This window comes from Thermobia domestica, chromosome 9, assembly GCF_964235325.1.
Source record: "Thermobia domestica chromosome 9, izTheDome1.hap1.1, whole genome shotgun sequence".
NCBI classification, from domain to species: domain Eukaryota; kingdom Metazoa; phylum Arthropoda; class Insecta; order Zygentoma; family Lepismatidae; genus Thermobia; species Thermobia domestica.
The window spans coordinates 175,125,212-175,269,390 of record NC_137462.1 but is presented as its reverse complement, the minus strand read 5'-3'; the positions used below and the strand labels follow the sequence as shown (position 1 = coordinate 175,269,390).

At 35.6% G+C, this 144,179-nt stretch overlaps 1 protein-coding gene and 1 long non-coding RNA gene across 5 annotated transcripts; one reads left to right on the top strand and one right to left on the bottom strand.

Moving 5' to 3' along the window:
• The first annotated feature begins 8,207 nt into the window (after positions 1-8,207).
• LOC145660447 (uncharacterized) lies at positions 8,208-15,133 on the top strand. Its single transcript, XR_014126807.1, has 3 exons — positions 8,208-8,624; positions 12,869-12,995; positions 14,336-15,133. It is a non-coding gene; the product is annotated as an uncharacterized LOC145660447 (long non-coding RNA).
• Positions 15,134-27,756: 12,623 nt separating this feature from the next.
• On the bottom strand, positions 27,757-125,723 carry Grip163 (gamma-tubulin complex component 6). 4 transcript variants are annotated; one of them, XM_081725484.1, is made up of 18 exons: positions 125,587-125,723; positions 120,254-120,431; positions 117,584-117,792; positions 109,251-109,501; positions 108,469-108,589; positions 104,823-105,158; positions 102,661-103,118; positions 82,379-82,595; positions 74,606-74,837; positions 64,302-64,494; positions 60,382-61,580; positions 57,507-57,651; positions 53,179-53,320; positions 46,186-46,351; positions 40,507-40,677; positions 36,351-36,573; positions 28,965-29,164; positions 27,757-28,037 (listed from the first exon to the last, which is right to left on the bottom strand). In XM_081725484.1, exons 2-18 carry the CDS (start codon positions 120,423-120,425, stop codon positions 27,946-27,948), a joined length of 4,527 nt encoding a protein of 1,508 aa, XP_081581610.1. In that variant the 5' UTR covers positions 120,426-120,431; positions 125,587-125,723; the 3' UTR covers positions 27,757-27,945. The 4 variants fall into 4 exon arrangements, with proteins under 4 accessions (XP_081581610.1, XP_081581607.1, XP_081581606.1 ...); XM_081725481.1 differs by having other exon boundaries at positions 117,584-117,793; positions 120,258-120,431; positions 125,473-125,589; XM_081725480.1 differs by having other exon boundaries at positions 125,473-125,588.
• Between the last annotated feature and the right edge of the window lie 18,456 nt (positions 125,724-144,179).

Sequence of the window (144,179 nt, the reverse complement as noted above, 5' to 3'; positions counted from 1 at the left end):
AATTTTACCTAACCTCAGAAACATTTTCTAAACTCTAGTTCACAACCTGACGCTTGCCTCCCGAATGGTACCATTGCCTCCTAGAACTTTGCCTGTCATCGAGAGAACAAAAACTCCATTCCCTGTAACAAAAATCTAACTTAATTGATTTTTAGCATAAAATGAAGATGGCAATATTGTTTAGCGTCAGCCAAAACTTTCCCACCCCTTCTTGTTATATTTTGAGTTCAGTGAAGGTCAAGGTCAGAGCTCAATTTACCGCGCAATGCCTGCAATCCTCTATAGTCAAAGTGGAGCCGCTGAGCAACACAAACTGTAAATAGCTATTGCATTCTTTGTAACATTTTTCACGGACAAACTTCTTCAACGTTTGGCTTTATTCCAATTATCGTTTAACGAAAGTCAATAATTATTAAAGAATTGCAATTGATCGGCTCCAGCCCAGCCCGACCTGAAGAGAAATCAGTGTCGGCCAGCCCAAGCCTGGCCCGGCCCAAAGAAATAACAGTGTCGGCCCACCCCAAAGAAATAACACAGTCGGCCCGCCCAAGCCCGGCCCGTGCAGGTCTCTACCGTATACGATAATTAGAGTCTGTGAGGATCGTATTGGATCCAACAGCAACGAAGTTCATGGAGAACAAAAAGAACAGAAATAGCAGCGAATCGATTTACGTTGGGCTGTCGAATAAACAAGTAGTACGGCAATAATGTTGAGAACGCTTATGAATATGAATAGCACATGAAGCATAATGAAAAAAAAGGTCAAAAGTGATTGTGATTCCGATTAAGAGTTGGAAACATCGATGAACATTGCTGTTATAGTTTATAGTGCTGCCACCTACGAACTTACGTTTGATAAATTGACCTATCGAACCTTACAGTTATACAAGGTAATTTACCTAGTCAATATGTAATAGTTTTGATAGTGAAATTGTTTCGAAATTGTGTCGTGAAGATGAGAAGTTAAAAGAGAAAAGTGTATAGTGGTTTGTATAAGGAATCGGGAGCATTGTGAGTGAGTGATTAATATTCACACATTCTAAATTTAAAATTCTTTTTTTATTCTTTCTTATTTTTGGTTAACTTTAAGGTGAGTATTGGTCACCCATTTGGGAATGGCCCCGACTCCTATTAGATCAAAAGTGCATGTAATTATTAGTGTTAGATTTGGTAATCTATTTCTAAGTGAGATTTTGAAACTAAACGAAACCTCCAAATTTAATCTAAATTATTTGAAATTGAATTAATTGTGAGAAAATAGCTAATTTTCGCCTTCCGACATTAAACTGTGATTGCGGAGCAATTTCACTAAGGAATCGGTTTGTTAGTTATTATATTTATATGTTGTCCGTTGAATTATTTGTTATAATAAATTATATCTCAGTTGAAACTGATTCCTTGTAATTTAAAAACTATTTAATAACCCTTTCACCAAGTCTTGTCTTCCGTAACAACTCGAAAAATGCAATGTACTTGTCAATTCTTAGACATGATTGCTGCTCACACACACATATGCGCCGAGCTCAAGAAAATATTGGAGGGTCCAAGCAATGAATAAATATGTCATCATATTCAGCCCTAGTTAGAAAGTCCCCCCCCCCCTCCCAGATCTCGGTCCGCTAAATCGCTGCAAAATTCACGCTGCATTGATCTTCACTTGCCATATCAGTGCTGCTAGAGTGTTAGTTGAAGCTTTCGTGCTCTATTAAACACCGTTTTCAAAACGGCGTTTTCTATCAAATAAGAAGGCTGTTCCTAATATTGAATTAAAGGCACGATGAAGTTTATGACATAAATTCTTGCGCATCTTTGTTAATTCTTCCTCGACTGGATTATATTGGGGAGAAAGGACCCCACCTTTAAATATTGGGGGACCAAAAGTGTTCTGTCCCCCAAAGTCGGCGCCTATGCACACACACTGTTCGTAAATGGCCAAGCGATATAATTCTCGACGCAGGCGGCCGTGACACTGAGTTGTCTGCCCATAAGTCTATACGCCTATTGATGTTAAGAAAATGACAAGTCCATACTGAAACAAGAGTTTGCACTCGTCAGTGGAAAGGCGTAACGGAAGATGAACGGTCTCTTCTGGACAAGAGACAAAACGTCTCCGTCGATGAAGTTCGACAAAGTTTCCGGGACGACCGAAAATAAGTCGGCGTCGCGACAGACAGTATGTTCGCGCCGTGAAAGTTCGACGAAAATTCCCGCCCACATGAGAGAGAAGTAACATAAGGTTTTAATAAAACCTTATCAATTGCACAAATCACTAAGTCAGTGTCGTGTGTATAACGGGGTTTACCTAATTGGAGCTTTGTAATCTGAAAGACAAAAACTGGGACCGTGAGCATGCGCGAACGTTCCAGTGGGCTGGCCCAAAGGCTTCTTGTACATTTGATATATATATATATATATATATTTGGTCTAGGAATTAATTCGTGCGGTTGGTACGCACACATTGAAGCTGTAGTACAAACACAAAATACATAAATACCTTAAGAAAAATATTGTCCATCGCTAGCCACCACTGTCGCCCATCTGTCAGGCAATGTACGGATTCCGTGGCGAAAGAAGTCCTCATCCTTGGAAGCGATCCAGTCAGAGACCCATGTTTCGATATCTTCTGAAGAAGTAAACCGCTGTCCAATCAAATCGTTGTTCATGCAATCGAACAAGTAGTAGTCCGAAGGAGCAACGTCTGGTGAATACGGCGGGTGGGGTAAAACTTCCCATCCGACATTTTCTAAATAGGTTTTGACCGGTTTTGCGACATGTGGGCGAGCGTTATCATGTTGAACAATAAGTTTATCATGTCTGTTCTCCCATTCTGGTCGTGTTCTGGCCAGAGCTTGCTTCAAACGCATTAATTGTCGTCGATAACGTTCTCCATTCATAGTTTCACCCGGTTGCAGCAGCTCATAGTACACCACACATTTCATATCCCACCATATGCACAGCATAACCTTTGCACAGTGAATATCTCGTTTTGGTTGTGATGGACCTGGTTCACCTGGTTTCACCCAGGCCTTTTTTCGTTTAGGGTTCTCGTAATGGATCCACTTCTCATCACCCGTAATAATTCGATGCAGAAACCCCTTTCTGCTCTGTCGTTGAACAGCAATTCGCAAATGGTTTTTCGTCTTTCAACGTCTCTGTCTTTCAATTCATGTGGAACCCAATGTGACATCTTTTGAATCATTCCCATGGCTTTCAAGCATTTGGAGACTGTTGTTTGATCAACGCCTAATGCTGCTGCAAGTTGTTCCTGCGTTTGACACGAATCCTGCTCGAGCAATGCTGTCAATTCTTCGTCTTGAAATTTTTTTGGCTGTCCAGCTCGATCTTGGTCTGCCAAGCCGAAATCACCACTTCTAAACCGTGCAAACCACTTCTGACACGTTCGCTCAGCTAGAGCATGGTCACCATACACTTCCACCAAAATACGATGACTTTCAGTCGCACTTTTCTGCATGTTAAAGTAATGCAGCAGGACACCCCGCAAAAACACTTTATCAGGCACAAATTGCGCCATGTTCACTTAACTACAAACTGGTGTTGTTGACGCTTTAATCCACTGCCCTATACTACGAACGATACGCGATGACAGGGGTTTGCAACACATGTGTGGATACACGGAACTGTGGGACGCTCCGTTCGTTGCGCCATCTCTTGTCCACCCGCACGAATTAATTCCTAGACCAAATATATATATATATATATATATATATATATATATATATATATATATATATATATATATATATATATATATATATATATATATATATATATATATATATATATATTTCAGATCACGCTATGACAATTTTAGTAGGGTATAAGGTTAGTTAGCTGACTTCATGTGTACATTGGTCACATTTGGATACATAAAATAGAAATTTAGTATGACATTTATAATTGACTCACTAGTAACCAAGTACAATATATAACCATAAAAGTGTTAAAGGATCAAACTATGAGCATGGAATACGAGAGCAATAAACTTATAATCCGTGACAGATTTCGTTAAAAGTTGTCACAAACAAGATGAATAACAAACGAACACTTGTGACACAGTTGCAGCGAAGTTGAGTATTACTTGGATATATTAGTAATGAGTAGGCCTAATATAACCTATCACCTTGGGATAAACCTAAAATCTAACTTTAAAAATATTCCTGTCTTTTCCGTTTATTAGAACCACGATAACCAAAGATGAATATTATTTCCTTTTCTTAAAAAAAAATGTTATCTACGGCAGACATAAATAGAGAAAAGAGACTAAAAAGTCCCGCTGGAGGAAGTCAGCTGACTTTTGTAGCCTCTACATATATGTGTTTAGAAGGATGACCAGACGAAAGAATAAAACAGATGTTTAAGCTGAATAAAAAAATAAAAATAAATAAATAAAATAAAGCAACACGAAGGATCTGAATGTGGGTTGAGATAGCGATATCTGTATCCAATAAACTCTTTAATATTTTCCTTTTCTACAAATAAAGTCTAATGTTATCCAACGCAATTAGGGAAGCTAAATGTGAAGTAAGAAAATTAGTGGAGCGAGGCAAAAAAAAAAAAAAAAAAATCCAAAAATTTAACACGTAGGTGTTTGCTACGCTACAATGCATTACATTGTATGTACTGCAATATGTCACGCGTTACCTCATATGTTTGTGTGAACAGCATACGCCACTGGGACGGATGGATAAGCATTAGCAATATCGAGCAGCACTGCCTTTAGACTTACGAAGAATCGCCACTCTGTTGGATTGTGTTTATAGCCAAAGTCCTGAAATAAATCATTAACATTGTTACAAAATACAATTCCTCAATCAAAGTAAGGTGAGAAATTACTCTGTCGGGTTCAAAAGTAATGATTTTGATATTTTCTCCAATAGTCCACACCTGAAGTCGAGAGCCCAAGATTTCCGCTTTTGTTTTCGATAGATTTTAAGTCCCGTACCAGATCGTTTAACCCTTCTTGTGTGATGAGATGTAGTGTACTTAAGAGAAATGGAGACTTGAAGTCCATGCCCTTTTCCTTCTTTACATCAAATGTACAATTAACGGGAGCTTTCAGCATAGGTGACTTGCTGATTCTAAACTAGAAGGTAGCATGTGAAGTTTTGATTTTGAAGAGAAGCCCTTTACATATGTGAAACAAAAGTAACAGTCACTTACGTGGTCTTTCGGTTCCCTCCAAACCATTAGTACAGCAAATTTTAGCCCACTTCGCTCTCCTTATATCCAATTTGTTAAGTTCCTGGGAAAAAATTATAACATATATGTAGAAGGCCTACCCATCGCTTATTAGAGAGCCCAAAATTTCCGATTTTGTTTTCGATAGATTTAAGTCAATGATCCCTTTTTTTGGCATCCAAGATACAGTTCACATGCTTTTTTTTTTTTTTTTTTTTTTTTTTTTGACAACAGGGGAAGGCCACCTTTTTGACTCTTCAATGTCAGTTCACAGGATATATAACAAAATGAATCAAGGTTATTCTTACTCTGACGGGATATTATGATACACTGAATAATCTCCTTTAGGCTAGTTTTAGACGGAAGCATTTAACGTAGCATTTCTCGTAGCAGATGTGCTGCCAAATATTCTATGGCATCAAAAGTATATGGCGCTTTTAAACGGTAGCATTTTGATTAGCATCTGTCGTGACGTAGCAAACAAGTCACTGGAGAAGAGCGCAATTATGGCTCCGAAAGTAAGCTGGAGGTAGCTAAAGCTTTAGTAATTGTAACAACAGTTCTCGCCGATCATATTAAAAAACGAAAATCACAAAGTAGTATGTGGACAAAGAGCATCCCTACTCCAACTCATTTTTCTTTACTACAATTCAATTTCCCACACAAAACAAAGAGCATGGATATTTGGCACAAAATCTTTCGCTTCTTTTTAACACACCACGGCGCTGTAGTCGGACCAAAATGCTGGGGAAAATGCTACGAAATAGAGCAGGTTCTATCGACAAGAAATGCCATAGGATATGCCATGGCATGGGAAATGCCATAGCATTTGATACTTTACACGGTAGGATATCGATGATACGATTTTTTGCTATGAGAAATGCTACGATAAATGCTTCCGTCTAAAAGTAGCCTTACACACACACACACACGCATCATTGGCAGCAATCCAATACAAACATTGAAACTTTTCAAATACCTGGAATTGCAATATATATAAGAGAAAAAGCTCATATGGACCTATGGGGAAAAGTGCATAGCTTCAGAGCTAGGGCTGTCCAAAATCGCTAAAAACCCAAATTTCAAGAGGCCCTATTTCTAATTCGAGAGACTGTGGATTGGTAGTCCTTATCACTGTAAAGGAAGTCACGCATGCGAAGTTCAAAATGCATATTTCATTAATGTTCAATGGGTGCACAGAGTATTCATTACACGGTGAAATTCTCAGACATGCCTCAACCGAATTTTGAGATAGGTTCTGACTTTATGATTGGCCCAAAGTAAACCAAGGATAAGCCTTGATAGCAGTGAACACGGAATCTTTTGGCGCGATGTCGGAAGTGTTAAGGATCGTCAGCAGCACGGTCTCTCGTACTCGGGAAAACGCATGCTGCAATGTTTTCTTTCACGCTTATAAGTAGTGTTGTAAAAGAAAGTTTTTTCTGTGAAGTTTTTTAAAAATAAAAAACATCGTTCTTTTTCGTTTTTTTAAATGTCTGTTTTATTTCTGGCAACTGTTATTTATTGATTTATGTTGCAGATTATTGAAATAATCAACAGAACTTGAGTCGAAGCCCTCGTAACTTATAAATCGTTTGTTTCTTTGTACCTATACGAGCAAAATTGTGTGATTATTCCTTTCGGATCTAGGTCATTTTTGGCGTTTTCAAAAATTTTAGTTAGTGACTTATTGCTGAAAACACATTTATTCGATTGATATGCTTAAGGCCTTGTTTTTTTACAAAATGGATGTGGCTATTTTTTGGTGTAAATTGTATTGCAGTGTTGCCAACGGGTGGGAAATTATTGAGGGAAATATAGGTATGAAAATTTAAAAAAATTCCCTAACCGAATTTCAAATATTTTTGTATCTAGTACCACTGCTGCCATATGGGTTCAAGTAACCTAAAAAAATTCTTTGGTATGTTGACAAGGTACAGTGAAATCCTGAAGTCGCTGGCTTCCATTCAAAGAGGGAAAGAAAAAATTCTCTGTCATCATACACATGAAATTTTGACACTTTTTACGCCTCAGAAGCAAAAATCAACAGATATGCCGGGGCTACAGCTTCTCTAATTATCCTATTGTAACATTTTATGGTGTGTTCTGTAGGGCAAAGAGGAGGCTTTCAGGTAGTGGTATGTTTGTTTCAATGTAGCCAGCAAGAGGGTAATAATAGAGGGTAAAAGGGAAATTTTCCGAATTTTTCACCTAAAATCGGGAATTAATTGTTTTGGCTGGAAACACTGCCATCAGACAGACGAAAACATCTGAAAATAAACCTTAGTACCCCAAGAATATATCCTACAAGTATCATGGCAATATCTAACAAAGTAAGCATAAAATAAAAAATTATCTCATTCTACCTCAGAAATCCACCATTTTTTTTACCATTTACAGAACATGGTTTATTATAAACCTCAACTGTACTTCCACTAATTATTCTAGTGAAACTTTTTATGGTGCGCTGTGTAGGCTAAGGACGAGGCTTTTAGACACTGGTACGTTTGTTCTAATGTAGCCAACAAGAGGAAAATAATAGAGACAAAACAGATAATTTTCCCAAAATTTCCCTCTAAAATCTGGAATTAAAATTTTCTGTAGTTGGCAACACTGCTACCAGACAGACACAAACTATCTTAAATTAAACATTGGTACACCACTAATATATCCTACAAGTATTATGGCGATATTTAATGAACAAAGCTTCTAATTACCAAAAATATATTACGGTAAACAGAAAAGTAGGGAAAAACTAGAAAAATCAAGGGTTAGAACTTAAATACAAATTTTCGTCCGTTCCCTAATTACCCCATTGTAACGATCTGTACCCGCGTTTGTTCAGTAAGAACAAATGTTCAATTGGTGTAAGCTGACTTGCACTCGGACGTATAGGTACGGATTTATAAACAAAAATTTCGAATTTTTTGCCCTAATTTAGGGAAATTTTAATTTCCCTGATTGGCAACACTGCGCGCAGGCCCGTCCAATTGATGTCAACAGTTAGGTATCCATCCGAGGTATCTACCTGACAAGTCTTAAGGAGGTCCCCAAGTAGCACAGTCACGTCATCAACACGTCTTTTTTTGGGGTTCGAATTCAAAATGACGTCTTTTGAAAATTTGGAACGTCTTTATCACGTACCAAAATGGTAACAAAAATGACGTGTCAAACATGACCTAAATTGTACGTGTTTATCACGTGCCAGAATGGTACAAAGAATCACGTGTCGGACATCACCAAAAATAGACGTCTTTTTTAGGTGCTAAAAAGCGCGGACGTTCCCCGTACTGTAACTGCAGTTTGAGCAGTGCATGCTGGGAATCGTGAGCCATTTGCGGAATCGTGTTTTGATGATATTGTTTGTGAATATAAATAATGTGTTTTGTTAAAGTCACCTGTGATAAAGGTCAGCTTTAAGACAAGTAAGTATAATTCCTATCCTATTCCTATCTAGGTGCATTCTGTGTAAAATTCAGCAGATTGAGTATTCTACGGTTTCTTATTACAGTGTATTAAAATACCGTAGAAAGAACGAGGATACCTACATTAGGTTAACATTTGCAGACGCCTGTATCAAATTAAATATTTTAGGTAGAATACTATATAAAATGTTAATAGTGAAGGTAGTAAAATGATAATGTATGTGTTTTTATTCTCAATAAACCGTATATGGGAGTGAGTATGCATGGGAAAGTATGTCATTCTGTGGTGCAGTTTTATTATACAGATCCGTAGATTGTAAAATATACGAAAAAAATTGGACAAGTCTTTAATTTGCCTATTTCATGTCGAGAACAGGACCAACCAACCTCCGCGGGGCTTCTAACCCGTTCCTACTACTACTACTTATACTATGAATCCGTATAATAAAAGCTGCACGCATTGTGGTACTATTTGCCAAGGCGAAAGACATAAATACAAGCAAACAACGAGATGACAGTAAGTGTATGCTTTTGGAGGCATTACTGGAACAGACGGTTCTACTAAATTTTAATACATTTCTTACATTTTCAGGTTAGAGCATTGTATTTCCTATAGCAGAATATGCACTAAATGAGGAGCTCCATTACTACTTGCAGATTGACTTCACGGGGGTTAGTGTAAATATAGAGTAGACGCATGGGGCAAGGTTCTGGAACACAGGTACCGTACCCCTTCCCACTCAATTGTAACAAAGACAGAAAACAACGTGCCGTGCGGGGCTCTAACCCGCCTTCACTCGCTGCCGCTCGCTCAACAATACTATGTGTTCTAGAACCTTCCCGACGCGTAGCATATAAAGTACAGTGCATAAAACACGAAATAACTTTTGCTAGGTGCCCACTAAAAAGCACAAATGCATTCTATTGGAATCAGTGCAGAAGCACAGCAAGAGGGCCCGAGCGGCAACGAGGGGGTGCGTTCGTAGGGAACAGGGACGTCAGCGACGGGGACTATGCGCATAAAGAAGGATAATGGAAAAGCACACTTACGCTTACAATTATTTCACTATCACTCAAAATGCGGCTTCACTCGAGCAGACGGTTCTACCAAATATAAAATTTATAGGTAAAATATTATAAGAAACATTTTTGGTGAAGGAATGAGAGTGTGGATATAAGTAATTACTGTCAGTGTACAGCATATTGAAATGAATTTTAAGTGATCAGTGAAAGTATTGCATATGTAAGTGTGGTCTTCCACTATTCTCGTTTAGACGTATATTCCCCGTCGCTGACGCGCCTGCTCCCTACGGACGCATCCCGTCGCTGCCGTTCGGACCCTGTTGCTGTGCTCCTACCCCTGCTTTTTAGTGGGGAGCTGAAATAAATTGGTTCGTGTTGTTTTATTCACTGAAATTGTTACGCTTTACGTCCACGCTGTATTTGTACTGAGGCCTGAAGTCAATCTGCAAGCACTAATGGAGCTTCTGATTTAGTTCATGCTCTGCTGAAAGAAATGCATTGTTCTAACCTGATATGAAACTGTAAGAAATATGTCAAAATTTGGTAGAACCGTCTGCTCGAATAATGCCCAAAATTCATTTCAATTTGCTGTGTACTGACATTAATTACTGACATTCACACTTTTATTCCTTCACAAAAATATGTTTCACATCGTATGTTACCTATGAATTTTCTGTTAGGTAGAACCGACTGCTCGAGTGAACCTCTTTGGGAAATGACCCTCGGCAATTGTTGCAATGCCAATCGTGTATGACTTCAAAGTTAGAAACAACGAGCCCTATGGAAGTTCTAACCCCTTCGCTCACTCAGTTCTGTTTTGTTTAACCTTTTGTAGCACTACTGTCTTAAATCTAGTGAAAAAATCCACAAAATAGATGAATATTTGGTAGACCCGTTTGTTAAAGTAGTGCCCCAATTGTATATGTGCATAATCAGTGGGAGGATATTACCCCAGTTGAGACAAGGTGACCAGAACTTTTACTTTCAGAAACGGGACGCATACGAATCGGCGACGGGGGGTGGGGTGACTTCCACATTGCATTTTGGGACTCAGCAGTGTTTTCAATTTACAAAATACAAAGTAAGAATGATAACACAGCGTTTCTAACTTAAGTATTACCCAACAACAACACTCAGAATTCCCACTCAATTTCCACTTGAACCACAGAACACTCAATTCTCATTTGAATATTCAGAAGTTCTAGGCACGGGTGAACCTTCCCAGTAAGTGTTGGTACGGAAGAGTGTAGAATTAGCATTGACCATTTATATTTTGAATAATAATTACGGGACACCTGGGTCATGTTTGCTTAAAAACGGGACATTTAGGCTTCCCGTTTGAGAATCTGAAAGAAACGGGACAACGGTTGAAAATAAGGGACTGTCCCGGCCAAAACGGGACGTCTGGTCACCTTGAGTTGAGAGCACTCTCAAACTGCAACCATCGCCCTGCTGCACCTACACACCCTCACAAGACACTTGGCTACCGTAACTGTGCTACAGAATTCGATGTGGAAATCATAATAATGTAACGGGTTTTTGACTGTTCGAATATTTTGTTCATTAATTGAGTAGACAGCTCCCTCGCATTTTAGATTACAGTACTTACTCCAGTGCCAGCATGTGATGATGGATACTTATCAATGTTGCCACTGAAGTTCAAAAAATATATTCCAGCTCAATTAAGTATCCTCTACATGACTATATTATTATGATTTCCACTGCTAATCGTGAAACGATTCTAAGGAAACCAAATGTCTTATTAAGGGACCGTGATTGGGGGCTGGTGCTGGTTCCAGTCAGATGTGTTTAAGAGAGCTCTTGACATAGGGAATATCCTCCTAATGTTTATGCGCACATTAACAACGGAAGTCTCTTTGGGTCAAAAACCTGCTTTCAGGTGGAACACCAATTCCTCATCATTAAAAAGAAATGAAATTAAATATTTAGTTTCACGTCCCAGGAAAGGCACCGAGCCTAAGGAAGATGGTGATAATGAAATGTGAAAAATGGTGGTATGAAGAAAGTGGGCGGAAACGGGAGAGTGTCGAGAAAACTCAGGCACATGGTGTTTGTCCACCACAAAGCCCACTTGGCACGAGCTGGGATCAAACCAGGGACCCTACGCACTAGAAGTGAACGCTCTACCACTGAGGCACTGCAGCCCCATCAGTTAAAAAAAAAAAAAAACATACCTCATTGCTTCGGGGCTTACATATCTGCTGCCACCAAAAGGAAGGTGTGTACACAACAGGGGCGGATCCAGAGGTGACGACTGCCCCTCCCAGAGTAGGATATTTTTTATTTTTTAAAAAAATAAAACCTACCCCAGAATTGGAGCTCTTGATTTTTTCAAGCTTGTATTATAAATGTAAGATAAAAACTTTTTTTTTTCACGTTGCAGAATTTAAATGAAGCAATACATAGCAAGAAATTACTTGCCTTGGTGTTTTTGGTCAGAAAATGTCCGCGTTCGAAAACGCAGGTAGTCATTTGTGTTCTTTGTGTTCAAGATGCGATATTTTACGCTCTCACTCCGTTCTCAAAACCGATCCCTGCTTCTTATGGGGCCGCGGTGGCTCAGTAGTAGAGCGTTCACCTCTGGTGCTTGGGGTCCCGGGTTCGATCCCAGCCCCCGCCAAGTGAACTTTGTGGTGGACAAACACCGTGTGCGTGGGTTTTCTCGGGGTTCTCCCGTTTCCTCCCACTTTCTTCATTCCACCATTTCATCCATTACTCATCATCACCGTCTCCTTTAGCCTAATCGGCATAATCGTGGGACGTAAAACTCAAAGATTTTCCGATCCCTGCTTCTTGTTAACAACGGGCAGACAATAATCCATAAAATCTATCTGTCCACAAGTTTGTCAATATTTATTTTGCGTATCTTTCCATGTAAGAAGTGGCCATTCCTGCATCGAGGTTGGGACGATTTCGGACTCTTCTTCACACCTTCCTTTACGCTGAAAATATCCAGAACAGAAAGCATGTGAAATTTATGGCTGATATTTTCCTGCCAACTCATTTTTCTTTCTATAAGCTGTTTTTTTTTTGTTTGTTTTTTTTGTTTTGATACAAAATGTAGTAAAAACCCACTTTACTGTTTACATAAAATTAAACTGCTTCATTTCATGTTAAATGTATTTAGTCGTTGTAATAAGCCTAGGTGTAAATACATGTTATTTGCCAAAATAAGCCTTGTATGTACTCCCACTTTCCAGAGCGTGTGGCCAATGCTCCTGCAAATGATGAATTGATCTACAGCAGACCACCTGACCCCTTTCTGCTCGTCGAGCTGCTCTAGAAATATCACTGTGGAGGATGACATACATACCAAAGTTGCGACAGGTGAGTTTTTGACATGTTATTTTATAATACCCATGTAAGAAAATGCCGAGTAAGAAGAAAAGAAAGAAAGTAGTAATATTTTATTAGTACTTAACTAAAATAAAATAATTGTTGAACAAGGCAATACTTTTATATAAATGAAATATTCAATTTAACGTTCCACGATCAGGCACTGAGGCTAAGGGAGTCGGTGATGATGAGAAGTGAATTAAATGGTGGAATGAAGAATGTGGGAAAAAATTGGAGAACTCCAAGAAAAGCCGCTTGAAGTGAGCTGGGATCGAATCATTGGCTCCAAGCACCAGAGGTGAACGCTCTATCACCAAGCCACAGCTGCGCCAATTTTATTTAAATGTAACTGTTTCAGCAACTACCCTTGTCTTCTTCAGATACACTCTATTTATTTATTTATTTATTTATTTATTTATTATTTTAGATTTTTAAAGGTTTCCCTGTTTATTAATTTTTATTCCTTCAGCAATTATTTTATTTGACTTGAGTATTTATATATAAGCAAAGCTTTAATATGGAATGTATCACATGTTATAGTGTTCGCGCTTTTTTTTTTTTTTTTTTTTGAATGGATAAAAGTACTCCTCCCGAAAATATTTTTCTCAACAGAGGGGTAAAATATAATTTTCACCAAAGAGAAGTTTTATTATTATTATTATTATTATTATTAATAATAATAATAATAATAATAATAATAATAATAATAATAATAATAATAATAACTGCCGCAACTTCTAACCCTGCTCAGAACAAATAATGTGACGATTTTCACCCTACTACTTGTGACAGAATTCTGGTTCTAGAAGTCTTATTTTTTAAAAATACTCCAGTAACAAGTTTGCTCACAATTTTTTTACTTTTCGGAATACATAAGTTATACACCATTTTGTTTGTATCAATATCGTATCAATATACTTGATCGTCACTTTTAGCTCACATCCTAAAGTTGGTCTTGGAGTGGCATTTTATATTGTGAGCACACACGTAATGTAGCCTTCTATGAGTGTTTCAGAATTATTTGTCATGTATCTGTATATACAAAGTCTTATATCCCCCAACTTGTTTGATCCTCCTGAACAATCAGAGTTAACAGCTGCAATAAAATCAAAAGTTAAGCTATTACAGAATAACTAAAATTAATGGTAGTTTAATTTCGCTGTTTGGAAGGCCGTTAAAAGTGGGACTTCATGCAAGCGAGTGCAGTAACTAATCGTTTTATTGCGTATTGATTGTAGTTACACATGACGTATTGTAATTATTTTTTAAAATTTTCTCCCCACCTGAAAATTTGCACTATGATTGTTCATGATTTTTTTTTTCTGTTTCAGTGTTCCTATCTGTCATCGTTGGGAGGAAAAGGGACCTTTCTCTGATGCTTGGTTTCCAAAGAGCTGGCGATGGAATTAACTCCCGCGGAAAAAAGAGCAAAGTTCACGTTGTGCAAACTAGCCTTAAAGACACTTATCATTCGTGAGTAAAAATAAAGATCTTCAAATGAACAAATGCCACAAATCTTCAAAATGTTAGTAGAAAGATATTCACTTCCATCTGCCTTGTTGTTTGAGGATGAAAAGGATTCGGCATGCTTGAAACATGTTGACCTGTTCCTCCTTGCTTTGTTGGAAATCAATGTAAAGGCATCTCTTTCAAAAACTAAAAGATGGAAGAAACTGCTACTGGTATAATAGATGGGATAATAAGTGGGATACTTACCGCAGTCCCCATTTTTACCTACTTAAGCACGTGAGGCTTTTTTGATATGATGCTGCATTTCTGTACTTTCAATAACTATGAAAGGTGTTTTCCTTCATACGAAATTTATAGAAAAATTTGATTCTTTTTATTTTATATTATTAAAAGATCTCTGTAAGTTTTAGATTATAACCAACAGATTTGCATTGTCTACATATTTCTTGTTTGTATTACAAATAATAAAGATAATCAGTGTTTCTTGTTGCATTACAAATAGCATGAATATTATTTTATACGACAAAACGTGCACATTGTACATATAACTAATAAATGTAGAATTCAAATTAATGGTTATGTGTTTTCGCTTTCATCCCTCAGAGGTTAATTAATTTTAAGATGTACTTTCTTTTTCGATGTTTCACCTCCAAAATAAAGGTATCTTAAATTGGAGTTGTAAAAGTTTAATCCTAAATTTTGCACTGTCAATAAAACCCATTGTTCTTGTGTATGTGAGTGTGTGTTGGATGTGGGTGGTTGTGTTTGTGTGTATGTGTGCGCATACTAGCGTAATAATGGATAGCTATAAAATTTATGGAAGCACGTGTTGTACCGTAATTTCATTAAGAAGGTACTAGTAAATACACATGAATAAATTCCAGTGACGAAATGAGTGGATTCTTCTTAGTACTAAGGGCCGCGGTTGCTCAGTAGTAGAGCGTTCACCTCTGGTGCTTGGGGTTCCGGGTTCGATCCCAGCCCCCGCCAAGTGAACTTTGTCCACGTAGTGGACAAACACCGTGTGCGTGGGTTTTCTCGGGGTTCTCCCGTTTCCTCCCACTTTCTTCATTCCAGCATTTCATTAATTTCTCATTATCACCGTCTCCTTTAGCCTAACCGGTATAAGCGTGGGACGTAAAACTCAAAGATTTCATTTCATTTCATTTTCTTAGGACTGTAAGTACAATGTTCCTTTATTTTTCCATTTCATTCTTTGTTTTTACCATGTTTATTCGTCTTTTCTCATTCTTAAAAGTTATGTAGGGCTTTTTTTTTCCGCCAAGGGTGAGTCTTACATTCGAGGGCTTTTTTTTTATGTTTTTCAAGTCGATTCAATGCGTCTCGGTTTTCTTTTTAATGTATGGCTTTAAATTTATCCTTTCGTGGAGCAAGCGCTGCCGTTTCTTTCCTGTTGCATTAGGTATATAATTATTCCTCGACAGCTATTGTACATTCGTTTCTTAATGTGTAGATAAATATACCACACATTAAGGCGAATATATACTCTTCAATAGGCTAGTATCCAAGTACTAAAAAAATATAAATCAACAACACTAGAGGTGGTTAATTGGATATGGAAATCCCCAATCCATAGATAATACGAACATTCGGAGAAGCGAAATTTCCAAATTCTTGGTACAGACCAATCAAATAGACCACAATACTTTGACGTTCCCCAATGTGTGCTTCCGAGAGAGGGTGGTGATGTATTTCGCTGTGGCAAGATCTAGGGTTCTTAGGGTCTATCCTGATCTGTTATTTATTACAATAACCCAGTGGTCTTACTTATCTGGTATAGGAGCTTGTAAATTATTATGCAAATTACAACACAATGGTGAAAAATCAAGCAGCAGCCAAGGATAAATTTATTTTCATTATTGTTTTTACTTTTAATAATCGTTGTCCAGTTGTTATTCGTAGACTTTTTTTTACCCAAGAAAAGTGTTGCGGCCAGAGATCAGTTCAGAACTGTCAAGAAAAAAGAACGCAGTTAAGAAAATAGAAAAAGTATGATTTTTTCTTTTTTATCATTTTTTTAAAAAAATGTGTTGTAAGCTGTGTGTTTTAGAGTAGATATTATTATTATTATTATTATTATTATTATTATTATTATTATTATTATTATTATTATTATTATTATTATTATTATTATTATTATTATTATTCAGTTTCATATGTCCAAATAATCATAAATTGATGTGTATCCAGTGTTGACATTAGGAATCTCAATCTATGTATAGTAGGATCTCGATTATTCGACACAGTTTCAGGGTTATTTGTTTCAATCACTATTCAACCGATCTATTTCAAAATTTACAGGGCCAGAACTAGGTAGCCCTAGTAGCCTAACCCCTAACTTTGGTGCAAAACGGTTGAATAGGGGCTGGTAAATAGCCTCAAAAGTGTGGCGAATAATCGACGTAGTACATGGATTGAAATTCCTAATATCAAAACTGCGGATGCACATCAATTTCTAATGGTTTTGACATTTGGAACTGAACAATCCTGTCAGACTTCCATGACATTTGAGGTAGCGAGAAGCAAAGGGATGTTAGTGACATTTTCAATAGAGTATGTATGTCTCTAAAATGGATTCTGCATTGCAAAATATACAAACTGCATAATGAAGTTCGGCGTAGAGCATTCATGGGTAGACTTTCTATTGGACTGCGACGAGCTTCACCATCCAGTTTGTATATTTAGCTGTGCAGAATCCATTTTTGAGACATCCATACTTTATTGCAAATATCGCTTACACCCCTTTGCTTCTCGCCGCCTCATTTCGAGAACGCCCCCCTTCCAATTCACATGAAGGTGTGAAAAAGACGTGATTTACACGTGGAAATCACGTAAAAAAGACGTGATTTACACGTCATTTCTATGACGTGTAAAAGACGTCATAAAAATCACGTCATATTCTATGACGTGTAAAAGACGTCATAAAAATCACGTCATATTCCCGGACATTTCCACGTGGGAAAAGACGTGTAAATCACGTCATGTTCGGTGTATTTTACGGTGTTTTACACCAAAAAAACCACGTCTTTTCGACGTCGGTGTGCCGCTTGGGTCTCTCTACAACGAAGGAAGCTACAGGGAAAAAAGAAGTAAAGGAAATTTTAAAATTCCCGAATTTTTGACTGGGGTGAAATTTGAGAAGGGAATTCGACACTAGAAGAAAAAGAAATTAATATGACAAACTATGGTCCAACCATATTTGGCAAAAATAAATATCCCGATATCTTAATTAGTGTCCACACAGGAGCACATTAAAAAAGTGACACACCCATGTGTACCAGTTTGGCCACCTGGGTCCGAAAGGGTTAGACCTACGAGTGTACATTTGATTATATTTTTTGACTATTAACCCGTGTTGTTGTTGTAGTTATAGTCTCGACTATTAATAATATCGTTGTCGTAAACAATAACATTACAGGAAAATTTTCTCACCTTTTTACATCTTAGTTCCAACACTGTTGGTGAGAAATGCAGGGTGTCTCAAAATGAATATCGGAGTTTTAAGTCTTCGTAGTACTTATTACATTTTACGTACAATTATAAACAATACATCAAGTAAAAGAGCACCTGAAACAGTCTTTGCTACAAGTGTTCTAGTCGACAGGCGAGAAAGGCCCATAAACTTTCCGCCATATGGCACAAAACACATTCAATTTAGGGGAGTCTCGTTTCAACTTATTATCTCCTGAGGATTTGCTGACGGCTAGATGCAAACATTATGAGTGTTCACATTAGCTCTTAGGTGATGTCGATTTATCACTGAAGACAAAATCTTCATTGCTATGGAGTAATATTTCACTTGCGAAATTCGCACGTAAACCGTAGTCTGTAGGCTTTAGACATATAGCAACTGCAAACGATAAGGACGTAGTTGCAAGCGTCTCCTTAATATTCTTCACACAGACGGTTGCACTGTAACTACAGACTCAGTCTTTATTAAAACGCAAAAAGCTTCCTGCTCTATAGTCTCCATCTTTGCTACTTGCTCTTTCTAAAGGCAGACAGGAGAAACAACACATGTGCATGCGTGCGTACAAAACAGTTTGAGTTGCTTCATTTCATATAATATTTATAATTGTAAATTAATTGTAATAGATACTACAAAGTTTCAAAACCCTAATATTAATTTTGAAACACCCTGCATTACTTCAAATTGTGTCGTCCTATATTCATGTCTTGTATATACATGTCATCAGGGCCGGCCCTAGGCAATTTGTCGTCCCGTGCAACGGCATAATTTGCCCCTCCCCATTTCTCCAGAAAGAACAAATCTTAAGGCTAGTTTTAGACGGAAGCATTTATCGTAGCATTTCTCGTAGCAAAAATCGTATCATCGATATCCTACCGTGTAAAGTAGCAAATGCTATAGCATTTCCCATGCCATGGCATATCCTATGGCATTTCTTGTAGATAGAACCTGCTCTATTTCGTAGCATTTTTCCCAGCATTTCTGCTCCGATTGCAGCGCCGTGGTGTGTTAAAAGGAAGCGATGTGTGGGAAATTGAACTGTAGTAAAGAAAAAAGTTAGAGTAGGGATACTATTATTATGTTGATTAAAAAAATATGAGGAACATCCTTGTTTGTACAAAGTTAAAACGTGCAGTTTCACTATACGGATACATACAGAAATTCATTAAAAAAAAAAAACTTTCTCGTTTCATTTATTGGTGTGCTCTTGCATTCTCCGGTGCAGGTTCACTTTAACAGGTAGTAACATGTAGTTTTACTATACGGATCCATAGTATAAGTAGTAGTAGTAGTAAGAGGAGGAGGAGGAGGAGTAAGTAGTACTAGTAAGCAGCAGCAGCAGTAGTAGTAGTAGTAGTAGTAGTAGTAGTAGTAGTAGTAGTAAGAATAATAGTTGTAGTAGTACTAGTAGGAGGAGGAGAAGTAAGTAGTGGGAATGGGTTAGAATCCCCGATGGGGATGGTTGGGTTCTGTTTTCGATACAAAATGGGGAAGTTACAGACCTGCCAAAATTTTATGGCAGCTTATTGAAAATTACGTGCATTTCAGGTTCGACTTTAATTTCTATATTTCCACATAAATACGCATCTCAGATGTAAGTGCACACCATATTTTCATTACTTATACACTACTCTATTAAAACATTAGAAATTTCTTCTGTAAATTTAAAAATCTATGGATCTGTATAGTATAACTGAACCGTTAAAAGTCCTTTGTATCATAATAACCATATGCGAAAACGGGCTTTAGAAGAAATAGTGACTGAAATATGTTTTTAGTTTTGGAGCCATTATTGCGCTCTTCTCCAGTGATTTGTTTGCTACGTCACGACAAAATGCTTATCAAAATGCTACCATGTAAAAGCACAATATACTTTTCATGCCATAGAATATTATACGAGATTTTTGGCAGCACATCTGCTACGAGAAATGCTACGATAAATGCTTTCGTCTAAAACTGGCCTAAAAGTCATTATTTTAAGTATGCTACTCCAGTATGAACAACGAAGGGGAATGTAAATGCAGTCGCACTCAGAAAGGCTTAAATACTTTCTAAATATACAATACAATTGTGTCTGTTTTTTTTTATTTAAATATTAATCTATTATGATAGTGAAAGATAAAGCAAACACATCTGCAGAGGAAAGATGGTAATCCTTTTTATAGAATCAATATCAAGCTTCAATCTCAATGTAGCAGTTTGCAATATCAGTGCAACTAGCTCTTATATCTTGATTTCTTGATTTTTCTTCTACATCTGTTAACATTTTTTTTTAAACTTGCCTCTATCTCCAATGATAAGGAACTCGTTTCTGACAAAAACAAGACTAGTTTCATATCAAAACTGTGATAACTTACTAAATGGAACAGATATTCACTACTGTTCGAGAATTGAATTCTTGCATTTGACAACAATCAAGCAATTTGTGCTCGGATTTATTTGACCATTTGCTTTAGCATTGTCCATGTGACCTTAAACTAATGCAACCTAAATATAATTTATGAATGTAGAATTCAAATAGAAGATCAGCTTAGTAAATGTAACTACCATCATCGTGAAGTCTGTTTCCAACAAGAAATATTTCATTTAAATAATATACTTATGACAGAAATTGCCGGACCCTCCAAACTTGCCGCTCCATGCAAATGCATGTCATGCCGCTCCATGCAAAAACTTACTATCCCCACTCCACGTTTCCTCTAGCTGAGAATCTACCTAAAATGTTAGGATTCAGAGCCACTATTACATGATGACTTAGTGTTCCTACTAGCAGATCTATGATTGGATTAAAGTTTATCATCCCCTTCAACAACAAGGTTCTATAAGATTTGGACCTACAGCCGAACGAGTGATCCGAACTACATGAAAGTCCTCCGGAAATCGAACGCGGGTCTCCCGCCCGACGACGAGTACGCGGATCATATAGCCACAAAGGAGATAATTATCAAATCTAGAAACATGTGCAGTTGTACTCACGACTTTTATTCAAAATTGAGCTCTTGGGGGGCCGCACTGGCTCAGTGGTATAGCGTTCACCTCTGGCACATGGGGTTCCTGGTTCGATCCCAGTTCGCGCCAAGTGAATCTTGTGGTAGACAAACACCGTGTGCGTGGGTTTCCTCTGGGTCGTTCAGTTTCCTCCCACTTTCTTCATTCCAACGTTTCATTCATGTTTTCATCGTCACCGTCTCCTTTAGCCTAGCCTGCATAAACGTGGGACGTAAAACACGAAAAATTTCATTTCATTTCATTTCAAAATTGAGCTCCTTGTACGTTTCCATTATAGGCGAGCGAGTGTTTGGAACAAGCAATTGTTCATTCTGCAAGAACTTGAAAGCTACTGAGTTTACTTATTTATTGAATAAAGAATTTATTATTTTATTTCCTTTGTTATATGTAATAAAATACCTATAAAATGTATTTTGAATCCTCGTGACTTATCCTTTCATTCGATATCTAACAGAAAAATTACGCCATAAACTAATATCAGTCATGAGAGTATGAAGACTCTATCGACATCTTATTCAACAAATTCCAAGAAACTTTTTAGATTCTACATAGGTATAAAGACACATTATTTAACATGCACATAGTACCTCCTCTTAATTTCACAGCAGCCAGAAAAAAAAATAGACTCAAAAATTATAAACATTCCTATCCAATTTTATAAAAATTCTTAAATGTTGAAGATTCCTTTGTACATTATTTCATTTCTGGCACCGAATATTCGGTTTTTGCATCTTTTAAATGGTCATTTATTCTGATCGCATTTTAAAAAGGCGATATACAAATTATAACTGAAAAAATTAGCCTCATATTACTTCGTAGTGAATCACTAAAACAGGTTTTATCCTCTTTAACTTCTCTCTATCCCCCTCACTCTCTCTTTTTTAATTGACTCATCTCTAATGAAAGATCAAACAAAGATCTGAAATACTATAAGGAACTTATTATCTTCAATAAAAACAGCGAGTTCACTTGATTTCTCTTTTTCATGTTCTTAGACCATTTTCATGAAATGACACGACTGTTTGACAATCATTCTTTGTGAAAAAGTGAAAAATAACTATGTGTTAGCAATATTGAAAATGAGACTAATAACAGTTTATTCTTCCATGAGCAAATAGTACACAACAAATGCAATGTATTATGGTAATTCATGTATTGTTAAGGCACAGTAAGAACATTTAGGTTTCGACTCAAAGTATGTATCTATATGGGATCGAAATCTTGAACCAAAATCGAATTTGTAAGGGAAAACTGTTACAACAAATTACAAAACACAAGAAGTGCGCGCCACAATTTAAAGATGTCGCCCAAGGAAGCCAGCAGGTTACCTGCTGCTCCGAGTTATTCTGTTAAACATAAACAAGGCAAACCCGTAAGTGCAGAAGAAAAGCAAATACTTTATCAAACGATATCAACGTTGTTCAATTCACTTGAAGAAAATTAAGACCTATAATAGCTAATATTCATGTTCTCATAGAATATTTATTTACTTACTTTGTAGTATTGAAGTTAGTATTTGTACATTCGCATGCTAAGAAAGCACATCAATAAGTTGAACTAAAGGTGGAAAACTACCATCTGTTTTTCATGGATATGCTTAATGATTTAGATAATAGATGAAAAAGAAATAATCTCCCATAATGATAAATATGCTTGCTGTTACATACCAGCGCCATCTCTTTATCGTTCAATTGATAATTTGACATAACTCATTGTAATTTCATCCATAATTACTGTTTGGAGAAAAATAACAATGTTCTGTTGCTCTTAAAGGAGGAGGGATTATATAGTATTGGGTATTTTGCCTTATATCACGGCAATGGTGTGAGAGTGAGACGAGTAATGTACACCGCAGTAGCAGAAATTCATGCACGTGCTGCAGCAGAAATATTGCGGGAAACAGACGAAACAATTTCCTCTTCACCAATCAGCAAGTAGTCGTGCGCGCAGTGATACAACATAAAGTTACGCGGTTTGTTTTTGAAAGGTGCAAAGGGCTGTGAAAAAAGCTTTATATATATATATATATATATATAATGCTAAGCAGATAGCGACATCACTTTTATCAACAGCAATGAAACCTTTAAACGAATTCACAATTATTTCTTACTTAATACCCGCAGGGCCGGATTTAGGCATGGGCCACATAGGCCCAGGACCAGGGCTTCAATTTAAATATATATATATATATATATATATATATATATATATATATATATATATATATATGAAAAACAATAAAACCATTCAAAATACATATTTCGCCAACGACTCAAAAAATAAGCGAGTCATTTTTTTTAATGACCACGACTACGATGATATTGTAGCACACTAGTCGTAGCAAATAGTCATAAGTCAGTCGGTTATTATGATGGTTTGAGCAGTTGTCGGTGGGTCTGCTGAAAAGGACAGCAGTAGGCAGCTCGACACTCGTACTTTCACAAATTGTTGTGTAATCATGTATTTATTTATTCAACAAATACGAAATACAGCTCGGAGGCCATTTGAAATGAAATGAAATCTGTAAGTTTTACGTCCCACGCTTATGCCGGTTAGGCTAAAGGAGATGGTGATCATGAGATATGAGTGAAATGGTGGAATGAAGAAAGTGGGAGAACCCCGAGAAAATCCACGAGCACGGTGTTTGTCCACCACGAACTCCACACGGCGCGAGCTGGGACCGAACCAGGGACCCCAAACACTGGAGGTGAACGCTCTACCACTAATCCACCGCGCCCCCATCGGAGGCCATTTGATATACGAGGGAAAGAAATATGGAAAATCCCAGTTAGGATGGTCGGTGGTGACGATCGAACCCACAACCTTCCGAATGCGAACCCAACACTCTACCACCAGAGCTATTTCGTTCGGTTTCAAGCAGTATGGCCTACGTTAGCACCATTTTTGCTTCGGCAAGAAAAGTCAGTTACATTTATTTAAATCACTGCTCTTAAGAAAAGAAAGACATTCTTGAACGTGGTGAATCGCAGTTATGTAGTCCCTCTCTCTACAGCCATAGAAGTACTACGTACGAAAACAAGAGAGTAATGGAGCCGGGTGATTGTGTATGTTTTGTCTAACTGCGCGCCACCCACACACACATTGGAAACAACTGATCACCGAAAAAAGTTCGTTGAATTGTTATTTTTTAACTTCCTTCTTTCTTTTTTATTGGTATCAACTGCAATACACAAAACATTTTAATAAACGAATAGTATTAGTCAGAGCTGACTGAGATGCTTTAGGACTACGCCTCTTAACTGTGGTTGTTATTGGATAGGATTAGAGTAGCACTTATTATTTGTGCGAATGTATCGGCTGTCGAATACTTGTTACACAGTACTCCGTGTTGTAAATCAGTGAAATCTTACTACATTTTTTAACTATGTGTCGAAATATTAGGACTGATGTGGTTAGGGACGGCAATTTCGCTAGGACCCATGGACGCAAAACATGGAAATCTGGTCCTGTATACCCGTAATATATAAAGATGGGGTTTTACTGAAAGCTGCATGATACAAATAAACTAATCGCATATTCGTGTTTTGCATGCAAAAATATTTAGAAAAACATTTTAAAATAGGGAACACATTTCGTGCTGTACAGTTAATAGCTTCTTCATTTTTGTGTTGCGGTCTGCACATTTTGAGAGGACTGATACGGAATAAGGCTCCTGAAAGAAATAAATTTGTCATTATTACTATCCATTTTGTTAAGTTTCAGAACCCTACAACTTGGAAAATTGCAGACAAAATAATAGATATCGATACGTCCCGCGTCATGTACTGCTTCAGTTGGATCACTTCTTCCTTTTTAGTGGTGACAGCACAGGTCGGTTAGTGGTTTTGCACAATGTGGTGTTTGTAACCATAAATGTTAAGTCTTCCTGTTTAAAGGTTTATTTAAAAGTGCATTTCCTCAAGAAACAACTAAATATATCAACATAACGCCTTAGATTCTTAACCTGTTCAGTCATTGCTGTTATAACAGGGCCAACAAAAAATGGTCTCTGACGTTTCTTACTACATGTGTTGGGACAATACAGCCCCTACTTTCGTACTAGTATTACAAACCAGTCACTCTGTCTTACACCGTTAACTAAATTGCCATTATAGATGCACCGAAAAAAAGCAATGACATGTGAGTAGTGGCAACATTACTGTGAGCTGTCAGAGACTTTCACTTGTTGACCCTGCTATAGGAAACAAGAGATGTAACGAATAATATCAATATTACTATCTCAAGGGGTTACATTCACCATGGTAGCTAGATTGTTACTAATGCAGTGTATGTATTGAAAGAATACCGTGGTGGTGTTCCTTTACGTTTCTTCGTTCATTCGTCTGGCTCTTAAACACCACTGCGGTGTTATTTTGACACTAATACCGTCGGGCCTGTGTTGTTGAGGTAACACGGTAAAGTACTACTCATGCTGCGACCACTGCCCCTGTTAAAATAATAGATAACGGAGTTATTTGTTGTCAACTGTATACAAAACAATCCAATGAAGTTACTAAAATACCATACTACCAGTCACAATATCAGGTAGTTGATTTAATCACTCCTCTTTTAACAATTTACTCCAAAATTCGATGAAGTTAAACTACCACCAGCCATTGCCAAAATTTAACACAACTAGAGTAACACAGAACCATTGTATTGAATTGACAAAGCCACCTTTTTTTTTTTTTTTATTGCGTATGGATGAAATAGGAGTCATACATCTTAAGTAAGCAAGCCCCTGTCATCAGATGAAGCGGTGTTCTCTGTGAGTTAGTTAATTGCCGCAATTGGCTCGAACCATATTCAGATGTAACAGAATTAAGCCATGGGCCTCGGTCACCAGTGGTGATGTATGCGTGCTTGGACTCCAGTTGGCTCGTATAGCCTTCGTGAAGCGGTGAATGCAGAGGTGTCGCGATAATTAGTGGCCAACGAGAAGCCCAGATTCAACTCCGTTTGACTTTTTTCTCTGGTGGTATAGCTTAAAGAGAAAATGTATTAAGAAATGTATTATGATTATGGAGAGAGTGAAAGTGCAAGGGAATAGGTTGCAACGACGTGTCGATGTCTACCACACCTGGAAAAGTGTAGTACAAGCGCTATCGATTACGTTGAAAACCGAAATATCAAGGTCCGTTCAGTATCCTACAATTGGAAAAACTCAGTAGTATAGTTGATGCTGAGAATCATACAGCAATCAAAATGAGGATAGAATATGGATTAAAATATATCTTAATTTGTATGTTATTTGCGTTTGGGGACAGCTGTCAAAAATCATGCGAAATTTAATAGTATTTTTATTATCTTTACGTCGTTCTCAATTCATCCATTGGGAAAAGTATTTTACATTTAGCATATTGATCCCACGCAAATTCATGGGTGAATCTATGAGAACTTCCTCATGGGTATATGATGAGCATATATGCCTTCGACGGGGGAGAGTCGGGTTCGATTCATGGTAGGAGCTCGTGGTTCGAATTTCATGTTCAGCTGTAGACCCACGTCTCATATAGTTTTGGTGCTAAACAGGACGCTAAACTCAAAATTAACAAATTCATGTAAGACCTCCTCGTGACTGAATGATTAGCCTTCTCCAATTCGGCGCAAGACTCGTATTCGATTCAGTGAGAGCTATTGTGGTTCGAATTTCACGTTAAACTGTGGGTTCCCGTCTCATATAGCTTCGGTGCTAAACGGGACGCTAAATTCAACTCAAATCAAATAAAACAAATTCATGTAGAAACTCCCTGATGGCTGCATGTTTAACCTACGCCATTTCGGTGCAAGACTCGTGTTCGATTCACGGTGGGAGCTAATGTGGTTCGAATCTCATGTTAAATTGTGAGTCCATATCTCGTATATCTTCGGTGCTGTGAACGAAAAATTCAACTCCAAATCAACCAACCAATTCAGTGATTCGAATCTAACGATAAACTGAGTTCAGGTCTCACATATCTTCGGTGCTGCGATCGAAACTAAGCTCCAAATCAACCAACCAACACATTTATGTTATGGAAATTTTATTATTTGTAACGAATTAGATTTTTGTCTAAACAACTTTTAATTTTACTCGATTCAGCTTGGAAGTAATTTCAATAGAATGAGTCATATGTTGAGATAAAGCAGTGAAGGGAGAGAAAATTTGAACAGATACAGCGCTGTGATCAGTTGTATAGTGTAACTGTACGGACTGTGATTAAGTTCGGATTTACATCTCATGCAGAAATGGTGCTAAAAACGAATGTTGCATTACGAAACAAACATAAAGCTTTGTTTTGGTGTATGATAGGACTCACTATTTGCAAGTAAGCTTCATATGGAGATGGTAAGTATGGTAAGATCACCACTTAAAGACTCCTTCATTTTAATTTAGTTCAAGTTATTAATTCTTGAATGGAGAATTTCATAGTAAAATACCAGTGTCACATGAAACTGAGCTATCGGTGAAACGTAGTTCAGAGGCCACTGGATGTCAGATCACGTTGTAATGAAAAGTTAAGCTGTCATGGTATTATCTGTAGTCGAGCGGATGAAAGATTTATTGTATTACATACAGTGTTTTAATATTTATGAAAGTATAAAGGTTAATTATATCTGCAGCACATTTCTGGCTTCACTTCTCTCAGTGTGATATTTGGTCTACTCTGGAGATTTGCAATGCTTCATTTTCTGCTTCTTTTTTCGTACTTTAGATTGACACTCATATTTTAAAAGTTCCACTATGTTTCACGATTAGATTTATCGTGGAATGATTGATAACTTGAGATAAAATAAACGAGATTTAAACAATAAAATAAATATTTATTTACAGAGCGTGGATATGGCACAATTACATATTTTACTACTGCTTATATACATGAGAGCTTCTTTAATACTGAGTAAAGAGGCATTCTATACACATACACATGAGTATTACGTATTACAAACAGATGAAATACCACTCTAAGAGTGTTTGACTTCATGATTCCGTTAATATATTTTGTAGTAGTTATTGATATTCAGCATTTCAACTAGCTCGAACATATGAGCCTGATAGCCTTTTACGGCGAGCTTCCAAGACACTGAAATAAATAAATAAAAACTATCATGAGTAGTTATAGATATTAATCAATGATAAAAATGTAAAGAACTATTTTCAATTCCTTTTAAACATAACTTTTAAAATGCCAGGAAAAGGTCAAGACTTGGTATAGATTCTTATTTTATCTAATGAATCCTTTATACTACAGAGTCCGCCAGAAAAATGCACACACTCTTTGTCATCCTGTATCAGGATACTGGAATTGACAATTGACAATGACATTTAAGTATATTGTAGTCCGGTTTTTCGCTCAACAGATGTCGGTACTGTCAGCACGGTTAGTGAGATAAGAAAATGATAGGTGCACGCTTGAAGAGCAGCGTTAAGTACGCTTTGAAGCGTTTTATCAGGTTTGGGAATGCCATCGAAGTGCAGCGTCATTAGAGAGGGGAGTTTGGCACTGAACGACTAACCCACCAAACAATCAAACGCATTGTTGGCAAGTTTGACGCGCATGGGACGATTTCCATTGATACATTGATTGCTGTAGCTGCAGCGACCGCTCATCATTTTGTTGGGTGTTTGGCCACCAACGGTCAACATTTTGAACATCTAATGTAAATATATGCTTACTTGACGGTTTTAACACATGTTTGAACAATAATTACAGGTAATTAAGAAATATGATGTTTTTTTTTCTTTTTCTTAAACAGTGTATACATTTTTTCTGGCGGACTGTGACAGAGCTATTCTGCATATTCATAATATTATTTTTCATTCAGATCTTTTATCTTTATAGGTCACGGAACAATTTCTACAAAATATTAGAAGTATTAATGAATTCAACAATTCATTGAGACTAGATGTACTAATAAAATCTTGATATTAACAGTGCTTAAATGAACTAAAAAATCACCATGTGTTATTTGATCTACAATCAAACCTAACCTAACATCAATCTACGAACCTTTTAAAATGAAATCTGAGTTCTCCTTAAAGGATGAAAATATTTTGGTTATCTTCTTATAGCATGGGTGTTCATACTGGTTTGTAGTACTGTTCATCTTCCATCTGTGAGATTTCAAATGATAATGAAATCTTAAAATGATGGCAAATATATTATTGATGGATTGCATTACTACAACTGCCTTTTGCTTCAGGAGACACCTAAAATATAAAATGAAGTACATTTACGCACATTCTAGAAACTAATCACATTATATCCACTGAAAACCAGAAATAACATATTTCACTAAATTAACAAATTGTTTATACAGAGAAAGCATCAATGGCTCATAATTTTAGGGCAAAACAAGGGTTTAATACAATAAAAATTTTGGAATGCAAGATGAAAAGAAAACGCGCTATGAATTTCTGCAGACTATTATTGACATCAAATGAACATAATACGTGAGAAAAAGCATTAATAATAAACAAAATTTATTGCTAGATGTTCAAACAATTATCTGTGCATCGTTCAACGCCAGAAAATGGGAATCACATCTGCAGAATCAGTTTAAGTAAAATTGAGTAAACTGTGCTGCATAAGTATTTACTGGATCTTAGAATGAATGGAAGACTTCCCACAAATTACCCAACTTTTATTGCTTCAAAATTTTTGGCGAATGCTTTTCACATATATTATTTCCTCTTCTCTATGTGCTTCCATTCCGAAGCTACAACTTTAAGTTGCTGTTAAAAGTTTCCTAACCTATTTGGGATCTACTGAGCTGTATTTCAAGTATCGAGTTATCTAAAAAGTATTATAAGACTTTGGAGGTCAAAACTGAGAATACATTTATTGTGATTTTAAAATGAAATTATGAAACCAGATATGCACCATTTTGTTCGATGACCTGCTATCATTTTTCCGGCCACACCAAAATCCCGTCCCTGTAGAACTACCTTGATATCGGGTCAAAAAAATTCTAACATGTAATTTTCACAGACCTCTTTTGAAACTACTTTTCAGGGAGTTCTGCAAATATAGAAATAATTAAGTCTAACGGCACCAGATCCGGGCTATACGATGGGTGGATTAAAATCCCAGTAAAAGCCAAGTTCTCTCAATTTCTGACAGGTCGTTAAAGATGTACGCCCTGTTAATGTGGAATATGACATCCTTTCTGCTGACCAGTTTTGCTTTAGTACAAGTTTGAGACTATCGTTCTTTCCGACGGCAGCAGCTCGTGATGCACAATGCCCTTCCAATTCTCCTAAACTTACCACGATCCACGATCTTTTTCCCACATCCACTTTTCATCACTCGTGATCAACAGCTTCAGTAATGACTCGAGTCCGTTATGTTTCAGTAGAGATTCACAGATAAAAATTCGATTAAGTAAGTAGTTTTTAAGTCAGATCATGTGGTTCCAAATGTCAAGCTTCTCTCTATAGCGAACTCTTTACAAATTGATTTAACATTGTTTGGTGATAGATGGTGATGGCTACTGGCAATGTTATGACTGCTTACACGCCGGTTCTTGCTCGACTTTTGCTAGAATACCGTCCACTTTTTCAGTGATTGGTCGGCAATGTGCGAGCAACTTTTTGGATCGAAAGCGACTGAACTATCATTTAGCTGTTCCTTTTGATAATGTATTTTGTCCATAAATAGCACAAATTTCTTTACCGGCGTGTACATCATTTGCGTCTTTATCGAAATAAAATTGTAAAATGTAGCGCAGTTTCGTAGAAAGTTAACTCACCTTCCCGGCGCAATACCTTACGTCTCATAGTGGTACGAAATGCCTAAAACATGGCCAAAAATGAAAATGTGAAGGTTCCTATTTGGTTAGTTTTAAGTAACAGGTTGGCTACAGTTACAGTTGGTCTCCTAAACTTCACCCATGGAAACAATCCGCCGTTTATACCAGAGCTAGTATTGGAAGTCAAAGTGAACCTATTTCTGTGTGTTTCGTAACTGCTCATGAGAGCGAGAAATACAGCTCGACTTTCATATGAAATGGTTTATTGTATTCTTTTTCCAATCTATTTAAATCAAAATGGACATTGTTCTGGGAGGTATGTAAAGTATTTTAGTATCCTATATTACTCGTTTAATACATTACTATACATTTATTTTCATTAATGTTTATATCAAGAAATGTTGAAATTATTACAAAGCAGATTAAAAATTGAACTCAAAAGTTATGTATGACGCTCCATTCCGCTATTTTTTTTTACTGGCACATAATCTATGATTGATTTACTACAAGAATGTGACAAAAGCAACTGCGCTTAGTTGTGCCTTTTTTTTTTTTTTTTTTTTTTGCACGTTACAAATGAATAAAAATTTCAGCATTTTGTTAATGTTGAACAAAAGCTTTAAAAAAAGTCTAAAATTATTATAAAGTAAGTAAAAATGATGTTCATAAAGCTCATACGAATAAAATCGTGAAGAACGAGAAAGAATACTTCAGTAAAACAGAAAATAATAGCTGATCATACATATTATAATTTCCATTATTTTGTAATTCATACGAAATATATACATCACACATTTTTCCCATCGTTCTGCAAGTTTGAAAATACCCTTGGGATAGAATTCCGTTCCACCTGCCCTTAGATACTGACGCACTGCTTGTCGAATATCCTCCATTATCTCGTAGTGATGGCCTCAGTACAGAGTGGTCCAAAAGTAGGTATACACCCCTCCATTGATCAAGTATAACATTCTAGTCTATGAGTTTATTTGCTTCGGCTCTTCCGAGCTTAAGATGTAAGTAAAAACACATTAAGAATAAACAATAAAGAAACTAAGTATACCTGATGGATTACGGTATTGTATACCTACTTTTGGGCCACCCTGTATAATAAAATTGAATTCAATAAAATTAAATAATTAGTAATACAAGAAGTGATTATTTGATAATATTAATTACATTAATTTCAGATTCAAAAAATAAAATCATCCAATTATCGAGGAAAGTGATATTTGTTTTGATAAAAGACCATTTGAAAAGAGATGTACAAATCATAACTGAAAATTTGGAAAATCGCCTATCTTCGAGAAGTGGACGTTGAAAAGCTCAAGAATCAACGAATACGTTGATAAAAAGATACCACGAAAACTTTTCACGAAAGTGTTCTCGAGACGTGACGACGGAAGATGGTTTTTAAGATTTGTGGCAACATCATACATCTGAGATCCATACATTTCAACTTTGCAAGAAGAGCCTTAAAAGGAAGTTAAGAAATTATCTGAAGATGCAGTGAAATTATTATGTTTATCAGCTCATCTCTGAGGAATATTTACAAGAAAATTCATCTAAAGATTCGGATGAAGATTCACATGGAGAAGCTGACCATGATTCCAATAAACCCGATTATTATTTTTTTGTATTTTCTAGACTTTTTAATAAACTGAACTGCATTTGTAAATGATTTGCTTAATTCTCCAAAAATACCTTGCTTTATCTGCATCCTATTTTTGCACATTAATTCTTCATTAACACAAATAATTATTTCTTTTTCAATAATTTCGATTTCTAATTTGTAATTATATCTTGTCACAAATTCATTGTACATTTTTATATAATTTAATCTTTTCTCCAATTTGAATCCGCAACACTGACGCCACCATTTTTCATTTTTCATTTTTTTTTTCATTTTGATATCAAATATATAATCAGTGAGTTGCAAACCTCCAGTATACAGTTTATTTGTTACTTTATTCCACTTTTTCAAAATTTGATCCGCCATTTTCAGTTTTCAATTTTGATATCAAATTCGTGATCAGTGAGGTCAAAAACCGCAGCATATCCATTTTTGTGCACTTTGAACTTTAGCCACCTTTTAAGCATTTCGTACCACTGTGCGTCTGGTTATAAGCATGCCATTACTTTCTGCACATCTACTAGCTTCAACTCTCAGCTGTTAAATGACGTTAAGCCTGACTCGCTCCGACCTATATACCCTGAGATTTAGGACTCTAACTTCTAATCTCGTGCGAAAAAGGCTCAATACTATTTAGACTATCTAATATACAAAAAATTAATGTTCTACTTCATATAAAGAATTTTGTTACTTATGGCGTACTAAGGCTTTCTTCATTTAAAAAAAAAAAAAAAAAAATATCTGCATTGTGATAATTTGTAAATATTTTTAAGTATAATAATAGATTTTTAAATATGAAAGAAAAACCCAAAACTTTTAAAAATATATACGTATATTTTATGATCGTTATTTGAAAATTTTGAAAGATGTCAATTAATAAAAGGGGTACTGATTTACAATTCACATCGAGTTCAAATTCACTGGTGGTTTCAGTTCTACAGGAGAGATCACAGATTGGTAATGGCGGTTTTGTCCCGTCTCCCGTGGCTTTGGGCCCTCCAGTGATTTTTCATTTGGAAGGCTCCAAATTCTGATAAGAGGTACAAATATTACAGGAAAAGTAACAATAAAATAATAACGAATTTGACATTGCATAATCATATATCCAGTATAATCTTACGTACAGACATAGTTTACTCAGCACAAAGAACTTGAGGTATTCAAGAAGTGGAAAACACTTGATTCCAATATTGCTCAACCTATTTCTTCAATTTGAACTGCTCAATTATTTCTAACATACATACATATTAACAGTGTAATTTGAAACGAATACAAAAACCAAGTAATGGTGAAAAATAACTAGCTTATTTCTTGTATATTTATATTTCTTAACTTGTAAAAAAGGACACGATAATATTTTCACGATGCATTGAAATTTGAGTATGCATTCGATTTCGACTGTTTCGAGAACAACTGAATAATTTATTATAGATTATTCATTTTCAGCACCAACGTGTAGACTTATGTTTAACGTAAAATCTGAACCACACGTGCTCCGACCAGCAATCGAATCCTGGTATCCCATACCAAATACACGTTTACTAACTATGTATCCATGAGGAAGCTCCAAACCTATGCTTGGAATTTAGCAAGTTTAGCGGGGTCCAAATCCCTAAATCCTGTTGGTGTTCGCCTTAAATCTTCCCTACATAATTTAACAATGAACTATTCTTTACTTATTGGTATTTCATAATTATCTGAATAATAAGAGAAACACTTAAATATTTGTTTGTGATTTAGCATGCTTGCATTCACAAAAACATTTCAGAGGTAGATTAATTTAAAATGTAGTTCAAGAACATTCATTCGTTCCCCCAATGCCTGAAAAACGTTACGCAAATATGTATCCGATGTTATTAAAGTATTTTATTTTTATCTTTATAATAATTTGTGTATGAGCATTGCAAACCAAACAATGTTTACAAAATTTACTGCCGAGTCCTTTTGCCCTTGAAACAATAACTATTCCCGTTATATACACGTCTTCTCTGCCACTTTCATCGAGTGGAAAACGCAAAATTAGCACAAAGCTGAAAGGTTCCACTCTATTTTCTCTGCTCCCGCCTTCCGTAAGAAAGTAGAAAAGTAGTAGTAAGTTTTCTTTCAATCACGGTAAAAGTGTGATTTCATTGTATGTAAGGACAGGCATTTAAAAGGGCTGTACTGTGAGGCAGGCGAACATGAAATTAGCTACGCCAGAACATGTGAATATTAATCATCGTGTTCTACACTATGTTACCAAATCTCTCATGGACTACAGACTCCAAATGAAAATAACTAAAATTTTTGTTCGGTTCTTCCTCATTTGTATACAGAAATAAATGTCCATAATATTATTTTTCTTTGTATCAGTTGAGAAGATATGTAACTTTTGTGACTACATTATGGAGCAGGCTCTGTTCAAATTTTACAACATTTTCAGATTATAGAAGTTTATTTCTTTCGGTGGTATAATTCAGAAAACTTTGATGATGATTAGAGCAACTTAAAAAAAAATAAGTGAATATATAAATAAACAGAGAAAAGGTAAGCTCTATTCGATATTTTAGTAATATGTTGCAGAAGTTAGTAGCATTATTATTTTTGAGATATTATTGTTTTTTTAAATAAGTAAGCAAGATAATACAGAATATTGAAATTATTGAATTAAGAGAATGGTTAATGTGTTTTTGTTCAACAGGATAGATCAGTGTAATATGTTGTACAACAATAACGAAGTATTATATAAACATTTTATACAGTCACTAAACAATTAAGTATATTGTGAAGTAACATTACCATTATCGGTAATTAAACGACTTATTATGCAAGGATTCAGAGGTAAATGCAACAAAATTCTGTTAATTTCATTTAGTCCCAACATATTGCATGAATTCCGTAACGTTGCAATATATCCAAATAAAAACGCCTTTGGATAGTTGCTTCGACGCTTCTATTAAAGGAATTATTATTTTTATAGATAAATAAACTAATGCACCCTTTTATCACTTGTATTTAGATAAATGCAAAAACATTTATGCAGTTTATTACAGGTGGGAAAATAGTATATATAACTGTTAGTCTCTACGAACAACTACCTATGCTATTTTCTCATCTGTAATGAACTAGTTACTTCTATCCATAGTACGAATTTAATATAACATATAATTGCCTACATTATTAATTATCCCCTGATATGACTTCTTCCGACATCTTTCAGGTGTATGTAATTTGAATAATTTCTGTAAATACCTTACACAAAATGTGATTTTATGTAAATTGCCGAAAGATGAACCCAAACGTATCTACTTTATCAGGAAGTTATATACATAAAACAAACTGTATTGATATATTTTGTCGGAAGCCCGTATGATTCGGATCCCACATGAACCTAGGTCCCGTCTCATTTAACCTTGATGTTGATTAGGGACACTAAGCTAAAATCAATTAATTATTCAATCAACAGGCCCACGTAAGAGCTGGGCTTTCGTTTAAAGAGCAATATTTTGTTTCATGAATTCAGAACTCAACATCATTACTCAAGATAACTGCTTAATTATATATATATATATATATATATATATATATATATATATATATATATTTCATATTCACAACTAACACACTGAAGATGTAGTTTACAGGAGGTTTTTAATGTTAGAAATTGACGAATATTTTCCACATTAAAACAGTTTTCTAAAAGTAGAACTTTTGTAATTTTCACGATAGAAAATGCTAAGCTATCCAAAGCTTTTCTTAATCTAATTATTCCTTAGAATGCTAGCTGTGACTAACGAATCTACTTGTCTCTAACAAAAGAGATACGAATACAGTTTTTGTTGAAAAAAAGCATTTCGAATCAGATTTTACAACCCTATGGTTTCAAAATTTTCCAAAGGATTTCAAGAGCGTAAATGGTTAGTATTTTCCTTGATGCGGATGGTGCAGGATAAAGTTATTGATTACAATCCAGTATTAATCATTGCATGTGATGTAAACGCCCAACGCAAAAAGAATAGCTGAAAATAAATCTCACCTGAAAAGCACATTTTTAATATACCGTACATGTACAGCATAGAGATCATCGAGTGTTTGTGCTCCTTGAAGACTATCTTCAAATTCCGCCCAGCTAACCTGTAACACAGTGGAAGCTACATAGTTTTGCATCCCACATATAAAATGATGCATCTCATGACGGAAAAGTTGAATTCTATGATATTCCGGTGATTTCTGGATTGCTTTCATGTCAATATCCAATCCTAGGAAAAGAAATTAGTTTAGATTTTTAAAAGAATGCACATAAAATTTCTAATTATACACAAAACAATTGCTTTTGCAATACAAAGTTATTTTCAATGCGAATGATGCAAGTTCACTATCAAAGACGAAAGTAATTACGGCAAGTAAATGATTTTCAACTCATGTTGCATCTCAACAGCGATCAGTTGCATGCTTACAACTGATTGTTTAATAAATGTTATTTCGAAGAAAGATTATATAGAAGGAAATTAATATGAAAGATGCAAATACAATGTAAAGTAACCTTAAACCACTACCTATTCGTTTAAATATGTTGTATTTAATGTTATCATAAAATTCTTTCCATTCTATATAAAGCAGAACCTTGATTCTGATAACAGAAATTAGGATCAGATTTATTTATTTACTTATTTTTTGCACGTTATAATTTCTATTATATACAGTTTTTAAAGACTATGAAACACACAAAACGAGAACAGACATCGAACACAGACAAAATGAAATCCTAATAGCCACAGCTGAGTAATCTTCCTACATTGTAAATAAGTATGTTTTCGTATGGGAGACCACCAAATATCAATTTCCCTTACCATTACTGTTAGATTGTTTAGGCATCGAAATGTTATACCATTATTAATTATCTGCAAAATACTGATTTACAAATATCAAAATATCGTTTCGCACCGAAATATAATCGGTTTTGAATTTTATTTGCGATCTAAGATTTATACTTTGAGATGTAACTAGAAATTAGTGCCTAATTTTCGGATCTTTATAAGTATCTTTCATTACTTCTATACTAGGTCTGTCTTTGGGTTTATTTGCTAAAAATGTAATTTTCCATAATAGCGACCACCGAGAAGTAGGATTCAAAAATTCAAGGATTCAATATTCCCTTACCATGATTACTTCAAACACCGATGCATAAGTACTTTCAAAGTAATCCCATTGATCGATGATACACTGCTCGAGTTGGTAAAGTTACTGAACCTACCTCAATGAACTGCGAGACTACTTTCACTTTACTTTCTCACGCAAAGTGATGTCCCTTTAAATGTTGCTTCGTCGGAAAATAGAAAAAAATCGAAGAGGGCTAAATCCGGCGATTAGGCGGGATGCTGAAGCATAAGTATTCTACGTTTGGCTAGAAACTTAGGCGTGTAGAGACTGGTGGATAAGCGCACTGTCACGAAGAAGGAATCATGGTCATCTTCGCCACATCTCAGACCGCTTACGACGGATGGACTTCCACAAACTGCTCACTGTTTACTGTTTTGTTTTCAGGAATGAATTTCAAATGAGCTGTTCCTTAAAGAAAGAAAAAATATTCGAGTATGATTTTGATTGGTTTGTTGATTTGGAGTTTAGCGTTGCATTCCGTTAGTACCGAGGCTATATGAGATATGGATTTACAGCTTTACGTGGGACCCGGAATTCATACGCCGAAGGAACGTACGCTAACCACATAATAACGAGGGAGTTTCGAACATAATTTTCTCTTCACTGCGATCCTGTCGTAGTTTCACTGATCTCGGTGAAAAAGACGATGACATTCATATTAAAGTAGAACGCTAACACACAACAGCAAGTTTCATCATCATTATTCTCTGTGAAAGGAACAATGTGCTTATACATGGCACATGTTACATGGCACATGTGACGATCCTGAGTCATAATATGCTCAAAATTAGTCATCGAATAACTGAGCACTGTTAACAATTTTCAATAGTTAGAGAATTCTGTGCTACACGATTACTGTTTTCCTCTGTTGGTGCAGTCAAATGTCGACTGGAGCACTCATTATCGGCGACTGATTCTCGATCCTCTTTAAATTGTTGATGCCAATTGAAAAAGTCGGCATACATTGACCTTCGCAGAGGTCCTCATCCAAGGACTCACAAACTTATATATATATCTGTAAAAATGATCTTCGAATCCTTTAAAATTCAGGACAAATTCTGAAAGTTCATCTTACAACCTGATTCTCTTTCGACCTCGGTTCATTGAAGTGAGTGGTTTGCTTCACAATTCCAAGGACATTTATAATTCAACAGGCATTAGTACAACTGTTCTCTGTTACTTATTTCACTTTTGTCGCATTTCTTATTATCGTTATCTGACGAACTGGAAGTACCTCCACAATATATTTAGTAATGGACTTCACAACTGCCATCCTTGCATTACTACACCTAGTTTTTTACTTTAATTTTGAAGCCACAGGAACAGCAGTTTCCAGTTTTAGCCAGGGCTATGTTGAATGTGCGGAGAAGGTGTATAAGGTTTCGATGGTTCCAAAAAACTTAACCATCAATGGATCCTATTTTTGCCGCATGTATACCCACGAAGTTGAGTGAAGAGTATTTGTCGCAGTTCGCAGAATTTTTCTTCTTAATTCTTTAATTAACGTCACTTCTATGTGTTAGTCTCACAGCAACATTGTCAGAACACTGGGATCGACAATCTCTTGTGTCAATTTTGTCAACCTTTAGTTTCTTTAAGCTGACTTCAATCAAGCTATTTGCGTCTTTCTACTTTATTTCTACAAAGCCAAGGAAGAACTCTCTATCGCGTGTTATTCTTTCCTCAAGGCCAACTTCTACGCACCTTACTGCTCTTGATATTTGGTTTTGGTGTGCTTGATCAGGACTGAGCTATTGCACTTACTTTTACGTCTGCTTTTCTGTAACCTCTGTCAAACAGTAAATATCACTACGGAATGAATTCGTTCTCAACACTAGGAGGTTTCTTCTTTGAAATAGGAGATTTCGAAGTGGGATGAAAAGCGGAGAGCAGAAGTTAGGAAATTATTCACTCTGAAGTCATTAGCCTGAAACATTCCCTGTGCTCCCGTAGAGGTAAGTTTTTTGTGGCAAAGAATTTAATGCATTGAAATAATCTCTTCAATATACCACCCACTTTTCTCTTTCCTTTTAAATCTGTTTGAAGTTATTAATGTATAACTTCTCTGTTTTTAAGTAGATTTCTGGCATATTCTTTGCACTTGGTAAAGGAATTATATCTTGGAATTTTTAGGTTCTTTCCAATGGTTAAATGATGTTTCATGTTTTAAAGCAGACTGATGGCTTGATGACGAGGAAAAGAGAAAGAAGCAAAAAGCAAAGTGCCAACTTTTTAGAAGAAACGAGCAGCCATAAGCGCATAGCTGTTTTCCAAGCTGACTTTTGTTTACTGAGCGAGTATCTGAAGGTGTAAAATGTTCCTTCTATTTTGGAATAATTGAAATAACTAGGCATATTATTTCTATCCTCAACTAATCAGGCAACAATCGAATTCCGAAAGTTAAATTTCACGGTGTTCCCTCACTTGTGGTTTCAGACCTCTAAAATCTCCACGTCTAAATCTCCACTCCACGCTACTGATATGGAGTCTAGTTGCTATTTCTTTAAGCACGTATAACATTTTGCTCCCGTTTGGTACTGGCACCCACGGCACGTGCTCTACTTGCTCCACCCTAGATGCCTCTCTGGTAGTAGTTAATCTTCTACGAAAATAATTACAAGAAATCGCCATACGATCATTGACAAATGACTTACATTATTTGAAATAATTTGTTTCTCTCCGTGATGAATTCACATGAAATAATCACATAAATAGAGCATCTTTTCACAATAAATTTGTCAGCTGATACGTTCCGAATAGGAAAATCTCATTGGTTTCAACCTTTCGGCTATTCTGACAAATCACGCGCCGGTGTATCATATTAGGTATATGCCGAGTATACTACGTGTTATTATACCAGGTAATTAGTAAGTTGTGAACATTTAGAGTGTGAGATTTTGTGTGCCTGCTTCACAGCTGAAAGCAAACTTACTAGCTACTGTACAATCAACTGCTCGCCGTCAAAACAATAAAACCTGTGAAGTAAATAAAAATTAAATTTAACTAAAAAACGATCTAATTTGACTTGTTACCTGGAGTCTTTAAACAGTGAAATATCTGTTCCAACGTCCATGAAGCTCGTCGAAGTTTCAATAAAAATGCAAACACATCGTTGTACTTTTTTAGTGCTTCTTCAGTAATTATAATGTTCAAAGGCCAAGACACATGATAATACAAGCGGACACAACGAAGAACATCAGCATCTACAATAATAAGAAAAATAGTTCAAGCACGATACTTTCGCTTTAAGTCTAGGTATAACAACGAAAATTCATTGTAAGAAATAAGAAACAACGAATTAATACCACAGCAACACAAAATTATTCCTCAAACTCTGGAGCAATGGAATCTAACACATGTCAACACTAAGGAAAAGTAACATTACTACCATAAAGCTGACCTCAAACTGTTTTATAATACATATTTCCAATTATTCCCAATTAACATGGTGAATACAAAAACATGAATTCTTAATGATAACTTGATTATTCTTTACACACACACACACACACACACACACATATTATATATATATATATATATATATATATATATATTGTTGAGGGATTGAAGTTAGATAAATTTTATTTAGGTTAAGGAAATAAATTACAAAATTATGTTGTCTATGTTTTGGTTGTGTCAGATGTAAGTACACATGTATTAATGTGCAATGTTGTGATTACGAAGAAAAACACAGAAATAATGCTGTGTCAGAAATGCTGAAAGAATAAGTTGTAATGTTTATGTTTGTCAATTGTCAACATCAACATAAAATTTTAGGATGTAACAAAATTGTCAGATTACGGAGATAGACGTCTGGAGATTTTGTCTATTTGATGATCATTGCAGAAATGTTAATTTCGGCAATGAGATAGCAAACACGTGGAGAAATGTGAAGCAAGGTGGCAGTCTGGAGAGTAACTGGATTGACATAAAAACTCTAGGAAATTGAGATCATGATCATTCGAAGATGGTCATTCGAAGGAGATCATTCAGAGGTTGACATTTAGAGTTTAGACGACGAGAGCTCTCAGACTGTTAGTCTGCAAAGAGACTCGCAATTCAGTCTTTTGTTATTTAATATTTCGACGAGATTTAATTTAAGTTCATTCATGAGCTATGGTCAACTAGTTCATAATACAAGTACTATAGCCGTTCTTCAGTGGAACATTTTAGCAACATTCTATCGCCAGAAGTTGGTGGTTACTCTGCTGCACCTTAAGCTTCATTAGAGACTACATCAACAGCTAACCAGAAGGTATGTGTTTGCTATTTGTTTTACATCATCAAATAGAGAATTTAATCAGACTCATTAAGTTGTGATCTGGAAATGTTTATACATCGTTGAAGTTCTATGTCCCACGGTTATGCTGGCTAGGCTAAAGGAGACGGTAATGATGAATAATGAATGCAATGGTGGAATGAATAAAGTGGGAGGAAACGGAAGAACCCCGAGAAAATCCACGCACACGGTGTTTGTCCACCATAAAGTCCACTTGGCATTAACAGATCTTGAATCAACAGACTTCGGAATTAACAGACAAAATATGACTATGTAGCAAATTGACTAATTAGAGAAAGAAACCGCTGATGGAAAATTTCGACAAGATTTTTAAAAGACGCGGCGACCGATGCGATTATAACATCATAGTGGTTCGTACACAGACAGACTGGTGACAAAAATTGTGGGGAAAAATTCCCCTGCCGTTTCCCGATTTCCCAGAACATTTCTTGAAATTTTTCCTGATATGCAACTTGCCATACAGACTTTCCATGATGATGGAAAAACAAGACTAAGGAAATATGACAACGATTATAATAATAATAATAATAATAATAATAATAATAATAATAATAATAATAATAATAATAATAATAATAATAATCATAGGTACTCTGCCATTGTTGGCAGGTCACTTGATGCAACTGAGAAGCTTCCATACTCCACGGTCTTCTACTAGCCTTTTCGTCTTCACGTACGCGGTCGCGGTGGCTAAGAGAGCGTTCACCTCTGGTGCTTGGAGTCGCGGGTGCGAACCCAGCCCCCGCCAAGTGAACTTTGTGGTGGACAAACACCGTGTGCGTGGGTTTTCTCGGGGTTCTTCAGTTTCCTCCCACTTTCTTCATTCCACCATTTCATTCATTACTCATCATCACCGTCTCCTTTCGCCTACCCGGCATAATCGTGGGACGTAAAACTCAAAGATTTCGTCTTCTCGTACGATTTTTCTGTTTTGACCGCCTATTAATGATACATAAATAATATACTTTTCCCTAAGCAATAGAAAAATGAAGAATATTAAAAAAGAGTATTTTATTATGAAATTACAGAACACTTATCTAATGAAGATTTCTGCACAAAGCAAGAAATTAAACATCTTACCTGAAAGCTTAGTGACACATTGCATCAAGAGGGAAGCGATAAGGTCAACGCCAATAATACCGGGAGACTTCAACAGCGTAGTAGGAGAAAGAGCTGCGAATAAAGTGGTGGGACCATTTGGACTAGGCAGAAGAAACGCACGAGGCCAAATACGAACACAAGGTTAAGAGAAGAAAACTCAAGCTGTACATGTGGAAAAGTCCAGGAGATACGAAACGCTACCAAATCGACTATGTTCTTGTCAAACAACATTTCAGGAATAGTGTACACGACGTGCAGACACTACCGGAAGCAGATATTGGTTTGGATCACAATCTCCTAGTAGCGGAAGTGCAAATCTGGTTGAAGTCAATCAAGAAATATGGGAGGAGAAATCGAAAATGGAACTTAGAGTGATTAAGAAATATGGACAGCGATGTGAAAGAGGAGATTAAAGAAAAATTTTGTGTAATGGGCGATATGGTAGGTAATGTAGAAAATAGTTGAGGAAAAGTTAAACTGATTCTAGTTCACACACTCCACAATAACATTCTCAAGAAAACCATGGATAACTGAAGCGATGCTTAAAATGAAGTGAAATCTTAAAGTTTTACGTCACACACTTATGCCACCTAGGCTAAAGGAGACGGTGGTGGAATGAAGAAAATGGGAGGAAACGGGAGAACCTCGAGAAAACCCACACATACAGTGTTTGTCCACCACAAAGCTCATTTAGCGCGAGGAAACGACGCTTAAGGAGATGGAGGAATGCGGAAGGGTGAAAACCACGGATGTCAAAGAATACAGAAAGCTGAATAATGAATTGAGGAGAGAGATTGACAAAACCAAAGAAAAGTATATGAAACAGATATGTGAAGAAATAATGGAACTTCAACGGCGCGGCAGATATGATCTGATGTCTCAGAAAGCACAAGAATTAGGAGGGAACGCTAACAAAGTATACGCACGTTTGAAACTGAAGATCAACAAGGTCATGTAGTCACTGCCCATCAAAGAATCCTAAGAATTTGGGAGACACACACAAAAGATCTATATGATCAGAAGAATCGCCCAAAAGACATTACCATCGAAGCGGAGAAAGAGGTGGATGATGAAGAAAAAGGACCCAGTATATTGAAAAGTGAAGTAGTGCAAGGCATCAAAGACATGCGAAGGAGGAAGGCCACAGGCCATTCCTATCTATGGGAAAAGCAGGCGCGCGCCCCCCTCCCCTCATATATATATATGTGTGTGTGTGGTATGTATGAAAAATATAATTTTATTATTGTTAAAGGCTAATACTTTTCTTTCTTGTTTGGTTTCTTCTGTCTCATTCCATTTGTTTTATGACAATGAGATACAAAATGCTATTTTACTATAAAAATAAAGCAAAAAAATCCTGCAATTATATATTATATTCAAGGAAAGCAGGGATCAAATTTATTTATTTATATATATATATATATATATATATATATATATATATATAGTATGGCGCTAAATTCGTTGTACAAAAGCTGAGGAGTGATTCTTGGGAGTAAAACAACCAAAAAAGTTCCAATAAACATAGGGCGAAACCCCCATCGTTTACGTGTTATAGGCTGACGAAATAATGAAAAACTGAATTTTAAAAGTTCATAGCTCCAAAACTATGGGACCTACCTTGGTCGGGTAGACTTTAGTGGGAACTAGTATGTGCCCTATCCAAAAATGTGTGTTTCAGAATCCTGAGGTGCTTCCACAACAATTTTTATAGAGGGAGTTTGACTACGGGCCTATGATATAAAGTACTCTCCAACTTTCTCCATAAAAATTGTTGCGTAAATACCTTAGGATTCTAAAATATGTATTTTTGGATAGAGCACATACTAGTTCCTAAGTGAAGTCTTGACCGGACTACAGTAGGTCTCATAGTTTTGGAGCTATGGATCTTTAGAATTCATTTTTTCATGTTTTCGGCAGCCTATAACACGTAAATGATGGGGTTTTCGCTCTGTTTATTGGACTTTTGTTTCTTTTACTCTCAGGAATCACTCCTCTGCTTTTGTACAACGAATTTAGCGCTATATTATATATATATATATATATATATCAGGGCGGCCCGTCCAACACCTGTACGACCTGTGCAGTGTGTACGAAAAACTGTACTTATACGCACTCCCTTAACTATTACCTAGGAAGTTTCTTTATTAACCTATTCTAGAGTCTGTGATTTTGATTGCTCTCTATATATTTCGACTTCATGATAGTAAATCTTCCGATAGCATGATCTTAGGGAGCTATTAATTATTACACACAAATTTAATACTGCTGTCACCACTTAGATGCAACCTGCAAATTCATTGATTCTCTTGGAAAGCAATATCGATTCTTCTTTCATATTGTGATGTTGCTCTTTCCCAACTCTGGGAATTCGATTACTTTTTCTTTCCTTTCCTATCTTCAATCTTATTCTGCTGTCTTTTTTCAACCCAGTTCTATTAAATTATTCATTTCTCTCCAACATGAACCTTCCCTCTAAATCATTACTTTTGTTACTTGAACTTGATCTGTTCCATTAGCAACTCTAACTGCATGCTATACCTCTCTGCAAGCAACAAGAATTCCTTCTTTCTGATTCTCGATCAGTAACTGCTAGTCCAGAAGAAAAACTACTTTCAACCCATGTTCTTTCATGTGATAGTTGAAACATGCTTACGTATACTATGTTCACAGCCTTGTTCTTTTTCATACAGCGTGTAATGGTATAGTTCATATAGCTCAGTTGAAAAATATTTTACATAGTTTTTCCTGCTTTTTCAAACAAAACAAAAGCAAAAAAATCCAGGAAGTTAACTAAGTAGTATTAAACTAGTGCACAAATAGCTACTGTCCGGAAGTTTTTACTTAAGTACAATATAGGAATATTGTATATAAGAATATCTCTATTTAAAAATAAATCTAAATAGAGATATATTGTTTTTTTAAAGAAAAAATGCGGAAAATATTAAATTCTTTATCAAATAAATAAATAAATAAATTCACCAGAAGGCACTTTTTTTTTCGAATCCGGAAAAAAAATCCCTGATAGGCAAATTCTTTGAGTTTTTCAGGTTTTCCAGGTTTATCGGAAACTCAGTAAAACTGTATGAGATTTCGCATCTTAAAGGAAAGAACGGAAAAAAGTAATGATATCTCCACACACTGATAGTCAAATTTTTTTGATTTTGTCTTCATGTTTAAAGACAGATTCAGATTCGAACTTACAATATAAGATACATATGTATGTTAATTCAGGCGCGGAGCATGCTTTTAGTGTGCGTGAGTTTATGTATTATAAATAAATAAATAAATAAATAATAAAACTTACCGCTACAATGAAGCGTTGTAAGAGATGAAGGAATGCAGTCTACATTAAAAGAGAGTCTCTCAATATTTGGATCATTTCTATTGGACGATGCTGTAATAGCCTTTTTCAGAATTGAGTTCAGAGTTACACAATTTAATAGCTCTCCTGGTGACGATACAGCATGTGCCTAAATAAAATATCATTGTATTAGTAGTCACGTACTTTTTTCTTCTGAAATAGTATTACTGGTTTTCAATTTCTTTATTGCTAAAAGTTTACCAGTCAAAAGCGGAACTTTTGATCATAATTGTAAATACGAGATAAGCCAAAAATTATCCATAATGTAGCTATACTTTTTTTTTTCTTTTTACCTTGTTTATACTGACCTTTGTCCTCGTTCATTTTATTGTTATGCTGTTGTGGTCATGCTATGTTTGATAATAATTCCTCCATTGTCTTCCTTTTGTTGCAGATAGATCATGGCCGCTCTATTAGAAATTTGCACCAAAGAGGAACAACGAGCAGTGATCCGGTTTTTGTGGTCGGAAAGTGTATCAGGAACTATGACTAATTTCCAGACAATGTGCCACTTCATCAATAGTCACTCGTCTGTCTAACACTGCCATGTGACGTGCACGCTCAATGTTGTCATCATTTATGGCCGTAGATGGTCGTCCGGTTCCTTCCTCATGCGTAACAATTGTGCGACTATTTTTGAATTTTTCAACCCATTCGTAGACACTCAGTTGCGGCAAGGCACTGTTCCCACATTGTGCCGAAAGTCTTCGATGGACTGCGGCCCCTGATACAACTTCCGACCACAAAAACCTGATCACTGCTCGTTGTTCCTCTTTGGTGCAAACTTCTAATGGAGCGACCATGATCTATCTGCAACAAAAAGGAGGAATTAGGATCAAACTTTCATAGCATGACCACTTAGAATGACTCCAAGATTACCTATTTTCTGATTTTTATACTTATAATTGAATATTAACAGTGCTGAGTAGCTACGCCATCTTTATTTTTAGTCCTTTGATTTATATGGGGAACTACTTCCTATTTTATTTGAAGAGAATTGGAAATGTAATGCTAAGATTTAAGTGATTTCTGTTTCATGTCTACATGTCCCTTTCTTTTTCAAAACGAATCCCGTTATATATATAAATTTATTATTACTTAAATTAAATTTGATTATTAAATATTGAAATTATAGACCAGAAAATTTAATTTGCACAAAGTTAGGGACGTCTAAATAGATTTAAAGAAGAAATCACTAAAAATCAAACCATTAAAATTCCAGTTCATTTCAAAGAAAGAAAAAAAAATCATATAAACTAATTTAAAAGGTGAAAATACATGACTGGACCGAAACACAAACTCGAGATTTTGCCCACCACATTAGTCAATCTGCTCCCTGAACAGTCATACATTTCCCGCACGGTACAGTGAAAATCCCGGGTTTGAGTCTCAGTCCAGTCGTGTTTTTTTTTTCTTTCTTCACTTTTTGCGTGTTACTGCAATTCGTTACTGCGGAGGAACTAGTATGGGCCATTCTATATGAAATCAACAAATCAATGTGGCTCAAGTATTTTAGATTTTCTTCAAATTTTGTACAAATGTTGTGGTATTCAAACAGCACACCTGACAAATTTTACAGCTTTACCTCAAAGGGGAGTGCTGTAGGAGCCATTCGAAATTTGGGAGTTTTGTAAAAAAAAAAAAAACACTAAGTCCGCCTTCGACTTAAAGTACTGAAACCGCTAGATCTGTGAAGATATTGAAGCTATTTGAAAATAGTTTTCACTAAAACAATCTTAGAATTTGTAGCATCTAAAACATTGTAGTAATGAACTTCCCAAGTGGGGTTAAGCGTATGAATTTCACCGTCAAAGAGAAAAAAAAGAAGGAAAAATAATGTCAAAATTTGGCAACTTTTTCTGAGAAAGGCCCACCTAACATCAACCTCAAATTTTCAAAGTAAGTAGCTCTGGTGTTCCTCTTTAACATATAAAAAAATTAGGAGGGTGTTTTTTGGTATGTTCAAGAAAAACAAATTATGACAAAGTTGAGGGCGGATTTAGGCACTTTTTGCACAAAACTCCCAATTTTTCCAATGCCTGTTTCCGATTTTCCGTGTTGAAAATGTTTATAATTGTCAAGACTGAGGTGATTGAATAATTGAATTGTGCCAGAAATTTGAAACTTCAAGTACCATTGCTGAAAGGACTCTGATTCTGTCATTAGTTCCAAAATCATGGACGACTATGAAAACTTGAAACATTTCAAACAACCGGGTATCTCGTTTGTAAAGCCCACAAGATCAGAAAGAAGCACTGTATTTCAGCCAAACCTGGTCCTAAAAAAGGATATAGTATTCCTGCAAGCACCTTTAATTTAGTTATTCTTCATGCAGTTACTAACAACAAATTACTTCTTTCTTCTTTTGCAAGTCCAAAAACTTAAAATACACTAGCACAGTATCTTCACGATTGTCATCACAAAACACCATACATTGTATTAGCTATACACCAAAAACATACGGTACACATACAAAAAGGGAAAACATACATACAATACATCAGCGCAGTATCTACTTGTATATCTGATTTCTGCTGTTTTATCACGACGCTGAACGTTCCACACAGGCCTGTATCCATGGGGGATCTAGGAGGGCTGTCCCCCCTACAAATTTTTACTCGCCTGCATAAAATTCTCTCGGTAGGCTTGCAAATGAACTATAATATGGTTAGAATCGGGCCCCAACTTCTACCGGGCACTTCCTTACGTTTTAGGGCTGGCTACGTGCCTGGTTCCACATCCCACAACTACCAGCTATGAACTTGAAACGGAAGTTAGAAGTAATTAGAGTTGCCAATTGCAAAATAAAAAACGTTGCTTGAAAAACTGTACTTTTTACTACTGTATTTTAACAACTGAAATTGATGTTTTAAAAAATTCGCAATTTGTCGCGTTTTGCGGCATATTTCGCTCAAAATGTCAGTTATCGGATTTTGTTGCGACTTCAAAATACCAATTTCCTTACACAATCTGACATAGTTCGTTGAAAAACCAACTCTCGGCTTTGTCGGAAAACTTGCAACTTGCGAAAAACTCCTGCCCTAGAAATACACTCCCACAATATGACATTACCGCCCCTGCTGTACAGCTCTTAGCACACACTCAACTTTGTAGACTTCTCTATTCCACCTCATCATCCTGAAGCGCCCGTCATTTCACCACGAAGTCAGGTAATATATGTAAGACAAAAAATTGGTAAAATTTATAAAAATTGTCATTTATTGAATAGTAAGAAATTTAGTTAATTCCACTGAAGACTGCTGAAACGCATATAATGATTTATTAAAACCCAAGGGACCCGAAACATTTTTTCCTACCAATTAGTCACGCCATGTTATTTGCTATGTTCTTGATATGAATAATCTACATATACAAATAAATTACAGAAATCATTATTCATGTATATCTTTCTGTAAGTATGACATTGCACATAACGTAATCTACGGTTAATTCCGTTCCTTCAGTGTCTAGGTATGTAGACCAATTTGTACAATGATATCACAAATACGAGAAAAATAAATTATAATTACCTAGCTAACTTAATGGGAACAGAATAAGTGTAATAATGCCCCTTGAAACACATCTGAATTTACATTATCGCCTCATTATTTCTTATGAATAATGTCTGTGATCTGATATTTATGCAATGAGTAAACAATGATGAATAATGACGATTTGTGAATGTGATAGGTGACATATCTGACGACGGAGATTTGATATTTGAAGTTCATGCTTTTATATTTCTATACAGTAAAACATATTGCAAAACTCTCATATAGGCTGTAGATAAATCAAGGGAAAAAAATAACTGAGTGTCCGGAATCGACTCCCACTACGGGCTTTTATTATAAAACTCACTGTATAATAATATTTACAGAAATACTATCAAGTTATTCTCCTATAAATTATTGAGTTAGAAATTAGGTAGCGTTGACCGTGAGGTCGTGGACAGGATCTCTACAGAGCATCGTGGCAGGCCAAGCAGAGTGGCGAAGGAATCCTCAATGCTCCGTAGCAAGCAATGAGGAGGTTTGTAGTCTGAGCCCCGTAGCAGGCTAAGCAACTGAGGCAGGATTCCCAACAGGGCCCCGTAGCAAGCTAAGCCAGGAGGAAAGGAATAGCCAATAGTCTCGTCGCAGACTAGATACTCCTAAGGTTCCAAGGCAAACAGTAGGAGGGACACCAGAGAACTGATAAAGAACTGTCTGCTGCGTCCCATTATATAGGCATCCTGGCGCTGCTGCTCCGATGTCGTCAAGTGCTTTGTGGGACGTGTCAGAGGTTCATCGTCTGCTGGTTGTAGTAAATCCACGTGGTGCGTAGTGTCCTGACATAAAATCATGTGGTGGTGGTTGTAAACACAAGCATAGAGTATTGTTTGTATACAATACCACGTGGGTATTACAATATTAATTATTAAAGTTTATTATGTTATTTGTTATATCATTATGTTGTAAGGACGTATCTTCGCCCTTACTGGTTTGTTGTAATAAGGTAACAACGATTAAATATATTTTATACATAATTATATGTTAAGTTTATGATTTAATTAATAAGACTATATATAATCTGTTAGGTCTGGCCAGACACACACATATATATATACATATATAATTTTAGAGGATAACTTGTGTGTAGAATTTTGTTCATAGTTTGTGCTTATATTTTTTTTCTCTAACGTACTTTTTTCTTTTAGCTTTCGAATATTTGGTGGCTGAAAATTTTAGAATGAATTTCTAGAAGCTCGGAGGCTTTGCCTACCCAACCTGTTCTTTTTATTAGCGAAAATATAAACCTCATAAAAAAGAGAAAGTAAAGCGTACACCGACCATATAAAAGAAGACCCTGAGTCGTAATTTTTAGAAGATGGTCAGGAGGGCTAAGTGATGTCCTTTTGAAATTCTCTGTCTTGTGGTAGGGAAATATCTAAATGATGATAGTTGCAGAGAGAAGGAATTTTCTCTGGGCCTAAGTGATGGCCGTAGAAATATTATTTTGAAATAAATTCATGTAGGAAAGGCATGAGTGATGGTCTATACAGAAGCGTTGATTTAACTGAGTTCTGAGATTCAAATTGCTAATATATTGAAGTACTAGTTTATTATTATTATTATTATTATTATTATTATTATTATTATTATTATTATTATTATTATTATTATTAAAGGCCAGAGAAGACCTAAGTGATGGTGTTCTCTTTAAGGAAGTTAACCTTCTATGTTCACAAGTGGGTGTCATAGATGAAAGGTTAATCTTTTTTTTTCTGATGGAAAATTGTAGTCAGGCTTTCTTGATAGAAGTAGGACATCGGTCGAAGCTTGTTCGAAGTGGCGGACAGCGGGTTTCCGAGTAGAGTAAAGTTGGGAATCTGTAGTGTTGGGGGATGCACCCAGACATTAAAACATTCAAGCATCGATTAAGATATTTTTTAGTCAAAAGATACAAAGGTTAATTAGTTAGGGCTGAAAGAACTTCGATGACAATTTTGATAATATGTATATATGTATATTTGCCCTTTTATTCTGTAAATAAAATAATATCAATCCTACCAGATATATAAAATTAATTTCGAAAAATCTCAGAGTAAATCCTATAACCTTAGTTTGATAGATTCAAATTAGATTACAGCTGAAACCTTCGGTTGTAGGAGAAGAGGATTAAGACAATAAATTTACTATTAAAGGTAAGATAAGAGCAATGCTTTATGAGAGAAGCATTATATTTAATTATGTATGGGCCTGTTACACGCTATGCATTTGAGGTTATGGAGAAGAACATAAACCATAACAATGTTGTCTTCATTTCTCGTATTTTAATTACTAACCGTGTGATATATACTACCCGTATTTGCATGTTTGTTTCTGGTCTATGTAACTGTTTTCTGAAGATCGTTTTAACTATTATTTCTATAATCTGAAGCATGTATGTTCCCTATAATTAACGTTCTGTCCTTAGCATTGGTATTGTTGAGCATCAGATCCATATTACATGATTATAATCGTTTCATGTTACTATACCGATGTATGCGCTTTCCGATTGATCTACTTGGACCTATGAATATAATGTCACGCAATAAATTCACTAAGCTCAACAAACTTTAAATTTCATTTCTGTTACATAGTAGCTGGTCGTCTCGTCTGTTAACTTGTTTGTTTCGTGAACTTGTTTCGTTTGCAGCAATTTGATGCGAATGCTGGGAATTTTTGTATGATTATTAAATGTTATCACTTACAACACACAAATCAGATTATAAATTCAATTCTATTAATCTAATTTCTCTTTTATATATAACCAGAATTCTTAAAACAATGAATTATGAACTGACTTCCCCGTCGCCAGTTTGGAAAATTCCTAGTGTAAAGAGGAGATTATAAATTTCTACTGCATTTGGTTCGTAATTACAGGTTATACGCACATGGAACGTTTGAAGTCGTTAGACTCATTACATTCTGTAAGATTTCTCAAACATAAACATTAATACTGAAAAGCAAAACAATATTTTACCCTTCATTTATAGAGCTATATGAGACGCAGATTTACAACTAACATTATATCCAAAATGCCACGCTCTTACCGGACACTGAATACGAAATAACGCGCACAGAAAATATATTTGCTATCCAATCGGTTATTTGGGAGCTTTAGTGTGAAACCTATGTAACAAAAATCCTGCTCCTACAATTTTACATAATGTATTATAGCATTTACAATCATATTTTCCTCACCGCATGCGCTTAATGAATTTTAGGATAGCATCGGATTTTTATAATAATAACAATAATAGCAGTGAAAGTCAATAAGGCAGATTTAAAAGGTTCCAAATGAAAACTGATTAAGTGGATAGTCGGAGACTAATATAGATGAAGAAAAGTAAAAAAACTTACTCATAATACAAGATTTTTGCATGAAGTATTTTTAGAATATTATTAACAATACCTTTTCGAATAATCCATCAGCCACATGCCTTCCAAACACTCCATCGTTGAGGAAAAAGTAGTTTCTAAGACTTTGCAGGTGGTCTAACAAATTTTGCTCCAGAAGGAAGTATTTTAAGATACTCCTATTCACTAAATACGCCCTGTACGAAACAGAAGAAACAAACAAATATTACAATAATAATAAGTTTAAATTACGGTCATGTCTATGTTCAAGTTATGGTGATCTCCATAATCGTATCTATGTTACAATACCTTTTAATCAATATAATTATCATAAATGTACCTGTTTATTTACTGCACAACGTAAGTTACATTACTCTGTACAACTAACACTCAGAACAGGGAACATTTGTATTGGAGCTTGTATTTATAATACGACATATATATATCTGAACTATTCCTACGTAACAGTTGAAGAAACAATGTATCATTTCACCATGCTATTATAGACTTACTATCGGTTCTAGTGTCTCCGAACTTAATACAAACAAACAACCATCTGCATGACGAAAAGAAAAAAAAAAAATGAAATGAAATTTTTGAGTTTTACGTCCCACGGTTATACCGGTTAGACTAAAGGAGACGGTGATAATGAGAGGTGAATGAAATGGTGAAATGAAGAAAGTGGGAGAACCCCGAGAAAACCCACGCACACGGTGTTTGTCCACCACAAAGTTCACTTGACGTGAGCAGGGTTCGAACTCGAGACCCCAAGCACCAGAGGTGAACGCTCTACCACTGAGCCACCGCGGCCCCTGCATGACGAAAAGAGTTTAAAAGAAGTCCTTCAATGAAACTGAGAATACATACTCTATATATTACTCTGTCAATAAATTCGGATCCGTCAACTAATACTAAACGGACGTACACTAATGATTAGTGTTCTCGCATTGCAATTGGTAGGTCTCAGGTATAAATATTGAGGAGACTATCCTGAATAAGATTTTCAACAGATTTCCTCAATTCAGTCAGGGAAGTACCAGGGTAATATATTTCCCTAGTACCGATAATAAGTCTATAATAGCGTGGTGAAATGATACATTGTTTCTTCAACTGTTACGTAGGAATAGTTCAGAGATATTATGTTATATTTTAAATACAAGCTCCAACCTAAATATTTCCTGTTTTGAGTGTTAGTTATATAGAGTAACATAACTTATGTTGTGCACTAAGTAAACAGATACATTTGTGATAATTGTATTGATAGGATCTAGCCGATTTCTGTCCATTTCCTTCCCCATTGTTGTTGAATGTTAATAATAATTAATGTGCAAATTGCATTTGAAAATTTCTTAAATGAGATTTTCCTCTCTTTCATTTGAATAATAATACAATCTTATTATTAATATAATAATAGTAATACAGTACTGATCAAAAGTATATTGCAGTTGGTCAATCGTGTAGAATAAAAATATGTAGGGTATGTATTTCTTACTTTAATTTTATTTTATTTTTATAAAAAAAATCACTGAAAAATATAAAACAAGGGATTTCGTAAGTATCTTGAACTGGAGTTGAACATCCATTCCAAAACTGAGCTTATATAAAGCATGGACCTGCAGCTTAATGTGGATCCATACCACAAAGTCCCATCGAGAAGATAAAATTGCATTAATCCTTTAGTATTCCTGGTAGGCTGAAATAATTTCCGATATTTCGGATACATTTAGCGAGTATCCATTTTCAAGGACCAAAGCGGCTTAAATCATATTATGTAGTAAGTTCTTTACATACTCTGTGCTTTAACATAAGTGAACATTTTTTAGTTTGTATTAATTGGTGCATTAAGACGCCGAAGCATATTTTTGGAGAGAGAGAGAGAAAAAAGAAAACTATTACATTTAGAGCATCACACTCCTACACATTTCCCCACAAAAATTATGTTTATGTAAGTGTGATAAACGCATTTAATACATTAATTATTACCCAGTTCTGGGTTTATTTTTATTACAGGTATTTTAGAGTATTATTATTATTATTATTATTATTATTATTATTATTATTATTATTATTATTATTATTGATGCTTCTCTTGACGTGGTCTTCTACAATCATTAGACGACATAAATAAAACCAATGTGTAGTGTTTATCATATTGTCATACGAATTAGTGCTTTCGTAAATGACTAAAACTGAGTAATAAAAACATTTAAAACTAGACATTACACTTGAAATTGTGCTGTATAACATAAATGTAAAATATTCAATGTACATGCCATATTATTATATAAATGTAAAATATTCAATGTACATGCCATATTATTAACAAAAACTCCTAACAACCGTGCATTACAAGGGTGAAAAAGTGTTTCAAGCTTCAATTACTTTCCCGTTAAATGTTGTTTCTTAATAACAAATGTAAACTGCTTGAAATGTTTATAATAAGCCAGCACTTCCGAACTGATGAGATGATGTCCATATGACCTCCTGGCTGAGAATCTGGTAGCATGGAACGCTCTTATCCATATCCAGCCACTCTTCCATATCATCTTCATTAACATTTATTCCAGACTTCAACACAGTTACATGGAAATCACAAAATTCAAAACCCTTGTGTACAAATTATCATGAATGTAGTCAAAGTTCTGATTCGAACAAATAGTGCTGGTAGCACTGTTATTCTGTGTACGAACAAGTGTCATGTTATTATTGCATGTATCACCACATCTTTTAAAAATTTGGTCGTTTTTGCTTTGATAGTTTCTTTCTCCCAATTACATTGGCTACAGCTGTTAAATTCTGTGTTAAGTCCGAGCCCATGTTAAATCAATCAAAAAATTTAAATGATTTCTACCAGCTTCGCAAAAAATAGTACCAAATGAAAAGTTCAAGCAGGCTTGTATAATATAACGTAATGTTCAACACACATATCTAGAAATGAACGCTCAGAGGTAACCAAATGCATATTGAAGCTTAACCATAGAAATAATAGTTTAGAAGTAATAGACTTATCTTTCCTATGTCTCCTTTATTGACACACCAAAACAAATAACATCCATCACATCTTATGATATAGGATCAATATATCCACCAAGTCAAGTGCTACAGGAACTACCGTACTTACTAATCATCATCTATTACACTTGACGATACAGGATCCATATTGTAAAGATTTGTCTTTTAAAGATTTGTCTTTTAAGGTAGTGCTAGAAGATGGTACTCGGGAGTTTGGATTTTCCCATCACCTTTTTATTAAAATGTTTTCCTCTTATATACAATAAGTATTAGAAGTAAATATCAATTCCTCTAATTATAATTAGATCTGGAGGTTTGTTGGTGAAAGTATAGGACCTCAATGACCATGCGTCTTAAGGCTTCTTGGATGGGTTCCTGTCAGTGACCATGCGTCTTAGAGAGGATAAGGAACTCTCAATGACCGAACGTCTTAGAGGATCGGTGGTTAGGTACCTCTCAATGACCAGGCATCTTAAAGAGTTAAAGGTTTGATCAACTGGGCGAGATTGCCTTCTGTGCTGTCCTGTCTCCTTTCACACAGAAACGTTGCTCACTGCTTGAATCTTCGTCACTTTCTCATCATTGGCGATGGTGGACGTCTTCTTCGTGGTTATTGTCTGAAGAGAGTTTACATCTAGCACATGGTATAGAAACACATAGAACCTTACAATATTTAACATTAATCCAGGACTCAATATTCACCATGTCAAGTGATACAGGAACATTGTGTCAAATATAAAGGACCATCATTTAGTCATCGACCTCATTCATTTTTCATCACAGAACATACGAATAATTAACAATAAATTTACATTCCCTGACAACGGATTTAGCCTTTATAAGCTATCATTTTCCCCCTACTTATAATATTTAATCACACTTTCATTCCCAACAGTCCGTTGATTCGAGGGTTTACTGTATTTTATGTCGCTGCAAACAAGATAAAAGTGGATGACAACCGAATACAACCGTAGAAAGAAAATTGATTCAGAGATTTCATGCTTTCTATAAATGTAATAGAGTATTAATGTTAATGAAATTGGTGCGAAGAAATACCAGATATTGAAGGTAATTAAAAATTTAGATGGATAATTTTCACTGAAGCACTACTTCTTGCGTTTACTCATTCTTATTTTCTCCCCGCAAAATATATTCATTCAAATTATTAGGTGGCTTTAACTACTACCCTAACGAAGTCTTTCTAGAAGAAACGGTTACCCTTCACATGCACATCCGACTACAGAAAAAAAAATCATGGTTGTTAAATACCTCAAGAAAATAACAAAATATTGCTAGAAAGTTCGAGAACGACATATTAATTTTTTTTATTCTAAGTTTACTATAAAACCTAAAAATGATCTTAAATCTTACTGTGTCTGAAGAGGTATTAGAACAGACTTTCGCAGTGCAATGCTCAGTGAAGTATTATCGATTGCTTCTACTTCTGAACTTGTTAATGAATCATCTTGTATAGAAGTTGTAACTTTGTCGGCAATGTCCACCACTGGCATATCATCTGCAGAAAAAAGAAATTACGATAATTCACTGACAAATAAAAATATCAGCAGAAAACATTCTGATGAAAGAACACAATTTTTGTAACAAGAATATTTGCCATATTATTATTATTATTATTAATTTAATAATAGAACCTTTTTTTATTATGCCTAAACATTTACTCTGTGATGATTTTTACTAACCTTTGTCGGTCACTAGACATGGAGAAAACGCTCTGTGATGATTTTTACTAACCTTTGTCGGTCATTAGATATGGAGAAAACGCAAACTCCAAACCAAAACTCATGTTTCTCATAATCATAATTAAACACGCAGTTTTTATACCTTCGACAAACGAAAACAAAGTTTTCGGGATAAATGACATATATATGTGCATGGTACGTTTATGTCAAAAGGATAAATAAAGCCGCTTTCTTCCACTTCTGGCTCCTGACTTGAGGAACTAGTATTTGCCTTGTATGTTTTGAGGGAAATTAAAGAAATCTTTAGGCAGGACTTCTAAATCCTGAGAGTAACAGGGAATTTAATTCCTGTTCTATATTACATAAACTTGCCCACCTCTTTCTTATTCTACATAATTGTCTACTTCCTACTTTCTAGAAACAGAAATATAAGCGAATGTGAAGGGCAAAATAAACCCCACGAATTGTGGATAGCTTTTCACAGATTTCCTTTATACGACAAGGAAAGTCCAGTTTCATTCCAAATATGTACAACAGAACATGAGTGCTTAGGGGCTATTTTAAGTAGGAATATGGCTTTAAATACAATTTTGTACGTACAAAATTTAAATAAAACCCACTGGGCTTAAAAAAAATGTTTTTTTCACAACGCTGGTACTCACATAATTTGCTAAAAACTGGAACACACCAAAAGCACTCACATAATATAAAGGAATAAGTGTTGTACTTTGTATTTCCCCAAACCTAGTTGCTTCTTTTAGGGAGAGCATCTTTTGGCAATTGCTTTCTCACAACAACAAAGTTTGAAAAAAAAAAAAAAAGTTTTTGAAAACTTTCATAGGATAAATATACAGGCATAACAAACTCAGTTCTATTACCTAATTTTTCTGTGTGTTTGTTTTGCGAGCATCATTTTGAATTTGGCAAGAACGAGTTCATGGAAATTTTGATTACTGCAAAGTTATTGTGTGTTATAATAAACGAATATTGACAGTGTTTTTGAAAGAGCAAACTGAAGAACTTTTGTAAAAAAAAATATGACCGTATTGATTATCTCAGTTACTATAATTGAATTGCTACTGGGGAAATAATTATGAGAGACTATTTCAGGATTCCCACTCTCTTTCCCTAAAAAAACTTCCAGGACATTTCCAGGACAAATCATCAATTTTCCAGGACTTCGACATAGGAAGACATAACAGGATTGCAACTGTAGGTTCAAAACTCACAGTGAAATGAAAAGTACAGTAGCTTATGCAGTGAATATTAATGCAAGTACACTCTTAATAACAATAATTAAATACACAAAGCGGAGCGTGATGTACTGCTTTTTTCTTTTCTTTCTTTCTTTTTTTTTTTTTTCCTTTTTGGCCTTTCTACTCCCCTAATAGCCACCCGATCCAACCACATTAAGCACATGTATTTTTATTCTTTCTACATAACATTTTAATTGTGCACCGAACAAGTTCACAAACAACAAAAATCTAATTTTCGAACATGGCATCTTCATTGCGTGACAGTGTGACAGATATAATTAGAGGAAAAAAAAGGAATTATATTATTTTTTTTTTTTTTAAATGAATATGGAATTGTGAGATTTCCTTCTTTATAGATATAATCTCTTTCTACTTTGGCGAAGCTGCTCTACGGATAGCATTTGACTTTGTCAATAAGGTAAAGCAAGACTTCTTCTCTGTTTCACGTGCACGTTGGTTTGCTTCAGTCTCCTAGTTTCAGTTGTCACAAATAGCATTCATATGAAATTTTACTGTTGCGAAAATAGACTGATTATGGAGGATCGATGCTAGTACAAAGCACAGGTTCTGGAGGATAGTGCTAGTGAAGACAGCATCCAAGAATGGGTTGACAGACTAATGGGTGAAAAGAGAGAAGTTCTCCCAGCCAACCATCCTTTTGGGAGAGAGAAAACTCACCAACCAACCATACATGCAGGATCATGACAAATTATTATTCAGCACAAAAACAGGAATAGCAAACAAAAATAGCAATCAATTAAAATCTTCATTATAATTATGAAAAATCTGACATTCAGTATTTCTGTGTATTTCAAGGACAGAAACGCATTTTCTAGGACATTTCCAGGATGTTTTTAGGACAAAATCAATTCAAGGACATTTCCAGGTTTTCCAGGACGAGTGGGAATCCTGCCATTTTCATCAAAATAATTTAGTAATGACAGTTAGAATTGAGGATATTTTTCAATGAATGAAAAGTGGCAGAAAATAAAAGGCCACTGAAATGCACGTTGGAAAACTGGATCTAACGGTAACACATCAGATTTTCGTTTACTCTAAAAGAAGTACCACTGAAGCCTTACAGTCTTTCCCTTGGGCCTTCAACTCTTGTTTAGCCTCTGTTCAATCAAATGTTCGCTAATCTATTACATTATACATAATTTTATTTATGCGCATTCTGGTGAGAACTAGTAAAGGTATTTTACGGGAAGAAAGAAGAAAAAAAAAGAAACGAAAGAAATAATGAATGAATGAAAGAAAGGACGAATAAATAAAGAAATGCTTACTTACCGGACAGACCAAGATCGAAGCGAAAATTTGAAGTGTATGAAATGCTTCCAATACTTCGTTTAGCTGTGAAATTAAATCTTCCTTCAACAGGTTCTTCAAAGGCATCCACATTTGAATACACAGACGAAGTAACAGATTCTTCTGGAAATGACTTGGAGTCTGTCATAGATGATGCCTCATCGATTTTTGAACAAAATATTTTATCCACTGGAACACTCGAACATTTTGAAGCTGTCGATATATCTTGCTCTGTACTAGCTTGCATTTCAGATGGTATAGCGCCTGAACTTTGAGAAATTTTGTCAAAGGAGCTTGACTGTGTAAATGCATCTCCGCTCACAGTCTTAAACGAACAGGATGCGGGCGATAACAAAGCTGAAGATATACTACTAGTAGGACTTAAATCCTTTGACAATGTATCAGTCGATGACTGCATTGATATTAGGTTTTGATTGAGTTTGCGATGGGCTTCAGAATCTTCAGTTGAATTGTCACTCACTTCAGAGCACGCTAAGTTATCAACAACTTCTACTTTTGAAGAAACGGTACAGCGATCCTCAGAATCACGGTTTATACCTGCTGTTTCAATTTTTGAGACACTTAGGCCAATACCGTACTCCTCACTCAGTACTTTGCGTCGAATCTTTTCTACTAAAGTTTGAGGTCTTTCTGCTCTGTGAACAGTTGATTTACATTGATGAATATCAACATTAGCAACATTCACAGAATCTTTACATGCTGCTTCTGATTTCTCCGAGTTTTCATTCACTTTTTCATTTTCTGATTTCTCCGAGCTCTCGTTCACTTTCCCATTTTCAGTACTATCATCAGGCAAATGCAATACATTATCAGAAACTGTGTTCACCACATTAGCATTTGTTATATCTAGTATCTCGTCATTGTCCATAGTGGTTACACACACAACACCTTGAGTAGAGTCAGTGTCGGTTATGATGTTACTGTTTACATCACCTGCACCATTGTATTTTTGCTCACTTCCCGAATTATTGGTATTTTTATTCTCGGTTAACTTGCTTGATCGTATATTACTTAACATATTCTGCATCTCTTCGTAATCTTTAGAAAATAATTCTAATCTTTTACTTCTTAATTTCTGCCTCTGAACTTTCCATTCTGCTTTCCGTTTCCTCTTATCAGCAAGATCAGACAACACACCGTAATATCGGATGATCTTCTGACTACGGAAAGATAAAATAAAAAATACGTTTAAATGAAACAATATGAAGTATCTGCATAACTAAGAAAGAGAGAAAAAAAATTCTTTTACAATAATGAAATTAATATTCATATATATATATATATATATATATATATATATATATATATATATATATATATATATATATATATATATATATATATATATATATATATATATATATATATAGTGTGCATACAGTCCATAAATCACATTAAAGGACAGCCATAATCAATTCCAATAATAATTTACATTCTTGGCAGGTTGTATCATGGTAAAAACAAGTGAGTTTTTTTCACAATTTTAACTACAGTAGACCTCCACACAATTATTATTAGTTTCAGTACTATAAATGTTAAAACCGGAAATGATTAATTTGAATCACTTCCGGTTTGAATAGGGGTACACAAAAGATGGAACCTATTCTTCACAAGCTGAATCAATTGAAAGAAATCGAATATCCATAATATTTACTGCATTGTTCTACATAAACCAGTATTAAAACATGGCGTAGCAAATTTCAACCACTTTCGATTTTGAGGGTTGATGATATGCTCCTGAGACCCTGATATGCTCTTGAGACCCTGAACTAATTGCAGGAAGCTGTTTGTCGGTTTTAGTACAATTTTTGTTCTATAGAGATAAATGTTAAAACCGGAAATGGTTAATTTGAACCATTCCTAGTTTAAATAGAGAGTTAATGCAGGAGATGAAACTTATTCATGGGAAATGAATCGATTGCAAGAAACTACCGACATCTCTTACCTTTTTTGCTCTACGGAAATCAGTATTGAAACCGAAATAGTAAATTTGAACCACTACCGGTTTTGGTAGTGTGTTTTGGATAATTATGGTATGTTGCCTTGAGACGCTGAATCGTTTGCAAAAAAACTGCTTCTCGCTTTCTGTTATCATTTTCGTTCTATGGCGATAAACGTTTAAACAGGAATTTGAACCACTCTCGGTTTGAATAGAGGTTAATGGAGAAGAAGGAACTAATTGTTGGGACGCTGAATTGATTGCAGAAAACAGCTTCTCAACATCTCTTACAGTTTTTGCTTTGATACCTGTCGACAGACGGAGGACAAAGTCGTTCTTAAGACTTCAACACTTATACATAACAAGTTTGGAAGTTTACTAAAATTGAGAATCAAACTAACATCCATTTAATGTTTTTTACACTCTCTCCAAGTTCATTCCTGTTGTGAAATGAAATTACCGAAGAAAGTATTCCACAATACTTTTGTTTAAAATATATCTAATTCTAAGTTCACAACATATTCCAAACACAATCTAAAGCTTTTCATATTTTGTTTTCGTTTCCACGCCGTAGTTTTGGTCGATGCTGAAATCTCAATGCATTTTAGAATTATTTTTAGATAACTGAATTGGTACGGCCAAACAGCGAGACAAAGTCCAACTTGAGCAAAGCTAAGATTGCCAGTGGAACGTCGAGATATTGGCGAGTTAAAAAACCTCAGCAATTACTGTAACTTTTATGTTTGTGTGAAGTTGAGTGGAACAACGGAGCACAGGCACAGATCCGAAAAGTTATGTCCATACACAATAAGGAACAAACACTGGAGAGAGAGCATTTATCTTTTAACGTGTTGTACAGCTGATCACATCCACAATGGACCACATCGTTCAATGAAACCCAGTCAATCGCAATAACATTCTCTACACGCTGTTGAAACCATGTGCAAGCAGTAATGAGATAAGTCTTGGGAATATTTGCCACGTATCCACAACAACTGCCCTGAGGACCGCAATGGTGTTTCGTCTATGCTTATTGGAGTCCCTCTCAACAACGCCCTATACACACTAGGCCATTGGTTTAACATCTGGGGAGTAAGAGATTAGAAGTTACATATTAGGAGTTATATGGTCAAGAGAATTGACGGTCAGCCATTTTTGGGTAGTATGGGCTGAAGCGGAGCCTGTTGAAAAACATACGCTCTCCCACGCGGAATAGCAGTAATCCAAGATTTCACAAAATGTTTAAGCATGGCGTTGACTTTAGCATCTTGACGAAAGAAATGTGGAGGCATCACGTCGCCTTCACTACTCATGACTCCCCAGAGCCATCACTAAGGATAGGAAGTTGGTGTGCATGACGGTCGGAACCTTCTCGTTGCTTTTACACAGCTACAGATAATTTTTGCTATTCAATTTATGGTCCTAGAGAAAGTTCCTCTTATGGAAGAAAGAAAAAACATTCCGGGCGCCAACGGATATTTCAGCTTGTTCAGGAGGCGCTTGGCTCTGGTCAGTCGTACTTTCTCAGACAAGAACTGTCCTCTCCGCATCGCATAAGGTTCTCATGAACCGCACATCGAATGATGTCCTCGTCAACCTGCAGCCGGCATAGACTTCCCAGGATCCTCATCGATAGCAGATTGGTCAGAACGCACAAATTTCGGCGTGATGAAAGTATCCCGAGCGCAGATAACGTCGTTTCCTGAGAGAAACTTTGGCCACATCACCCCTGGCAACCCACAATTCTGTTACTGAGATAATTCAAGCATTCCCCAGAATAATGCTCTGTGGAATTTAACTGTGGAACCATGCTCTACAGAAGATGATTAACACATACTGAAAGGATCGTTTCTCCATTACCCAAGATATTGCATTATTGAAGTTAATAGTGAAGTTATATAATTATTTTGAACACAAAATAAAACCTCATTCTTCGACTTACCGCTCTACTTCCTTTAGCTTTTCTTCGCGTTCTTCCATCTCCTGAATTTCCTGCATCACCCGCTGATGCTCTTCCAATTCCTTCTTTTTCTGCTCACTCTTGCGAGCTGCATGTAACTCCATTTGCTCTTTTAATTCTGCTAACCGAGTCTGCTTTTGTTCCAGCAACGAATGTCGGAAAGACTCTTTCTCCACTACAAATTAACATAAGAGAAAGTTTGGGATAAACGTTTTGCACATTTCGTACATATTAGTAATGAGTGAACAACGCACAAATCACGACAGAAATAGAAACAAATCAGTACACGTCAATGATACATCAATCTGATTTGATTTCTGATGGAAACTATCTCCACTTGCTTACAGAACATTACTATGGAATACAAAATAGAAAAACAATTTTAGTTGAAATAATAAACTACTTTAAAATCATACGCAACGAACACATTTTAAATTTACTTTCTATTACTAACCTAGTTTATGTTCCTGATATTGAAGTTTTCACAAACAAGATTAGTAGTAAAGATAGGTAAAATCTAGTGTTTTACTTCACATTTTCAATTAAGTTCTCTAGATCAAAGCACTAGGAATGAGTACATAAAAAAAGCACACAAGGGAATACTAATAATTTGGTTATTCGTAGATATCATAATATTAATAATAGTAATTGCCTCATTGACAGATCATCACACATTAAGTAACTTCCATGTATTACAGTCTCCACTAATCTCTTTCGTTTTGACGTAACAATTCTCGATTTTAATACATTCATCAGTTGTAGCCTACTCCTTCCATTCCCCGTTTCTTGTTCTATCATGCCATCTATTAAGTTTCAACATATAATTGCTTCTGAAATTATATCCCAAGCAAGCTCCTTTCCTCTTTTAAATTATATCTAATATTGATTTTTTTTTCTCCTAGTAATACTAGCATTTTCTCAGTTTCGTACCACCCAAGTAATTTTCTCCATTTCCCTCACACAGACACATTTCAAAAGTACCTAATCGTTTTTCATAGTTTCTATGTACTGTCATGTTCTTACCCACTACTGTATTACGCTCTACACAATAAATTATATGAGTGTCTTCCAAATTTTTCTTTCTTTTGTTTAACGTTCCCTCTAGGCTAAGGAGACGGATTATTAATGAAAGTGAAAGAGTATGAAATTACATTTTTTGTATTCTCCCAATGGGAATCGAATCCGACACCACGTACACTACAGGCACACGCGCTAGCCACTAAACTAACGGGAAGTATTTTCTAAATTCTTTATCCCAAGACTATCGAAATATACCTTTTTCTTTTACAATCTTCCTTCGTTATTCTAATCCTTACTTTATTTCACATTCGTACATGTCTTCCCTAGTATCGAGAACTAGTTATCTGTCCAATCTCTTTCCTTCCCACTTCTTTATTTGATACAGAAGGCTTTACTCTCAACCACTCCTGCAACTGTCTTTCTAATGTTTATTTTCATTCCATATATTTTCCTCCAAGTATTCTATCATCATGTTAATTTTCCGTTTAGATTTTGCAACAACATTCATGTAGTCAGAAATTCAAAGATAAAATTAAAAAAAAAAAAAAAAAAGAACATATTTCAGAAGAGCACTAGAAATAAAATAATAAAACCGCTAAAATGCAGAAAATAATAATAAAGAGCTTAAAAGCAGAAAATAATTCATTACTACTATCCATTAAAAAAAAAAAAAAAAAAAAAAATGAAGTCGTGCCAACCTGAACCAAATTAATGCCTAATATAAATTATTTCGACAGAAGCTTTATGAAGCTTTAACTCGGTTAGCTAGCTACGATTTCATTTTTTATATAGAAAATAGTAATGAATTATTTTCATCGTTTAAGTGCTTTTTAATTTATTTCATATTTTTAAAAAGATTTTATTTTCTCCTATTTAGTGCGTTTTTAAAGTCGGGTATTTTAGTTTTAACCCATTTGGAACCAGGTTCTATTTTTAGGACACTTGATATTTTATTTTTTATAACAAAAAAGAATAAAATTTTCGAGTTCCGCTAATTACAGGAAGCAATTGGAGACCTGTCCTAATCCACTGTAATTTTTTCATACATTTTTTTTTCTTTCCCTCTGTAAAAGACGAACGCTTAAATTTACCTGTGTAAGTTACTTTATTTGGGTATGGTACGGGAAACTTTTTTTTTTTTTTAAATGCAAACAATGCATTTGGTTTATATGTTACGTAGCAATAGGTATTCGACAATCAGACTGTAGGAAAGTTATTTTAGTTTTGTTATAACTTTCAGAGCTATAGATATTGAAACATTAGTGTCATATAAGTAGGACCTATAAATAAAAATTAGTGGTTCAAAGCAATATATTACAAAGTAATAAAAGCGAATGTATAGCTAGACCAACCCCTTTGATTCTTTCGCGTTCTTACGCTTATCATTCATTGTTCAACACTTGAAATCATCATTTTTTTTTTTTTGCTTTTCTCAATTGAATGCAATTTATATCTAAGCTTTAGTATAGCTACCAGTAGAGAAATAAGTGGAAGAAAAAGAAAACTGCTCTATAATAATGTTCAAATTTGTAGAAAAATGGACTCATCATACACAAAGGTTCCCCAAGTTCCTGTACAAACTGACAAACTTGAGCGAACTGAAAGAGAAATGTTGTAAACAAATCACCTACAGAGATATTCTATTGCATTTTCAACAGTGACACAACGCAATATAGCTATAGTCCGGGACACAGTTCGTTATGGTGTGGAGATAAAGAACGATCATCATTTTCTGTTGTGCCGTTATAGAACTTGTTAAAAAAAAATTGATTTCTGCTATGAAAATTATATGAATATAAAAGGAGAGTGCCAGTGACAATATACATAATGATAGAGAAAATGTTTCTTAGATTCCAGAGTTGTTCTCAATATTCCAGATATCGAAGATGATCCGAAAAGTCATGTGCTATATTTTGAGAATTTCTTCGCAAGTAGAAATCTGCTAATACATCTTCGTGAATTGGGATTCAGAGCAACCGGTACTCTGCAGAGCAATCGTGTCTCTCAGTATCCATTGACTGATTCTAAAGAATTAAGTAAATATGCATGGAGTTCACATGAATACAGATTCGACTAGGAGGTAAGTTCTTATTACCAAATGGCATGACAATCGACGTGTTGTCATTGGCACAATTTTTGAAAGCGTACATCCTGTTTCGTGAGCAAAGAGGTGGAGCAGACTACATCATAAACATATTAGAATTGAGCATCTTCACGTTATAACATCCTACAATAACCACATGGGAGGTGTCGACCATCTCGATTTGCTACATTAAAAAATTAGAATTGATATAAGAGGCAAGAAATGTATTGAGTGATATTTACACGAATTATTAACATGATGATCGTAAACTCATGATTATGTTTACGAAACCAACTCAGTCCAATAAGGATCTTCTGACATTTAGGAGCAACATTTCTGTCAAATATATCGAACTTGGTGGTCATTGTTCAAATGTATTCAATGATGTACGCATCGCTGGAAGGGGTTACTTCATTACGGAAAGGAAGACGTAAAGATGCCATGATAATGAATGCAATTGAAAACCATTATTGTACTTTGAAAATTGTAATGTCATATTATGTTTAAAAGTGTTTTGTGAAATACCACGAAGGCAAAGAAAAATAAACTTAAATCAAAGTCAAACACGGTAACAAACTAGTACAGGTAGATCGAAATTACAAAATAGCAATTATCTGTGCTTCAAACGTAACTGTTGAGTGTTCTAAACACTGGTATTAGTACGTTCTGTTTAGTTGTGTGCCATATATCGTATTAAGTATAATTTTCGTAAATAAACTCTAATTGAAAACACAAACAAACAAACATACACACATTATATATATATATATATATATATATATATATATATATATATATATATATATATATATATATATATATATATATATATATATATATATAAATCAGAAGACTTCATGCTTCGATAGACCGGCCGTGATCACTCAATGCCTTGAGGCACTTAGCGGTAAAAATTTGAATTGCTTCACTAAAACAATGGAATGCAATTAGTTAAAAATATGTCCTCTCTAGTACATCAGAAAGAACCAGCGTCCTAATTATAGAACAGCGCATAAGTCACATCTGATGAACAGGAAAAATCAAAATGTTATATTTTCGTGATACTTACACAATAATAAACTAAATTAATTTCTTAAAGTGAAAGAAATCAGAAAAAAATAAGTTGGTTCCAAACGGGTTAAGTTTAGTTATTTTTTCCACTTTTTTATTACTCTAGTATTTACTTAGATACTTAAGCTAAAGGTAAGACACTAGCTCCTTATAAAATGGGTCTTTCTCCGAAACAAGCAAGTACAGTTCTGCCTTGGTGGCATCGTGCATTGTCGTCCTGGAAAATGCCGTCTTCGTGTGGGTAGAAGTGTTGCATTGTAGGGTGTACCTGATCCTGTAACACCTGCAGTACACAACGGATGTCTCACTGTGGTCCATGCACACCAACGGTTCCAGTCCATGCCAACAGAAGCATTCCCAAACTATACAGCCACCTTCACCTGCCTGTACATTACGCACCATGCACGAGGGTTCCATAGATTCGTGCTGTTGACGCCACACATGGCACGTCCGTCCGAGAGGAGTAGCACAAACCGTGATTTATCGGACCAACACACCCTTTTCCAATCATCCACGGTCCAATTAGTGTGATCTTGTGCCCAAGCGCGACGAAGTCGGCGGTGACGAATCGTAAGGAGCAGGTGATGATTGGGTCGTCTGCTGTGGAACTTCATGCGTGCCGGTGTACGCCGTATAGTTGTGTAGGATATGGGTGTTGTGCATGCACCATTGTATTGGTCACGTAATTCCTGGACACTGATGATTCATTTGACTGTCACGAGCTGTTTGACGCGACGCTCGCCCCAAGTTTTGAACTTCCGTACGCCCCTGCAGTTCCGTCCCTTGGAGACCGTTACCCCATTTTCTTCCCACTACTTGTACACCTTCACTACACAGGAACAAGCTCATCCGATTAAGTATCGCCGTCTAGGTTAGTGACGCGACCTATTGATCGAGTACCCACAATAATGCCCTATTGGAATGCCGATAAATCCTGACCACCTGTTATAACAGTGTGCTGTTTGTCAACATGTATTCTCGAGGTGTTCCTTCTCTGCGATACTACCAGTCGGGGTGGTCATATAATCAGTTTGGCTGCTGTCCAGACTTTCTTGTGTGAAGGGGTTGTTGCAATTCAGTGAGCACTCATATATATATATAATGTCTAGATTTGTCCACTAGCGTTAGGATATGTTTGCCCCCCTCCCCCCCCAAAAAAAAAGTTTTTCGCTCGCTTTCTTTCCATATCTGGTAACAAGAGTTCCGCACGCTACGCGAATCAGTTTTCAGTTGTTACACGCACTTTTTAGCCAATCAAACGTATTATATTGCATGACGTCTTGTCGTGAAGGTCATAGTTTTGTGTAACTGCCGATTATTCCTGGATAAATTAATCCGTTCTTTACAGGGCCGTGCTGGGATACTAATGAGGGCGGTGGACAAGTCTACTAAAAGGGCGCTCATACAAACGGGAATATATATATATATATATATATATATATATATATATATATTACTTTGAAAGAAAGTATGGAAGCCTTTCTATATAAAAACCACCACCAAATTTGTTTTAGTATTAACGTAAATAGCTAATTTGTGCCTCCTAGATTTGGTGACCCTAACAATGTTTTTGTAAACGGTATAAAATTATGCAGTTAATTGTTATGGAGTTTCCGCCATTCCCCACTAACGTTCCTCTTGGAGTTCGAATATTGGTTTAAGAAACTTTTTTCAAATACTATCAGTCTGCGATTTTTCCTCAGAGTCAGTGACAATTTTTCGCAACCATACAGCACAACAGGAATGATTATCGATTTATATTTTAAGCTACAAATTCTTCAACAGAATTCGCGACAACAAAAGATTTTTAACTAAATAATAACACGAAATTCCTGCTTTCAGTTGCCATCAAATTTTTTGTGATTATGGTTTTGGTCTGTTAATAATGATTCTAGATATTTAAAAGTATCCACTTTGTCGAAAGAAAATATTATTTGGAATCCATAAAACGCAGTATTACGATCCCGACAATCTTCCATTCATTTAGTTTTCTCTGCATTTACTTTTAAGCCCATATCTCTGCAAGCGATAAGTAAGATTTCTGCATTCCTTTCTATTGTTCTATCATACCCTATTAAATTTACATCATAAGCATATGCCATAACCTGGTAAATACAAATCAGCTCTAGGACCTGATTCCTGTCTGTTTTTTAAGTGTTTTCCAGAACAAAGTTAAATAATAATGGCGAATACGCATCTCCTTCTTTCAGGCCATTCTCAACGTGAAAGCTCGTGAACAAGAATTTCTCTACTCGAACCTTACTTTGGGATTCATTTAAACATATCTCAATTAATCTACCTTTTTCTGTTTTGCAAATTCTGTAAGCATGTTGTACAATGTTTCCCTCCTACCCTAGTCTAAAGTCAATAATTGATGTGCCAGAATATTGTATTCCCATTTCTTTTCAAGTATTAGTTGAATAGTAAATATCTGGTCGATAGTTGATCGATTTTACCTACATCCGCTCTGATAATCTCCAATAATTTCATCTGTGTATGGAGTCAATCTTGCTAATAGAATGTGTAAGAAAATTTATTGGATGTTGACAGAAAATATGTAGGAAAATAATATTATTAATATATTTTAATAATTATTAAATCAGTTTTGTTGCTTTTCTTCTGAACTGGAACAATGATTGATTTTTTTCACTCTTGTGATAATTCCTCCTTGTTCCAGATAAGGAAAATGAGTTTGTGTTTCTTGCTTTACAATTCCCCCCTCCTTCAGCTAAAATTAAGTCAACCAGAATTTCGTCTACACCCGGAGATGTGTGTTTCTTTAATTTTTTAATAGCGATTTCTATTTATGTCTGGTTATGTTCTGGAATATTCGGTTATGCTGTGTGCATTTCACTTTCTCCACGCACATTAATCTTTGGCTATGTGCTAAGCAAATCGTCAAAGAAATCTTTCCATCTATTTAAGATGCTATTCTGATCAGTGAGAACTGTTCCTTTAGCTTTCTTTAATATATAAGCACGAAATTGATAGCCTTTCTTAAGTCCGTTGATGCATTTATACATGTCAGGAATGTTTTTATTTTTTACTATTAACTTCAAGTTAATTAATTTTAGCTTTTAAAAATCGCGTTTCTTCGTTCTAAAGATTTTGGCAGTTTTCCGCCAGATGATAGTGAAATTTTATGTAGTTATTTCGTTCGGATTTTGTAGCCAACGCTGTTTCTTCTGTTTTCTCTTCTCTGCTACTTTAGTGCATTCCTGGTTGAACCATGGTTTGTTCCTACGTATTTCTGCGTGTCCCAATATTTCTTTTGCTGAAATCTTAATGTTTTCTCTAATTTCAACCCAGTATCCTGAATACTACTGCACTCCAAACCTTCTAAAACCGAGAATCTATGCGACAAATCAATCTGGATCCGCTCCACCTGACTCTCCTCTAACTTCTTTAAATTAAACCGCTCCGTTTTCAGATACTGAATATTTCCTTTATACAACGATAGTCTCTCTTATTATCATAATCAACTCTTCTGAACGACCAAGCATCAGTTGTGCTAGACTGTTTTCTTCTATCTACTAAAACGTAGATCGATTTGATGATGTGTTTTTCCGTCTGGTGAGGTCCAAGTATATTTATGAACGTCGCGATGTGGGAATTTTTAATTATCACGATAAGGTTTCTGGATGTTGCAAAGTTCAAGAGTCTAACGCCTTGTCACGACCTTCCTTATGCAGACATTTATTCCCTATAATCGGTTTGAAAATACCCTCTCGTTCTACCTTCGAATTGAAACCGCCTAACAGAATTTTCGTATGGTATTGCAGGAGATGATCAAATACTCGTTCTATTCTTTCGTAAAAACTTTTTTTATTGGCATCCTTATTTTCTGTTGGGTATGTACGGTACATTTAAAACAATAATATTACACCACCGACCCTTAAGAGAAGGAAAGGAAAATCTATAATTAACAAATTCAACCCATGTAATTTCTGATATTACGTATTCGTTTGTGAACAAAAAGCCCTGATCCTAGTTGGTAATTTTTAATTCGTTTCCCGTAAAAGAACGTAAAATTTCACAACTTGACTTCTCCATTTGCTTCTCATCTAACTTCCTGAATCCCACTAAGTCCATCTATTTCTAAAATCATTCGTTACATATTTTAACGCGCCTGTCCTATAGAGACTTCTTATCTTCCATGTTCCAACTCTCATGTCGATTTTACTTTGCTGAGTTCGTGCCAAGTTATCAGTTCTGATCCGAAGATTCTGTGAATATATCTGAACAAGCCTTTTTTTACAGGATGAGTTGTTAGCCCCACACCAAATCCCCAAGCTAGAGGATCACCCCTTGTCTGTCCGCAACTGCTTATTCAGTATATTCTCAGCTAACCTCTATATCCCAGAGGCCTTCTCCTCGATCACCTGAGGACGGGCCATGCCGTGGTGACAGGAAGACCACATTTTACCGAAATTAATATATAAGTAGCTATATTTCAGAATTACAATAGGTATTGATTATCCGAACACTGTTTTAAAACACACAGGAACAATCAATATGCTCGGATATACGGATGCATATTAAGACTGTGAAACCTTCGATGCCGTAAAAATCGTGAATTAGGGACTAGTGTCAGTGTAGTATTTCATGAATGCATCGTACGTTTGACTATCCGAACTACTCTTGATGTATCGCGTTGTTTCGTTTTATAGCTACATAACTTTATAATATTTTTGTACTCTTTACCTGTTCTCTGCCAACAGCAACTGTATAAATTTATAATACAAAACTGAAATACAGAAGAATAAAATTTTTAAAAATGTGATATTTCGCAATGCATCACATGTAAAGGACGCCTTGTATTCTTCACAGCTTGTTTATTAACAATCACTATTTGAATTTATTATATAAAGCTGGTACACAGGATAACTAAAACCACTTATCTATAATGTGGTGTTTCGTAGGGCGCCTTATGTAAAAGGCGCACTGCACCTTTCACTGGTTCTTTACCAATAGTAACTGTATGTATTTATTGTACAGAACTGTGGTATACAGAAAAGTAAATAAAATCGTTCATCTTTTATGTGGACTCGCAAGGGCGCCTAATGTAAAGGGCGCAATGCACCTTTCACGGGTTCTTTACCAATAAAACTGTAAGAAATTATTACTAAAAACGTAATTTATACTGTGATGTTTCGGAGGGCGCACCGGGACACGTCCCGGTGTCCCGGTGGGCCAGCACGGGCCTGGTTCTTTACTAACTGATGATGCAACGATGTAACGTTATTATCCAAAGATAATCAACAGATTATCATATCCCATCTTAATCCTCAGTTCGTACAACTGAGCATAAGTAAATACATTTTTCCTGACCCATGACACCGCGAATATTGTCACTTACTGTTAGGTTTAGGAAAAAAACGATTCTTTAACTGGTCTCCACCATTCTAACAGCCTTTTTTCATGTTTTTAAAAGCAGCAATTTTATAAGCTTACTTTCTCACTTTAAATATTTATGAGTGAAACTTTCTGTATCTGGGATACAACAAAATAATAATTACACACTAACGTAATATCCTGACATTCTGAATATACTCAAACAAACAAATAAACACAATATAGTCTACAAAGAAAGTAAATACAATATGGTCTGCAATTATCTTTTTACAACATTTTACCTTCTTCTGAATCTGCATTGATTCTTTGGTATATATTGTATGTCTTCTGTGCGCAACTTCAATGCTTGTTATCATCATTTGAATCACAGGAATTCCCTAAATATTTTTGTGAAATGTGATTGCATTTTCTCTAATTCTTCTGTGAAATAACAATTTCCCCGACGCTCGACACATTTTGAAGCATTTTCCTAACTCTCTAATTTTCCTGATTTTTCATGACCTTCTTTGACTTTCAAAGTCAATGTGAACCCTGTTATGTGTCCTCCCAAATTTCATCCCTCTTCAATATCACCCTCCCCCAAGTTTAGATTTTTTTACACTGTATCAAATAATATTACTCTTTTTCTCTTTCCCTGAGTCACAAAATCAATTTACTATCTAAAATTTCATTCCACTGTTCTAATCTTCAAAAATTCTTAATCCCCCCGGCGCCTATAAAGAAAACTGTATTATGTATTAAACAAGGAAGGACTTACTTTGAATTTTCTTCAGTCTCTTTTGCTGAATTTCTTGAATTGTCTTATAGAAATTCTTATCTTGTTCCTTGCTTCTTCGGATGATTTCGGCCACTGCCACATCTGACCCACAATGTCGAGAAACTTGTGCAACGTATTCTTCACATTCATCAATAACATTCTGGAGATCAGAGTTTCTAAGACAGCAAGTTACTTTGGGGTAACTGTTCAAGAGAGTCAAACACAAAGGATCCTGTCAAGAAGAAGAAGAAAAAAATTAATATGACCAATTTTTTGTTATCTGCGTTCACGTTGAAATGTTTAGGCGATAAATACTTAACGAGGAGTCGCTGATAAAGACTGAGATTTAGCTTTAGGGAGATGAACAAGGAAGCTGAAATCATCACATCATTTTACATTATTACTCCTGTAAGTCAATGCACTTGACACTTGTCCTGCAGGTTCTGAAAGTTCCTGCAAATAAATTTCCTTCGATTGCTGATATAGCTACTCACTTGCAGCATTTGCCTTCTGAACACTCCTAAAATGCTGTCTCTTCAGGTGCTTTTTGAGATTGGGGAAGAGACGGTAATCGGAGGATGCCAGGTCAATGAACAGGGAGGATAAGGCTACACTGTAAAATCTGAAGTCAATTTCGCTGCTCTTTAACCTGTAGTGTGTGAAAAGGCAACGTTGAAGAGCTTTTCCCGACGTTTCTTCTCAACTCTGCAAATACAGTACAGTAGTAAGTTGCATTGGGTTCAACCTTGTTGGAGGTAGTCTACAAGTCGAACTCCCTTCTTATTGCTGCCATTTGTTTCTAAGCTGATTTTTTCGGCTTGGGGAACAATTCTGTTGCCATTCCTTAAGTTGTTTCTTGGCCAGAGGATTTTAAGAATAGATCTATGTCTCATCACGAGTTATCAGTCATTCCGCGAATCTAACTCGCTCCTTTCAAACTCTACCAAAAGCAGCCAAATAAGTCCCCACACATTTCGATGTTTGTTCGATTCACTTTGATGCAATCTTTTTAATATCAAAGACTATGTGCATAATGGTGTCAACCTTCTCGTGTGATATGTTTAAACCATGTATCAATACTTTTGATTGGTACCGGGTAGTTCTCGATAAACCCGTCATAAGGTGGTTTTAACACTTTCAGGCATAGATACAGGAGCAAGCCTTCCAGTCGGATTTTTAAATTTAACACTGAAGTGGCCAGTTTTAAATCTGGCAACTTATCGTTTAACTATTGCACATGAAAGGTAATTTACACCTGAAGTTTGTGACGTTTTTACATGGATCTACTTTGCAACTTCCTTTTGAAAAAAGACTAATCTCATTATGGTCCCATACTATTCTTCACTGAGCCATTAGTGTTTTGTACCTCAAAACGAACAAGATCATAAACAGTGGAACGGAAGTTCCGGAAACCACATTGGTGATTGGAAAGCAAGGTTCCAAATACCACACTAAACGTGAATTGATCGTTTCCTCCAATAACTTGCATAAGCAACTTAGGTTAGGCAACTGGCCTATAACTAAAGCTGGATGTAGCCAATTTCACAGGTTTTAGGACGGAAAAATATAAGCTGCACGCAAGGCAGCAGGAAAATCTTTTAATCCAGATACAATTACAGTGGTCTAAAAGATGTTGTTTGCCAACGACAGGAAGACTGCGAAGCATAGTGTAATGTAGTGCGTCTGGTCCAAATGCAGTGTCTTTAGTGCTAGTAAGAGCAGTGGTAAATCCAGCTGCAAGTTGTAATCTTCACTATTTGGTGAGGTAAACTGTATGAGTCTACATTCTGCTTGTGCTTTAACTTGTAAGAAATCAGGTGAATAATAGTCGAACCAGAAACTGCAGCAAAATACTGCCCAATTTACTGGCAATCAGCTTCAGGTCAGTGATCAGTTCGTCTTGCACAAGGAGTGCAGAAATGTCGACAAAGTGGAATAGACCTAAAGACGACGAAGTTTAGACCACAGCTCTGATTGACTTATCTGCAATTAAACTGGAGACATACTCGCACCACCTACATCGTTCCCCTTGTTTAATCAAGCAGCGTGTTCTGGTACGAAGGCGACGAAACTGTGCCAAATTATCTATAGTAGGAGTAACATTAAAGCGACACAACACTTTCGGTGTCGAGCAAGAAAAGCTTGATATTTTTCTTCCGACCACCACGGAACAGTACACTTTCGAGAAGCCTCGTCTTATAATGGAATAGAGAATTAGCAGCAGAGACAACATCGGCGCGAAAGGCCTAGGTGTTCATCAATAGAAAGCTGGGGGAAATTGTCAAGGTATTCATCAATAGAAAGCTGGGGGTATTGTAAAAAGTCAAAGCTGCCAGAAAACTGCCCCCAGTCTACATGGTGAGATTGTAAGGAGGTAAATGAGTAAACTGTAAAGCAGGTAGCCCAGTGAGAATATTTGGAAAGTTATCACTGCCACACAAATCATGTTAGACACGCCATACCACATACACTAGTTAAGATTACTGCAAGCCGTGAGCTGCAGACAGAAAGATCCAGATGTGAATATGTTCCTTAGCAGTGGTAAAATGTGTTGTACTGCCATCGTTTAATAAGATAAGGTGTGAAGTACCAAGAAAAGTTCCAAATTCTCGACCTTCAGGCTCGGTACTGGGGGGACCTTACAGTGCATGGCAAGAGTTGAAGTCTTATAACTGGATGTAGGAAATGGCGATATGTCATCTAGATAGGCGATGAAAAAAACTTCAGGGCATGTGATGTAGGTGTGCCAGAAAGTGATCCGCTGTCCAAAGAAAACACGAACAGCTAGAACCTATAAGGAAGTGTAATGATATTTGTCCTGTATTCCAACTGATACTCCGCCAGCCACACGACCATCGTGTCGTTGTCATAACCGTAAACAGTGTAGCTGGAAACAACAGAAAAGCGATTAGCAATAAGGTGAGTTTCTTGGAAACAGAAGATTAGAGGCTGAATGACAGGTGTTTCGATTCTTGGAAATTAATGGAACAGCTATTCTATTATAGAAGAGCTAATATGGGATGGATTAAGAACGACTTAAGATTTAATATGTTTCCCCTTTTTCTTTGTACATTTAAAAAGAAGGAAATTACCAAGATTGTCCTCCACTATGTCTTCCATCTTAGACGCATCTATGTTGGACTGAGTGTTTCTGTTTCTTCTTATCAGGAGAACTCAAAGACTGCTGATAAGCAAGTTTCTGATTCACAGTAGAGATGCTGGGAGCAACAGGCTGAGATTTAACAGATAGTTCAACTGAAAGATCCGATGTGGACTTTTAGGTCGTTTTGACATAGAAGATGGTGTACTTTTCAAGAATTGTTCCCTTAAGAACCGCTGACCAGGATCCTCGGGAAATTCTCCAAAGTAGTGGTGGTTTGTGTAGCAATGGATATCGGTAGATCCTTGTAGTGTTCACTAATGGTGCAACAGGAAAATCATCTCTCTGAGTGCTGATATCAACAATCTGTGTTCCTTGCGAACGAGTTAATTTCACAACAAATGAAAGAGTGGAAGCAAAAGTATGCACCGGTTTGATGTGGCGCTTGGCTTCAGCGACAGAAATTTTTCAGTAATCATACGTTCATGGATTACTTTTTCGTCCTTGAATGTCACACCAAGTTGGATGTGGTAATTTACAATTGGCATTTTTAGGTGCGGCCGTACAGTATTGGACTATGTGCTGAGTCAGAACAATTACTAGAGATGGCAGAGGCATTGCATGACGTAGATGAGTGATCAAGATGCTCGCATTTAAAACACCACTGCAAAGAGAGAGGAATGTATGGGCTCACCTTTAAGTGACAATATACTACAGTAAGAATGGCAGATAGGTCTGGGATACAAACATAATAATATAGGAATCTGTCGATTGTAGCTCGTCACTCTTGCAAATGTAGATTCGCTTAATGTCAACAACTGTGCCAACAATTCATCCTTGATCTCGGCTTACGACAAACTTTAAAGTCAACCTTTGCTGATGTTCAGTTGATGATGTGTTTCAAGTTGTATTGGGCCCCTGCATTTGAGCAATAACTTAGATTGTTTGTCATTTGCAGTTTGTATAAGAAGAGTTTCACTTCTAAGTTTGCGGATATATTCCAGTGGAAAAGTTCCACTGGCAATATGTTGCAAATGTTCAATAGAATAAAAGTTGAAAGTTTATTCATACTGCGGTTATGTTATGAGTTATTTATGATTTAGATGGAATAGGATGTATGCAAGAGGTATTATAGTTTTATTATTATTATTATTATTATTATTATTATTGAAATGAAAGAATAGAATTTGTGGGGAATGTTTTAATGTATGTAACTTTAGTAGTATTTATTTGAAATTTCTCAAGCACTGATTTATGACTAGATACTGACAAATACGAAACAGTTATATAAATTTTTAGTTTATTGATGTAGTTTTGATGAGTGATATAGTATATATTAGTAACGAGATTTTTTAAAAAAATTGGTTTTTGATGCAACTACTACGACTTTGGAAAAATCCAGTAGTTTTGATACTCGATTAGAAGCGAGGTTTTTGTATTCGTGGAGAAATATGTAGAGTTCTATACTTTTGAATTTTACTTTTTAAATCATATTTGACAATGCATGATCTTACATGTTGACTTGCGAAAGCTAGCTGACTTCAATGCTTGGCAACGATTTTAAAGACCGAATTACTTAGCAGTTTTACAGATAAAATATTATTAATTAAGTACAATTTAGTTTTGAAATATTTATTATTTCCTTTTGCTGTTTGTTGATTTTTTAAAAAGAATATTGAATTAAAAGTATAATTACGGATAAAAGTTTAATAATGACCTTTATGAGCGTCTGTGACAATACTATCAAGAGTTTCTTCCTTTGCATCTTAAAAAACCAAATATCATGGGACGTGTTCCACGATCTTTCCCTCGTTCGCTTTCTCGAATTTATTATTTGTATCTCTTGTCTATTAAGCAAGTTTGATGCTGTGCTATTGTGAAAATAATACTTCTTCATTTCTGCGCCATCGTTCTGGAGGACCAACGAGGCAGGCAGTTACTACCTACCATGTCCCTTGTCAGGGAGCTGAGCGATGACTCTAGGCCTAATGTGCAAGAAGCCAGTGTCACTTCTATCTTCGACTGATGGGTACACTTAAGACCATCATCTCACCGGCTCACGGTAGAGCCCAAGCATCTTTGGAGATCCAACATGCCGCATTCCTAGTTTTCCCTCTCGCGGCATCACTCTATCTAGTAACAGCCGGCGCCAATAAGCTTCACTCCGCCGTCACAAGACACCACGAAAACCTAAATTAGATCCAAGAATCATTGCCACATTAAAATACTTACAAAATGGAAATCCGGCCCATAAACCAAATCAGAGTCGATAAATCTTTGTCAAGTCACAATAGAAAATCTGGCCGGCTTCATTCGAGGCATCATACTGTACAGTATCGATCATTTTCCTGCGAGATATTAGTGACTGATCTAGGCAATTACCCCCGGCACGGGTTTTACAAGGGCGACGAACTCCCAACCTGGAGAACCAGTGGCTATTGCAGTTCTGAAGAACTGGGCAATGGGATCGCCACATCATGACGCTGGAATACCATATATTAAGTAGGTGGTTATAATGTTCTGGCTGGTCAATGTATATACATGTTCAGACAATAGTACGTGAGTTAACATAAAACTGGAACCGCAGAAACATGTTAGAGATTATATATATATATATATATATATATATATATATAGTCAGGCCCGTATTTATATATTGTGCGCCCCTGTGCTCTAAATAATTTGCCGCCCCCTCCCGAAAACGACCAACATTAGAGATGAATTCATAGCTTTTGGGGTCGCTAAGATGAATAGTGGCAGTTTTAATCCAATTCAATTCTTCAAGGTCATACTCCACTCCTCAGGGAGGGGGGCGAGATTTTTAAAGTAATCGAAAACTACAGGAAAGCGCAACATTTACGATATCGATATTTGCGGTACTATTCAAAATAACTTCTTCAAGCTGAGAGAGGATATTCTCGGTGTTTAGATGGAGGACAGACACACAGTATCAATTGCTTCGAAAAGGTCAAGTTTTATCACATTGGTGTAGCTAGCAAGTTATTCTAGGGAGGAATGACATAACTTTTAGGGGACTTGGGCCTTTTGCATACTAAAAGCAGATTAAAAATCTTTCTTCAGAATATACTTGTCACAACAGTTGTCCTTTGTTACGAGCATATTTAGGGACGTTTGGTCAGATCTACCTCGGAATAAGTATAAAAAAACAAAGTCAAAATCAACTTTCAACGAATTAGTAATTTATTTTTGTGATTTATAATAGAGTTCAGTTAATACATTAGCAGGTAGCTTCTCTTCTATAACAAACAAAAATTAGTCCAATTTTTGAACGTGTGCCATTTTCCTCAAGAAATTCTTGACATCTTTCGAGGCTACATATTCAGTTAATACGTTTTCTATTCTTCTGTCTATCTTATGTATTGACGTCGTCTACGTTTGCCTTCAATGTTTCAAGTTTTGCATTTATATAGGTAATCGTTGTACACAGCCTCACGTTTTTAGATACTTCACCAAACAGTACACATTACTAATTGACTTACCTAATGATTTGAGTCTGTGCTTTCACTGTTTAACAACATTATTCGTTCTGTGCTCTTGATTCAAGCAGTTGCACATGGAGATGTCAACACTGGGAGTGTTTAACTACAGTTCTACAAAATAATCTAAAAACCTCTCAAGTCTTTCGTGTTGTGGTGCATCTTCCATAATGGAAAGCTACCAAACATCGACATCATCTACAAGGAGAAATGTTAGAGCAGAATACATTCTGAGGAGAGCCTCACCTCTGGAACTGATTTACAGTCATTCGAGAGTCCTAATTTCTGAACCTTACACTGATTAAAGTGGAAATTACACCCACTAATGTGCGTTTCCGAGAACAGTGTTCTTAGAGATGTTATAGCAGCTTGATCGTAATCCAATTTGATTAATTTTGGATTCCGATCATTAATATCAGCCTTCAGCAAACTGAAAAATCTCTTATACGTCTTACTATCTCTTGCTGGTAAGAGACCGAAGATCAAAGGGACAATGTTTGCTTTCTTCAAGTTACTTCCGGTGTCTGCTTGTGTTGTCTATAATTGGGCAAACTGCCAACTACAACACTTGAATGTTACGTCCATTAAAAAAAAAAAAAAAAAAAAATGTCGTACACTGCCTTCTCAGTTGCACACTGTCTTCTCTTCGCAGTGCAAAATTTAACCATTTTTCCTTCCTCTGTGATGTCATCTGAAAGCATCTAAAGGAAGTATGTCTTATCATCTATCGTGAGAAAATACACACATTCTCCACGGTGTGTACCGCAAATGTCCCACTGTTTAAGGAAAAGTTTTGAACACTACCGCAAATGTACCAGAAAAACTGGTTTTCTAATTGTACCGCAAATGTGCTGAAACCAAACGACAGATATTAGTGTTGAGTTCACGCTGTTTTACGCTAAATAGTAACTACTGTAATTAGAGCGAAATAAACACATTAACATATTTTCTCGCTCTTGCTCCGGACTCTGCGAGTTGTTAGTTTCAAGTATTACTTTATTGTGAATCTTAAAATAATTCCAAAATTTTGCCGCCCCCTAAATTCTGCCGCCCTGTGTTCGAGCACAGAATAGCACTTACCTAAATACGGGCCTGTATATAGTAATCCACGCTACTTTAAAAAAATCACCTGATATTAAATGAACTTTTAATACATATAAATACAAACAGAATTACCTGAGGACAGCAGAACTTTAGAAGATTAACCGATTTTCCACACTGAAAAATTACATTTTCTAGACCTTTTAGAAATCCTGGCACACGAGGATCCATGTTAAATCCTTTAGTCCAAAAACGTCTATTTGAACACGAAGAGTATTCGGGATTTGCTTGTACGAAGAATTCTCCGTAATAGTCTTTGAGAATTCCTTGAAAAATCCACTTCTCCAAAAACCTGAAATAAATAGGAGAAAACAATCTAGTATGTTTTAACTATTTAAGGGACTAAATTGACATATGATTACAAGTATTTACTTGAACTTTGGCATACCAAACACTATATAGACGTATATCAAAGATTACGGTTTCAACTGTTAAAAATGAAAGAGTTATGTATTGATATGTTTTACAGTTTAGAAAGAACTTCTTGACGCGTATTTGTTAACTTTGTTATCACTATGTTATAAAGCTTATTCCCGCCTTTCTTTTGCATAGTTACATTACGCTGAATTTTACTTTAAGCATTGATTATTTCAGTTTCAGTTTTACGTCCCACAGTTATGCCGGCTAGGCTAAAGGAGAAGCATTGATTATATTCATGTCAAACTTGTAGCATGTTGTAAGATTATAAATAAAAAAAAAAAATCATTTCAAAACTAGCGCCATTTCTGATGAGTGGCTAAAATTGGAACTAATAGTTCTAGAGGTAGTTAACTGACCACCTTGTGGTCATTGGAAATTGATTGCAACGACGAGAGCACATGTTCTCAAATAGTAGTCGTAAATGGTGCAAAACATGGAAAGTTCCGAGACTTTGTTATATTACGTGTTGAATTTTAGTGAATTTCTGATATTCCGATATAGCCTGGATAAGTATATGTTATATTTTTCTAGAAAGTGACTAACATATTCAAATGGAGTTGAATAGGTGTTAAAGTTGAATACTTGTATGAGCAATTTTGGTGTTAACAATTATCTACGAATTAACTTTGCAATTTATATGGCGATGTTTGATGGACTAAGTATTTATATCAGTGCCTGTGCAGCTTTATTTAATTATTCCATAAGCGTCTACATAAATAACTTTTATTCTGTAGTAATAAATATCACTACTAGAGACTCGAAGGAACATTTATCAGTATTTGACGTCATTCATCGGTGGATTATATAACGAGAATTTACTGTATATGTGTTACTACATTTATTTAATAATCAAGTGTGAATTCGAATATAATAATTCTACGTATTTATGTTCTAATGGATTTAGTGATATTTTGTGTGGAAAAAACATTAAAAGTTTAAAATCGCTATCTTCACCACGCTTTTTGTATTTTCAAATGCACTTTCCCATATTCCATTGTAATGAAAAGTTTTATTAATAATTTGTGTGGGTTTTATACCCTGCACCAACGGCGTCTACTTTATTAACAAGACGTCGGCACAAAAGATCAATTTCCAATGCCTCATTACAAAAGATCAATTTCCAATTCGGATAATTATAAATGGAAATAAATTGGGAGTGTCTAAACTGTGCTTGGTGGAAGAATAGTGAACAAGATTTTTCGTCAGAAAAAAAAAAAAAAGGCAAGGAAATACTAGGCATAAAACTTTCAGTTGGAGTTTGCTACACCTTGGAAGTTACGTATAAGTTGGTCATTGGTTCGTGCTGTCTGACTGAATGGAGTGGGGAGAAGAGGAGAGCTACTACGACTGTGAACTGTGTGTAAATGGCTGTGATTACCTGGTTGGATTGTGTGGAAGAAAGAAAAGTGATTATATAAAGTGTGTGGTTAATAATAATAATTAGTGAAGTTATAATGGCTAATAGTGAAAGGCATGTGGAACGTGTTCCACAGTTAGTATTAAATCATTTTTCAAATGGAGACGCAGGAATCTTCAGAAGGTCAGTGGATAGTTGTTCGGAAAGGCAAGGACATGAGCCGGAAAACGAGGTAGGTGAATCATTTATTATGCCTAGAGGCGCTTTTTGCTTCAACGAACCTAACTTGTTATCAGGGAGACAACGTGAACCACAAGTTGACAGGTGCGCAAGGTCAGTTACTCCTGATATTGATATAAACAGACTCGACTTACATGAACGTGAAAATCAGATGTTTAGTACTTTGCATTGCGATAGAGAACCAGCTGAATTCTTTGACGAATACAAGGAATTACCGCAAAGAAATGAACTACATTGTTTTCAGGATTTAAGACTTCCAAAATTGAATGAACAATATGTTACGTATAATCAAAACGTAGGAAATGTATTTAGACCTTTTTGTACTAATTTAGAGAAAATTACGATAGGTGTTGCTAATAATTCCTTTTGTAATTTAAGTCAAGAAATCAGTTATTGTGACGGGAGCGATGACTTGCTTTTGTTTGAATTTCTATTGGAAGTACAGGGTTTAAATAAGGGTAATGTTTATCCTTATGAATCAATAGTAATAGCTGCCTTAAATAAAAGTAAAGGGATTTTGCGTACTAAGATCTTAGAATATATGAGACAATGTGATAATTGGTTGATGCTTGCTCATAAAGTTTTTAAAAATTTAAGTTCTTCCTTAGGAAGAAGAATTGTATCGCGTAATTATGTTGAAACGATACAATCTGTAGGTCAAGATCCCATTCACTTTGTAGAAAAAGTAAAAGATAGTTACATAATACTGCATGGTATCTTAAATGAGGTTCATGTGAAAGAAATTATATTGAGCGGTGCAGATCCACGTCTCGTAAGAGATATTTACGGGGTTCGAGTTCCAGATACTTTACAGGAACTTGAAAGGGATTTGTTTTCATACGTAACTCATTTAAAGAATATAAGTATTTATAAGGCGATTAATAAATTTTCTGAAACTGAGGAAAATGTTAAAAAGAAAGGAATGAAAAAATCTGTCTCATGTTTTGAGTGTGGGGGACCACACTATGCTAGCAAGTGTAATTTGAAAAGAGCGTTGAACTTATCTAGAAGGTTGCATAGTTTACAATTAGTAGATAAGAGGAATGCGGATGTTGGAGGAGGAAGTAAGAATAAAGGAAGGTATAGTCTAGAAAAGGGGGAAAATAGTAGAGATAATGATGGAATAAGTAAAACTATGCATGACAGCATGAGTGTAGGACTACATAACAATAGACAGGCTACTAAGAAAGACAGTGTTGCTACCTTCGTAGAAGCTTTTGTATTGGGGAAAAGATTAAGAGGGTGTGTGGACACGTGCTCAACTATTAGTCTGGTAAATGCTAATGCTTTTAGAGAATGGAATGACACATTAAATAATAAATTCAAAGTGAATGATGATTTGTTTATTGGTAAGGGCGTAGATAATAAAGATGTCACTTTGAAAGAATCTGTTACTCTGCCCCTGAAATTGCTGAATAGGGTATACAGAATAAAATTTTATTTAGCAGAAAATCTAAACCCAATGTTTATAATAGGGGTTAATGAGTTAAAACAGATGAAGGTTGCCATTGATTTAGTAAGTAATAGATTAGTATTAGGGATGGAAGAAAACAGGACCATTCGTTTATTTGATCAATTGACTCAAGCAAACACAGAAAAGTTAATGTCTTATTGGCCCATGAATTGTTTTCATAATAAGTTGTTTATTCCATCTGACGAAAAGGGGAATGAGAATGTAAGAGGAAAACCACATGAAGGGTCATTTAATGAAAACAAAACTGATCATTTGTCCCCTAATTCAATCTTAAATGTCAATCCCAAAGCTAAACTTGAGGGTAGTGATTCATTAGGAACTAAGCGGAAGTTAGTTGACCCTGAAGTTCTAGAATTAGATAGTGGGTTACAAAATTATGTAGATGAGTTAGTAAATCAATTTAAGGATATATTTGAAGAACATGTAGGGGAGGTGCCTAATTTTTGTCATCAAATCATATTAAGTGATGACCAGCCTGTAAGAGAAAAAGCTTATCCACTACGCAGGGTTGCTCAAAAGGAAATGGATAAAATTTTAGATAACCTATTGAAACAGAATATTATTCGAGAAAGTGATAGTGCATATGCCTCTCCCTGTTTCTTGGTGGGGAATAAAGATGGCAGTAAGAGATTAATTGTTAATTATCAAAAAATTAATAAGAAAATGTTACTAAATTCTCAGTATACCCCGAGAATGGAGGATATCATGAGTGAGCTATCCGATAGTAAATACTTCTCTAAATTAGATATTCATCATGCATATCACGTGATAAAGTTACATGAGGACTCAATTAAATACACCGCATTTCTAACTCATCGTGGGTTATACGAATATAGGTATGTCCCTTTCGGTATAGCAAGCGGATCGTTCGCTTTGAGTAAATTAATCACTAAATTGTTGTATCATCTTAAGGATAAAGGTGTTACCTGGTATGCTGACGATTTGGTAATTCACACAGCTGATATCGAAAGTCATAAAAAGCTCCTTGGTGAAGTTTTTAGTATTTTTAAAGAAAATAACATTACATTGTCATTCAATAAATGCACCCTTTTTCAAACGAAGATTTCTTATTTGGGGCATATAATAGAAAATGGCCATATTTACATGGATCCATCTAGAATAGAAGTAATTAAAAAATTACCTTCTCCTAGGAATAGGAAAGCTCTAATTAGCTTATGTTCATTTCTTCAATATTTTGCCAAGTTTATTCTAAATTTTCAAGATCTTATGGACCCTTTGCATAAGTTGAGGAGCCCAAAGGTTGAATTTAGATGGGGGGATGAACAGGAAGCTGCCTTGTGTAATATTAAAATGATGTTTGAAAGTCACGTAATGCTTAAATTACCAGACCTCAATAAGAAATTTTTCTTGTCAAGTGATGCGTCACTGACCTCAGTGGGAGGAATGATCTCACAATTAAACGAAAAAGGGGAAGAAGTTCCTGTAGGGTTTTATAGTCGACGTTTGAGGAAACATGACATAAATAAACCCATATTTCTGCTTGAATTAATGGCTGTTGTGGAAACTATGGAACGATTTAAAACTTTTCTCTCTCATGCACCTTTTGAATTAAAAGTCGATAACATGGGGTTAAGTTATGCGTTACGTAATTTGAAAAGATTAAAGCCATATGGTAGTTTATTGTATCGTTTGTTTCAATTTAGTTTTACAGTGAAACATACACCTAGTGTATTGAATATTCCGAGTGATTTTATATCTAGATTGCACAATAAACATGATTTTGAAGAGTTCATAGAAGATCCTACTTTAAATGAAGAAATAATTAATAAGCTATTTGTGAATATTTGGAGTATGCCTTTTGCTAGACAGTCTATAGAAGAATTTCAGTATGCTGATCAGGAAATGAAAAGTATTATTGATAGGATTAAGAAAAAGGAAGATGTACCAGAATTTAAAATGGTTAATGGTATTTTGTGTAAGAAAACTCGGTCTGTTCACAATCCTTATAAAATCTATTTACCTAAGGCTCTGACAAGATCTATTATAGAATACTATCATAAACCAGCCTTGCCAGGAGCTCACTGTGGGATTAATAAATGTATAGGAAAAGTGTGTTCTAGATTCACCTGGGAGGGTGTTATACCTGAGATTAAGGAATACGTGAGATCTTGTAGGGAATGCCAACTAGCAAAAAGTAATAATAGAAAGAAAATAGGTCAATTGGTGTCAGAATTAATTCCAGGAGTTAATTCTAGGATATATATAGATGTAATAGGACCTGTTACACGTTCAAGATCTGGTAGATACTGTTTGATAATAGTAGATGCTTTTTCTAAATACGTGTTTTTGGAACCGTTAATTAAATTGAATAGTCAGCTTATTGTTAATAAACTGTTCAAATTAATGTGTCGTAGAGGGTTCGTGGCAAGTATAGCTCACGATAATGCCAGTGTATTTAGATCATCTGTATTTAAAGACTTCTTGTATAGTTTAGGCATAAAAGATATATGTATTTCACCCTACCATTGTGCAAGTAACGCGGCTGAAAGATACATCTTAAGCTTTAAGCAGGCTTTAAGAATATATATAAATGATAAGCAACATTTGTGGGATAAATTTATACATGAAATTGAGTTTTCTTTAAACTCTTCTGTACACTCCGAACATGGGTTTACACCTATGGAGTTAGTTTATAATGTTAATGATCCCCTGGATGTTTGTTGGAGAATAGATGAAACTGATGTAAAAGAAAAAAGAACAGATATATGGGTAACAGCATTAAAGAATATGGAAGGTGCATGGATGAAAAGGAAAAAGAAATATGATAAAAACAGGACCGAAACAAATTATCAAGTAGGTGATAAAGTTTTGATTAAGTCGCAGATTCAATCATCTTTAGCTGGTCAAATAAATAAGAGCTTGTCAAATGTATGGCATGGTCCTTTTCGGGTAATACGTATCTTAACAGTCAATACAATATTGGTAGAAAATATTGAAGATCCTAAAGACATTAGGAAAACTCATGTGAGTTTAACGAAACCTTATAGAGAAAAAAGAAACCCTTAATTTGTCATTTCATTAAAATTACAGGCCTGTAATTGAAAAAGAAGAGATAAAAAAAAAAAAATAATAACCGTAATTACTAAATAGTGAAGAAAATATATCTATAATATGCTACTAGAGAAAAGTAAATAAGTTCTTTACCTCTGAAATACATAAAAACTAAGAACTAAATGTAATTATTAATTACATGGTTTGAGATGTTATTGAGATATATGCATTTAATTTCTAAAATGGTGTATACAATACTTGTATGATTAGAGTGATTAGGGTGAAAGTAGTATGAGTGTCATTATGGGGGATTTTTTTTTCTTTTCGTTTAATTATTAATTTTAAGTTAGTGAGTTTGAATCGAGTGGAAGTTTAGTATTGTTTACATTAATATATCTCTTAATAGTTATATATATATATATATATATATATATATATATATATATATATATATATATATATATATAAATTGATTATATCAATTTTTCCCAGAGGGTGGGATGTTGTAGCATGTTGTAAGATTATAAATTAAAAAAAAATCATTTCAAAACTAGCGCCATTTCTGATGAGTGGCTAAAATTGGAACTAATAGTTCTAGAGGTAGTTAACTGACCACCTTGTGGTCATTGGAAATTGATTGCAACGACGAGAGCACATGTTCTCAAATAGTAGTCGTAAATGGTGCAAAACATGGAAAGTTCCGAAACTTTGTTATATTACGTGTTGAATTTTAGTGAATTTCTGATATTCCGATATAGCCTGGATAAGTATATGTTATATTTTTCTAGAAAGTGACTAACATATTCAAATGGAGTTGAATAGGTGTTAAAGTTGAATACTTGTATGAGCAATTTTGGTGTTAACAATTATCTACGAATTAACTTTGCAATTTATATGGCGATGTTTGATGGACTAAGTATTTATATCAGTGCCTGTGCAGCTTTATTTAATTATTCCATAAGTGTCTACATAAATAACTTTTATTCTGTAGTAATAAATATCACTACTAGAGACTCGAAGGAACATTTATCAGTATTTGACGTCATTCATCGGTGGATTATATAACGAGAATTTACTGTATATGTGTTACTACATTTATTTAATAATCAAGTGTGAATTCGAATATAATAATTCTACGTATTTATGTTCTAATGGATTTAGTGATATTTTGTGTGGAAAAAACATTAAAAGTTTAAAATCGCTATCTTCACCACGCTTTTTGTATTTTCAAATGCACTTTCCCATATTCCATTGTAATGAAAAGTTTTATTAATAATTTGTGTGGGTTTTATACCCTGCACCAACGGCGTCTACTTTATTAACAAGACGTCGGCACAAACTTAAACAAACAAAAGCTATTTTCTTAAGCAAAAAATACGTCCACATTACCTTTACATATTGATCTACACGTCTATAGAAAATTACATGTTATACTCATGTCGAAACATTTTGTTTTTTATCCTCTCTCTCTCACACACACACACATATTATATATATATATATATATATATATATATATATATATATATATATATATATATATATATATATATATTAAATAAATAAAAAATTAAAAGAAATATTCCATTACTGTATACAAGTAGGAATGATGTATAAAAGAAAAAAAAATTCATGTACTTAAACCTACATTTTTGCCCTTTCATTTTGTCTCCTTACGAATGTCCAAAGGTACTTATTATTTTCAATTCAAATTCCTCTTTACCCTATGAAATTTCCCGCACATTTTTTATTAGTGTCTGTTTTTTCTTTGAAAGTTTCACTTTATACAAGAAAAGAAAACGACATTAAAATTTAACAATTCTTATTATGATCACTGCTTGAAGACAGAAAGCACAGTATCTTCAAATATATTTTTAACAAAGAACCGGAGGAAAGATTTGAATAGATGGTACAAAAATTCAGTTTGTAAGAAAAAGATATAATTACGAACACAGTATTAAGTGTGGAACAGAACGACTTACAAGAAAGTATTCAATAAAGGAAAATAAGTCTCAGTGATGAATACGGGAAATAATTCAGCTTGTTCCATAATCTGCAATACATTTTCCACATCACGGTGTGATGTAATAAATGGAAATCAGAGAAAAAATGTTTACAAAATTAGAACAAAACTAAAATCTTTCATGTAAAGTAGCGGTTCTTAACCGTTGTGTCGCGACACATTGGTGTGTTATGCAGTCTCATAGAGTTGTCTCGAAATTTTAGAATTTAAAAATCATGAAGCATTTCATAATAATAATTAAAATCAGTTTTGAGACAGACTGTACCAGTCAAAGCCTCTAGCGGTAGCAATAATACTCAGTACTACATAGAATCACTACCTTAAAGAAACTTCTAGGCTTACACTATTATAATTTTTATTATTATTATTATCACTTTACTATTATTACTAATAACAATATCAAGAGGTTCAGTAAAGTGTGTCGTGAGTCAAACATGTTGAGAACCACTCGTTTAATGTATTTCGATTAAACCTAATAACCTAAAGAAAATAGCTAATAAACAGAAATAAATGACTATGAAACTGGTAGAATGAAGACTGTGGGAGAAAACTAAAAAGAAAGCACGATTATGAGGTTATCTATCACAAAAATATATTACCAGAGATTGAATACATGACTTTTCGCAACAAGGATGATCAGCCACGCGCCAATTCATCATACTGCCCCTATAGTGGTATGTGGTGGTCAAAAGAATAACTAAAGATGTGAAGGCCATGTGACAAGACAACACGAATCACATAAAACTGGAAAATACTGCAAAAATTTACTTATAATGTTTTTCAATTTCTATTCCATTCCCATAAGTTTATACGATTGATAACTTTTTTTTTCGTTTTTATTCAACTTTGCATATCCAACTTTTTGTTTTCATCATGAATCCTTAACTTGTGCACAGTAACAAGGATATTATTTATTTTTTATTTGCTGAAATACTCACTTTTCGCACAGGAAGAATAGGTTTATAGAGAATATTTGAATTCCCTTTCCCCTTAGAATACATATTTCAATGAAAGTGTAATGATAGAAGTAGAGAAGATACTTTACTTTTGATATAAAATTTGAAACGCCATACCCCCCCCCCCCCCCCGAGCGCTCTTTAATCAAATTGATATGTAAAAATAAATAAATAACTATATTCCAAAAGTCATTTCAAACACGTCAGCCGTTTTCCCGAGCCCGAAAACTATGAATTTCACACTGTCACTTTTGACATACTGCCAGGGGTGTAGCCAACAGGTTTATGTACGAGGGGCCCGTCATTTTTCAAGGGGGGCCCGCTACAATGTACAAAACAAAAAAAAATGTGTTGCAGTTCGTTTTTGAGGCCTGAAAAAAACGGAAAAGTTTCGTTTAATTCCGGAAAACTAAAAACACTGCTTTCTAGCTTATTATTATTATCATTATTTTACTTATTTATTATTTTTATTTTTATTTACTTATTTTGCTTTTTCTTCATAAATTATAATCCAGGCAGTTTTTATCATGTTTAACCAAGAACTACTGCCCCGGGTCAAACATTATAGCTACCTTTGTGCATAATATTTCAATTTAAGCCCTTGTACACAGAATCTATCTATAAAGGTAACCAAGGAAGTTATATCGCTTTATCACCCACCAGCTTCGAACATCGATAGGTCACCTGGGGCTAAGACATACCTAGAAGATCAAAAATAGTCCCCATCAGCATCGACTACCTTCTGCCAACGTTCTGGAAGGCCATGGATTCCATCGCCGTAGAACTTGGTGGGTATGAAGCGAAGATGATACCAAGTGCATTTTGCACCTCTACCAGGGACTTGAACTGGCGTCTTCTAAGTTCATTGCCCAAGGAATGGAACAGGTGATAATCGGACGGTGCAATGTCCGGGAAATAGGGCGAATACAATAGTGTTTCCCATCCAAGGTGTAGAATAGTGTCCCAGGTCATCCTAGTCACATGGGACTTAACGTTATCCTGCAACAAAAGGACCCCTTTGTGATTCAGAAGTGCTGGTTCCAGAGTTTTGAGTGTTTCGTGAATACGGCTCAACTGCTGACAGTACACAGTTGTATTGATGCTCTGACCAGCTGGTAGCAGCTCCCGATGCACGATGCCGCGAGCAGTCCGCCAAACACAAGAAGGACCTTCTTCTGCTGAAGTGCTGGTTTCGACTGTTTTCGTAACTGTTCATGGTATGCTAACCAATGATGACGGCGCCGTGGAGCTTCGTACAGAACCCACTTTCCATCACATTCAACACCCTGTTCAGAAATGGCTTTTTCCTCAGACGAGACAGCAAAGAAACACAGGCGTTTGCTCGCGATGCCTTTTGACCCGGAGTCAAATCATGTCAGACCCATCGACCCTCGCCAAAGGCCTGGCATATCTTCCGCCCTGCTGGAGCGGCATTTGATCCCAGTTTGAACTCGTACAGCATACACGCCCTTATGACGCTCTGTGGAGGTCTCATGTTTACTCTTCCTTACGGAAGTTGACGGTGTAACTGAACTGCCACAACCAGGTAGTATGTTGGATATACCTGCACCAACAACTGGCCTTCGCCTTACCTTCATTCGCATTAAACTCACGGTGTGAGGGCCAATGGAACAGTCCTAAAAAAACAGAACTTTCTTGGTTACCTTTATACACAAGACTGATTTTCTTTGAAACTGTACTTAATTTTTTTAAGATTTCTTGACGAAAATATTTATTTATTATTCGTGACTAAAAATCATAATTATTTTATTAACATGTGTATCTCACTTCCTGCTTTACACGAAGTAGCATTAAAAAGAGCGAATGAAATCCTAACTGAATGCTTTAAAAAAGTTTTTCACCAAATTTTCCTTCTGATAAAAAAAGTCTATTAAAAACACTAAGTACAGCATATAAAAAATATAATGTACTTACTAATTAGTTGAATATCATTGTTTTATGGTAGTATAAAGGTAACCAAGAAAGTTCTGTCGCTTTTTGTGGAGGTTTGTGTTTAATTGGCCCCTCACACCGTGAGTTGATTGCGAATGAAGATAAGGAAAAGATCAGTTGTTGGTGTGGGTATATCCAACATACTACCTGGTTGTGGCATTTCAGTTACACCGTCAACTTGCGTAAGGACAGAGTGAACATGAGACCACAGAGAGTCATAAGGGCGTGTACGCTGTACAAGTTTAAACTGGGGTCAAACGTTGTTGCAGCGGGGCGGAATTTATGCCAGGCCTTTGACGAGGGTGTCGTGACTACGTGGACAGTGCAGCGGTGGTTTAACAAGTTTAAGGATGGTGACGAAACACTCGAAGACGCACCACGTGCAGGACGACCAACACATGTACAAAATGAAGATCTTTAGACACTACTTTAGGTGAACAGTGGCCACACATGTGAGGAACTGGGACTACAATTCAGTATGAGTGGAAAAAACATTCGGCAGCACCTCCATCAATGTGGGAAGCACTACAAGTTGGGTCGATGGGTCCCACATGATTTGACTCCACGCAAGAAGGCAACGCGGCATCACATTCCGACACCTGTTTTTCTTTGCTGTCTCGTCTGAGGAAGGAGCCATTTCTGGACAGGGTGTTGAATGTGATGGGAAGTGGGTTCTGTACGAAGCTCCACGGCGCCAGTTTCCAAAACAACCGGAACCAGCACTTCAGCAGAAGAAGGTCCTCCTGAGTTTGGTGGACTGCTCGCGGCATCGTGCATCGGGAGCTGCTACCAGCTGGTCAGAGCATCAATACAACTGTGTACTGTCAGCAGTTGAGCCGTGTTCACGAAAAACTCAAAACTCTGAAGCCAGCACTTCTGAATCGCAAAGGTGTCCTCCTGTTATAGGACAACGCTAACCCTCACGTGGCTAGGTTGACCCGAGACAGCATCACTTCTAAGCCTTGGATGGAAAACACTATTGCATCCACCATATTCCCCGGACATTACACCGTCCGATTATCACCTGTTCCATTCCTTGGGCAATGAACTTAGAAGACGCCAGTTCAAATCCCTGGTAGAGGTGCAAAATGCACTTGGTATCATCTTCGCTTCATACCCACCAAGTTCTACGGCGATGGAATCCATGGCCTTTCAGAACGTTGATGCTGATGGGGACTATTTTTCATCTTCCAAGTGCATCTTAAGTGGCCTATCGATGTTCGAAGGTGGTGGGTGAAAAAGTGACAGAACTTTCTTGGTTACCTTTATATTTATAGTACCTTGTTAAAACTTTCGTGTTCAAACTGTCAAATACAAATTGCAGTAAATAATGTAATCTGCTGTCACAAAAAGTGTACTATACTATTTTTCGATCGGTATAAGGAAGAGAGACCATACTATTTTTCGATCGGTATGGTAAAATAGTATTTTTCCATACTATTTTACGGTAGATTATTAATTATATGTATACTTTGTTATTTTTAAATAACTGAAGCGAGGTAATCTTACGATGATGTTTTAAAAGCTGGTCATTTGGGGGGGGGGGGGGGGGATGGCCCTTTTGCCTCCCGATGACTACACCCCTGCACACTGCACACTAATATCGGTCGTTTTGGATTATTTTTACGTCACCCCTCCCAAATCCCACTTTTTGTGGTGTCTTGCTCCTGTTGTATTTTTTCCAAATTGTAAGTCATATGTTTATCAAGTTTGATTGAAATTGCTCCACGCATTCCAGTGGTACGCTACAATATACATTCATATCGACATTAATATCAGTCGTTTTCGATTATTTTTACGTATCAGCCCTTCCCATCCCTAGGGGTGCTAATGAGGGCTAAAAGTAAACAGAATGGGGAAGTGTCATTATTCGTCTCAGGGACCCAAAAACTATGGATTCCGATACTAATATATGTCATTTTTTAAAATTGTTTTTTACGTTCCCTCCTCCGCACTCTTTCCTAGGGATCTTACTTCTGCTGGGGGCTGAACTTGAACTTTTAAAGGGTATCAGAACTGTCACCAAGTAGGAACCCCGAAAACTATGCATTCGACACTATTATTCGTTTTCAACTACTTTTACATGTTACAATCCTCCTCCCCCAGGATGCGAATGAAAGCTGGACTTGGACTTAAACGGCATTGGGATGTCACTTTTCATTTCATTGACAACGAAATCTATGGATTCGAAACTAATATCGGTCGTTTTTGATAATTTTTATTTGTCATCCTCTTCCACTTTCCCCTCGGTGTGTTAGGAGTCTCACCCCAATAGGAGCCGAAGTTGGCCTTTAAGACGATCAGAACTCTCACTAATCAACTTATGGACCTCGAACACCAGGGTTGGCTGGTTTAAGCCAAGGTGGTTTAATCCAGCTGTTCTTAAAAAAAAAAAAAAAAAAAAAAAAAAAAAAAATCGTGTGAACTTCATGGTGACCATCTGCATTAGTTTATCTCCTTTTCATCTTTTAATCAAGGCGTCTCATGTTCTATTCTCGGTCAAACCACAACCCTTCTTTCAAGTGTAAACCAAGTAGCTGTTCGGATGTCACTTTAAACGAAAGCCTTCTCCTTGTTAACCTCGGTATTACATAAGGATGTTAAACCTAAACACACGAAACGAAATCAAATTGTGTGCGTGAATGCTGTTTTATAAAGAAGCCAAGGGTGCTTAAATATATTGATAGAAATTGGCAAAATTTATCGACTGCCTACGTAGCTATCAACGTTAGCTTGGAATGGACTTTCAGTTTTAATTAGCGTACTGATTATGATATGTTGGCCGTAAAATTTTACATGCAAAGTAATAACGGGATTTTCCCATTATTGCTTTGCATTTGAAGTAATAACAGGATTTTCTCGATGGCTAAGACGGGGGTTTCCCGATTTAAGAAAAAAATTTACTAAGCGGACCACCCCGCTTCATAATGAAACAGTTCTAATTTCCGAATAAGCGAATATACTATTGGTGTTGGAGTTAAGTGGGTGGAACTTACATTCTGCTGTTACGTGGTAGGAAATCAGTAAGTGATTACTCTAGTAGTGAATACACCAATCTAAAAACTTTTCTCGTAAAACTTGGTTTTAATAGCGTTATTTATTCTTTTGCACCAGGAAGTTGAACATTTTATTTCTTTCGATAGCTACTTTCGGAACAGGGCCAATGCCCGATACAGTGTGGACTTTTTTCAATGTAATAAAAAAAAGGCAGCAGAAAAGGAAAACGAGCAAAGTGCAAAAAATGCGGACTTGAATTAGAAGGGCAAGTTGCAAGGATGAAGAAACATTTGCAGAAATGCTCCAGTGACAACCATGAAAGGGAATCTGAAGAGGAATCAGGTAAGATAATTCTATTTACTTAATGTTTAATTAATTTATCTATTTAATAATATATATCTAAATAACAGGCTGCAAGGCTAACCACTTTACATTGGGATCATTTACAATGAGCAAGGATGAGAATGTGAAAGAAATACAAGTGTAAGGAAACACCACGGCATTCGTCTGGTAAAACTGAGGGGAAACCTCGAAAATCTGTCGGAATGACTGTCCTGGAGATTTAATAAGCCCGGCTTATACCCTTCTTTTCTGAATGAGAACTAGAGCGCTAAGAAGTCTTATGAATGAAAGCCTAGGTTTAACGTCCCATGGGTGTCAGTGACAGCGTAAAATTTAAAAATGAGTAGATTGAAAATTAGGTCCGGACAAAATGAATACCTATCGGAAAATAAACTTTTCCACGTTTCGATTTTCTGAAAAGAAGCATAGTGCTTAAGAGGCTTATGGACTAAAATCCCAACTTTTATTATTATTATTTTTTAATATGGAAAAACTAAATAAAATATAATTTTGGAAAGTGGAGAGGTCGTAAGAACTCTATGGTATGAGCTAAGAAATGTTTTAAATAACTTATTTCTAGTTGAGATATCTGATGATCCACAAATTAAGGCATCATAATCTGGGCCAGTGATGATTTCAGGGGGTGGTCCGGGGAAGATTCACCGTTCCCGCAGCTACGAAATTCCTTCCCCGGGTGCTTGAGATCTCGGCGGAAATTTCATTACAATAACTATTTTTCACACATTTTTCTACTTCTGTTCATTGAAATCTTCCCCCTTCCCCGGGGGGATACTCTAAAATCATAATTGCTCTGGGCTATCAAATATTTCAGTTAGAAATAAGTAATTTAAAACATTCCTTAGTTCATACCAAAGAGTTACAAGACCCTATGCAGCCCGATTTCCAAAAATTCTAATATTTTATTCAGTTTTCCCAATATTTTTAAAAATTCAAAACTAGTGGTGATTTAAGTCCATAGGCCTGTTAATATGAGAGACAAAATCGGCATCATTTCTCAATTGTTTATGTGCCAGCAAAGTTTTTCAGGCTTACTTCCTTCGTGCTAAAAAAAACACTAAAATAAAATTAGTTTATTCTCTCACCGCTCAATTAAATATCCTTTTGAATCGCATAGTTTTGCCTGGAAATATCTTGCCCCAACCTGTTTTTTAAGCAGAAGACATGACAGTGACAGCAGAAGACAGTGTGTTTCTTACATATTTTGTTTTAATTTTTCCCTCCAATGTAAGATTTGAAAACTTCTTAGCTCACAAGAATGGCCTGCTATTAATGGTAGAACACATTGCTGATGTAAGATTCGTAAAGCATACTTCGTTCACGATGAAATTGTTCACCAGATTTCGCAAAGACCTTATCACTTCAATAAAAACAAAGGTTTTTAGCAAAGTACATTGTGTTACTGCTTCAAAGTCACCACGAAAGGATTTGCATGACGTTGGGGCTTCGCACGGGAAATACGCATCCGAGGCAAAAATGGATGACTTGTCTCAAGTATGGTATTTAATTCGGTTGAAAAAGTGCCCCTAAGGCGGTACGGATAGGTGCATAAAATATGTATCTCTTGTGATAATGAATAAGTTTGATACCTACATACAATTAAAAAAAAATGTTCATAAGGCCCAGCAAGAGTATCCCTCGAATCAATTTACAAATTTCAAAATATAACGTACAAGAAATAATGCTCTCAGATTCTAAAAATAAACACACTCGCCAAGATCAGAGTGTACGTCTGATGAGGATCTTGGCTAGAAGATCGAAACGTCACGTGTAAATGTGTTTTTATATTAAATAAGTGCAGTCTTGTTCAGCAGTGTGTTTATTTTTCTGATTTTATTTGCAAGACGTATGACTATGATTGTGTCCCAGATTCTAGTGAAGGAAATAAGTTACGGAGTCTGTGGGCGAAGCCTCCACCAGACCGCAAGAACGTAAGGCCTTGGAGCGAACCCCTAGCGAATAAAGCAAGTTTCTTTATTATGAAGTGGTACTGAGTTTGCTCCAGCTCAATTCGAAAAGCAACTCTGAAAGACTTTTTCCTACTAAATAAATTCTTGATAACAGGTTTTTTTTTTTTTTTTTTTTTTTTTTTTTTTTTTTTTTTTTTTTTTTAAACTAAAATTCATGATGGAAGACTTTCTCGTACTAAATAAATTCTTGATGAGAGACTTTTTCCTACTAAATAAATTCTTGAACCTTTTTTCTCTTTTCAGACTTTTGTATCAGAATTACTAAGCTTTTTTTTTTTTAGATAGTACAACAAGCTTTTCGTCAACTTCAGCATTAAGTGGAACGTCGGTGCAATCGTCTTTTCAAGCAGAATGCAGTATTCCTTCCACTTCGAAATACATTAGCGATGTGCGTACTTCTACAACTTCACAACTTCAGAGAAAGCGTCCCAGCTCATTGGATTCTTACATTACTAAAACCACTTCAAAAACAGGAACTGGACCATCAAGTTGCTCGTTAATATTTGCCACAAACTTTGCATCAAACTGATGAATGACCTGCGTCTGGATACTGCCCGCCAAACAGGAAAGAAATCGGTGGACCTCTCTTAGATTTCATTCATGAAGAAAAGGACAAAATTACTTACATTCTTGAAGGTGAAACAATGTGCGTCCGTTTTGATGGTTGGTCAAACGTTCATGATGAACCTATTATTTGCGTAACAATAACGACAGCAAATGGAGATGTTTACCTGGCAGACACGGTTGATACTTCTGGTAAACCCCACACCGCGGAGTATCTCGCTGATGTTACAAAGGACAGTATTCGAAAATGTGAAAACAGGGTGTCTACTAAAATTCCACAATGAAATTTCGTGACTTTTTCGTGACCTTTTCTTTACCAAATCATAAAATTTCCTAACATTTTCAAGAGGGAATTTGGGTGCGAATTAGGCCGAATTTTCATCTGTGCGATACAAACGTACCTTTGCTAATATTTGGTAGCGTCTAAAGCTGACCATAGACATTTTTGGTGTTGAATTCTGATGTTTTATAGAACAAAATTTTCCAATCTGTACTTACTTGCACAATTAAAAAAAAAAAAAATCGTGACCCAAAAGCTAAATTTCGTGACTTTCATGACCGTTTTCTGATTTCGTGACATTCATGACTTTCGTGACCGATAGACACCCTGGAAAAGGAATTTTCAGTCAAAGTAAGATCAGTTGTTACTGATAATGCTGCAAATGTAACAAAAATGAGAAAAATTATACCAAACGACGAAAGTTTGGAAGTCATCACATATGGATGTTCTACCCATTCCTGAACCTTCTAAGTAATAACATCCTACTGTCTGACATTAAAAAACACGTACTTAGTATTATCAAGAGAAAAATTATACCAAACGACGAAAGTTTGGAAGTCATCACATATGGATGTTCTACCCATTCCTGAACCTTCTAAGTAATAACATCCTACTGTCTGACATAAAAAAAGTACTTAGTATTATCAAATATTTCAGAAACAACCACTGTGCCAATGCGTGTTTCCGTCAATCTGGGTGTACAAAACTCGTCGTATCAAGTGAAGTTCGACGGAACACACTAGTAGACTGTTTTCAGTCTTATATCAAAAGCTTGGCCGACTCTAATAAAAATATATGAAGAAAATCGCGATGCTATCGACAAAAATGTTCAACAAAAGGTTTCGAATCTTTTTCTGAAAAGGAATGTTGAAGATCTTGTGGAGCTTCTAACACCAATTTCAGATGCACTAAACAAAATGTAGAAAAATGACTGCACTCTTTCAAAGTCAGTCAGAGCATGGAAGGAGCTACTGAACTTAATCACGGAAGATGCTTCTAAGAAGAAAGTGAAAGAGAGGTACGACATGGCCATTACTCCAGCTCATCTTCTGGCGTACCTGGTAGATCACAGAGAAAAAACTCCCGACCTGGACCTTACCACAGAAGAAAAGCAACCTGCTCTGAATTTCGCTAATGAAAAATACCCCGACTCACAATTACTACCATTAATAATAAGGTTTCAAGCAAAATCATCTCCATTACAAAAAACACTTGTCCAACCACAAGTGACTGACGAGGTGACAGCGTATGACTGGTGGAAGAGTCAGGGAAATGACTTGGATAAATTTAATGTAAAATTGTTTCCAATAATTGAACAGCTGTTTACAGTCCGACCTCCTCCTGCAAGTGTGGAGAGAATTTTTTCGTCGTTTGGCCTAGTACATTCTAAAATTAGAAATAGATTGGGTATTCAAAAAGCGTTCAAGCTTGTGTTTCTTTTTAAAGTGTTCAACAAAGAAGTGCCTATCGATGTTGAAGACTGAGGAGTTCCAAATGTTTTCCTCCTTGTGGTTTATAAGAATAATGCGTACTACTATCGAACCGTATTTAGATTTCTTACGAATCTCGTAGTGATGATTTGTGATTTGCTAAAATAGAATCTAAATTTTTAATTTTAGACTTTAATCCTTAAAGTATAGAATATGAGGAGTTCGGAAGTAAAACATGAGAATTCACAATATGGCGAAAACTATTTTTGTTAAATGCAGTGACAACTTTTTATGGTCAGAGAAACAGGGACTCCCTCGTAAGTCAAATCTCTTAAAATTGTCACTATAGGTCTTCAATAAGTATTCGTTGAAGCTTGGAACACACATTTGTGGTTATCACGTTTCACTCTCGTATATTATTCGTATTATATTTAGACTTAAATTTCCCATTCATTATTTAAAGAGATTATACCACGAAAGCAACTTTTGATAAGGTTATGAACGTTCCTTTTGTGATCTTTTTATAGTTATTATTGTTATGCAATTGCAATCAAAGTAAAAATTCTAAATATTGTTTCGTTTTAATAACGTTTACTATTGATAAGATATCATCGAAATTTCGAACTTTTTTGTCATATAAACCCCAGGAGAGGCATTTATTGAAATCAGAAGTATCTTTGGTATCTTTTTATATATAAGTGGATCAGAGTCAAAGTGGACTCGAATAATTCGTATCTTTATCCATTTTTAAGTTTGGAGGAAGTTTTTCGTATCCTTGATCGATTTAAATTAAAAAACAAAAACACATTACGTTCCAAGAAAATAGATTTATTTATTACTTTTGTTTTTAATGTTCCGTTAACTGACCACAAGCGTGAATATGGTTTCTTTCAACAGAACGGACCAACCTACTATGGATCACGGGCATCTCTGCGACGCGCTTGTGAGTTATTCACAGAAAACACACAGTGAGAAAAGGATTATGCCAACCGTAGTCATCTGGCTTAACAATGTATGACTTCCATGCGTGAGGTTATCTCAAAGATGCAGCTTATGAATTTAACACACGAATTATGCCTAAATTGAGACAGCACATTGAAAAACATATCCCTCTTGCGTCAGCCATGTAATGTTGCAAGTGCTGCAGAAAGTGGACCTACAGGCTCAACGTTATACGTCGTTGGAAGGCATTTCTAGCATCATGCAACGGGTGAGACGTGCTCTTTCTATTCATATGACCAAAAAAACACGGAATAAACAGTGAGTCGGCTTAGGTTTCTCATGGGCCTAGTATGGTTAATAAGGTTAAATAATGACCTACCTGAAATAAACCTGGCAACATGAATTTAATACTGAGAACAGTATATTTGCGATGTCTCTTTTTGTAACTTTCATTGCTTCTTCATACAGATAAATCAATAAATCCACTCCTTCAGGTAAGGAAGATGCACCATTTTCGCTATTTAGTTTGCACAACTTAGTAAGCGCAAGCATCTGAATCTTGATAGATTGTATTTGTCTGCACCATTCTAACAAGAGAGGTTTCTTTGTGATAGAGAATACATATCCTCGATAATACTGAAGAAAGCGTCTTAGGCTACTGCATAAAGCTTCAAATATTAATCCTCGCCGCCTTAAAGGTTTGCTCACACAAACCATATTTTGTAGTCTTCTGCACGACGTACCACATAACACGAAATCTTTCGTGAAATTTGACAAAGCTTCGGGAGAAATTCCCTTTATACACGTTCCTTCTCTCACGAGGAACTTCTGAGAACCCTGCAAATAAAATGACCCTTTTTTATTATTTTTTTCTTTCGTGACAACAAGAGAGAAAAATACAACAGATTTCATCCTGACACATATTATTACAATCAAATCTGAATCATCCAATATAAACGAAACTGGACAGTTATCCAATAAAATGTCGAATAATTTGGATTTGCCATAAAAGAGAAACAACACAGATGTTTAATTGTAAGAGACAATTTGTGTTGACATCCAATTTTTCTAAGATTTCATGTGGAAAGGAAAAGAATAATAAAAAATACAGAGTACAACACTAATAACGCCATCCGAGTAATATACCCCACAATATAAATTTCAAACTGTTATAGATGTTTATTTCCTTGCTTAATAATTTCATAAATTACAATTAGTAATTTTATCATTCTCTCACATAGAAGGACATATATATGTTGCTTTAATAGGCGCCGAAACAGAAAACTGGTGGTATCGCTAACAGCTAAATTGGTGGAGATACGGAAAATCAGAGTGCAAATTCTCATCGTTAAAGTGGCTAGGTTTTATTATTTTATCGTTGTTCTGCGCCTACTGCTATGCAACAATTTAAATAATTATTTATTTGTTTATTTACAAATGGAGTCCTATATACATATGTTTAAAATAACATATACTAAGAATGTTACAAAGGATGATCAATAATAATATAAACTTTTGAAGGATGTCTAATATTCAACAACATTCCACGATGGTAAGATGGGGAAAAAAGAATAGCTCGAGAAGCCTAGTGATTACGAAACAAGATTACTAATTGTAATTTAATATTAGCTTGATATGTAACACTAAAAATGGACATGACTGGTATAAATAGGACATAACTGGATTTTAAATGCATTATATTCTGCCTACAACCAAAGTGAACAGTGTACAGACATTAATTTCAGAATAAAATGAACACTCATACCATATATTACTTAAATCTGTTTGACCTACAAACTTTAGAATTAATGTTCATGACCTATCTGTACTAACGTTTCAGACTGTCGCAAGGTTAGACGAAATAAGAAGGATTACAACTTCCTGAAGAAGTGGGATGGATGCACTTTGAGTTCTAGTGTGTTCAAAAGTCAATCAGGTGCCGAAAATAGGTCAGGTCTGAAGTCAACATCTAAGGTTTGACGATGTGTCAGGCAGAAAACGGAAGGTTTTAGGAGTCCAATTCTCCCGAATAGGGTATGGAGGTCAGGTTTTTATTTAATGTTTTTGGTAATGAAATAAATACGGGAAAATGGGTTTTGTGAATGTCTGCAAAGAATGGAGGCTAGGATATGATACAACAGTATTACCTAAGTAAAATCCGTATGAAAAATTTTCAGAAGTACGTATTTTATTCTGATTAGGGTTGTTTGCGAGGTTCAGTTGACTGTGGTTAAGCTTGAGGAATATGTACAGTTGATGAATATTGATGTTAGTGTTTAAGTAAAATCTTTCCTTCCATAAGCATGAACATAAACAGTCGTGCAATCTCCATTTGCTCGATTAATCACTCATAAAAAATCACCTTAAAACTCTACTGTTAGCATTCATCAACCACGGATATCTTCGAACCTATCACGAGCTAGAGATAAGGATAGGGACCACAGTGAAAACCATTAGAAATAAATACAACATACAGTAACATGAAACAAATACAAAGTACAAATTGATTAAGTATTAAAAATAGAATGGACGATCAATTACTTTGTCGTATTGAAAGGTGCAAGATTCAACTCCAACAAGCAGGAACTGCAAATCTCTGCAGAAAGCTTCAACAGAGGTAGATCTCAGCCAACTAGCGCCCTTCTCTACATTTTCAAGGTTTTGGCATTTCTTTTCAATTTTCCACAGAAGATGCACAACTTCTGGACCACACTCCGTGAGAAACACACGTTCTTTGGTTGGATTCAGCTTACCAAATGCCTCCCAAGTTCTGTATCGCGGTAGTTCAACTTTGTATATGTCAGCCCAGTAATCAACAGTACACGTTCCTGCATACGATGCTTCCAAACTGGGTGACACGTAACCTTCGTCTTCAACCTAAGAAATAAAAATAATCAAATATGTAATAACAGTTTTTAAAATTAATCATACTTCATTACGACGAAGTAATGAAGAATACTGTATTAAATGATCTTTGAAGGTTTGAGGATTTTTTTCTACAATAACTTATTGCAACCGATTAACGATAGGCTTCAGTTAAGCTGCGGACTTTTTGCTTTCTGAAACGAATTTAGCAGTATACATTTGTTGTTGCCATTTTCGGAATCCTTCAAAATTTTATTATATCTCCTTCTATATTAGTAGCTCTTTAGATAAATTAGGTAGTGGGGACACAAAATTCTTTTTATTTTCCTTTATGACTATGCCATGAGCTTCCAAATCCCAAAAAATGTTCATATGTTCCAACAGGTTATGTATTAATTAAGTGTACTTGTAGTACTGTATTTGAATTAAATATAAACATGTTTTGTACGAATTATGAAATATTATATATTCGAAGATATCGAAAAATATATTCTAAGTATTGTATAATTGAACACTATGCTTCTGTATTTTACGCAGAACTATGCAAACGAACAAAACTGCCTTTTCTATACTTTATGTGTGTTTCAATTTCAAACAGTAGTTGTAGTGGTGTACTAGAGTAACGTAAAAGCTTGAACCAACGGCGCGCTCTTTCCTGTAACTCCAAATGTAGTAAAACAAAGATGTATTTTCGTATTTGCACAGTTTCTAGAACTGGGAATCTCTACTCTTCACTGTATAAGTAAATGCAGCAGCCCTTATGAAGAACCGTACCTATATATACAAACGGCTAGGAATCTGAATGATGCTTAGACATTTAGAACTGTAAAGATGAACAATATTCACAATATAATTTTTCCATATGTTTTCATTTTAAATAACGCCTTAGCACAATGCAGAGAGGGATGAAGTTCGTACCTGGAGAACAACCTTCGCTGCACCAGCAGCATATACACAATTATGCTTGGCTAAAGATGTAAACATCAAAGAAACAATAAACAAGAGGAACTAAAATAAAGGAGAATTAATTCCACTGTTAATTAGAAAAGTCTCAAGTAACTAAACATGTCTTGCAAAAATGTCTAGTCTTACCATCAATTTTCAAAGACGAATAGGGTATTTCAGGTGTTTTACAAACCAAAACAAGCAACAGAAACATATATCCCTGAGAACAACTTTTAAACCATTTAACAGAAAACAATTCTACATAATCCTGTATAGAAATCAACATTACAAACTATGAGTATGAACCTTCTCAACACGTAGGAAATTCAATCCACAATATAAATTTTTAAAAATGGCTTTTGGAATTAATTTCTTCACTGACTGACAGAAAAGGTACTCTATGATCAATTCGACAAATGATTATAAGACAACAGACGTACCCAAGTAGAACGCAATTCGTTAAATACACTATCTGGTTATTAGTCACCGGACACTCCTCCAAAAGTGCTTGAGATCGTCTATGCACGTGACACTAGTTATAAAAGGTGTTGTTGCCGCTGGAGAATATACTCACATTAGCTACAGCAGCCAATATGGACATACGACGCGAACTTATAGAAGAGGAAAGAGGGACGATCGTTGGAGCTCAAAGGTTTGGGCATTCGACCCGTGAGATTTCCAACAAATTTCAGATACTCTGATCAACAGTGAGCGATGTTATCGTAAAGTGGAAGCGGGAGGGGGTCATGACATGCCGACCCAGACCAACTAAACCGACAATATTAACAGATCGTGACCGTCGAAGCTTGAAACGTGTGGTGAAGTCAAACCGGAAGGCCTTGTCCGTGGCTAAGCGGTTAGCGTACGCGCCTTTGGTGTGGAAGACCTGGGTTCGATTCCCGGCGGGAGCTCATGTGGTTCGGATTCCACGTTAATCGGTAGGTCCACGTCTCATATAGCCTAGCTGCTGAACGGGACGTTAAACCCAAAATCAACTCAACTCAACTCAAATCGGAAGGCGTCCCTACAGATGGTGGCACATGAGTTTCGATCGGCTTCCGGTAGTGTTGCACTGTCCGCCGGGAGATCATTGCACTTGTTTTTCATGGTCGTGCTGCAGTTCACAAGCCGCTTATCACAGCCCGCAATTTACAGTAGTGCAAGGAACGCCGCCATTGGACTCTTGAACAATGGAAATCCGTCCTATGGAGTGATGAATCGCGCTACCAGATGTGGCGGTCCGATGGACGTGTGTAGGTGTGGCGTATACCCGGAGAAAGATGTTTACAAGAGTGTATAGTACCCACAGCGAAATTCGGCATCATGATGGCGGAGGTGGCATCATGGTGTAGTCGTGCTTCTTGTGGTATGGTCTTTGTCCTCTTGTTTTACTACCGGGAAACATGAATGCCGATGCATACCAAACGGTCCTGGACAATTATGCGCTACCGACACTGGACACAATTCGGTATTGGTCCACACTGTTTCAGCAAGACTATACTCCATGTCATAGTGCATATGTTATAAACACGTGGTTCGAGGATATGGGTGTGCGAAAACTTGATTAGCCAGCCCAAAGTCCTGATATCAACCCTCTTGAGCATCTTTGGGACGAGTTGGAGCGCCGCTTGAGAACCAGGCCATGCCAACCAAAAAACACTAGACAGTTGTTCGCCGCTTTGCAAGAGGAATGGAGCAAGATTTCCGTCGAAACCTATCGCAAGCTGGTGGAAAGTCTTCCTCTAAGGATTGCGGACGTAATTGCGACGAAAGGTGGCCTCACACGATACTGATGGACTGCTGAAACCGGATTAACGTACTAGTTAGGGGTGTCCGGTGACGAATGGCCAGATAGTGTAACTGAAGTTCAAAAGAAAACAATCCTAATTATGAACAAATATCCACAATAAAAATAAAAATACACATTGAACCAGTAGAATTCTTTCCTTTTTTCCGAAGTTTCATTCCTGATATTAATCATCTTGATTAGCCTGAATAAACCGCTTTTTAACACTACACCGAGTGAGTGTATCGAAAGTCCGCGACCATGCGGCAATTCCGTTATGAGTAGAGACGAAAAAATAAAAAGAGGGGAAATTGCTGGAAATATATGATTTTCAATCTGAAATGGTGGAATTTTTCCAATCACACCAGCAAGTTGTTTGGGCTTCACACTGGTAATGTGCCCTATGTCAAATGAAAAAGTAACGTTGCCTGTTCCCTTGAGCTCTCATCATACCAACAATACAAAATTGGTGGAAAACGTATTCGAGGTATTCTACATTCCCTCATATAATTATGTACGCGTTTCCCATGTCACTTTTAAGAGATTTACATCTTATATATGCATTAAAAAGAGTAATTTTTAATAAGTTACCTGATCAATTTGGTAAATTTTCCTTGGAACTGCTAGTTCTCGTGGGCTTGTTAACTCTGGGATTGTAAGCAAACAGTCACTATCAGATAATTTTCTGACAGCCAAATCGCCACTTCTTATCCTGCAATGTAAAAGTTTTATAAAAATTATGTATATAAAAATTCTAGTCAATAAAAATAAATATTAAAGTTATACAATTAGCACTAAAAAATTCTGTCCTATTTTCTGAAGTCTAACACTCACTTAAATATATATATATAACTGTATTTATAATCAAAATTATCTACGTAATAATGCATCAACATACGAGGCCTTCTGGAAAAGTTTCAGCAAACTGCTCCTAACGCTAGCGCTAGTGTCCCGCCAATGTAAAATTCACAAAAATAAACCTTTCTATGCTTAAATTATCTTTGATGTTTTTTTAAGTCTATTTATTTTTCCTTCACAGTAGTTTCAACAATATCGGAAAGCTCTATTCGGAATGTGTTAAAGCTCTACGCAAATCACTCACTACGCATTGTTTTCAAATTTCAAGGAGGTGGTGGAAAGACTAAACGAGCGGTGAATATATTTTTAATTTAATTATACATTGGCCCCAGTGTATTATAGATCAATGGAGAAAGGCTGCTATTGATAATATCCCAGGTTAGTAATTTATAAACTTCTGAAGATTATTTTAGATCATACTTAACAAGTAATACCAGACAATTACATGCTTCCCTAAAATTGTAGAATAGAGTAACGTTAAGTCAGGAAGAAAAATGTATGCCTTAAACCCTTACCCGCAAATATCACTGTACGTATGAGTGAATCGATTAAGAACTGGTAGTCCTGTACATGGTTCACTGCCAAAAAGAAGATTTCCCTTGGACATGATAAACTGAAAACCTTTAATATTCTTAGGTTTAAAAATCTCATCTTGCAAATTTGGTGGTTCAAACACAGTTGGCTCATACTGTCTGTACAATCCTGGTACAACACCACGATCAATATCTATGAAGTCGGATTTATAACTTACAATTCCAAAATTTTTCTGGAAAATAAAATCATACACAGTTAAGATCTATAAATACAAAGCAATAATAAACAGTGATTGTTAAAACAGTGCGCTAAAAAATAAGTTGTTCATGTCTTTTAACGATAAATTAAAAAAAAATACAATTACACTACTTCACTTACATGGGAATGAAGCAACTGGGAGATGTAAGAGATAAAATGTATACCGTTGGGGAGAATTCAGAGAGCTGTATAGGAAGTGGAAAGTATTTTGTGCAGAATAAATATGGATTCTAAGAAAAAGGGCAAAATGTCCACGTGTGATAAAAGTAGACGAGTAAAGTTGCTGTACTGGCTGTGTGGCAGAGTAGTAAAGGTGGTTGGCTACGGAGCGTCGCACAGTGGTCGGAAACTGGGAAAAAGCGGTCAAAAATAGATTTTGTCAACTTTGCTGCTTATGAAATCGGTATTGATATTTGATTATAAGTATCTCTCTTGCTTCCAAACCCGGAGTTTCAGGACAAAGGAATATTTTCGCTGCCCATAAAATCCATGTAAACACGAACAAATAAAAGTGCCGAAAAATAAGTAAAATATAAACCAAACAATATGATATGTTTTAACCATTTATATCGTTTCTGAGGTCGATGAAAGCGGTCGTATAGTACATTGGACTCGAATACTGTGTGTTTGGTGAAGAGTTATTTCTAAGTTGTCATATCATTTATATGGTGGCTTTATTAGTGTTACCGGAAAGTTACATAAATGCTGATGTTAGTAGCTCTGCAGTCTAAGAGTAGATGCGGAAATCACTTCTTTTTTTTTAAGGGCCTCCTGATAGCAAGGAAGTGATGGATGATACGTGATGCCACTCGTATCGTCCCGCTGGGGAAAATCGAACACCCCGACAACTCGTTTTCTTTTATGACCCGTTTTTAGAGGTGTACTCATTCCCTTTTATGACCATTGTTTTCAACCCCTATTTTAAAATAGCAAAAATTACATAACACTATGAACGCAGAATCTACAAACATATTTTAACAGCACTCCTATGTGACATAGCAAAGACTACTAACATAACAGAGAATAATGAGGTTGTACTCGTTCCCTTTTATCAGCACTTTTTCCAACCCCTATTTAATACAGCAGAGATTACATAAGACTATGAACCAATAGCAGGGTGTACACATTCTATTTTTCAAACCCTATATAACAGCAGAAATTACGTAAGACTATGAACACAGAGACTACGAACATTTATTTTCGCAACTCCTAAATAAGAAAGGTTACGACCACCTTTTTATCCCTTAATAACAAAGCCTAGGAGTGTACTCGTTCTCTTTAACAACCACTTTTTGAACCCCTATTTAACACAGCACGGGTGTACTCGTTCCCTTCTATGAACACATTTTCCAACCCCTATGCAACATAGCAGAGATTACATAAGACTATGAACGTATATTACAACCTCTATTTAACACAGCAGAGAAAGAACCAATAGCAGGAGTGTACTCGCTCTCTTTTTCAACCCCTATTTTAACATAGCAAAATTACTTAAGACTACGAACACATAGCAGAGCTAATAAGAGTATGGCACCTTTTATAACGTTATCTAACATAGCAAAGGCTACTAACATAATAGGGGTGTACTCGTTCCCTTTTATCAACCTCTATGTAACATAGTAGATATTACACAAGTATTCATCAACTGCTACATTTCCCAAAAGTAGACCATCAACGGAAAGGAAAAGGTAAATATTTAAATCCGAATAACTCGCAAACGGAAACACACATTGAGGTGGTGTTTCCACATCTAGTAACAGGTCATTTAGTACTACATGCCCCAAAAGTACTGACCATCGAGGTCAAAGGTCAAATATTTAAACCCGAATAAGTCGCAAATGGAGCCACATATTGAGGTGGTGTTTCCACATTTAGTAGCAGGTCATCAACTACTACATGTCCCAGAAGTACTGACCATCGAGGTCAAAGGTCAAATGTTTAAACCCTAATAACTTTTAAATGGAGCGACGGATAAATTTGTATGACCTATTAATTTTGTACCAAGCAGTAAAAAAGCAAAGAAGGAATAAATTTGAGTGTCTTATTTACTTTTGTATTAACGAGAAAAAAAGCGAAGAAACGCCATTTTAGCTAGTTCAGTGTTTTATATCTATTTGGGCTATTCAAATAAACGAAAAAAATTAAAATCTGGGTGGAGTATTTAATTTTGTACTAACCAAAAAAAAAAAAAAGCAAAAATATGTCATTTTAACTAGCAGAGAATTTATATCATCTTGTACTATTTAAACAATTGAAGGGATAAATTTGAGTGGTCTATTCAATTCTATACCAACGAGAAATGAAATTTTAACGAGCTCAGAATGTCTATACCGTTTTGTGCTATTTAAATAAACGAAGGAATAAATTTGTACTAACCAGAAAGAGCGAAAAACGCCCATTTTAACTAGCTCAGAATTTTATATCATTTTGTACTACTCAAATAAACGAAGGACTAAATTTAAGTGGAGTATTTAGTCTTGTACCAACCAAAAAAAAAAAAAAAAAAAAAACGAAAAAGGACCATTTTAACTAGCTGAGTATTTTATACCATTTTCTACTACTCAACAAACAAAAGAATAAATTTAGGTATTCTACTTTCTATACTAACGAGAAAAATCCTAAGAAGGAATAAATTTGTATGGAATATGGAGTTTTGTACCAACCAGAAAAAAGCTAGAAGGACCATTTTAACTAGCTGAGTATTCTATAAGATTTTGTACTATTTAAGTAAACAAAGAAATAAATTACTACTAACCAGAAAAAGCGAAAAAGGCCCATTTGAACTAGCTCAGAATTTATGTACCTTTTGTACTACTCCAATAAATTTGAGTGTTCTACTTTTTATACCAACCAGAAAAAGAGAATAAGAGCTATTTTAACTAGCTCAAAATTTTGTACCTTTTGCACTATTCAAACAAACGAAGGAATAAATTTGAGTGGCCAATTCAATTTTGTGCCAACGAGAAAAAAGCGAAAACGCCATTTTAACTAATTGAGAAATTCTTACCTTTTGTGCTTTTCAAATAAACGAAGAAATAAATTTGGTTGTCCTATTTAATTTTGTAACAACCAGAAAAAAAGCGAAGAAGGTCCATTTTAACTAGTTCAGAATTTCTGTACCTTTTTGTGCTATTCAAATGAGCGAAAGAAATAATTTAGGGGTTCTACTTTTTATATCAACGAGATAAAAATGAACGTCGAATTTAACTAGCTGAGAATTTTGTATCATCTTGTATTATTTAAATAAACGAAGGAATAAATTTGAGTGACCTATTCAATATTGTACCATCGAGAAATACGATTTTTAACTGGCTCAGAATTTTATACCTTTTATACTATTTAAACAAACGAAGGGATAAATTTGAGTGGTCTATTAATTTTGTACTAACCTAAAAAAGGTGAAGAATGACTATTTTAACTAGCTGGGTATTTTATATAATTTTGTACTACTCAAATAAACGAAAGAATAAATTTATATGGAGTATTTAGTTTTGTACTACCGAGAAAAAGCAAAGAAATACCATTTAACTAAGAGTTTTGTACCATTTTGGGGTATTTAAATAAACGAAGGAATAAATTTGAGTGGCCTTCGTCGATCCAATGCCAAAACCGCGAATGTGCTAAATCTGATTTTGAGTTATAAGCATTTTAATATTCAAATTACTCAGAAATATCAGTATATAGACTTAGGCACATGTTTTAGGAATTGACAATAACTTCTAATATACTCATTAGGGTGGAACGAAAAAAAAAAAAAAAAAAAACAAGTTTTGATTTTTAATTTGTAATAGCACGGAAAAGTTGCCTTTTGGTGTAGATAAGATAAAAATGAAATATGAAAAATATTGGAGCACGTCTTGAGGTGCCGCAAGGACGATAAATTTTCATAAAATTGCAATTTTCGCTACATTTTAATTTTTTTAAAAAAAGAAGTTGTCAAATATTTTTTATTTCAAATACTGTCAAATAAGCAACTTTATGTCATAAAGACACACACACACACACACACACACACACACATATATATATATATATATATATATATATATATATATATATATATATATATATATATATATATTAACTTTTTGGATTAAGTTTTGAGGTGCCACAAGACCAATAAAATTTTGTAAAAACACACTTTAGGAGCTAAATTTAGTGACATTTTACCAATAGGAGTTGGCAACAGTGTTTCCTTGTGGTGACAAACTCAGATTAGGTGTCAGTAGCTTTGCTGAGTTCAGTTGAGTTGGCGTCTATTGTGTAACAGAACAACGTAATATTTTGTTAGTTTGTGTGCTACTTTATTGTTGTGAGTTAAAATGGCTCAGTCTAAACAAGTGAATACAAGACAAATGTCGGAATGTCCTATTTTATGAAGATTTAGAGATTTGTGTGAAGTTGTACTGCCTACTTACGAAGATGTAATGAACTGCTACTGTTTTATTAGACATAACTTCAAAGTTGCGTCAGGGAAGTATCTACTGTAAGTGAAATATGTGAGACTTTAGTTCCTAAAATGGAACAAATATGGTCAAGAGCTTTACTCCCACTGTTTCTAACCTTAGAATTTCACAATTGATAAAAGTTAGTCATGCTAAATATAGGAATTTATTAAGGTCTAAGAGTAGAAAAGGGTCAGATGAGTTTGACTCGAACCTCACAAAATTTAGAGAAGCTAAACGTTTATTTGATACTGCTGCCTGCAAGTGTCAAAACTTTGATACTTGTAGTTGTATAGAAGAAATAAAAGCAAATAAAAGCACACGTTTTAGAACAAGACTTTCAAAAAGATCAACGCTCTACCAGGAAAATGGTTATGAGTAATGTTGATAGAGCTATCACAATCGCTTTGAAGAAAGAAGCAAGAAAAAGTAAAGAAATACAGAAAACAGTTAAGTTTAATCAAGAACGGACACAAAGTAGTAGTATAACAGAAACGGTTACTGACGACATTGACAGCACTGAAGACCAAATAGACCTGACTTTTGAAGAGCAGCTACCAGGCCCTTTTAAACTGAAAAAAGATAATAAATAAATAAATAAATAAATAAGCACTCAAATGCTTATGAAATTGCCACCTGTAGCTTCCATTTGTGACCGTACCGGCATATCAGATAGAGCTGCTGCAGCTATAACTAGTGCTGCTTTACAGGACTTGGGTTTAATCACAGGGGAAGACAAAACCAAAGTGTATAGACAGGATGAAAATTAGACGAGAAAGATAAAAAAAATCAAAGAAATGTCATTAATGAAAGTCTTTATCAGATAATTGAAAATGAGGATTGTTTTTTGATGGAAGAAAAGACAAATCAATTGTTCAAGAAAAGAAAGGAACTAAGTTATACAAAAACGTTATTTCAGAAGAGCACGTTTCACTAACAGAGGAACCAAACTCAAAGTTTTTAGGTCACGTAACACCTAAATCTGGCACTGGAAAGGACATAGACGACAGTATACTGGAGTTTTTTGAGGATAGAGAACACAACGAACAACTTTTGAACTTTACCGTTATTGGGTGTGATAGAACCATTGTAAATACTGAACATAGTAATGATGTGATTTCTTCGATGGAAAATAAAATAGGAACACCTTTATAATGGTTAGTTTGTTTGTTCCACGGAAATGAGCTACCTTTGCGACATCTTTTCTATCATTTAGATGGTAAAACGAAGGGACCAATGAATTTAAAGGCGAAATAGGTCAGCAGCTGCAAAACTGTACTAATCTTGCTGTGGTTACTTTCTTGCCAATTGAAAATAACATTCCTCTTTTGGAGGACATAAATGATTTTAAGTACGGATCGAAAGTATTTGTTGGATATGTGTATCGCTGTATCAAGTGGAAATTGTTCGCTAGATTTAACTTTAAGAAACCCTGGAAAACTTGTTCACTCCAGGTGGCTTACAATAGTAAACCGTATACTTAGATTGTATGTGGCAACTGAGAACCTTAAGACTCTAGCTGAGTACATTGTTAAATTGATGCACCTATGTGGTTTAACATTAAGTTGAAACCTTCATGTACTTATAGTTCCAAACATCTATTTAAGCTTATCTCATATTCACGCAATCTCTCTGATGATTTCAAGAACGTTCTAGATCCAGTTATTCAAAGAAATGGGTAATTTGCTGCTGCACAAAATCTCCTTTTGTCCATGCTATGTGATGAGTGCAAAAATGTAAGGGAACTTGGTTTACGACGCGTTTTAAAAGCAAGAACAGAAAGTAGAGGCGGATTCAGGAAGATTAAAGTTCCACAGATAATCTTTGACGCAAAGGTTTTATCGACATGATATCATGGACTGAAAATGACGTAACTCAACCCCCCTTGGTAAAACATGTTCCCAGTATTTCTCTGAAAGACTTTATACGGAAGCTGAAGCTAAACCAAATAGTCAAGTGGACCTGCTTATCGACTTTCCCCGGCTTTCTTATTATACGCAAGCAGTGAAAAGAGTTGTGAAACTGGTGACCGAATCGGCTCAAAATGTCTGTGATTCATTCGCAAGCGAAGGATATATAAGACCGAAAATTGACTCACGTGAGAACAAGCCAAAATTTCATTTTTTAAAAAAGTTTAATGTGTCAATGAAGTAGAAACAAACATTTTGCAGCTGTAACATTTGTAATTATTGTGGGTATTTTAAACGATAAAAAATGAACTTTCATTATCTTTAAAAGTGTATTATGATATTTTTTTACGCGTATTCTAATAAAAATATATGTAATTGATTCCACGAGCTTTTATTTCATCCTCATTTTTTACTATTTGTTACAGCAAAAATAGTTCCCAAAAATTTCAAAATCAGCAAAAATACAAACCTTTTCACAATAATGTTTATAAATTATATTTTGTAATTAATATTTTTTCCAATTCTAATACCTATATACGAATTTACAACTATCTTTTGTAGCATTATATGTACGAGAAAACCATAAAATATAATTTACCAAAGTTTATAATTTTTCAATTTTTACTTTCTTTTTACAAACTTTAAGCACTTTGCGGCACCTCAAGATGTTGCAGTATAACAACCAAATTTTTTCTTCTTCTTTTTGAACTTAAAAGGCAACTTTTCCGCACTATTACAAAACTTAAAAAAATAAAAAAAAGGCCATTTTCGTTCCACCCTAATGTCCATGTATGTGCTTTTTCGGGTGCTTTCTCCTATCTGTTGGTGACTCTTGGTACTATTTGACTGTATATGCCATGCATACGTAGATGTAAAAATGTCCATGTAAAAAGGGGCAAAAGATGTAACTAACCCTATTCTTCTTACGCGGTTTTCAATATTAAATCGCAGTTTTCTCGAAAATGCAGTTTTGTGACATGCCTTCTTTTTTCCCCTTACCCTTCAAATGTGCCTTTATTTCCCCCGCAGTTTTCAGAAAGCAGAATTTTAACACAGTACTAAATGCCCAACGAAGATTTAACAAGGATAGGGAATTTTTTTCACCATTCTACTGGTTTCTGCACGGTCTACCAAATCACATGCACTCGGCTCTGAAAAGTAAACAGTAGGATATTATGAGGCATTTCTCAGTCGAATGAGAGAATCAAAATTAAATTATAACAAGGGCACTTTGTACGAAAGTTGGAATAACATCAATCACACCTTCACCGTCGTCACCAATCACAACAGAAGAATCAGAATGGCTTGTGATATTTACGTTGTGGAGAAACCCATATTGGAAGCCTCAAGTGTGTTTGTAATATGCTACTGTACATAGTCATTACCTGTGTAATTAATTTCCATTACCACTAACTTCTCATTTTCTTATATCTTGACAACGCTGTTAGGAAGATACCAAAAACTAGTCGCTTTATGATTGTTTTTAACAATCTATAATTTAAGTAAACATGAATTTCTATTTCTTGCACATATTTCTATTTTAATACTTCTAAAAGTGCAGAAGCTATTTTTTTTTTTTTTTTTTTTTTTTTTTAACGATTCTACGCAACAGATATTTCTAGTTCTACATGAAGAAAATGCTGTTACATTACTATTCTTATAATATCAAACATAAATATGAAAATAATATTTAATGATTACCTGCACGCATGCACTCTCATAGATAGAATCATCAGCAAGATTTAACAGAAACCTAAGAACAAGTAAAATGTCTGGGTTTTTCTCAATTTGTTTCTGAATACTTGAAATACATGAGTCCAACTTTTTCGCGACATGAAACTGCTTCTTCTTACGACATTCATATGAAAATGCAACTAATCTCGATAGCGGGTGAAGAATTTCATCATCATCTGAAATAAAAGGAAAAGACAAAAAGAGCATTGTATTTGTCAAATACTGCGTCGTGCACAGTCATGCTGAAAAGTGGATCTCCAATGATAATGTTATCTTCGGTCAATAACTCCAAATTAAACGATCAATTAAAGTACATTTTTTTCTAATCTCAAATCGCTTTCTCTTCAATTTATAACTACTTACTTGCAATTTATGATATTTTCACATTTATTTTACTTGAAATACAGATTACTTACTATGATCAATTCAACCATATGATAAAGAAGATCTAAGGTTTTGATCAAAATATTGTATATTTAATTCTTTCATAAGGAATCTTGAGAACATAAATATTTTAACTACTGTAATTAACTGGTTCCAATTTTGCAATTAGGCTATTTAAAGTTTTGACGACTCATTAATTTCGGCAACTTTCGCATAAAACCGCATTTACCTAAACCTAATAAATAATTTTAAGGTTTAAAAATATCGCCACAGAGATCAAGGTGCGCCGTTGAATTCTAGTTTGTGCCAAGCTAATCCAGTCAGTATTGTTACCCCTTCCTTAAGATTCTGAAAGCTAGAATGGCTTAGAGATTAAGCATTCTAGATTAAGAGTCTAGATATCTTAACGTAGAATGACCTACGTTTGAACTACTGACGAATGTAGATAGCTACTCTTTCCCACAAGTGATATTTTCGCATGAAGCAAGGCGATTGTTGATGTGTACTATGTCACTGTATCACTCTTTCAGCGTTCTATTTTCTGACTTGGTGACGTGTTACTATCAGCCGTTAGTTTGTCCTTATTTAATAACTGTACTTAAGAAAAAAGTAATAAAAACATCCCTTCCTGGCGCGGATTCGATTTTCCTATCTTTGAGTTTACCAGTTTCTTTTTTCCTATTACTTTACCTCTGGACAGCTAATATTTAGAATAATTTCATGACAGAAAAAAGTTGGATAAGATTCGATAAAATGTTTTGTACTGGATGTAAATCCATGATAACCCTGCTATTCAGACTAAAAAGTTTCAAGGTTCAGCGTTCAGGAGTACATATTCTCTTCAAACAGTATTGACAGTGGAAGAAAGTTAGCCTAAGTCTATTGCTTCTAATTTAATTATTTTAGGATATTAATGAACAAAAATATTGAAAATAAATGCTAGTCCTGTTTTCTCTATTTAAACGTTTAAACTTTTAGAATATATAAAGAAAACGAAAATATAAACATCAGGTTTTTGTAAGATTCTTCACAGGAGTTTTAAGATTTTTTCCTACCCGTAAAAGTAAGTGTAGTTAACTGAATTTGGGGAAAAAAACAAACTCGAAAACTGTATAATGACTTTGCTTATATCTTGTAAGTCAAAATATCACTAACAACTCTACAATGACACAAGTCATTTTTCTGGAAAAAATCTAAGAAGTAGTTTGTTCTTGGAGGTAAGTTCTTCACGAACATATTCTCAGAATTACTTAAGTGACTTTGTTTATATATAACTGAAAACTCTTCAATTGATTTCCTACGAAAATATCCATAAGGGGTAAGTTTGAACTTGGAGATGTTTTTAATTTTTTTTTTTTTTTCAAAAATGACTTACCATTCTATTTATATCTCATAAACATATATTTCATTACATTCATAAATATTCATTAGAAAGCTTTAAGCTATAGGAGACATTAGAAACTGATTAACCGACGATCCGTGGTGAATTCAGCCAAAGGAATTGTGAATCTAGTCAGTAGGAAATTCACTACAGGCTGTATAATTTCAGTAGGCTAAGATATTAAACATATTAAAATGGAACATTAAAGTGCATGAGTTGCGCATGGACTGGACTAGCATAATATTCTGCTCGTCAACGTGGTGATCTCCAGTTTTATTTATATGAATACACACTACGATGACCAAACGGGAAACCTGGTGATAAAATGTAAAGTAAAGTTACTTAAGTGACGAAGCACAGAAATCTGAAAGAAGCGAAAGTGCTCAATTTGAAACCTTAGGGGTGGCCCCGCGTAGCATAGTCGCTAACATTCTTGCCTTCGGAGCGACCAGTCCCGGCTTCGATTCCTGGTAGGGTCAATCTGTCGGGAAGATGTAAAAGTAGAAACAAAATTGTGTATATATAATACGGCAAAGCCTCAACTGAAATATCAACCATTGTGGGATTAATTCTACAAGTTGTAAGGAGTACGTTAAGTTAACTAAGGTTTCAAGAGTAAAGCATTAAATCTTAAAGTGGTGAAGTCGCTGATAGCTCAATGACCAGAATAACAACCCGACAAGTGAGAGATTGAATTGAATCTTCGCCTGTCCAGTTGCCAGCGTGTTATGTATTACTCTACGGTTGTTCTGTGACTTTTGATACTTAGAGCAAATGGAACAATTTCAATACGTACGAATATTGGTTTAACAAGTCATTTTAAGAGGCTACAACATTTAAAAAAAAAAAAAAAGGAATTTGTAGAAACTTACCATCACTGACACTTCTACCACCGCTTATTAACAAATTTTCATAGGACGAACTTCTCAGACGCTTGAGTATTGTTACATTGTTCAAGTAACATTCCGCGGTGTACGATGATACTTCATTTTGAATGTGCTTCTTACACAATTCTGTCAAAAGTTCAAACACACCGTCCGGCATGATGACCTGAAAGATTAATTGAATTTTCATGTGAAACTCATAATCAGATAATGGATTTTATTTGCACTGGAAGCTATCAATATATTTATATAATATATACAAACATAACAAATGTAAAACACAAAATTCATGCATTTCAACAGTTGTTTAAAATCACTAATTTAAGTCTTAAAATATTCATTTAACAGAAAACATCTGAAATGAAATCATCGATATCGCAGGTGACTTGTGTTTGCTTTCAAGTGCTTGCAGTTGGAGAGATGCTCAATCATCTTATAGCTATAGGGTGGCCATAAAATTTTCAGCTGAAAACGGGACAGTTTACGGCTTTTTAAAAATCATGAGAAATGAGAAACTGTACAGTGCGTATAAATTAGTTCCTGTTTACTTTAGCAATACCTAATAAATTTATATTGTAATATAACATAATATTAGAGTTAACAGAAATTTGGCGTTAAAAAATTCGCGTTAAATTTCCTCTACATAAAGTTCAATCCCAGCTCGCGCCAAGTGAGCTTTGTGGTAGACAAAAACCTTGTGCGTGGATTTTCTCGGAATTCTCACGTTTCCTCCCACTTTCTTCATTCTGTCATATGATTCATTTCTCATCATCACCGTCACCTTGAGCATAGCAGGCATAACCGTGAGACTACAACTAAAAGATTTCATTATATTTAATTTTTTTTTTCAATAATATAATAGGCGAAAGTTCACTAAGCAGCAACTGCTTTTCTCTGTTCGTACCCTGCAATTAATTGTATAGACTGAAGATGCCTAAAAACTTAAGATTTGCTATAAAAATGCTTTACAGGAAAACAATATGCATATTATTTAAATCAGTGGTACAATCTACTTTCAATATTTTTCGCGCGTTTAGCAATATTTATTTACATTGCTGTATCTGCCAAAATTACGTCCGTCAGTTTAATCTGATGAAAAGCTGATTTTTCATCTTGTGTCGTGTGTAATTGTCAGGACCAGATTTACATTTTTCTAAGACCTGGACCAAAGCACAATTCTGTGCCCCTAGAATCTGAAAAAGATTATAATTCTTGTTAACTTATCTAATGTGTTGCTGAAGAAAAGGTTAGTCATCTTCCCTGTGTTCGTAAATGCAGAAACACTCAAACACATTATATATATATATATATATATATATATATATATATATATGTATGTTCCGGAGAGTATCCGAGTTTCCATCAAGTGCATTGTAGCATTGCAAATTTCGCTCACTATCAAGTCGAACAGGGTAGTGTTATAACTTCCTCGAAACTGTTACATGCAACAGCGTACTTTTCATTCACTAATTACAGGATTCCCAGCCAGTGTCAGAATTTTTTGTTTTTCACTTTTCGAATAGACTGATATTGGTAGCAGAAATGGAACGGAGTTAAAATACGGGACATTTCCTTGTCCCGACTAAATTTACGGGGATGCGGTTACACACGGGCCCAAAAACGGGACATCCGTTTCTTACGGGACGCATGGCAGGCTTAGGCGTAAAATAAATAGTTTTATTGTTCAAGTATTCATTTCCGATCCTTCTGCGTTTAATTCGGGAATTTCCCGAGCACTTCTTTCACGGTGTGTACATCAAAACTTCCACTAGTACGGAAATTTGAACTCAGCACTTGAAATAGTAAGCGTTACATAGTCTTCGGAACCCCGAGCATTAAGCTTCTTAAATTTGACAAGAACTTTTACGCTATTGCTGGTGTTGATTCTACAGAATTCTTATTTGGAGAGTACCAACAAAATGACTGAATTAAACTGTTATTGTTGGAAAACCAAATTTTAGTTGAAGAACCTTGTGTTTTACATCAAAAGTAAGAAATAATACTAATAGTTTTACTAATGTATTTACATATGTACTATTAGTACTGGCACCTATGACCTTAAATCCGTCAAACGTATGTGTGATAATGTCCCTCGGTGTCGGCAAGTCGACGAGCATACTATTCACGGAAAATAATAATAATAACAATAATAATAATAAATTTTATTGCAGAAACATCTGAGAACATCAGATGTATTACAATCGTCAGAAATAGAAGTTGGAAATTTTAGTTACATATATAACATACCATAATATACCATAATATAAACAAAGATCACTACATAACAGACGCGAATATTTTAACTATCAATTTTGAGTTCAAAAAATTCTTCATCACTATATATACAATTATTAATAAGTAATTTCTGTACTTCCTTTTTAAAAGCCAGAAATGGAAGTTCTCTTAGAAATATAGGTAGAAAATTATAAAATTTAACTGACAAATCGTAAAAGGTCTTTTGTGTCTTACTATATTTACAACTAAATAATCCTAAACGGTTCCTGTTTCTAGTTTGATAAGTATGAGAGTACCCTAACTCATTGTAAATATGATTGTTTTCCTTAATGTAAAGCAAACATTGGTATATGAAAATTGCAGGTACTGTCATAATTCCTAATTTAACAAAGCTTGACCTACAATGTGCACGACTAGGGAGACCGAGCATTAATCTTACACATATCTTTTGTATTTTCAATAGGCTTTTAATGGAGGACTGATGACCCCAAAGTATCGTTCCATAACTTAAATGACTGTGAATTTGCGCATAATAAACAGTTTTAAGTACCTTTAAACTTACGCACAATCTCAATCTACGAATTAGATAAACTCCTTTACTGGCTCTAGATTCCACCTTAAGGATATGGTCGTCCCAGTTCAAATGATTATCAATTAAAAACCCCAAAAAAGGAGCGGAATATTTTTTAAGTTCTGCGTTCGAATTTTTTTTTTATTGTAGGTAAGCACCAAGTCTTTGATCTTATCAGAGTTAATACACAGCAAGTTGGAAGTACACCAGTCTTTAATAATATCTGAGGTGATGTTTAATATAGACTGAACTGAGTCTCTTTGTCGTGAGTTGACACAAATATTGAGCTCATCAGCAAATAAATAACTATTAACGAAGGGTGAAGCGACGTTGTATGGGAGGTCATTGATATAAATAATAAAAAGAATCGGACCAAGAATAGATCCCTGAGGTACTCCGTATCTGAAAGGCAGCAGATTAGACTCTTCCCCTTCATAAACAACTCTCTGATATCGTCCGTTTAAATACGAATGAAGAAGTGACAGAGCTGCATTATCAAAACCATATAATTCTAGCTTTTGCAACAAAATATCATGAGACACCGTATCAAATGCTTTCGATAGATCATATAGTTTTACATGAACAAAGTTTTTACTGTCCAACCCAGAAATACAATTTACCAAAAATGAGATAGCATTTTCTAAAGTACAAAATTGCTTATTTTACTTCAAATAGGCTATAAGCATAACCCATACATTAATTTGTTCTATAACTATCTCAAGCTTTTTTTTTTTTTTTAATCATTTAGTGCATTCAGAACTTTATAAAGGTGAAAGCCTCTAATTCGCCCAAGGAAAGTCTAAAATCTGATAAAAACCACTTACAATGTGATCACCTTAGTTGTATCAATAATATACTAACAAATAGGTCAAAAACTCAGGTGGGTTTTTTCAGGTGGGTCCAACCCGAAAAAAAATCACCAGGTTTTTTCGGGTTGGGCCCAGTTAGGCAAACCCTGACTTTAACCCTAGTATAGCCCTTGTAATTGTTTGAAATTAATAAAATTATACTTGTAAACGGAAGATATTAATTTCATACATTACCGTATACAGAATTGCTCTGACAGTGGAAATAATTCTGTATCTTAGACAATTCTCTCTCATATGAACTCACTAATTTTAAACGTAAATTTACCATTTTTATGACTGACCAGTTTACACTAATTGCAAACATTCTTTGGAAAATTAAAAATGCGTAATATTAGTAGAAAGGGGGTGTAGGTCAAGTTTAGGCACAACACTCGAAACAATTGTTGGAAATTATAATCCTTCTACGATTTACGTATAAATACTGCGTCCAGATGTATAGCATAAAAAACTACAATAGAAAAAACGGTTATAGTTAAGGAGCCGTACTTCCCATTTAGGGAAGGACGAGAAACGCCATACTTTCAGGAATTATTGACTAGCTAGGATGTTAAAAAGTAGGTAATAGACGGAGTTCTTGCCCTTGTACTTAGGGTGTTTAGGTAGTGCAACAGTAAGATGTATCCTCGTGCACGGGAGATGAGAAGTAGCTGTTCTTAACTATTACCGAAAAAACAAACAAATCTATGCTAGGTTGCCGCTAAAACACGGATCCTACTTAACACAGTAAAGGCAAGACGAAACAGGTGGGCTAGCGCGGAAACGTGTGTGGGCATCTGAAGAAAGCAGGCGCGTCAACAATAGTAGTTATATGCATAAAATAGATAATGAAAACTCGGTAAATGTTTAGCAGACGGGTCCAGAAGTACGTAAAAAAAATGCAAAATTTACGGGAGAAATGGAAGATGCAAATATTTAGACCCAACATAACCTAACCAAATCTAACCTAACTTAAACTAACCTAATATTAATAGAAATAAGCGAAATTCTATAATATTTTTTTTCGAAAATTATGCATAATCTAACAAAGTAACCTAACCTAACCGAAACTAAACTTACCTAATGTGAACAGAAACTACCATTTTTTTTTTTTTTTTTTTTTTTTTTTTAAGAAAAAATAGCTGGACACCTTCTGCTAAACATTGTTCGCAATCTTTCATATGCACTCCCTTATTTTAACCATAATAAAGTATTTGTAATGATTTTACACTAGTAACCCTACACTTGAAAACCTAAAATACAGCAGTATTTCTATTTGATTCTGGCGCCTGCTGAAGTCTGTTCCTTATAAACATGACTTTCCATGCTAAGTATTGAATTTTATCAGGTAACCTTGCACAATGCAGTGTCACTAAATTTTACTACCACCTTATAAATAATCATACCGATATGTACCTTTTTCCTTCTTTTTCAGCTACACACACACTATAAACTTCCCTCCTCAATTCACTGCAGAGACAGAAGTAAAAAGATGTAGCTACATTTTGAAGTAACAACTAACTCTTATTATAATATTAGCATTAAAATACTCTTACTAAATTCATTTGTATTTGCCATTAATAACTGACGCAAAACACAACCGACTAAGGGGGTGTGCACTCTATCAATCCAAAATACCATTATAATTACAAAATGTACTACTGGATTACCTAACTGCTCGATTTATTTAATTCGTCTGTTTAATTTTAACCTTCAGTGTTGTTAGTTCGTTGCCAGGAAAAACCCTAACTTCGTCCCACTTCATACACAACACAAAGGAATGTAAATAACACAAAAAGTAATAAAATTGCTATGGGATCATTTTATTTCAAGTCAACCAATGTTGATAATTTTTTGTACATTGAAAGACATGTTTGAGATAGTTATTTCCCAAAATAAAACTTTTCATCCTCAATTAACTTCAAGGTCACGACTCAAAAACAGCAGATATCGTTTATTTCAATAATCATAAGAACTATGAAGCTAAAAATTTGCATCAGCATGTAATTTTGCCAAATCTGCAATCAAAACTAATTAATATTATTTATGTGTAGGTTTATAGCCATGGACGTCCGCAGGGGGGCAAGGACGCTGTGCCCTCCTGGAATTTGGCGTATTAAGTTTTCCGGCTCGAGCAATAATATTTAAGAGTACAGGAAAGAAAGGCGAAATGTAATATTTCCCTTCGATCTGAGCAAATTGACTGTTACACTTTGAAACTGCAGGCTACTTAATGTATAGTACGACAGGCTCGTATGCACGAGGGGACAAGAGGGGGCCGGGGCCCCATAAATTTTTCTTTCCCCCCTAAAATTTTCATGGAAGGCTTGCAAAAAAAACTCGATTAATTCTAAGTGTAAACACTAAGAATAAAATGCAATATAAAAGAGATTATTCCAAGAATTTTTCCATTTTAACTATTTGATGAACACTTCTAAACATATTTTAAAGGAGTTAAAGTAAAGTTTATCAGTCTTCTAGAATCTCGATATGAAATGACACAATACATATTGAAGCAAGTTTTTACGAAAATAAGGAATATGTTCATAATACTTCATGCCACAGTTGTAATAGCGATCTGGAAGGTAGAGAGACGAAGTGTGAAGTCCTTGCTGCAAGTCAAATCATAAAAACAGGAGCAGGAACAAAGCGTTTATCTTTTGTCGATTGCAGTAACGGCGGTAGGTTATTGCCATTCTATTGTGTTGTTGTAGTATATACATACATTGCAAAATCCTCGTCAACAGCAAACCTTAGATTAACTGTGGAACAATTAGTTGTGAATTGAATTAAGAGCTCCGAGTTCCGTTAAAGGTGATTGATTCTAGTAGGGTCCAAATTATTGTGGTGTGATATGTAAAACAAGAACTGTGGTGAAACATTCACCGAAAAAGTAATGGTTGCAAAGACTTTCATATGTTTGTTCTCGTAGAAGACTAAAGTTAAGCTAAATTACCTTAATTAAAGAGTAACTGAGGAAGTGAACATATTTAACGTTTAAGTTTAAGGATTAAATTCCGGGTTGTGGAGCCAAAACTAGTAAAAATTTGAAGGATTTAGAAGAGAAATTAAGTAGCAAAATGTTTTGTATTGTACTTGGGGTGGGGGATCCCGTGGAAGTAGCTAGTTTTCATATAAAAACGTTGTAAATTGGAACTATTTCTTAGTCGCGTACGCGTAATAAACATGAAAGAATAATGAAATCATAATAAATTGTGATTCAACATGAAAGAATCAGTGATGCTTTTACTCGATACTAGATGGGTGTAGCGTTTTACTTACATTGAGAACAATCCGTTGTCTGGACAGTGGTATATTGTACAAATATACAGAATCCTCTTGCTTACTACAAAAATCAGAACGGAGATTACGTTATTCGTATGCTACGTAGGCACTGCACTTAGATGTTACATCATGCCGTTGCAGGATGTTTGATGTCTAACAGTACATACATATATGTACGTTACCTTCGTCAGCTATATGTTATATACGTCCATTTGCATGTAAGATCCTGACCGCCTATATTGTTTCATACGGAAAGTCAGTAGCGGCTCGTAGTCTGTACAAGCACCGGTTGCAATGTTGCAATATCAAAGGTATGTAGGTACGCGCAAGTGTTTCCCTCCCCCAGCATTCTTGAGTCCTATCCAAGAAATATTCAGGGAATATGAAGAGGAAAGTCTTTTAAGCTCTATTTGTATATTATTGATTAAATTATTTCTCGAATATTAATTTAATATATAAGCTATTTCCTTTTTTTCAAACAACCACTATCAATGTACGTTTATACACTATTTATATACAAAACCTCTACACTCATGTTATTGAACACGAGATAAATCGAATATATAGTATATGCTGTAAGCCATGAATGATGGCGTTAATCCGAAAAGAAGAAAAAAAAGCAAGAAAATTGCATGCACGCAGTTAAACAAAATTATTTAATTATATAAACTATGCATTATTTTAGAATGGAAGGTTTTTCTTCGATCTTTCGGGCTTCAAATTTTTCTATGACTTTATTGAAATCTGAAATGCTGCTCGCCAAGTTTCTCTGAATAGAAAGTATCGCTACCGCAAATATTTTCCGTTTTATTTTCTTTGGGGTCCAGAAACACCTCTCTCCCCGACAATACGCATTTTGTTAGCATTTCTTTGTATAAATATACGGAACAAAAAGTCCATTTTCAGGAACCACGTATTTTTTGTCTGTAAAGAAGCATGAAATCTAAGATGTTTTCCTTTGAAAATTAAAAAAAAAAATAGTTTAACATTCCAGCAAATTAGGCTAAAGAAGACAGATGAGTATTGGAAGTGAATGATTTGATTTTAATTTACGCTCTCCGCCGGAAATCGAACACGGAATCATGTGCACGAAGGACACAGAGCTAGGAATTAGACCCGTAGTAAGACATTTTCTTCTTGGAGACTCGATTGACCCCCTTCCCCCCCAGAATAGGATTTTTAAAAAAAAATAAATCTTATCCCAAGAATTTTCACCTTTGTATTATAAATGTTAAATAAAATCTATTGACTTCGAACGACCGCCCCCCAAACTTTCAGCCTGGATCCGTCCCTGCTACCACCAGACTTATATTTGTTCTTTGCGAGTTTATGTTTTGTGAATAACTTCTTTCTTCCACGCGTCTGTATTTTCCTCACCCTATGAACTGAGTCAAGCGCTGCTAAGCGGAGGAATTCGTAACTATTACAGAAGCTGACCAGTTGCGGAAAAAATGCAACCGTAAGGGACCAATACGGGAAGATAGGAGCGTTGCAAGAATAAATCCACTTCCCCATGTTAAGAGATAGGAGCTTGCTGCCATATGCTCAATGTTACTGCTTCCAGTGGCAACGTTCGCTGCCACTGGAAAGGTAAATCTCTCTCTTTCTTTCCGTTTTTTAATTGACTTTTTTCAGAAATGCATCAATACTGTTTTGCGCTCAAGAGCAAAGGTTTATTTTTTACTGATACACTACTTTAACACTTAAAAATATTTTTAGTATTTAAAAAAATATCCGGTTGCACAACCATGCAACATATAGTACCAGCCGCCACTGCGGAAAGTATGTATAGATGGAACACTTATACAAGAAGTATTATAAAACATGCGTTTTCAGTTATACGCTTGTTGTACGTTAAGTCCAAAAACTACAGGATTTAAAATTGTAATCTACGATAATAGGTATGCCGCATACATTTTTTCTCAGTGTAGCTTTGAATAACATTATAGTATTTTTTAAAGCTGTTTTGGTATGTGTTTTCTTCGTATAGTGTGCAGGTGGTTCATTTATACAAAACGAGTTTAATTTAAGATTTTAAACAAAAACTTAGTGTATTAAAAAAAATACAACTGTAATTGTAAACAAGGGAATTACTTCAAAGTTACCCGTCTACCTAATTTTCAACAAAAAACATAATCAAATCTACAATCACCAATTTCTACTTAAACTTTACTCATTTTATGTTCTGTTACGTTACCTCGAGGGTGTGAGTACGGGGGAGGATCCAGAATTACATATGGAAATCCATTATTAATCTAAAGGGGAGACTGGTGGGCTGCGCGGAGCACGGTTGTGGGTAATTAATGGGGAGTCCGGGGTCGAGAGGGAAGAACGAGCGAAGCGAGAAGCTGAAGTAAGGTGGGATAACGCACTACTAGGTTACTTACGTTAGGTTATGTATACTTCGCACTTATCTTAGTACGTACGTAGCAGGCACGTAGCCAAGGGGTGGGTCCGGGGGGTCCGGACCCCCCCCTTCGGATCCAGAAATGAAAAATATTAAGGAATGATGAAACAAAAAGATACGAGAAAAAGATAAATCAACGTGAAAAGAGTAAAAGAGTAACTAATAAAATCTACCCTACATGGTTTACCCCGAATATTATTAATAAAATTAAACGTAAAACATATCATCGTAAAAAAAAAAAAAGTCGTCTCAATGTAGGCAACACTAGGTACCATGAAGAGCAATTCCGTCAATTGCGTAGGGAAATTAAAGCAGAAATAACTGCTGCTTATAAAGAGTTTTTAAGCAGCACAGAAGATAAATTAAGGAATGATCCGAAATTATTATGGCCCTTCATTAAAAATAAATCGCGTCACATGTCTTTTGATTGCATACAGTACAATGGTCACGACCTTACTGATGATAGGGACATAGCTAAAGCATTCGGGCAACATTTTAGTTCAGTCTATGGCTCCTTAAGAGCGGACTATGACGTATTGAGCATGTCTCTAAATGATCGCTCCAGTGCTCTTCTTGATATATTTTCACTACCTCTCATATCTGAAAAAGAAATAAAAGAAGCAGTAAGGAAGTTGAAATCGAAAACAGCAAGTGGCCCAGATATGATCCCAATGTACATTGTGAAAGGCTGTTCAGATATATTCTTACAACCTCTGTATATTATATTTAATTTATCTATAAAAACATGTACCTTTCCTGAAAAATGGAAGGAGTCAGTTGTGTGTCCAATACCCCAAACAAACTAGTAACATTGAACAGCTCCGACCAATTTCTATCTTATCTGCGTTTGCCAAGGTGTATGAATATATACTGCATAAGCGAATAATGGATTATGTTAAACCTGCATTATCTGTCAGTCAACATGGATTTCTGAAGAACAGATCTACAGTTTCAAATCTAGCACTAATAGCAGACTACATTTCGAAGGAACTTGACAAGCAAGGACAAGTAGATGTCACATACTGATTTTTCTAAAGCATTTGACGTCATTGACCATGACATTCTCTTAAACAAACTGGCATCCTTTAACTTCTCGAAATCAACTCTGCAATATTTTGCTTCCTACCTTCAAAATCGTAAACAAACTGTACTATATCGTAATTATAAATCTCAAATCTTTCATGCAACATCTGGAGTCCCTCAAGGCTCGAATCTGGGACCTCTACTTTTCATTTTGGCGGTAAATGATCTTCCTGAATGCTTTCAATTTTCTAAAAATCTACTCTTTGCTGATGACCTTAAAATATTCAACAGAATTGAAACAATTCAGGACTTTTTAGAACTTCAAAATCTTGAAATTTGGTGTAAAAACAATAAATTTAGGTTAAATGTTCGTAAATGCAGTTATTTAACATTCACTAGAAGAGAAAAATATATTCAATATAATTATTCAATATTAGGGGAAAACTGAAAAAGCTTGATTTTATAAGGGATTTGGAAGTTATTTTTGATTCAAAATTATCCTTTCTTCAACATACTGAAACTATTTGCAAAGAAGCCTACAAAAATCTTGGATATATTTATCGAGTCAGTAAAGATTTCCAAAATGTCCAAACTTTAATTGTTCTGTATTATGCATACGTCAGGCGAAATTAGAATATTGTAGTAATATATGGAACCCTAATATACAGAAATACTCATTCTTGATTGAGCGTACTCAAAATAAGTTTTTAAGGCTTCTTAAAATTCTATCCAAAATTTAAAAGCTACATTAACCTTGTTGAAAATTTTAATTTTGAAACATTAGAACTCAGGAGAAGAAATATTGATTTATTGTTTTTACACAAACTCTTTCATGGCAAAATAGACTGTCCTGATCTTAACGACCAAATATGTATCCAAGTACCATCCACTAAATTGCGCACTGCTTCGAAAAATACATTTTTTTTTTGTATGACAGTGAAAACAAACGTTTTAAGCAGATCTCCTATATGGAGAGTTAGTGCAGCCTACAACATGTTAGTTAAAGAAAATTTCAACCTGTATGTACTGGCAATAGATGTAAGTAGTTTTAAGAAATCTATTAATTTTGTAAGACAAATGTAATTATTACCAATAGCTTTATTAACCTATATAATCTGTAAAACGATATACTATGTAACACTGTAATTAAGCCTGTGCCTGTTGTGTTATATGTCAATAAATCAAATAAATCAATTCTTAATCAAATAAATAAATCAAATCAAATCGAAAAGTATAAAGCTACAGCAAGCGTTTGGTTACTCTTTCTTATGAGGAGCTTTGTGTGGAGTAAACGGAGGGAGGGGAGCTGAATGTACTAACAAACTAATATCGATATGTTGCCAGTAAAATAGTTTAAATTGATCGATCACCTGGTGTGTAACCACAGTATTCCATGATCCCCCCCATATCGAAATCCTGGCTAAACGAACGAATATATGTTGCCAGTAAAATAGTTTAGAATGATGAGCACCTGGTGTGATAACCACAGTATTTCGTCACGGACCCCCCCTATTGCGAAATCCTGGCTACGTGCCTGTACGTAGGTTTGTAGAGCTCTCTTATCTCAAGCAGAAACTCGTGAACGATTGTTGGTGGTCTTTGTTCTTTCATTCATTAAGCCATGAATATTCAAAAGATTAACCTCATTATCAACATCATGTTTTACAAATGTTAGTACTGTCAATTCACATCCAGCACAAAGACCCTGCATACTTGCAGGCATCTTTACTCGAAAATTATCAACAATCCAACCGTCCTGAACCTAGAGACAAGTAGTTCCCTCTACTTGAGAATTAGTCCCGTCTTTATAACCGCTTATCAAAAGGTATTACACATAAATTACGCTTCACTTACATGTTATCAAGAACACAAGCAATCAAATTATCAAGTTCTTCTGGGTAAATTTTCAAAATTTTGATAAAAACGGAAGGGCAACTTCGCAAGTTAACCCTAAACAAGAGCCTAAGTAAAGTTGAATTTCCTTATTTCACAGTAGATCATCTCTCGTTCTTGATCTTAATGTTAGTATTACATGTGGGAATATTAATACATCTATATTTTAATTTTAATTTGTGTAGTTAGTAATACCCATTCAATAAAATTCACGTTTTTTTTATGTAGATTACAGAATGTTAACTTAATGTGTGTGTGTAGAGGGGATAATAGAATTAAGTAGAAGCAAAATACTTAAACATTCAAGAGCAGATATGCTGAATTGCTGATGTTACTATTTGATGAACTATAATATGGTTTGCTCGGCCCCCTAAATTCTACCGGACCCCCTCTACATTTTTGGGCTGGCTACAGGCCTGTAGCACGAACAAAAAAATGTAATGATAGAATGTGGTTTATTTCGTTTACAGTAGTTCAATAGGTTCTGCACCTCAAGGCCTACACATTAATATCAATTTCGATCAAAAAGCGACATTTCGTTTTCCTTCCCTCTATTTCATTTCCTAAATTTTCATAAGTATATAATTTTCTCTATTTTTTTTTTTTTCGCGAAATGCGAAGTTTATAAGAGAATAATCATAGAATGTTCTTTGGCTCGTAGAGAGTTTTTATAATAACCGACAATGGCGCACTTAGGATCTTGTTTCCGGAGAGGGGCTTAGGAAACAGTAAGAAGCATTTGTATTGTATGTAAAATTAGACAAAATAACGAATTCATTTCGGGGAGGCCTTGTTCCCCAATAGCTTCCCCTAAATACGCCACTGGTAGCCGAACTTGAAGAAAATTTTCACATACCTATTTGAAATTTGTTATTGCTTTACTATATTAGGGAGAGATTTCAGCCATGTGGGACCCCTTTCCTTACCTACATTATTACTTTCTATTTAGTATATTTGGGCTGGAGGCAAAATTATTCCTTTGTTTAGGCGAGTTTTCTTTCCTTTTTTTTAAAAGCATAAGCGTACATATTTTTTTCCTAATCTGAGAATGATGGAATGGAACTTCAAAGAAGGCAGAATGTTGTTCTTGTTATAAAAAGAAAGCATCATCGATAAGAATAAGCTGTTAACTTTATTGTTGAGAGAAGCGAAAAATGCTTTTCTTCGATAACAATTGTACTTCTGACGTGGAAGTGGCCTCAGGAGCATTCCGCTCGCCTCGAGAAAATATGACACAATTGTGTCACATGTGTCCGTGCTGTCGATTTCAGTGAGGAATAACGGTTCATTCGGGCCAGACATTGGGATATGAACATGTTTTCAAAGCAGATTGAGGGTTGACACCCATCCACCTCATCCGTCCCAAAGGGAAAGAATAATGATAAACCATTTTACATCCCCAAATTCTGCAAATAGACTTGATCTTTTCTCTACTGTCTATCAGTAGCGGTTCGTGGTCTGTAGAAGCACCGGTTGGAATGTTGCAATATCAAAGGTATGTATAAATATACCACATTGACTTCATCCCTAGTCTTCCGATGCAAGCACTGCTATCGGCTGAAGGAATTCCACTCGCTTTCTCTCGCTTAGCAACGGGTGTAAACGAAATTCCGGCTGAGTTAATTTTAGCTGGAAGTGAAAAATTGTGGAACAAGATACACAAACTCATTCTCCTTATCTACAACAAGGAAGAATTGCCAAAAGAGTGGAAAGAATCAATCATTGTTCCAATCAACAAGAAAGGCGACAAAACTGACTGTAATATCGAGGCATCTCTCTTCTGTCAGCATCCTATAAAATCCTTTCAAACATTCTATTAGCAAGATTGATGCCATATGCAGATGAAATTATTGGAGATTATCAGTGCGCATTTAAACGAAATCGATCAACTATCGACCAAATATTTACCATTCGCCAAATATTCGGAAAAAAGTGGGAAAACAATACTCCGGTACATCAACTATTTATTGATTTTAGAAAGGCTTACGACTCGGTTAGGAGAGAAACGTTGTACAACGTTCTTACAGAATTTGGAATACCGAAAAAGCTAATTAGATCAATTAAAGCATGTTTAAATGAATCTCAAAGTCCGGGTAGGAAAATTTTTTGCCACGAGCTTTCACGTGGAGAATGGCCTGAAACAAGGAGATGCGTTGTCGCCATTATTGTTCAACTTTGACCTGGAATACGCTATAAGGAAAATCAAAGATAGCAACCAGGGCCTACAGTTGAACGGTATTCACCAGGTTATGGCATATGCTGATGATGTAAATTTAATAGGGGATGATAGGAGAACAATAGAAAGAAATACAGAGGTCTCATTAAATGTTTGCAGAGACATGAGTTTAGAAGTAAATGCAGAGAAAACTAAATACATGGAAGTGCGTCGGGAACGTAATACGGCAAATTATGAATGCGTTAAAATATTAAATAATACTTTTGATAAAGTGGATACTTTCAAAATATCTAGCATCAATATTAACAGACGAAATCATATTCACGAAGAAATTAAATGTCGACTAAAAACAGGAAATTCGTGTTACTATTCAGTTCAAAATCTTTTGTCGTCGCGAATTCTGTCGAAGAATTTGAAGCTTAAAATATATAAAATCTTAATCACCCTGTTGTTCTGTATGGTTACGAATCATAGTCGTTTGCTGTAAGGGAAGAACATAGACTGAAAGAATTTGAGAACAAGATCCTGAAGCAAATATTCGGACCCAAGAGGAACGGTAATGGGGAATGGCGGAAACTTCATAACGAGGAACTACATAATTTATAAGGTCATCAAGTATAGGAGGCTTAGGTGGGCAGGACATAGAGCCAGGATGGAAGAAATAAGAAACGCTTTCAAAGTGTTAGCGGTATTACCAATCGGAAAACGATCATTAGAAAGACCTAAGCGCAGATGGGAGGACAATGTTAAGATGGATCTCGCAAAAATAGGAATACAAAGTAGAAACTGGATCCAGTTGGCTAAGGATAAAAGTCAGTGGAGAGCTTTTGTGAACGCGGCATTCAACCTCCGGGTTCCATAGGCTATAGAGTTAGCTTACTAAGCATGAGTAGATGTCTAGGCTGATACTACAAATAGATTAAATGCGCATTTACTGAAAAGATGGGTTCTACTGACATTGGATAGTCAGGTTACGTCACGCACAGTCGCACGACTTCATTTTCATTAAAAATGGAAACGCCAAGAGGATCAAATTTCATCTCACTTTCCTTTGTGGCAGTCGGACACAAATTTTCACACTTATTTGCAATAAACACTTTTCAAATCGGGTTATTGGGAGAGCCTCCAGTTCCAATGTTTGGGGGACATGTCACCCCATTTCCCCGGAATTCGTGCCTGTACCTACAGCTGAGACAACTTTCCAGCCTGAGGAGAGGGCCATATACTTGTAAAGTAACACTTTCGATAATTAGAATTCTGGCTGCGTACGCCATCTTGAAAAGCGCTACCTTGCGTCTTATATTACCTTGAATTTGTATCCGTAGCTGACATTGAGGAAACGAAGGAAAAGAAGGGAAAAAAAACATTGGGTCGCCGTTATTCCTTCTTACACTATAATTCATAGACCAGTAAACACAACGCTACTTACTCCAGATTCTTGTACACTACTTGCGTTGTCAATGCTAAGGAAAAGACGAGGAAAAGAAAGAAAAAAATCATTTAGGATAACACCATATATCTTGCATCTCTGTTTATTTAACTTTCCTTGTAATAAACGCATAACAAAAGACTCTCATTGACATTTATGATCGTGGATAGCTAGATTCAGGAAAAAAAAATCTTTATATTCCGTTTAAGTTCCTCAAACCCTTTAACGCCAACACCACTCAAAGATAAATAACAATATGAATTAAGCCACACTGTACTAACAGTAAGAGAGTTGTTTACATTTCTGGACAATAGCACAAATCCTTGGTAGGCTACTTCACCAAAGGCAATTTATCGATTACATTACCACTCGTGAACATCTCCTTGCAAAGAGAGAGAGAGACCTACGGCTACGTCGATTAACCTTCCCCCTTTTAGCACATAACTTCTCCACTTCACCCGCATCCAACTGCTAAGAGGGCATTTCCCTCGACATTTACTATTAGCAGCGGCGGTAATAACATTAAACTCTGCAGCACATTATGGGGAACACAAAACCAGCCAGTGAAATTAGACTCGACTTCTGACACTCCCGCATTGAAGTACGAGTGGTATCGTACACCCACCGTCTTAACGTGCTTCACTGATCTAGTGAGCAACATCACAATCAAACGTAACAGAACAACTCGAGAATGCAAACTTTGGGCGCGGCGACTTAATGCTTAGATTGTAGATTATATAGATATACATATGTATATAGTTATTGATAAACAATACGGAATGCCCGCTGCTAGACAGACATGAACTAGCCATCGCTAATCAATCTTTAATTTATCAAATAGAATGCCTGAGAGAATAGACAATACGGAATACCTGTTGCTAGCATACATGTGCTAGATGGCAGCTAGTAATATATTATACATCTAGACAACTCTAAGAGATGATCTTATTCAGAGCAAGAGAGAAACGGCTTTGATATCAGACTACCCCGCTGGCGTATGATTCAACTTACTGGATAGAGACTCACTCTCGTTTACTCGGACATATTACGGACAAAACTCATTTCGGACAATATTATGGACATTGTAAACTGACTCGGATAATATATATATATGTATACACCAAGAAAGACTGAGAATTATTGAACGTATATTATTGTTTGTTCATAAGTAATCTGTAGTAAGATAGTGAACACACGAAGACATTAATATGACGTTAGATAATATATTTAACAATTTGGACAACTATAAATGGTGGACAATTTCTTCCACAACTTCCCGGATGATACCAGTTTCTTCACAAGACGGAATAAAAGAAATAGACATATTTACCTAGTAGACAGTTACCAAAGCTCACCCGACCGTGGTTTCACTTTACGAATAGGGACACTATGGAACACTGTGAAACAGCACTCCAGGGTGGCGACCGGTCCTGATGACTCCTCCAACATCTCACCATGTGTACAGCCATAACCTCGGCGTGGGTTGATCACACGACGACCCCTCCTGGGTTAATAGCAAAAGCATACGTTCCGCTACTATCTCCACCAGGTAGACAAACAATCACTGCAAAGCTGCTGCAATGTTCATCCTCACAACAGCGACCACAGTTAGACACATTAAATTCCAGAGAGGCAGGCTGAGCTGACAACAAGTAATATAGGACGAAGTCCCTTGCCAAGAAAATGTAGTAAGGGTGGACGGAAATTCACCACGTCAAGAGAAGGAGGCCATACAACAATCGAGTTCAGTCCCGGAGACAGCACAAAAGGGATTTCTGAGCTTCAGCTTTCATCACATTAACAGTTAGGATATATCCAACCAATCTCAGCCATGCTTCAAAACACACAGGTCGAATATTTGAGTAAGTTCTCTTGTGATTCTTGTTTATACCCGCTAGCCTAGCATACCGTTCGACTAAAACAGCTTCTTTAAATATTATATTAAAGAACAGCCACTCACTGCATAGCTCACTGTAAATTAATATCCAAAAATATGGACAATCGTGCTTCTCACCACACCACGGCCATATTCGCAGTTCGTAGTACAAAGAAAAGGTGAACCAGAGGGGGCTCTCCGCAGCCCTCTCACTTCCGGATTGGTCATTCCATACTACGCATCAAAGCGTAGAATGGAAATAACAGATTTTATAACAAAACAAATATAACTAAAGGAGAATAAAAATTATATAAACTAGCATTTATATATGCAGATTCATAATAATCCTTCCGTTTTACATGAAACACAAAATTTTAAATTATTTCAAACGATCCGAGCTACTCTCAAAAGCCGCTCAACGCAAACCATAGACATACAAAGGAAAGTAGCATACTACATCTACACGCACTAGTCCAATTGTCAACCATCTTGAATCCTTCATGAAAGTCGAGAATTGAGAAAATATAATAAGAAATAATATTAGCTGAGAGCTGATTGAACATTTCCGCAAATATTCTCTTTGAGAAAATGTAACGCTCAAAGAGGAACGTTACATCCACCCAGAGGACAAGGAAAAAAAAAGAAAAAAATATTTCTCTCTCTCTTTTTTTTACCTTATATATTATTAGAAGTTATTTATATGGATAATCTCGAAGAAGTTCATCTCTTCGTTCTTTGGAACAGTTGAATTTCTTCAAATTATGAAAATTCTGCGTTCCCACACTTTCCCCAGTGAGGGTATGCAAAATCACTGAGTTTTTCAGAACCCTTCTAGCCAAGAAAGGGCCCGAGAAACATTTCATATATTTAGCAAATTCTCCTTTAACTGAAGAGGAAAGATGGTGAAGTTTAACCATTACTAGGTCTCCTTCTTCTAACTTAACCTCCCTTCCTGTTCGTTTCAAAGATTTCTTAGTTTTATTAGTAACTTTAGGATACAATGTAATATGACGATCTTGGGTAGGTGTCTTCTCTAGAACACCAGGCCAAGGAAAATTCTTTTTAAATGCTTCAATAGCAGAATAAGATAAAAATAGCTCTGCAGGCGTACAATCAATACTACTACATAATGAATAATTTAGGAGTTCCTGACATCGCTTCAGTACAGTACTCCACTTAGAATGATTACTATGACACTCTAAACGAATGATTCGGTTGAGTTCTTTATGGCTCCTTTCTGCCAAACCATTCGAAGACGGGGAATAACTAGACGTTAATACGGATTTCATATTATGCTCCTTACAATAGTCCTGCCAGAGGCGCGAGATAAACTGTGAACCTTTATCCGAGACAATAGCATTAGGATAAGGGAACAAATAAAAATAATTCTTTTCCAACACTGAAATTATACCTTTAACATGAGCAGTCTTTAAAGGAAAGAAACAAACAAACCTAGAATAAACATCAATAATAGATAAAATATAATAATAACCATTACTAACTGGGAGCCTCCCAACGAGATCTACCGCTAGGCGGTCGTGAGGTCGACTAGCTTCTATATGAATTTCTTCTTTAAGTGTTACCTGATTGGCGAACTTTGTCTCAGCACAATCAAGACAATCTCTAATATACTGTCGAATTGACAGTCTTTGTTTCTTCCAATAAAATAAAGAACGACATAAAGACATACATTTCCTAGCTCCAAAATGACCACGTGAATGGACTATTCCAATTATTTCTTTTATTAACTCTTGAGGAATAACCAAAAGCCATTGGTTCGAATTCCTATGCTTAACATATAACAAACCTTGATAACAAGTGACATGTTCCGAGGAACTATCCAATAAAGACCTTAACTTAATACAGAAGTCGTCATACTTCTGCTTTTCCCTGACTTTCTCCAGGTTGAAAAGAGACGAATCTTGGACAGACAAGAAATTGACATGATACTCTTCTAACTTCGAAGGCACTTCCGGTGGATTTCTACTCAATGTATCCGCGACAAAATTCAGACTCCCAGGACAATGCTCGAAGACAAGGTCAAACCTTTGCAATTTAAGAAGCATACGAGTCGTCCTAGTATCTAAGTTCTTCATAGAAAAAGAATGAGTGACTGCAGCATTATCCGTATGGATATACGCAGTTCTTCCAATAATATATTGTGAAAAACGTTCACAAAAAAATAAAACAGAGAGCAATTCCAACTGAAAAGAAGACAATGAAAGTTCGTGAGGTTTAACTCTACGACTAGCGTAGGCGATGACATTTGGATGATCGGACCCATCAGGGTACTGTGCCAGAAAACCAGCCAAATTCTCAGAACAAGCATCCGAATGGATGTGAAATGGCAAATTGAAATCTGGTTGTCCTAACGCAGGTGGATTACTGACGATTTCCCGCAATTTATAAAAGAGATCCAAAACTTCAGGAGTGAGTTTGTACTTAACATCCTTCTTAATAAGATCGTACAACGGAGAAGTAAGAGTCGAATAATTGGGAATGAACCGCTGTCGCCATCCCAATAATCCTAGAAATTGACGCATCTTTTTCTTGGTTTTCGGGATGGGATAGCAACGGATTGGCTCATTATGACGTGGGTCAACTTTGACAGTCTGACCACTAATGACATGTCCCAGGAAGTTCACTTCCGTCAGAAGGAAGCAACACTTCCGGAAATTTAGGGAAAAATTCCCACGTTCAAAAATTTCGAACACACGCTCCAGATGGGCGAAGTGTTCGTCTAGAGAAGTGCTAGATATTAAAATATCGTCCAGAAACAAAGTGACAAAATCTTTAGTACTTTGATCAAAGTAACTATGCATAACGCTCTGGAAAATAGCGGGCGCACTCTTGATTCCTTGAGGTAAGACCATCATTACGTATTGTCGCCCTTTATAAACAAAACTCGTACAGGGGTACGACGAAGGATGGAGACCTACGCCATAATATCCTGACGAACAGTCAAACTTTGAGAAGTATTGCGCTTTCGCTACACGGTTCAATATATCACCTATTGGTTCCACCTGAGCCTTAGGAGCTCGGACACGGTGGTTCAGTAGGCGAAAATCAATTACAGGTCTAACAGCACCAGACGCCTTGCGAACACAATGCATGGGGTTCCGGTACGGTGAGGTCTGTTCACGGGCTAAGCCTAATTCAATCCATTTTTGTAATTCTGCCTCAAATTCCATTTCCATGGATTTTGGCACAGAATAACATGGTCCTACGACAGGTTCTTCGTCAGTTAATTCTATCTTGTACAAGGGCGTTCGTATCCTACGAGGATACTCGCAGAAAATATTACGATATCGGAGTAACAAATTATATAAACGTTGCTTAACGTTAGTATCTAAATCTTCTCGAGATGAGATATAATTCTGAATTTCAGTATCTGAAAGGTTAGATTCAGAAACTATATGCACATCTGACACAGAAAAGGTAACTGGATTTTCTACTGAAGGAGGAACCTCTAAAATGTTGACATCAGAACACAAAAGTTCGGAAGGAAGCGATTCCTGCTCATCGGATGGCCATTCAATCCTCCCGATCTCAACCTTGTTCGAAGACAAAGCTACTATAAGAATACTAGGTTGATTAGTCGAAATTACGACATGACTACTAGCATTATCACGCAATCGGATTTCTTTCCTCTCCCTGTCGATAACAGCTTTGAATTTGTCTAAAAATGGACAACCCAAAATAAGATCTGTTCGAAGATATTTTATAACAAACAATGGAATATCAAATAAATGACCCTGAATATTTAAACTAAATATCTGGACACCTTGAACCGAAAACTTCTCTGTACCAGCGAAGGCACCTAACGACAAACCAGTATATGGTCGCAATTTAGCAGATGAAAATTTTAATTTTAACTGCTTCCAAATATTCCAGTCCAAAAGGCATAAATCTGATCCACAGTCAATAGTACAGGTTAATTGGACTCCGCCAATGTTTCCTTTGACAACAGGGGCAGAAGAAAAATAATAGTCGGGCTTTTCCTTTTCTTCATCCTCCTCAACTACAAAGTTTACGTTAAATGATATGACATTATTACTCTCGTTATTATTTACATCTCCGGATAATGACTCCACCAAGACATTGTGAGTTTTGACGTTAGTTTCCGAATCATTATCTACGGGGACTGGAGAAATACAGCAGTCGTTTCCCCCCGTGTTCGGAAAAGACTGCAACCTCAGTTTTCCGAAGTAGATGAAGGTTGATCTTCCCTTGGATTGGAAGATGCTTCATCTCGTCTCCTATCATTATTTTGATATCTTCCGTTACGTCCTCGATTTCTTCCACGATAACGATTTCTACCATTTCCTCGATATCGATTATTATACTGATAATTATTACCATTATTGTTATTGTTATTGTTATTCCTATTTTCAGTCTGAGCATAGCTTAAAAATTCAGTTTGACAGCTACTGTCAACATGTTCTGAATTACGGTACGATTAATGATTTTAGCTTGCTTAGCGAATACTTTCTTTGTTGGAGGCCTAACTTCATGCATAGAAGTATCCTCAATCCCAGATAATAACGCTACTTTACTCATTAATTCATCAACACTATTATACTGCTGAACGGACAGCAAACGCATGTCCCTAGGCGGTAAACAATTCAAAATTAATTCCACAAGTTCCGAAGTACTCGGGGTTTCGCATATATTGTAGTAACTTTCGACTACAAACCAAACGTAATCTAACAATGAAGCAAACTTCGTCTTATCATAGCGCAAAGATTGCAACGACTTCTTCTGTGCACGCTCTATCTGAGGCGAACAATACTGATTCTTAAAAAGACGCACAAAATCTTGATAAGTTTTAATTTCAGGAGCTACTGAGCTATACCAAGCAAACGCGGCTCGCACCATACAATGTTCTACGACCCGTAGTTTGTCTCCATCAGTAAGTGAATACACACTTAAACATTTCTCAAGATCCCTCAAAAACTTCCTTGGGGCTCCAGGTTTGATATCCCCAGAATACGAAGGAAAAGATTGTAAATCTTTCTGCTTAATGGCAAAAGGCAATGAACGCGGTGCTATACCACTAAAGGTGGCAACACTGTTTCGCGATACCGGATTATTCGGCACAATAGCAGTGTGAAAAACACTAGGATCATAACTAGGCTTTAAATAGCTGGTATTAAACACTGGTGGGCTATTCCCAACATGAGAAGTGATCCCTCTCGACATTGACCATGTGACAGTGTCAGTAGTACGAGTGCTATTACTTACATTATTGCTGTAATAAACAGAAGAATTAACATTTGGAAAAACATTTAAAGCACTAGCAATTACTTTGGTTTCACTAGGACTAGCTGGAAACTCGTATTTAATATCTGGTTCTGATTGCACAAACACAGGTTTACTCAGATAACTATCAGAACTAGTAACAGACGCATTGCATTCAGCAGACGTACTAACAATAGTATTAACAGGCGAATTATCCCTTGACTCAGAAAAAGACACAAAAGAATTTTCACTAATACAAGGACGTTTACAGGGAACACCTTCTTTACTCAGGCTCCCACACTCAACTGACGTAAATTTAGGTTTCTGCAATTTATCCACTTTATTCAGCGTTGCCAGATCTAGCATAATGATGCTAGATCTAGCATAATTTGCATGTCTCTAGCACCTAGCATCTTGCTTTTAGCATCCTGCCCAAATCTAGCACAATTTCAGCAAGTTATCAAAAAGCCGTAAAACCTGGAGAAGTTGGTCGTGGGAAGAAAAAGAACGGCAGAAATGTATCCTCTTCCATTGATTCATACACTCGGTAAACCATACAGGCAGTCTTATATTCCTAAGTAAGTTCGGAACGGCTTTGGGATTTTTTTTTTTTGTGGCTCCACCCAGGGTTTTCTAATCCTTTAACTCCGAGGCATGGGCGGAGCTATGGGGGCCATTCTCCCCCCAACTTTTTGACAACTTCACCATCTTTACTTCTGACTTCATGATCATATTTATTCCTGAAATGACAGCTCCGAGACCGACCAAAAATCTGCCCCCTCCCCCAGCAGACGATTCCCAACTCCGCTTATGCTGCGAAGTAATTTTCTTTCAAAATATGTAAACAAAAACTTTGCATTCATTTATACGATATATACGCCATTGAGTTTGGCAACGACTGCAGTAATTTAGTTGAGTTAAAATTTTGGTGCG

Coding starts and splice junctions, on each gene's coding strand:
- Grip163 (XM_081725480.1), bottom strand. Junction 82,596..102,660: donor TGTTGCCAGGTTTATTTCAG/GTAGGTCATTAT, acceptor TATTTATTTCAG/GTTTTTGGAGAAGTGGATTT. Junction 74,838..82,378: donor TAAAGTTCTGCTGTCCTCAG/GTAATTCTGTTT, acceptor TCTTCTTGACAG/GATCCTTTGTGTTTGACTCT.